The 121,273-nt window shown below is 43.3% G+C and overlaps 3 protein-coding genes across 3 annotated transcripts; 2 read left to right on the forward strand and 1 right to left on the reverse strand.

Moving 5' to 3' along the window:
• The first annotated feature begins 3,618 nt into the window (after window positions 1-3,618).
• Window positions 3,619-39,340, forward strand: SGPP2 (sphingosine-1-phosphate phosphatase 2). Its single transcript, XM_054639635.2, has 5 exons — window positions 3,619-3,880; window positions 17,778-17,936; window positions 28,221-28,400; window positions 30,407-30,496; window positions 35,899-39,340. Exons 1-5 carry the CDS (start codon window positions 3,671-3,673, stop codon window positions 36,439-36,441), a joined length of 1,182 nt encoding a protein of 393 aa, XP_054495610.2. The 5' UTR covers window positions 3,619-3,670; the 3' UTR covers window positions 36,442-39,340.
• Window positions 39,341-42,452: 3,112 nt separating this feature from the next.
• FARSB (phenylalanyl-tRNA synthetase subunit beta) lies at window positions 42,453-78,324 on the reverse strand. The gene is made up of 17 exons (XM_054639200.2): window positions 78,067-78,324; window positions 77,049-77,104; window positions 75,968-76,122; window positions 75,283-75,355; window positions 74,885-75,000; window positions 74,323-74,473; window positions 73,508-73,616; window positions 71,210-71,280; window positions 69,855-69,916; window positions 69,708-69,759; window positions 68,111-68,172; window positions 67,489-67,696; window positions 66,985-67,065; window positions 63,945-64,037; window positions 62,983-63,100; window positions 57,675-57,827; window positions 42,453-43,123 (listed from the first exon to the last, which is right to left on the reverse strand). Exons 1-17 carry the CDS (start codon window positions 78,122-78,124, stop codon window positions 42,972-42,974), a joined length of 1,770 nt encoding a protein of 589 aa, XP_054495175.2. The 5' UTR covers window positions 78,125-78,324; the 3' UTR covers window positions 42,453-42,971.
• Window positions 78,325-78,981: 657 nt separating this feature from the next.
• On the forward strand, window positions 78,982-101,794 carry MOGAT1 (monoacylglycerol O-acyltransferase 1). The gene is made up of 6 exons (XM_054639167.2): window positions 78,982-79,343; window positions 88,108-88,286; window positions 88,682-88,883; window positions 91,459-91,633; window positions 95,069-95,268; window positions 98,144-101,794. Exons 1-6 carry the CDS (start codon window positions 79,250-79,252, stop codon window positions 98,296-98,298), a joined length of 1,005 nt encoding a protein of 334 aa, XP_054495142.1. The 5' UTR covers window positions 78,982-79,249; the 3' UTR covers window positions 98,299-101,794.
• The last annotated feature ends 19,479 nt before the right edge of the window (window positions 101,795-121,273 follow it).

Consider the following 121,273-nt stretch of genomic DNA (forward strand, 5'->3'; position numbering starts at 1 on the left):
CAGATTTTTTTCATCTCTTCACCATATTTTAAAATCTTCAGTTCTTCCAGCTAATCTGAGAAAGCTCCATTTTCTTGCCTGCAAGGTTAGTGGGTGGTTGGGTCTGACATTCAGTACTGAAAGTCTCAGATCCAAAATAATGTGTTCAGTAGCTTGTCAACTAAATATAATGAAAAAGCAAAAGTCTTATAAAAAGAGTACTTGTAACTTGTAGTATTAAAGCATACACATTTTAATGGTTTCTTTCTCAGTAGAAAGAGTAAAAAATGCAAATTGCCAGAAAATGGTGAAGGAAGATGAAATTAAGAGCTGGGCTCTGAGTATGTTGAGAAAATGACTGAGGAAATGAAAACACGTGGGATGAAGCTGAGGAGAAAATTTGTTCAAACCTGTTTAAATACAGTGCTGTGGTACTTGATGAGTTGGTGGGGCTGTGTCTTGACCTATGGCCAAAGGGTGTCTGTGTGTAGGATTCCTGAGTGCCACCCTCCCTCTGGCACAGCCCACATCTCACTGCCAAGGTCACTGGTCCCAGCCACCGTGTGCTGATGTTTGCAGCTCTGCCACATCCTCAGCATCCCACCAGAGACACTGCAAGGCCTCTCCCTGGTACCACACACACCTCACCAGGCAGGGCCTTCAATTTGTTCATGCTCCTGTCACTTCAGTGGTTTTTTGTTTGGAAAACCACAGTTCTGACAGTTGTGTTTGTAAATCATAAGCCACAGCCTCCTCAGAGGGATCTCAGCAGAAACAACTGAGTGTGAGCTTCCACAGTGAAATGTGGCTGCTGTCTGTGGAGTGACAGTAAAACCTGTGCTCGTATTTTGCTCCTCCAGACCCATTCTCTCAGCCTAAGGGAAAACAAGGCTTGTCTGGCTGTCAGGATTGCAAACTCAGGCTGACATCTGAAAACTGAGCTGTGCTCTCCTACCACCACCATCCAGCCCTGGACTTTGTACTTCACTCTTAACTTTGTTGATGCTGAAGGCAAAATTATCCACCATCATGACAATGACACCCGTTGTTGTTAAGGAAATGCCTTCAGCACAAGGCACTATTCTCAGCTTTCTCAAAAGTTATCTTTTGTATTCTCATCTTTCATGCTTTTCCTCAGCCCAGGGGTGATTTTCTTCCCTTGTGAAAATGTAGCTAAATACTAACCAGCTATTAGTGAGATATTTTGGCTCTGGATGAGGCTGTTTCTCTAGATAAAGCTCTAAAAGCTTTTTTTTTGCTACTGGACAGTTTATAAATGACTTCTTTTAAACACTGAGAATCCTACACATCTAGTCTTTTGCAGTGCCATTGATTCCACTGGCATATTAAAATTAACAATAAGTAGAAATTGTCCCCTTATTTTTTCCCTCTATTAAGTTTAGAGTGGGTTTGATTAATAAAACCTGAATTCTCATCAGCTGCATGCTGACCTCCTCACTGAGACACATTCCCACTAACCTACGTGTGCACCTGCAGAGGAATTAGGGAGAAGCTGGCTGTGAATGCTGAGTTCTATTTTAATACCTGGGAAGTATTATAATGACATAACTATGTAGGCAGATCAGATAAATATTGACTTGTGGTTGACAAAGAGATGTTTTAAAATACCCACCAAGTGCTGGCTCCAGCCATGCACTTTCATTCCTGCTTTCCTGCTTTCCACTGTGTCCCTGGATGAGATCCTATCCCACTGGCATCAGTGGCAAGGCTCCCAGCTGCAATTTTACTGTAATACAGCCCTGTAAAGGGCTGTAATTTTACTCTTCAAATTAACATGTTACAAATTTTTGTGTGTTTTTCACATACCCAAGGAACAGGAAAAAGAAGACAAATATTCCCCAGGTACTTATGAGTGCATCTAGTAAATTTTACACTATTAAAAAACAAACCCAGAGGCAAACAATAAATAATTCCCCCAAGTAGGAGTACAAACACAGCACAGGCTGCCTCCCTCCTCAGTCCCTGTGAGCTGGTTCTAACAGGGGAGCCCTGTCATCATGGCCAGGGCTGAGTGTGTGCACACACCAGCAGGGAGGAGAGCACCCAACACATGATGTGGGCAAACCTCTGCTGACAGAAGATTGTGTTTGGAGAAGATAAAAGAAAATTAATCACACAAACAATTAAATGAGGTCTATGGAGTCTGCCCTGGACTGTGGATGGGATGATGAAGAGCTGTCCCTGGGATTCCTCACAGAGGCCATGTGGCCCCAGCCCAGGCTGATGAGATGGCTCTGCCATCTCGAGAGCAGTGGTACTCATGGGGCCTCGGTGAGCATCTCCTGCAGACAGCACAAACTGTGGCACAGGGACACAATGACTTGCTGAAAAAGCAAAGGAACATGGCTTTGGTTTCCAAGTGCTCTGGAAAAAATGCCTTGATGCAATCTTGCATAATTTGGGGTATTGGAGAATGAAAAAAAAGCAACAAACTTTAAATGAGTGTATGTTGAGCACATAATGATTGTGCAATCCTTGTACAAAATATATTTCTGGGAATAAAAATGGGGCTGTTCTAAAAAGAAAAAAAAAATGCATTGATGGAACTAAGGTGCTAAATGTTTCAAACGTAGGAATCAGCAGGGATTCACTTGTGGCAAGGTTTGCAGCCCTAGAACTTCAGGGGCATCTTCCAAGGGATTACTCCTCTTTTTCTGTAGGAAACTTCACAGCTGTATTTAAGGGATAAAATATTTAGAGATGTATCCTTAGAGGTGTATGTGTACATGTAATGTTACAATGTAGGTGTGCAAATATTTGGGAAAAGAAATTTTGTTCGGTTCCAAAACCGAACAAAATGAAACTGGGGACAGCTCAGGGTGCATTTTACACCATGAGATGAATTGACAGAATATGAGCCCATGTAGCATGGCATCCACACCTAACTGTTTTCCCCAAAGATCTTGGTGCGATTTAGACCATTCTATCTTCAGGGAGAACATCATGGCAGGAAAAACACCAAAGAAAAGGAACGCGCTGAATGTCCTGTCCTTGCCGGGGGGTGACCGCGGGGTTGGGAGCCGGGGCGGGGAAGCGCAGGGCCGGCAAGGGGCGCTCCCGGGCGGGACATGGCACCTGTGCGGGAGGGACGGGACATGTCACCTGTGCGGGAGGGGCGGGACGGGACATGGCACCTGTGCGGGAGGGACGGGACATGGCACCTGTGCGGGAGGGGAGAGGCGGGACATGGCACCTGTGCGGGATGGGGCGGGGCGGGACATGGCACCTGTGCGGGAGGGACGGGACATGGCACCTGTGCGGGAGGGGCGGGGCGGGACATGGCACCTGTGCGGGAGGGGCGGGGCGGGACATGGCACCTGTGCGGGATGGGGCGGGACATGGCACCTGTGCGGGAGGGGCGGGGCGGGACATGGCACCTGTGCGGGATGGGCGGGGCGGGGCACGGCACCTGTGCGGGAGGGGCGGGGCGGGACATGGCACCTGTGCGGGAGGGGCGGGGCGGGACACGGCACCTGTGCGGGATGGGCGGGGCGGGACATGGCACCTGTGCGGGAGGGGCGGGGCGGGACACGGCACCTGTGCGGGATGGGCGGGGCGGGACATGGCACCTGTGCGGGAGGGGCGGGCCGGGGCGGGGCGGGCGCACCTGCCCGCGGCCCCGCGGCCGGCGGGGCGCGCTGGGGCCGCGCAGCGCGGAGCTGGCGGCAGCATGGCCCGCCTGCTGGGCACCCTGCGCAGCTCCCAGCCCGTGGCGCGCTTCCAGCGCTCCTGCGGGCTCTTCCCCGCCGGCGAGGAGGGCGGCGGCAGCGGCGAGCCCGCGGAGGGGCCCCGGGACGGCGGCGCCTGCAATGGAGCGGGCGCGCTGCGCCGCCCGGCCCGCGCTGCCCCCGGCGGGGTGCGGAGCGGCTGCGGCCCGCAGGTGAGTGCGGGGGGGGGCCCGGCCGTGACTCAGCAGAGCCGCCCCCGGCACCGAGCGCGCAGGGATGCCCCGGGAGGGTCCCCCCGCATCCCGCCGCTCGCGGGATGGGAGGAGGGAAAAAGGGTTGGGGCTGCGAGCGGGGAGCGCTGTGCGCTGCCGCAGCACGGCTGCATCCCGGCCCCGCCGGGGAGGCGTCCGTGGGCTCTCGGCTCTCCCCCATCGCTGAGTCCCCGGGATGGGGCACTCGGTGCGAGCGGAAGTTGCCTGCGGAAGGACCTGGGAGGCACCGCGGTGTCGCCCCGGGATGCGGCAGGGAAGGAGCAGCTCTGTTCTGTCTCCGAGCGGGGCGCACCTGCCGTGGTGCTGCGCTCTGCCCGGTCCCTGCCCGCTGCCCACGGCGTGCGGCTGTGCCCGGCCCCGGTCCCTGCCCGCTGCCCGCTCCGAGCGGCTGTGCCGGGTCCCTGCCCGCTGCCCACGGTGTGTGGCTGTGCCGGGTCCCTGCCCGCTGCCCACGGTGTGCGGCTGTGCCCGGCCCCGGCCCCTGCCCGCTCCGAGCGGCTCAGCCCTGCTGGCGCAGCCGAGCTGCCCATGGAGCCGCGCAGCGCTTCCCGCTGGCCAGGCAGGTCGCGGCGTTTCCCGGCACAGTCAGTAATTCCCCCGTGTATCAGAAGGAACAGGGAAAGGTATGATGCAAGCCGTGTGTACAGGTCGGACGACCTGCTTTTTGTCTTACTGTAATGACTCGAATTCATTAGCAGATCGTTTTGTGGTGCCTTTTGGAAAGCAGGCGTGATAATGGGCTTTCAAATGCTACCTGCAACATAAACATGGACCAGCCATGAATGTCGTAACTCTACCACTCCTTCCCTTCCATGCTATTTTACTCTTCCCTGTTCCCCATCCAGTGCTCAGATTCCCATTTCAAGCATCTAAAATTCTTCTTTAGCTGCTGCTTGACTCTTTCTCAATTAGATGTAGTTCAGTGTGTTCACTTCTGAACTACAGTAAGCTCTATTTTGGGTAAACTATGCAGGTAATTCACTAAAAGATTTATTGTCACTGCTTTCTTTTGAACAGTGACATAGTTCATGTAGCAGTGTTGATACTCAATCCTGTCCAAGTTAATGCTCCATGAATGCAGCTGTTCACCTTAAGCAATTGTTTTGGGTTTCATGAAGCAAGGCACAATTACCTTTATGTGAAGGGTGAATGTGTTCTGCTTGAGACTCCATGAAACTTGGAGATAGAAGCAGAAGGATTTGATTCCACATAATTATGACACCCTGAAACATGAAAGTTGTGTTCAAACACCCCCAAAATGGAGATAGGAGTAATAGATTGAACAGTGTTTCAGTGAAGTGCTAGAATTATAAAGACATGCCCTCTCTGTTCCTTTTTATCTAAACTGGAAATGGAAAGTCCATTTTTACCAGGAGCATCTTTTGCAACTTGATAAGAAATGTGAAAAGTGAATTTGGGTCTCCCTTAGGCTAAGGCTCAGACCCCCTGCTTTGTTGCTAAATGACCTGAGGTTACCCTGATGTATCTGCAAGTAAACAGGTTTAGGAATCTCATTTAAATAGCAAATTCCTTGGCCATGAATTCTCTATGGATAGTGTCATTTTCTGGCTACTAGCTGCAGGTGTTTGCAGAAAGGTGCTAAAGTGCTGCTCCTGCATCTCCCTCCTGGAGCCTTGTGTGGCTCTGTGCTCATCCATGTCTTCCCGAAACTTGGGAGTTTCAAAGTCCTTGTCATCAGGACAGTTGATTTCTATAGGGTTGTAACTTTCACACTGCTTTGTCTTTACTGTCACAACTGTCTTAAAGATTCTCAGGTTCTCCTGTGTAAGTTCTTGGACAACCACTAGGTTATACCTGTAAAACCAGAGCATTTTTCATGCAGTGAAGAAGGTGTGAATGGCTTGCTGGATGATAGGACTGCCACAGCTCCAAGTCTCCAGGACATCCCCCCGTTCTTCAGTGCCAGCTCTCAGGCCCCTGCATCTGACCTGGGCTGGACGTGTGCCAGGGTGGAGAGACTGGGGAGAGGCAGCTGAGGGCTGGTGGCACTTTGGGAGGGGATGGACACACCTGGTAGGGAAGATGCCATACTGCAATGAGAGGAGAGAGGATGTCTCAAAGAGGTAAAAGGACAGAGCAGCTCTTCCTCTGGAAGGAGGAGGATTTAATTATTGCAAACGTTTGTGCCAGGAGTGTTGCTCGCGATTCATGACCGTCTGTGTTTATGTATAACCTGGGCATGAAGTGTGTGTTTAAAAAAAAAAAAAAGCCACAATGCCTGATTACAATGGCCAGCAGCAGCATGAGTGGCTGTGTTCCTGAATCTTTGTAAATCAGTCCTGCCTGCCCCACAGGAGTTGCCATGAGATTAGACAGGGAATGAAGTGCTTAGATGTGACAGCTGTGGCTGCATGCAGTTCTTAAATATTGAATCACTCACCTAGCCTGCGTGCTTGATGTTCCCTGGTTGACTTTTGAATACCTCAACTGCCCACTCTGGTGTTTGTGGGTGATACAGAATGGTGCTAGTCCAACACACTAACTGGGTTTATGTCCTGGCTTGGACTAGATATTGAATCTATGGGCTTTTAGTGGAGAACCTGTCTGGGTTTATTACTACAGAAGACAAGAGAGCAATTCCTTGTAATTATCCTATGGTTAATACTAATTTCTTTTATGTACTGCTTTCTATTATTAGTTTTTCACCAGAAATGTATTTCTGGAACAGCTGTAGGGTATCTTTTCCTTACGCTTTGTAGGAAATCCTCAAGCTGTGCTCTTAAAAACACAAATATACTACCTGAAGCTGGTGTTCTGTGAGTGGTCAAATAAAGGCCATGTATATTTTTAAAGTGGAGCTTTGCTTATCTCTAATCTCCTGGTGGACTTTTGCTCCTGGAACTGATAGCCTTAATGAAAGGGTAGGAAAGAAAACAACAGCCTTCTATTCGAAGTTCTTTGTAGAGATTTGTTTGTCTTTCTCCACTCTTCCTCTCCCAGATGCTTTATCATCTCAAGATCTGTCTTCCTGCCTTGGAGAGAGTACAGTTCATGTTTACACTGTAGTTATTCCTTAACTGTCAGAACTGCTCTGAGCTGGCACCATGCTTACAAACTGCCTGATGCTGTTTAGTGATTGTATGGTTCCTGCTCGTGCTGTAGGTGAGGAGGATAATAACCAGGATAACAGCCAGGTGGTGGTAACAGAAACAGAGAAGGTGGGTACAAACTGCACCTCCATGTCAGATGTATTACAGTCCCCAAAAATGTGGTAAATTACTTGCAAGATATAGATGAAAACACTGTTTTTGCTGTGATGGGATGGTTGGTAATTTGAAGCATGTTTGCTCTAGAGCCTGAGTCAAGGTCTCTCTTCTGTGGTGGTCCCTTGCAATAGATTTTTGTATCAGCCTCAGAGTATTGCTTTTTCTTTTTAAATGGTTTTGCAGGCTTACTTTGTTTCATGTTGTTTCCCCTTCCATGCAGCAGTAAGTTGGTGGTAGCTGAGGCAGGTTCAGCAGGAGAGGCAAACCCTTGTGAAAAAAGCCCACGAGCACTGCTAGGAGAACAGGCTCTAGTGCTAACACTTTGTGCCCCTAGAGAATACAGCTGAACTTTTGGAAGCTCCTCAGTTTGGAGCTGCAGCTGGGGAAACATGAGCTACAGTTTCTGGTTTCAATGGGCTGAGCACAAGGCTCACATTCCCCAGCATCGCTCTGGCTCTCTGTGGTCACATCTCCCCTTCCTGGAGAAGGTGGGAGCTCGCCCATCCTGCAGGTGTCCAGGTCTTGGTTTGAGGCTCTAGCAGCCAGTGAGGGATGGTGTTCATTCATCATGAATGAGATGGTTTCATGGAGGGTTTTGGCCAGCCCTGAGTGAGGGTCCTTTGGAAGATGACAGCAGAATCACATCCAAGATTCAGGTAGTGTGGGCAGCCCTGGGAGAATCTGTTAGCACTGGGTTTGCCTCTCCTCAGGGAGCAGCCTTGCATCCCCTCTGGAGAATAGGCTGCAAAGACAGCTCTGTGCTGTTTGTTACCATCTCAGCTTCAGGATCCTGCTGCAGAGTCCCCTGGAGCTCACAGGAGTTTGTGAAGATTTGCTGATTCCTGTGTGATGCTGAGAGAGTGGGTGCTGGTGCAGGGCACACGAGGGGCTGTGCTGGCAGCCCAGCTCCTTACACTGATGATGATGATGATGTGCTTCATGGCTCACAGCCTGAGTCATCTTTTTGGAGGTCACTGGACCTCTTAATGAGGAGCTGTCAGGATCCCAGGATTAATTCCAGTGCTTGGAGGTGAGCCACTCACTGCTTTATAATTCTGCTGACTGTCTTGGGCCATTACTTCAGATATCAACCAGAATAATAAAAGTTAATCTGCTGTTGTTTTTCTCGTTTGGGTCTCTGGAGAACAGGAGTGCATTTAACAAACAAGAAGCCAGAGAAAATGTGTTCTGGAAAATCCCTTTGGACAGCCAGTTCTTTCAATTTATCTCATTTTTATGCTCTGCAGAGAATGTGTATGGATCATCTGGGCAGTGGAAGATGACTAATGACTGCTATAGCAAGTAAATCTGAGGTCTAGAGGGTACAGGTAGTGTTGTCTAAACCATGATTTTTTTTATTTAAAATGTCTGTTCACTTTCTTGCTTTAAAGGCATTCATATCAGTCTGGTTTGGTGAGCACCTGTAACTTACTTTCCCAAGGTAAACTGCTATTGGTCTAGATGTAGAGGAGTGTGAACGCTTTAATATGGACCTAAATTGCTGATTTATTACTTTATTACTAAATTTTGGAATATTTATTACTAGATATAAAAATAAAAAACCATGTTTATTCCTTCCTTTTGAAGACAGCTGGCAGTTGTAAACCACTGTTAATAGGGTTCTCTGAGCCTGTGGGTTCTGGCACACAGGAAATGGTCACTATCAGCCCTGGTCAGGTCATTTTTATCCCTTTTGCAGCTTGCTCCACTGCATGGAATTGTGGCTGCTTACTTAAGTCAACCACTTTACGAGGTGTAGTGCCTTTAGTGTTCCCCATTGCCATTTTCTTTGCCAAGTGAGACTGTTGGGGTGCTTTATTTTACAGGAGGAGTCAGTGTCAGACACCTCAGTTGTGCCACAGGAGCAAAGCCTGGGTGTTTGCAGTGGAAAGGGCCCAGAGGCATTAACAGTGAGGAACCTGTTCCCTGACAAATGTACAGCCCTCCCACCAGGGTCTGTGCCATGAAACAAAGGGCAGAGCAAGCAAAAGACTGAAAGAAAGGTCTAGGGAGGAGAAGGGAGTCCCTATGGAAGGGCAGTGACACTCATGCCACCTGCAGGTGTGAGGTGCCAGGGTGAGTTTTGAACTGGGACTGACTGAAGTGTTAAAGCTTGCAAGCACCTGCCCAAAAGTGCCACCAGCTGGTGCCAAGCTCTGCTGGCTGGGGGAGTGCCAGGGGGCTGCCCTCCTTCACTGGGGTAGGAGATCCAGGCCTTGAAGCAGCACTTGGCAACATCAGCTTGGTCTCCTTGTGTGTTGCTCCATCAGAAAGAGAGCTGACATCAGCATGGCCTGCACTAGGTGCAGCTGACAGTGAGGCAGCAGTGAATGAAGAACACCTGGTCTGCAGCTCTCCTCCCAGGGGCAGGCTGGCTGCTGAGCTCTCCTCCCATGTGCCTCTCCACAGCTGCAACTGAACACATCCCTTCCTCCTTACAGGGCTCTTTTGGGAGCTCAGGGACAAGGTACCTGCATACATGGCATGGCATTTAATCCAAACACTCAGCACTACCTTAGGAAACTGCTCTTTGACTCCAATCTTGGAACCATCTGCTGGCAAAAGTGTCACTTCACCCTGTGCTGGTGCTTGATTGTAAGAGATTGAAACAAATAGTTTAGCTGGCTGAAAATGGTATGGTGTTACTCTGTTTATGTTCCAGAAGCCTTGCTGCTCTGTGCCTCTCAGAACAGACCTCTGCCATGGAACTAATCTTTGAGCAAAATTAGCTGACTGTAATCATGATGCTGCTGTGTAGAAAAAAGTGATTAATCTAAGGTGTCTATTCCAGGCTGAAGTTAATTTCTAAAAAAAATCTGAATGTGAGAACAGGCTTTTTGCTCTGCAAAGAAATCTAACAGTGAAGTCCTGGTTCTCCATGGTCATTGGCCACTCCTGCAAGTTCTCTTGGGTTGGATTAGGTTAGGTTAAGTGAAGCTTCTCTTGAGGATCTTCACACCTGGTGTGCTGGGGCAAAAGTGAGTGACAGGCTTCCCATTCCTCCTCCTCCTCCTCAGTCTCTCTGCAGAGCACCTTGGGTATCCAGCAGGCCCTAGTAACACTCTGATTCATTTGGTTTTGGCAGAAAGTCAAAACTAAGAGGAGGTGGTGCTTGAGGGAGATGGGTGGGTGTGTGGGCAGGGTGACCATCTAAAGCTGTGCTGCTGGAAAACTGCTGTGTTGTGGCACATCCTTCTACCCAAAACCAGTTTTAGTAACACTGTACCTTTGGAAATATGAAGTACAGTAAGTTTCAGAGGAATCTGATATTTGTTTTGAAGCTGGAATCTCCACCTTTCTGAACTGCCTAAAATTTGCCTCCTCTGTTTCTTAACTTGCCTTTTCCTCCCTCTGTCCACAGACACTGATGCTACCTAATCCTTAAAACACCTTCCTCAGACATTTCCAGGTGTAAGCTCTGTGTTGCACCCCATAAAATTGCAGTCTAATTCTCATAAATTAAAATGCAATTAAATAAACCTGTTCTTCCACTGTAAAACAGGGAAGAAGGAAACTTTTTCCTTCTGTCCTTCCCCTGCCTGCCTCAGTTGCCCTGTTGTTTCCACCTTGCACAAATTGGCCAGTTGGAATGTGGGAGGATGCTGAAGTGCACCTACCACATCTGTCAGGGCAGCTGAAAGAGCCCAGCCTCTGCCTGGCAGAACAGAGCTCAGGGGATGAAGGAGGTGAGCTGATCCAGGAGGAGAAGTGCAGCCCTATTTGTGCTGCTGTTGTGCAGCTTTCTTGGCAGAAAAGTGCTGCAGACACACATCAGTGATTTGTAACAAAAGTGTCAGAGCTGGGCTCCTGGGAAGTTACTCCAGCAACTGGAATGACCATGAGAGGAACAGCTTTCCATAAAGAGTGGGCAAGGAAATAAATGCAGAGCTGTTACCCTCCATGCTGGAAAGGTGCCTTCAGGTGTGTGCTCAAAAGTCTGAAGATTATGGTGGAAGGTAGAACTATTGGAATGCCTCAAAATTATACTGCAAGAAAAGGGGTGAAACATAATTCTGATACCAGGACACCACTGTGTGGAGGGAGGTCAGACAGCCTTGCTTTCTCAATAGCAACAAGCAAAAGCTCCCAAGTATATGAGATGCTAGGTTTGAGGTTTGGCTAGATGATCTTTAAAGGTCCCCTTCCAACCCAAACTATGATTCTGTGATTCATGGATGTCAACTCTCCAGGCCTCTGCTAAGAAAGGAACATAAGAAGTTAAATGGCCTGTGAGTTGGAATGTCACAATGGACACCTTTTGATGGAAAGTGATGAGAGTCTCTTCAGAACAGGTTTCAGAGCCATGTGGAAATCACCAGATGGACATGTGGCTGTGAGAGGCATAATGCCTGTGAGGTGAACTTAGAAGAAGGTGCAGATAGGCTGGAGGATGAGAACAGAAGTCAAATAGTCTTGTCAAGCTGAAGGTATGGTTGAAAATTGACTTCTGTTCAACAGGTGCAGATACTTATTGAAGAAGCAGGTGTAGACTCAGCTGTAGAATAGAACAATAGATGTGGTAGACATTTCATGGAGGAAAAAAAGTTGTTTGAAATCACAGGTTTGATATGGTTCATTGGTGATAAACCTCTGAAAATGGTGACTGCCTGCAAAATGAATGACATTGTGCAGGACTGTTCCTTCAGCATTGCTGAAGTGTCACATCTGATCTTTGGGCTCTGTAATTCAAGACAGGCATGTTAGGTGCTGTGTCTGCAAAATGCTCAGTACCCCCTGTAAGAATTATCAGGTGTTTAGGGAGTGAAGGAATTATGTCATTTTTGAATGCTTGTAACAATCTTCTCCTGTGCCAGCCTTCACAGGAAGGAAGCAATTTGTTCCTTGTCTGCATTAGATAAGAAAATAGCCATAGGTTTCAATTTCAGCAAGAGTTTCAGGCTAGATGGCAGGAGAGCAAAGCCCTTGGACATGGCCTGGAGCAAGCAGTGGAGTTTCCAGCTCTGGTTCAGTAAGGACAGGTTAGACAAACTTCCACCAGAGTGGGGGGAGTGTAAGCCATCCATCCTTGGTGGACAAGCTGGACCAGCCTTGGTTTAGGCTGTCTGTCAGGAAATGTGAGGCTGTCCTTCCCAGTGACTGCAGGCATGGTCCTCCACAGGCAATCTCAGCCTCCTGAGCAGCCACTCCCCTTTCTATCTGAAAGAGACTTTGGTTTCTTTAGGACAGCTTTCTTTAAGGAAGACAACATAATCAATTTCTCCTTCCTTGATCCTTCCTATTAATTGCCTGAACAAATGCTCTGTCAACACTAGTCTTATGTTATTCTACTTTATATTTAAATGACTTGGCAGGTTCTGTTACTTCTACACGTGTTCCCAAGGAAGGAGGCTAATCATGTTACTTCTAGAGCAAGATACAAAAATAAAACCTGTAATTCACTCATCTCCCAACTACTAATCAGAGTGGAAGGAAAACAATATGAAGATTAAAAAAATCAATCTTCACACATAAACTGAAGTGTCTTAACTGTGTTCTGGACCCATTCCAGCTTCAGTGTGCTGCTTGATGTGCAGATGTGTGCATCTGTCTCAGCTGGCCATCCTTTACAGGCTGAAGGGAGACTTTGGATGAACACACTGATGTGTGGTGATGGGATGGGCATTGTGCCCAGGGGGGCAGTGTTGGTGAGAGACTTTCATGTACCTTTCCCAGTGACTGTTTGGGTGGTCCCAGCCTTTGGTCTGGCAAACCACAGCCCCTTTCAGCCTGACTGCTTCCAGCCCTCCCTGGTGCTGCTGGCTGTGCAGCACTGCTCTGCTATTGTACCTTGCTGAGGATTTTATCTAATGCCTTTTGGAATGAGTTAAGAAATTGCTGAAATGCTCCCAGCATTCTGCCTGATTTTTAGGCTGCCCACTGGTTCTTTAGCTGAGACCACTGAAAGTGTTGTGACTCTCTGGCTGGAAGGTTGAGCATTGTTATGTCTCATGCAATGGTTGTCTTGCTTCTGCATCAGCTGATGGTTGCAGGCCACATCCCTGCTCATTAGGCCAGGAGTGCCTGCTGCTGCTGCCTTTGCTTGCACAACAGCTGCGAGCTGGATGTGTCCTCTATGTGCTGCTCAACAAGGACCTGCTGCAACTGCAGAGCTGGACAAGATTTTGTGACATTTAAGGAGGATTTTCTTGTGATTTCTGTTTGTCTTCATCCCCGCATTTCTGAGGTTTTGGTTGGCTCTAGGTGTCCCTCCAACAACACCACCCTGTAATCCTGGACAGCTATTGAAAACTGGCTGCTTCATGACTAAAAAATTAATTCCTTGTTTTAAAGCATTTAAACAGAGTGGGAAGCTGCACATATGTATGAGTTTGGTTAGGTGTATTTTAGATGCCTTGGGGCTCCCTGTGTGTCCTTTGTGGGCTCTGTGTGCTGTTGTCCTGCCCCTGGTGTCTCCTGACATCCCTGCAGTTCCTCCCATGACTCTGCTGCTCCTTTGCTGGCTCCCTCACCCTACCATGGGTGCTGTGCACCCAGCCAGGGGCTCATGGCCACACCAGGATCTCCACTGGGGCACAGCCCTGTCCCTGGCCACCCCTTCCTTCCTCCTGGAGCAATGGGTTGCAGGGTTGGTGCTGCCTCTGGCTGCTTGTTGGATCTTCAGAAAACTCAATGTGTTTGACTGCAGCTGTGCTGTTGGATGGAAGAGCTGAAGCTTTTGATAATCATGGGTTTTGCTTTTTCTTATTTTCCAAAATCTAATTACCACTATCTAATTTTTTGTTGTTGTTGTGACTTGATAGGTTCCTTTTTTAACTTGCTACAGTTAATAAACATAAAGTGCATAAAGTGATGTAAAACTGTCTGCTTATGCAGAATATTCCAGTACAGAAGGCTTTTCCCACTGGTTTTACTCTAAACAGTACAGCCCTGTGGAGCTGATTTGTCTGATTTACATTGTCTTTGTGTACAGCAGCATCTAGACTGGAATTTTTGGGTTTTTTTTCTTTTGTGCTTGAATTTTGGTGGCCTCTCTAAATTTAGAACCCTTTTTCTTAGTGCATTAAAAAACCTTAAAGTGAAAAGTATGTAATGTGTTAATTAGGGACTTTGGGAGGGAAACTCCTAATCTTTTGCAAGGCAATTCGGTTGGAAGGGGAGTAAGGGACTTCAAGAACTTCAATTAAACATGTACATCTTCTGAAAGATCCACAGTAATTGAGAGCTGAGAACAGAGTGTTGGTTAATGGGATCTCTGGGTCACACTCTGAGCCTTAGAAGTCTGATGCTGCACAGCTTGTCTCTAGAGACAGGGCAGGAAAAGCTGGGGCCTGTTTTGCTCTCTGACAAGAAATCTCCCAGAGGAATTGCAAGGAATACTATCTTTGCACAGTTACTTTTTTTTTCCCAAAAAATACATTTTTGGGAATGTGCAAAAATACATTTTTACATTTATTATGTTAGTGGCTCAGCTGCTGTTCTTTTGCTTCAGCTTTGAAGGCTATGCACTACATCTATACATGATTTCTAAAAGGATGGATTCCTCCTATGCTGTGTCATTGTGTGCTACTGTATCCTCAGAGCCACCAGGGTGTTGGTTTGCCCTGCTCTGCTGGCCCTGGGGGAATGTTTGGGGATGCTCCCCTGCTCCAGGGTGCTGTGGCAGCTCCTGCTGTGGGTACCCACCCCTGTGCTGAGAATGCAAATGTGGGATGACCTGCAAGAGCCATTTCTGTGCCAATAGCTGGGTAGTTTATTTATGAGACTCATACATCCATGAGAGTTTCCTGTAGCCTGAGCACTTGAGGTTTTCCAAAACAGACATTCTGCAGTTGGTGAGAAGGGCCATTTTTGTGAAATTACCTGTTTCTGTGGCTGTGAATGTTGAGGCTTATTACATCTTGCTTTGGAAATGCTCTAAAAATTCCGACTTTATCTACAGCTTTAATTGCTGCCCATTAAGACCTCTCTGATCCAGACTGAGTAGCAATGGAGATGGATGGAAGAATGATTTGCTGAAAGGGCTTCAGGCACTGTGGAAGGCATCAGGTCACTGCAGTACATTAAGAAAAACCAAGTCTAAGGATAGGAGTTACTGAAAATTAGAGATTGAATAAATTTCTGGGAATGTTAGGAGATGTTAACACAAATAATGGATTTTTCTGCACTGGGAAGGCACTCCACAAAGCACTGCACTCTGCTTTCTGCAGAAACAGTGTGTGTAGATGGTAAATGTGAGCTAACTGCAGTCTGAAGGTGCATGGAGGAGGCTCACTGTACCTACAGTGCTTTGGGATCACAACAAATGCAAACATCTCTTTATTACCATGCACTGCCAAGCACCAAGTGGAGCAATTCTGTGGCACTCTGAGTGCCTGACATGTGGCTGTGGCAGGCTCTGTTTGTCCCCTGCCACACATTGGCTGTCACAACTGCTGGTCTGGAGTTAAAAGAAAAAAGAAGTGCTAAAAATCCAACCAAATGTGTGTGTGATTTCTGATAGAAAAGGAATGGAAGGAAAAGAAAAGAAAGGTTTTAAGAATTGGAATGGAATCATGTGGAATGACTTGGACCTGGAAATATTTTTTTAGCTCCACATTTCTTTTAGAACCTGATAAATATACTTCCCCCCACAAAACAGTTACTGGAATTAGAAGGCTTTATCCTTCATCCCATGAGGTTGCAAGTATAAAAGCATTACCTTAGGGATGTGTCTGATCCTCTCAGAGCTAAAGCACACATAATTCCCAATACCTTGGAGATTAATGCTTTAGTGAGGAGTTAGTGGTGCCAGCAGAGGGCTTTCTGTGGGGCCAGGTTAAGTGTCACCAAATTCAGTTCCAGGATCTCAGACAGAAGCATTAGAGCTGCTGATTGCACTGGGGGTGTTTTCTAAGTGGCAGATGAGACTTGAGACACTTAGACTGATTGCTCTGTCACACAGCCAGACACAGCATAGGGCTGTTACCCTGAAGTGATGCCAGTAACTCATCTGTGGCCTCTGTGACTGAGAGATGGGGGAACACTCCTCTGATCCTGGCACTTCCAAAAATGTTGACTCATCTTTTCTGTTCATTGGTGCAAAAATCAATTTAAGTTGTGGGGTTTTTATGGTACTTGAATGGATGCAAGTTCTTTCCATCTTGCTTTTGTCATCTCCATGCAGTTTGCCTCATCTCTGCATTAAAAGCAGATGGAGAGACTGGAGCTTCTAATGGCTTTTGCAGTGAGTCACAAGTGCATGTCCAGACTCCTTAGACAATTTTTATGTTTTCTCACTTGCATATAGGGTGAGAGTTTCTCTTTAGTAAACTAGTTACACAGCCAGCTCCAAGCATAAGTTTTCCTATTTGGTGAGTCAAAGCTCTCTTAACTTAGTGTGTCTGTGCTGAGACCTTCATGGTGCCTTCTCAGTTCCCATCTTTAGGAAGTTCTTTTGTCTTGTATTTACACAGCCAACGTGCATATTTATAATGTTTTGGGGAGGATGGAGTGAGACTAGATTGGCTCCTTAGCTCCTCTCCTGAATCAAAAACTCCTATTTGTCTATCTATCTGTCTATCTCCTTATTTCCTGAAGTGACAGGTGTACCTACAAAATGTGATTCACTTGCCTGTTGCTCCTGCTAAGAGTGTGAGGCTTCTTTGTGGTGTCCTAGTCCCAAATGGCAGCAGCAGCAGCAGCAAACCTTTTCTGGACACATTCAACGAGTGGCCAAAGTCATGGCCTAAGCAATGTATGCGTGTGTGTGTATGCAATGTTGTGTGGCTTCCCAGCTCTGGAGGCTGGGTGTCACCTTTTGGAAGAGAGAAACATGTTAGGTGGGGTACATCTAATGAAATAATCTAGCTACCAAATCCAGACACCAAATGAAATTTCATGCAGAGTAAAGTGAATAAATGAAGCGCTAAAGTGTTGCTGTTTGCAATGTATCTACTGGTAATGCTGGAAAAGACAACCTTGTGATTGTTACTTAAAATGTTGGAGTGAAAATCTGCTGGTGACAGGTGCAGCTCTTCTCTCTGCCCACTCAGAGCCCTTTGTTGCCCTGGCCCTGCTCTGCAGCTGTGCTTGCTGAGCCCAGTCCCAGGCAGGAGCTGAATCTCCCAGCTGTGGCACCTCAGCGTGGGGTGATCCTGTGAGATCCTGCACAGGGCTGGAGGCACCTGGGAAAAATCAGTGTTGAGGGCTGTTGTCAGCAGCACCTGGCAGCAAATTTCAGGGACTATAATGAGGCAATTTTTAAATGAAGTAGTTCGGTAATTGCATTTTAAGTTTTTCACCTCAAAATGCATTTCCAGTGAAAGCAGCGGTGACTTTGTCTACTGATGTAGAAATTTCAAACTTAGCATGTCAGTACCTTTTATGAAATACACCTGATTACCCTGGAGGAAAGGCTGATCCCTTCTCTTGAAAGTCTTTGTCCACGTGACTGCTGCCTTAGTTAGTCTGAATGGATTTCTGCTCTGCAGGAAATGTAGCTGTGCTATCTCTACAGTCTTCATTCTAGTACAAAAGCTGAACTTCATTTCTTGGCACTTCTTATAACAAACTGTTTGGTTTAAGGACTGGAAACTGTAGCAGTTATAATATTTCAAATGTTTGTTATGTTTTTCTACTTCACTAAAACAATAACATTCTCTCATTTCCAGGGTTGCACACAGAAGTATATTGTGAAGAACTACTTCTACTACTACTTGTTCAAGTTTTCAGCTGCTTTGGGTGAAGAGATTTTTTATATCACTTTCCTTCCATTTACCTACTGGAATATAGATCACTCTGTGTCTAGAAGAATGATAATTGTTTGGTCTGTAAGTATTTCTATGATTAATTTCAACTTTAATTCTGTATCCATAGCAATTTAATATTTAAGAACAAGAACAACCCTTCAAATGAACAAAATCCCTTCAAACCAAAGAAGCACCAACACTATTCATGTGCAGCTCATGTTTAGGAGGAAAAACCATTGCAATACTGAGAGAGGAGGCGAGAGGCATCATCTGACTCAGGGTTTCTTCATCTCTGCCACATCTTGGGCTGACTTTTTTTTCAGCACAATCACTGACTGAGCTGCTTTTGATATAGGTTGCACAGAATAGTTGGGAAAACACTTCCCAGTGCATCATAGTATTTCAAGGATTGCTTTTCATCACTTTAGGAAATCTTTCTCTTATTCTCATTTTTTCTGTGTAATTTCATATGGTTCTGGCTTGGTTGAAGTTACTATAAACCTGATAGTAAAGAGATGTGCAGGCTGCAGTGGAATAAGCAGGGTGTTTCTGCAGTCACTTGAGGGGGGAAAGATCAGATGGTCTGTTGAAGGCTAAGACTTGAAAGCATTGATTTTTATTAATAGAGAGCATTCACAATTTAACTGACTTCAGCATTGCTTCAGCATGGGTTTGGGGTATCCAGAATAATGCATTTCCATTGTAGCACTGAAAAAACAGGACATAACCAGGCACTTCAGGCCAGGACTAGCTGTTTTGTCACTGCCATTGCTCATCTTGGTATTGATCAGATATTGCTGCCCAAATAAAACCATTTTAGAACAGAGAAAGGAGGTAGGGAGCACCTCTGCTAGGTGCCAGAGCCTGGAGGTTTTACTATCAATCTACACGGATTTAAGAAACTGAATCTTGGTAAAAACTTAAATATGATATCCAAGTTTATCTATTTACAGTAAAGCTTCTCCGTGATGCAGTCAATTCTGGTTAATAATATTTTGTCTTTTGACCAAATAATATGATAAGAAATAATAAAAAAAAACTTGAATTGAGTCATACACTTCAAATACACCTGGTCTTGGACAGAATACATCAGTTGCTTTGTGCCAATAACTTTAGTCAGTACATTTTATAAAGAGAACATGAAAAATAACTTGCAGATGAAATTTAGAAGTAGGTGGACACAGTATAACTAGAGCTGGGTTTTGGCCAGGAGTACACCTACAGCTTCTGGAAACGTGCCACAGAAGATGAAAATTGGTATTCACTGCCTTCTGGATTTGCATATTGCTCAAAAAATGAGCCTTTGGAGCTCTTTACATGCATTTCTGTAGATTTGCTTTGTTTTTCCTTGAAAGGAGTTCATCTGAGTATTAGCCAGATCTAGTCTGACTTTATTAGAATATTCAAGCATCTGATATTATGATAATTATTATTATTTTTCACTTACTGAGTTGTGGAGCTGCACTTTATACTGAAAAGGGGAAACTGTTTTAAATGCATCTTGCAACAATCTGTATTTTTAAAACATGAATTGTATGTAACAGTGAAATGGCTAAAAATGTCCTTGCAGGCCATGTGTTAATGCTGTGGCATGTTCAGCTGGGAGGGTCTCTGCAGGTGAGCAGGGAGTGGCACTCACAGTGCTGCTGCTGCTGGTCTAACAGTCATAAAATCATACAATGGCTTGGCTTGGAAGGCACCTTAAAAATCACCTGTTTCCATCCCTCCTGCTGTGGGCAGTGGCACCTTCCACCAGACCAGGCTGCTCCAAGCCCTGTCCAGCCTGGCCTCAGATGCCTTGGTCATGGATGTGACGTTTGTCTCAGCTGCAAGGGAAACACCAAGGTGTCAGTGGCACAGAGCTGGGCTTTTAACTGAATTGGAAGTTTTTGGTGATGGACTTTTGAAGAAATGCTTCTGAATGCATGATGATGATGTGTGGCTAAGAACTGTGTTAGATGACAGTAAAAACCCAGGCAGCCTGATAGTGTCAGACAAGAGCTGTGAGTGGAGGGCTGGGAAGAGCATGAAGGGATAACTGCAGGACCCAGGCATGTCCTGCAGAAGGCTCTTGTCCATCTGGGGAAAGGGGCTGGTATCAAAGGAGAGCCCCAAGGGAAAGGCAGGAGCAGTTCCCCTTTAAAGGGGTGCTCAGGATGAGGAGAGGTTGTTAGTGAAGCTCCTCAGGGAGAGAGAGTGGACCAGCAATGACTTTTTCAAGAACCTGGGACAAAGCACATGGATATGCTGGGAACATGTTTGGCAGGGATGATGGTGACATGGAGGGTGACACCACTGGCCAGGAGAAGTGGCTCTGGAGAATGAGGGTGCTGAGGGTGGTACTTTTTGTGCTGTTTCCCACTTAAACCTGTGAGTTTCTGCTGCAAGTGGGAAATGACAATGTTGGTCAGGATGAATCATGGGAGTTTCTTCCCTTAAAAATTAAAGCAGCATTAATGGTGTTTACAAAGACTTCCTGCCATCTTATCTGTAATAGTTTATGCAGAGCCAGTCACCCCCTTTTGAGAAAGATAATTTCAAATTGGAGCAGGGCCAGGGATGATTAAAGAACACACTATTTTCTGAGCAGAGACTGAAAGCTTAGATAAATCCCTAGCAAAATGAAGTTGGAGAGAGAATGGGGCTGGCTGCAAAAACCATGGGAAGGAAGGAGCTTCTTAAAATAAAACTACAGTCACAAGAAGAAACATGCATAAGGCAGTCATGAATAATTTCAGTTGAAGCCAAAGGTTGTGAAATAGCTCTAGAAGGGTGAAGGGCAGAGAGAAAAATTATAAAGTTTATTTCAGCAGCAGCAGAGGAGTGGACTTGGAACCCTGGAATGTCTTCTCCAGCCCTGGGTCCCCAGAGCCAGCTGCTTGTGCTTTCCTGTTCAGGTGGATGGCTGTGGGAAATGCTGACTGGTTTTGCATCCAGATGCTTTGGCAGCCTAAAGCAGCATGTTGTGCTTCCATGGGCCTTGCCTCTCAGGATTCAGGGTACATATGCAGGCTTTAGCTTTACCTTTGTGAACAGATGGAGGAAATAACTGCATGAAACCTCTGAGAAAGGTGCTGAGTCAGTAATGAAGGTCCCCTGGTGTCTTTGCTTCTCTTCTCCAGCAATTTGAATAAACACTCTTGAAACTGCACAGGCAAGGCTTTGATGCCTGTGACTCTTGCAATTTTAGCCAGGAAGTGCAGATATGAGAAACAGCTTCACACAGTCCCCAAACGTACTTTAAATTTACTGCACATCTCAGCTCAAGAGGTGAAAGCTCACTTTATTTCTGTTTGTTTGTTTTTTACTTTTTGTACTGCTTCAAGTTTGAAATCTTTATTTTGGTGTGGAATTTCAAGGGCAGAGACCTGGAAAAAATACTTACTGTTTCAGTTTGCTATTCAGCATGCCTGGAAATCTCCTTTTCTGTGTTTTTTCCTCAGGCCACACCTCTTTATAGCCTATAAAACTTTAATTTATGCAATGTAAATATGAGCTGGCCAGCAAGGACTTTGTTGGGGCAGGTGTGGGAGCCTTTGGCATGTGACAGTGATAAGTGCTGACTCAGGGGTAGGTGGCACCTCTGAAGGGAGGCAGAGTTTGGGTGTCTGGTGATGCCAGGCTGTGCGTGCCCCTCGGGGCTCCCTGAGCAGCACTGGGTGGGGACATCTGCAGCAATCTGAGAAGGCCCTGGACCTGAATCCATAGGAGTTTAGCTTTTCCTCTGCTTTTCAGAGGAACAGTTTTCTAAAGCTGAAAGTGTCAGCACTTAGTTACTCAGCAATGATCAGCCCCGAACTCCCTCTCAGGGTAAGCAGGAGTTTCCTAACCAGCAGGAGCTCACCTGCAATTGTGATGCCACTGATATTGCTGGGCAGTGATTGAAAACACCCTTGGAAGCAAACTTTGGGTTTAACAATTCTTATGTTTGTTAGTTTTAGTGCCTTTGCAACACTTGACTGAAACAAGCCTGGAGCTGCTGACAAACACAGTCACTTGAAAGCCAAGCTCCAAATATTGCACTGCACAAGAACATGTAAAATTGTATTCAGGCACATGAGTAACTACATGTCAGCATACAAAAATAAATGGTGTGTGCAAGTTGATAAAGTGTTGATTGAAAGGGAATTTTGCAAGAGCTGGCAGCTGTACTCCACCCTTGAAGAAAAAGTGCCAATAAGGCTTTCATAACTGAGACAAGCTCTGAATCATTTAAGGTGAAGTTTCAACTGGAAACCTTTTGTATTTCAATAGAACTTCTAGGTGTAACAATTTACAGTTTTAGATGTTAGATGACAAACCAGATCAATGTGACAGTACTTTTCCCTGCTGCCAGGAGCCTGGACCTAAATTGCCTTCTCTAAGCCCATTATGAGATAGTCAACTACCTTATAGATTTTGTCTAAAGGTTTCTTTTAAAGACCGAGTGAATGTGTTAAGTGTTGACTGGTTGTGCTTCTGGAGGCTTGAGGTTCTACTGATCTGGTTCTGGTTTTGTGTTTCTGAAGCCTGAATTGAGACAAAGTCCTCTTTCCTTTTATATATATAGATATATATAACTTTTTTGGAAGCTGCCCATGCTGTGTCTTCCCTGTCCCCCTGCCTCCTGCTGCCCTGTGCTGTGAATGCTGTGCTCCTTGGGGGGCTGGAGACCTGCCTGTTGGATTTGCTGTTCCCATGGTGGCTGGGACAGCCCAAGGGTTTGAGCATCCCACCAGCTGAATGTGACCTTGAGTGTCCCATGGACCCTGGCCAAACCCTTGGAAACGTGCAAAGTTCCTGTGCAGCCAGCACAAGGTTGATGTATTTTCTGGGAAGCAATACCCACACTGGAAATGGCAGGTGCTGGGGCTCTAGGAGAGCCAGCTGCCCTCTCCCAAGGTGTGTGGAGCTCTAGGAGAGCCAGCTGCCCTCTCCCAAGGTGTGTGGGGCTCTAGGAGAGCCAGCTGCCTTCTCCCAAGGTGTGTGGGGCTCTAGGAGAGCCAGCTGCCCTCTCCCAAGGTGCTGGAGCTCTAGGAGAGCCAGCTGCCCTCTCCCAAGGTGTGTGGAGCTCTAGGAGAGCCAGCTGCCCTCTCCCAAGGTGCTGGAGCTCTAGGAGAGCCAGCTGCCCTCTCCCAAGGTGTGTGGGGCTCTAGGAGAGCCAGCTGCCCTCTCCCAAGGTGTGTGGGGCTCTAGGAGAGCCAGCTGCCCTCTCCCAAGGTGTGTGGGGCTCAAGGAGAGCCAGCTGCCCTCTCCCAAGGTGTGTGGGGCTCTAGGAGAGCCAGCTGCCCTCTCCCAAGGTGTGTGTGCCTCGAGGAGGGTCCCAGCCCTGCTGCTGGGGTTGGCCCATGGGGAGCAGCCAAGGAGGGGCTGGGAGCAGGACACAATCTGAGGGGGGCTTAGGGCCCCAGGCTGGTGCTGTCTGGGGCTCCTCTGCCCTGCAGGGCTTCTTGCAGCTGGGCTGCTGCCAGGGCAAGGGGCCAGCAGTGCTGCTCAGTGACTTCCATGGTGTGCTTTCCTGGGGCCAAGCCTTAGCTCTTGGCATTGACTGGGGTAGGAGGAGTACCTCCACAAGGACAAGCTTTTCCTTGCCCTGCTCCTCTTCCTCTCTGGACCAAGTGATGCTTGAGGGACACAGTCACAGCTAGAATCTGCTACAGTGTTTATCTGGTCATGGGACAGTGCAGGCTGGGTGCTTGGCTTAATTTCTGTATGAGAAACCAAAGTCACGCCTGCCTCAGCAACCACATACAGTCTTCACTGCTGCTTGACTAATTTGCAAATGTTTATTAATAGTGCATCCTTCTTTTCTTTCTTCAATATGCTTGGTCACTCCTATCAGTGCACAGTGCTTGTGAAAGAACCCCAAAGTAACATCATTTTCAAACTGTAAATTTCCTTTCTGGGAAGATGACATATACCACTGCAGATCAGGGTTTCTAGAGCCAGGTTATAGAGTTTCTATTTTGGAGCTAAACCAGCAGATTCAAAGTCAGGCTGCCACACTGTGAGTCTTAGAAACTGCCAATGCTATTTGACCACGTGTCTTCTCTAGAATTTTGTCTTGTCCTTTTAACAGATCAATAATGAAGATAAGGACAGCTGCAAAATCAGAAGCTGAAAACAAATATGATCTGATTCCCCTCTGTTAGCTGAAATATTACAGAATTAAAAAAAGAATTGCTCCTCCTGACCTTCATATGCCAGTGGGAGGCTCAGGTGTGTCCATCCTGTGCAGGGGTTGTAGCAGGGCAGGGATGAAGGAGGATGTCACACACAGCCCACCTGCAGCACTGAGCATGTTTCCTCAATCCTGCCAGGCTCAGGGTCTGGGCAGCTGCCATAGGAACTTTCCAGAGGGGAAACTGCACTCTGTGGCACTGCTGCCACACCTCTGCACAGGGCTTAGTTGTGTCTGTCTGCACTGTGGTGTAAATCTGCTTCCAGAGCTCTTGCTTCCTGTCATGGGAGTGATGCATGTGAGGAGTGAGGGGAAACCATTGCAAATGCCAGACAACACCTGCAGGTGAGAAAAAAACTCCTCTAGGATGGTTGACTTACACACCAGAGGCATGGGAATGTCAGGGAAACAGGTCATTTGATGGCACTCAGATGCTCAGAAGGAGGGGAGCAGCCCCTCACCCCAGAGGGATCTCCTGCAGATGTTGGAACAAATGAATAGGTATTCACACCTGTGTGGATGCTAATGCCTCGAATTTGGTTTTGCAGCTGTTCACTAAAGCAAAATCTGTTAAAATACAAAGAGAGGTTTGTCTTGTTTATCTTGATGCAAAGGCTCAGGTGAAGAAGTATTTTTGGAGATAGACCATATATATGACTCAGAGCAAATTAAGAGGAAGCTCTCAGAAAAAGACTACAGAGGCTGTCTTGCTGCTATAGCAACTGCCAATTGCCTTTGTGTAGTAAAATGTAATGCTGTTCACCCAAAGTGGCAATAAAGCCTTGCCTTTCCTTCACCTGGCTTACTGTAAAGGGCTGCTATTGCCCTTAGCACAGGCCAGCCCATCTGTGGTGGTAGGCAGCAGAGTTTGAGCAAGGTCTTGGGTTTAAGTTGCTAACAGTTTTGGGATATTTTTTTTGGTTGTTTGCTTGCTTTTATTGCTGCTTAAATTTGTTGCAAGGATTTAACCCGGTAGAGTTCAGAGCCATTTTCACTGCATTTGGAAAACATGGATGTGCATGAGAGAAGGGCAGGGGTGGGCACTGCCCACTGGGTGCCACTCCTGCATGGGGCTGTCCCCAGGGAGGGCACCCACTGCCCGGGGCAGGCAGCTCTGCCAGGAGCTCTGTTTGCTTTGCCATGCTATGAGCAAAGAGCCTGGGCAGAGCTGTGCTCCCCCAGCCCCTGCAGCCTGGGCAGAGCCTGGGCAGAGCTGTGCTCCCGCAGCCCCTGCAGCCTGGGCAGAGCCGTGTTCTCCCAGCCCCTGCAGCCTGGGCAGAGCCGTGTTCTCCCAGCCCCTGCAGCCTGGGCAGAGCTGTGCTCCCCCAGCCCCTGCAGCCTGGGCAGAGCCTGGGCAGAGCTGTGCTCCCCCAGCCCCTGCAGCCTGGGCAGAGCCTGGGCAGAGCTGTGCTCCCCCAGCCCCTGCAGCCTGGGCAGAGCTGTGCTCCCCCAGCCCCTGCAGCCTGGGCAGAGCTGTGCTCCCCCAGCCCCTGCAGCCTGGGCAGAGCTGTGCTCCCCCAGCCCCTGCAGCCTGGGCAGAGCTGTGCTCCCCCAGCCCCTGCAGCCTGGGCAGAGCCTGAGCAGTGCTGTGCTTCCCCCAGCCCCTGCAGCCTGGGCAGAGCCTGGGCAGAGCTGTGCTCCCCCAGCCCCTGCAGCCTGGGCAGAGCTGTGCTCCCCCAGCCCCTGCAGCCTGGGCAGAGCTGTGCTCCCCCAGCCCCTGCAGCCTGGGCAGAGCTGTGCTCCCCCAGCCCCTGCAGCCTGGGCAGAGCTGTGCTTCCCCCAGCCCCTGCAGCCTGGGCAGAGCCTGGGCAGAGCTGTGCTCCCCCAGCCCCTGCAGCCTGGGCAGAGCCTGGGCAGAGCTGTGCTCCCCCAGTCCCTGCAGCCTGGGCAGAGCCTGGGCAGAGCTGTGCTCCCCCAGCCCCTGCAGCCTGGGCAGTGCTGCGCTCCCCCAGCCCCTGCAGCCATGGGGTGCAGGTGACACAGCCCCACCTGTGCAGGGTGGCCTTTAGCAATGTGCACCTGCTGTTCACTGTCTTGGGCAGCCTGCCAGTTCAGCTGCTGGGGGGTGTTTTACCCCACCCACAAGTGCCATAATTCACGATAATGTGTGTAAAGTCACATGCACAGTACCCAAATAAGCTAAAGGCAAAGGTCTGGTGCTTCAGAGATCAGTGCTTAGTCTGGGCGTATTCTGGAGTCCCCTGCATGTTTTATGAAAGTCATGTCACCTCTCCTTACTGCATGTACAATTTGTTTCTAAAAAGTAGAAGGGTCAGAATTTAATCTGGGATGCCAGGAAGGGGAGGGTGTTGTGAGGATGCCTGGTATTTTCACTTACCCATCCCACCTCCAGCATTCAGTCTGTTTTTCACCATCACAGGAGTCCTAGCATAGCCTTCATTTTTGAGATGACTCATTTCCTTTTCTGCAATGCTCTTATGTTCTAGTGCTAATAATACTTCCACAAGTGGAAGTCATTATTATAGAGGACTGCTGATAAACTGGCTCATCCTACCTTGCCTCTCAGATGGTATCACAAATGGCAGCCTCAATGTTTTATGTTCTGCCCGAGAGAGCAATTTTTCTTTCAACCTTGGAATTTAATTAACTTCCAAACATGTCCCTGCATCCATTTGGAAACTGAAGGCATTAACTAAATAAACCCACACAGAAGGTTTTTAAAAGATATTTGTTCCTTGAGCCTTTGTTTACTGTGCACAGTGTGGGGCAGGGTATTCACTGCCTTCCCTGAGCTGTGTGTGTCCATAGGAGCAGCCAGGTGTGTCCACCTACTGCTGATAATGAGGCAGTAATGTGATTCACATGATGAGGGATAAAGGATGCAAAGGCACCAGCAGTCACTTTTCCAGGCCCTGGTGCTGGCTGTAAGTCTAGCACTCTCTGGCATGTGCTGTGCTGTAGAGAGAAGGATGAAGGCATGACTGACTGGCTTTTTCCTGGTTCTGACTTGTGAATCCCGAATCCTGCCATCTTTCTTCTCATGTGAAACCATTTTTTAAGTGACTGATGGGAGAGAGAGGGATGCAGTGTGCCTGGTGACAAATGTGGCAGTGGGTGATTGTGTTGCTGTTCCAGCATATGGCCAACACCAGTAGCAAGGGAAGGATGTTATTTTAAGCCCCCTCCTTTGCTGGTGGAAGCATGAGAAGCAGAAGAGTGAGCTGTCTCACACAGCAACTGAGCTTTCATGGCAGACATCAGTTAGCCTGATTTTTGTACTAAGAAAAAAAAAAAGAAAAAAGGTTTGCTTGGCTTTGTTTTAAAAAGCCTCCTCTGCCTATGTGTGGCTACATTTTGTAAAGGGAGGAGGGCTACAACAGAAAGCAAATACATCCTACAGGGACAGCCTGGTTAACTTTTCTCAGATGTCCTCACTGTGGATGCTGAGAGCCTACTGCCTTTGGGAAGAGGGTGCTAGGGAGCCAGGATGCCCATGGCTGGATGGGCAGCACCTCTCAGGGATACTGGACAGCACTGTCCCTTACCTCTGCTTTCCTTGTTGATGTGAGAATGTGACATTTCCTCTAAAAGTACTGTGTTGCTGTGCTCCAGAGTGAATTAATGCAGCCCTTGCTTAAACCTCTGGTGTCCCAAGCAGGGAATAGAAGCCTTTTACTGGGGAGATAGGCAGGAGAACTGGTAGCTCATGTTGCCTGTCCAGTTTTCCCTCTGCTGCCTCTGCGAGGATGCTGAGGCTGTCATTTAATAACCACAGGGGTGCTGTGTCCCAGCAGGGCTCCTGCAGCTCTGGGTGAGTGGGAGCTGCAGGGAATGGGGGAGCTGCTGCTGGACACAGCTGTGATTTGAAGATGAGGTGGAAAAATTTCTCTTATGGCTGCTTTCTTTGCAGGAGAGGGGTTGTAAGGGATAGGGAGGAAACATAAACTTCTCTGGCACAGGGTGGGAGCCAGCTGTCTGTCTCACACTGTCCTGTACTGCTGAATCTCATCAGCCAACCCTCCTTCTGGTCCCACTTCTGCTCAGGTTACCACAGAGTGCAGCAAAACCGCCACTTCCTTCACTGGCTGAGCTAATGGAAACCCCTTTAATAATTCAGGGGATAAATTCTCTGCTTGGAGGGTTGGATTCTGCAGGAAAAAGCACAGAAATACAGGTGGTTCTTGGGTGGGCTGCATGGGGATTGCCTGTGCTGACTGACAGCCTGTGGCCTTTCCTGTCCCCAGATAGTGATGTACATAGGCCAGGTCTCCAAGGACATCCTGAAGTGGCCTCGGCCCCTGTCACCACCTGTTGTGAAGCTGGAGATGAGGACGAATGCAGAGTATGGGATGCCATCCACCCACGCCATGGCAGCTACAGCCATCTCCTTCTCCTTTTTCATTGCAACCATGAACCAGTACAAGGTAGGGGTACAAAAAGAAAACAGAAGGAGAAAAAGAAAATACATTAAAAAAAGAAAAGTCTGTGTCTGCTTCCAGCAAGCCATATAAAGCTTCGATTCCTCTCAGAGCTGCTGGCAGGCTGCACTGCCCTGCTGTAGTTTGTTGGGGTCACTGTGTTTTTGCATGTGGGGTGGCCATGCAGGGAAGGTGTCTGGGAGCCAGCACTTTGTGCTCACCCCATGCCCACCAAGTCAGTGCTGCACACTGGGACATGCTGGCTCCCAGGGAAACCAAAGGAGCTCTGTGTCACATGGTTTCTGTATGAAAGGAAAAGCATTCCTGGAAACCCCCTGGCTCCAGCCTGTGTTAGACTAACAGCACACAACATGATTGGGAAGCCTGCTTGTCAGAGGAGTAACACTAACTTCACGGCACTGTAGGAGCTGCAGACTGCTTCGGGAAGTCTCATCATTTTTCCTCATCATCTTCCTAAAATGTTTATTTCCTGGAAACTCATTTCTCCATGCTGATTATTTTCATTCCATTTAATGAATCCAAGCCTGTGTTTCCTGTACTATAGCAATAATAACTTCCTGGCTGCATTGTATTTAAGAATGTTTCTCAGCCCTCTCAAGGGATAAACCCATGTGTGGTAACTGGTCAGGGCAGCTTGACAGTGACATGGGGACAAGGAGCCATAAGAGGGAATATTTGTCATATAATAATATTGTCATATATTTGGAAGCCAGCTCCATCCCATGTGTCAGGGCTGCCAAGATGACCTGGTCAGCATCACCTTCTCCTCAATCCACAAGTGACCAGAGGGACATGCAGCTCTTCACAGGCTGTCTTGTGCTTCTTGGAAACTGCCTTGAAACTATAAAGCTGCTGTCAAATAATTAAATGGTTTAATTGCCTCTATTAAGATGGAAAAATCTCCCAGTACATTATGCTGCTATCTTCTCAAGATGCCCTAATCATCAATTACTGATCTGGACTAGCTCGAAGGCTGCCTGCTGAGGGAGGAGTCAAGTGGGTGCAAATGTTCCAAAGGCTTAGAGAAATGAGGAAAGTTTGTGTTTTATGAACTGGGAGTGACATCTTCAGCTGGGTCTGAGCTCTTTATTCAACAGGCTGGAATATGCCAGGGGAAAGGGTCAGAAGAGAGCTGTTATGCTTAGAATTTCCACAGAGGCATTTTTGTGCTGACCTGTGGCCACCCTGGTCAGTCATGAGCCTCAGGCAGAAGATAGAGACCTTGTGTCAAATTCGATGAATTAATTGCCTTTATTTATATTTTGAGTTGATTTACTCTTTACAGAAAAATCTCCCTTATGGACTGAAAGGAGCCAGCAGCCCACTCAGTTTCATGGTTTGAATGAGTGGATTAAGGGCTAATATGTTAAGCTTATTCTTTACCAAATGTGACTTTTAAAAATTTTTAATGTTGATTTATTTAAATGGTTCTTTCTATGTTTTTAGACTACTCAGAGAGGGTATTAGGCAAAACCAGCTTCATAAGAAGATGATTAAACCTTTAAGTGTCACGGGGAAGAGTGGTCCTGACTGCTTTAATAGCTGGATTGTGGTTTCAGCCCAGACATTGATTCTCCCCACTCAGCCCACTGCTCGAGGACTATTGATCACACTTCTGGTCACACTCTGCAGCTGTCACAGTCCCCTTGGCTGGGCTCAGACTGCAGGGCTACCTCAGCCATGCCTTGTACACCATGCCTTTTTCCTTAAGCTCTTTAATAATAACATGGGTTTTGCAGATAGATATTGTAGAGAGCAATTCTGCAAATACCATTTATTACCCAGATGTCTCCACAGAGAGACCAGACCTTGCAGAGGACAAAATGACCTTCCAGCAGGGTTGAGTGTTGGTTGAGGGGACCTTGTCTCAGGTCACATTCATCTCCTGGGGAAAGCACAGCTCAGGAGCCCCTTCCCAGCACAAGATGCTTGTGTCAGCCCAGCTGCTTGGTTTAATGATGTATTTAATTATTTTTTTCCCCTTTTCACAGTATCCATTCGAGCTCGGCCTCGCAGCAGCGTTCGTGTTCTCGACGTTGGTGTGTCTGAGCAGGCTCTACACAGGGATGCACACAGTCCTGGTAAGGATGTGCCTCCAGCTCTGCTCCCCTGCAGCTCCCCAGGCTGGTGGCCATGCCAGCACAGGGACAGACGAGTTGTGCCGCTGGGTTTGGGGCTGTGCACTGAGGGAGCTGCGGGGAATCCCTCGGGCTATCGCAATTGGAGTCCTCACGGGGTGATTACAGCGCGGGGAGGCCGCAGCGCCCGGGCCTGGGCCTGGGCCTGGGCCGAGCCGGGTGAGCCCAGCCCGGCACCTCAATGGAGCTCTCCATTTCTAAAGTTTAATTGCGAGGAATGCGCTTGGGCAACCGAGCTGCTCCTTAGCAAAGGCCTTTGTGCAATAGTATCGCTGTTTTCAGCGAGCAGCGGCCGGGGCTGGCTCAGCCTGGGAGTGCCGCAGGGATTGCAGCCCGGTGAGTCACGGGCTCAAGCGTGGCCAGCGACCTGCCCTGAGGGCCGGCCCGCAGCAGGGCTCCTGTTAGCGGGCAGGCACTCAAAAATGACAGGTTTCTTCTTTTCAGCTGGAAGGAAATGCTTCCCAAGGGATTGAGATGCACAAATAGTTTGGCTGAAAATAATTATAAAATAGTTGTGATTTTATATGACAGACTTGCTGGGCATAGTTGCTTAGAGACATCAGTGCTGCTTTAGGAGGAGCTGATTTCAGTGTGCTTGTGATAGCTGGTTCATTCCTGACAAGATGAAACTTTATTGATCTGTTCTATACAGTGGACAGAGGGGCAGTCCAGCTTCCCAAATATGGATAAAAACTTTGACTATTTCCTCACAGGAGTTTGATATGTTGTGGGTTGCATATGCATAAATAATTGAATCTTTTTTACTAAGTAATAATTATGTGTTTGTAATGCGACTCGATGGCTGTAAGAAAGGGAGCCCTCATGAGATTAAGGTTAGCTATAAAATATAGCTTGACCTTGCCTTTCAGGCCCAGTGGATCAAAACAATATCTTACATGGAGGCTGCAGACACCCTTTCTGGGCTACTGACCTTAAGTCAATCAGTAAAAATTCTTTGCATACTTCTCTTGCTGGCCCATCATAATGAAAGACCCCTCTAAATTTAGATGGATTTTAGGGTAAAGAAGAAAAAGTCCTTTGTGTTTTTGACATGATGGAAAAGGGCTGTAAAATAAAATTTAAAAAAAAGCTTCTTAGCTGAAGTATGGGCAATGCTGCCTTCCAAAAGGGCAAATGTCCTTGGCTGGGGTCTTCATCCTGTGTGTGCCATGGCGGGGGTGGAGGTGGGAAAAGCCCAGTGATCACATACAGCCCCTCTCTGCAGCAGCTTGTCACCACAGGGACTGGCTCTGCTGTGCCACCTGCAGTGATGGCTCTTTGGGGAAAAAGCATAGTTCAGAGCTGTTTGTGTCCCTTGGTAGGACAGCTCCTGCCCACCAAGAGGCTGAGGCACAGCAGTGCCAAGACATCAGCTGAAAGAGCCTCTGGGTTTTTAACTGAGGCCTTAACAGAAAGGATGGAATAATGTATTAAGTGGCCATAGCATTTTAGTAAAGCAAAAGAATGGGTAACAAATATCCATGGACTTGGTGTAACTGAATTTTTCTTGTTGGAGGAACCAGAGGAGGAGTGACAAGGGCAGTTGCATTGTTTTTCTCCAGTGCAGAATCTCATCTTCTGTAGTCTCAGCTCAACAAATCTGTTTGTATTCTAGCACTGCTGGCCTTACTTTTGAATGAGGAGTGTATCAGAAAGCACAGTGATGTCATTACAAGAGATATTACCATTAAAGACCTCCTGTAGAGGCAGCCAGCTGGTATGGGAGCTATCTGCATCCTTCCAGCTGTGCCAGAATGAATACCATGCCCAGGGAAAAGGGAACAAACACCCATGGCCTGGGCTGTTACCAGGACAGCATCACCCAGCCAGAGAATGGGGTGGCAGCAATACACTCATGCTGCTGACAAGCAATTTAGTTACAACCATCCATCTCCACCACCTCAACATCAGAGTGTCCATGTGTGTGGAAAAGCAGGGGAAATGCAGGGTTCTTTTTTTTGTAGGTTTCAAATGATGGAGTAGTCTGAGGACCTGCTAAAGAGGGGATCTGGAGCTATCTGGAAAAGGCAAAGTTAAAAAAAATGTAACAATTTGGACACACTTTGAAACGGTGAATCTGTAAGGTTTTAGAGGTTATTTTTGACAAACAAGAAGCAATTGGAGATGATATGAGCCATTCCCTCCAGAGCCACAGCTGATGGGAGAACCTCGCTGGCACTGCAACTGCCCTGAGCTACAAGCAACAATGTCCTGTGCAAGGTCACTTTTTATGGTCACAAGGGGAGTGGGGGTGTGTGTTCTGAAGCTCCCCCCTTGCCCCTTTGCTGGGCTGTATTTCAGATTTTTTCATACTACCATTAATCCTGAATTTATTTTAAATACTTTAGAGCTGATAAACACCCAGCATAGTCCCAGTACTTCACCCACTGTGTAGCACAGTCCTTAGGAGTGGAGTTCAGGAGTGTGAGTGGTGTCTCACAGTAAATGAATGGAAGGGGATGCAGGCAGGCAGTGCCTGTGCACCAGACAGAACAGGAAAATTGTTCTTTCTGCTCGGATTGGCAATACCAGGGAAGCAGGGCAGGTGTTTGGTGCTGTGTGGGAGCAGGGCTGAGCTGCATGCCAGTGGAGGGGCTTCAGGGGAGGCAAATGGAGCCTGGGGATGACTCGTCTGTGCCGAGGCAGCTGGAGCATCCCAGCAGGATGGATGAACCTCCCAGCAACCGGAGGTTTTAAATTCTGCAGGTAGTTCTGCACCTTGAGCAAAATCCGTGCCTGCCCTTATTTAAAAATTCCTTTATAATTGCGGGCTTGGCGAGAGGCTAATCTGTTTACACAGGCAGACGGGCAGGAATGTGCTTCCTGGGCGTGCTAACAGCAGCTCCACCCCCGGGGAAAACTCAGCTCCTGCTCCGGGGGGCACAGCAGGGAGGGTCTGCCAAGTTCTCGCAGAAATCGGAGCCTTCCTTGTCCTTAATTGAACAGGCAAGGGGAGACATCATTAATTCGGCATTGCTAAATGTAGCTGTTGGTCTGGATCTTGCCCACCTCCTCTGGGTGTTCAAAAAATCAAATTTGCCCATGCACACCGGGACTGAAGGGACCACCACAGCTAGCCAGGTGTGTGCTGAGCTCTCCAGCAGCTTCTGGGGAGGAGTTTCCAAAATGAGAAGCCCAGATATTGGTGGATGGGGGAAAAACAGAATAAACCACTGGCCTCCTATATATATATATATATATATATATATATATATGTATACATGTACTACCGTACTGATACGTATATATATGTTTATATAGATGTATCTATTTACTTACAAATTGTATACAGGTACTACTGTACTGATACATATATATATGTTTATATAGATGTATCTATTTATTTACAAATTGTATACAGGTACTACTGTACTGATATATATATATGTTTATATAGATGTATCTATTTACTTACAAATTGTATACAGGTACTACTGTACTGATACATGCATTATGAAACACACAAAATTAACAAATATAATGATGAAATAAGCATTACTTCTTAAAAATGCATGTTTTATTTTACTTATGAGCAGTGCAAAAAGTATGTTCTCCCCCCAGCCCATGGGTTGCTTTGTGCACCCAGTTTGGAGACCATGGGTACAATGCCACTGGTCAGAGCTGATTGTCTGGGTCCTGCTTGAAACTTCCAAGAGCCACATTACTGTACTGGGGCTGAATGGGAGGATAACAAAATTCACAAAACTTTAATCAGGTTTCTAAATAGGGACTGTTTGCAACTGGGTTGGGAACTGCTGGAGCCAGCTGGGTAAATCTGAGCAAAGCTCTTGTGAGGAAATGTTAATGTTTGGTTACACTTCTTTAATTGGAACAGAAAAGCATGTGAACAGCTTTTGAGTTTTGCTCCTTGATCACCCATAGAGTGGTAGTGAGGACTTTTTCTTTTAACATGAGTTGGACAAACATCTGTGTGGGAAATTGATGTACAGAGTGGGTGTGGGATTTCTGAACATCAGTGCTGGGACCAGCCCCCAGCTCTTTTGTATCGAGGCAGTTACTTAGTGTTGGGCCAAAATAAGCTTTGTATGTAAAGGTATCATCTAAGAATTTACATCAAAACATGAATTACTGTGAAGTAAAGGTACATAATATAATGGTATTTTACATACTAGATATCTGTGATCAAGTTTGTGTATTTCCATGGCTAGCCTCATGTTTTGGATGAGGGAATAAATGGAAATTTGTATTAGGGATATGCAAAATGGCTGTAGGAATTGTTTAAAACCAAATGTGCTGTGAATCTAATGGAAGTTGTAAACAGCTGAAGTTCAGGCCTACAGGAGTAATGCACTTACCAGAATGTCATTAAATATTTCTGTTGTGAAGAAGTTCCCTCGTTCCTGCCTAACTTGAAGCGAAGCTCCCATAAATAATTTTTAGACTGTGACCAAGCATGGTAGTAGTCAGCTGTCATGACTCATGAGGAAGATACAATCTTAGAAGAGGACACTTTTGTCTGTGGCTAACTTCAGCTTTTGCACAGCTTTTTGTGGCTGTACTAACACTGCTGCCTCTACGTGACACTGGAAGGGTGGCACAGGGAAACTTGTTTTATTGCTTTTTACCTGGCTGCTCCCATACAGAGGGCTTTTGTTAGGGGCTACCTCCTGTCTCAGCTTTGTGGCTGACAACAGTCAAGTTCTCAAAACACCTTATTTGCCTCTGTTAATAAATTAGGGTTTAATTATATGCTTGCTTCAGGCAGTGTACTGAAAGTCAGATTTCAGAGACTTGGGCAACAAATTTCTCCTTGCTGTATCCCTGCCTGGAGGTGCCTCCCTCCCACTGCTGGCGGAAACCATGGCACACGCACCACGTCCCACAGCTCTGCACTTTCCATCCCTGGAGCTTGTGTTTCTGGGATGGGAGCCTGTCTCTGACAAAGGACAGCATCTCCCCCTTCATGCAAAGCAAGCAAGGGATAATCACACTGATGTGATGAAACGGATTGCAGGGTTACAGGAGGGAGAGGGTTTCTGTGAAGGCAGCTCTCTGCAATGTTGTCCCCGAGATAGAGTTGTGCACGTGCCTTTTCCCAGGTCGTAGGTGGAGAGTGCCCTCAAAACATGGGAGCAGGTGAGGAGGAGGATGTGTGTCCACAGACACATGCCTATGCATAAGCTGAGGTTGGGTTTGTGGATTGTCATGTTTTGTTTAGCCTGTGCTTCAGGTTTTCCCTGCACGTGGATAATGCCATCGCTGGATTCTGGGTGTTCCTCCACTGCTGGGCCCCACCAATGCAGATACTGGTCTTTTATCATCACCCAAACACCTGGTTTGCTTTCCAGGTCTCACAAAGCCTTTTAAATGTGATTTCTTTACAGGATGTGATTGGAGGAGCACTGATTTCGGCCGTGCTGCTCGTGCTCTTGTATCCTGCGTGGGACACAATAGATCACTTGCTGTTGACCAGCCCCTTCTGCCCATTGTTCTCCATAGTTGTGCCTCTTGTCTTATGTTACAACTACCCCAAATTAGACTATTACAGCCCTACCAGGGGAGACACCACTACGATCTTAGGAGCAGCAGCTGGAGCAACCGTGGGATTTTGGTTAAACAACCAGTACTCTGCTTCAGCCCCCACTGGCACAAGTGTTCAGCCTGGGCTTCCTCTGACCAGCAGTACGATGGTGTTTGTGCTGGCCAGGTTCTTCACAGGGATCTTGGTTGTGCTGCTGACCCGCTGGCTGACGAAGAGCGTGGTCCTTGGCGTGCTGGGCTATCGCTACCAGTTCCCCATGGGTGACCTGCAAGCCCGGAGACGCCTGGAGGTTGAGGTGCCCTACAAGTTTGTGACGTACTCCTGTGTTGGCCTCGCAGCCACCGTGCTCGTGCCGCTGCTGCACCAGCTGCTGGGGCTGATGTGAGCTCAGCTGCTCCTCACAGAGCTGCCTGCAGCACCCCCGCTGTGGGGACAGGACACTCCAGGCTGCTGACTCGACCAAAAAGTGTTTTTGTGCCTTTCTGCACTGGTATGGTGGGCTTGGCTCTGGCTGCGTGCCAGGGGCTCACCAAAGCTGCTCTGTCACTCCTCTCTCTCCAGGGAGAGAAAATATAACGAGAGGATCATGGCTCAAGACAAGAGCAGGGAGAGATCACTCAGCAGTTTTACTGTCACAGGCAAAACAGACTCGACTTGGGGAAGTAAGTTTAATTTATTACCAAACTAATCAGAGCAGGATAATAAGAAATAAAACCAAACATTTACAACCACCTTTCACCTACCCCTCCCTTCTTCCTAGGCTCAATTTCCTTTCTGTAGTCTCTAGCTCCTCCTACCCACCATCACAGGGGGATGGGATTGGAGGTTACAGTGAGTTCATCACATGTTGCTGCTGCTGCTCCTTCCTCTTCAGGGGTAGAACCCCTCACACTCCTCCCCTGCTCCAGCATGGGCACCTTCCCACAGAATACAGCTCTCCAAAAACGTCTCCAATGTGAATTTTTCCCTGGGCAGCACTTCATCCAGCATGGGTCCCCTGAGGGATCACAAGTCCTGCCAGGAGCCTGTTTCAGTGGTGGTCTTTAAACCTGTCTTAGGGCATCACCCTGCTTCAGTGTGGGGTCCTCCACTGATTGCAGGTGGATCTCTGCTCCCCATGGACCTCCATGGGCTCAGTGGCACAGCTGCACCATCATGGGCTTCACCACAGGCTGCAGGGGAGTCTCTGCTCTGGCACCCAGAGCACCTCTTCCTCTTCCTTCTGTGATCTTGGTGTCTGCAGAGTTGTTTCTCTCCCATATCTTCACTCCTCTGTCTGCCTGCACTTGTGCAGGTTTTTCCTCCCTTAACTCTGTTGTCCCAGAGGTGCTGCTACTGTTCCTGATGGGCTCAGCCTTGGCCAGCAGTGGATCTGTCTGGAAGCCAGCTGGCATTGGTTCTGCTGGACACAGGGGAAGCTTCTGGCACCTTCACCCTTATAGCCACCTCCCCACCACGACCATGCCCTTGCCACACAAACACAAAGCAACTGGCCTAAAAAATCTGACTTATGGGAATTGCTGTGCACAGACACTTTGGGTTAGAAATCACTGGCCCCACTGTGTCCCATAATTAGACACCCTTTGCACAGGCAACTAAATGTGATAAATACACAGCCAAAATCCCTGCCAGAGCAGTAGCAAAGGCTGTTTTGCTGTGGGGTTGGGGTTGCTGGAGAGCAGGGCTGTGCCTCTGCCTGCCTGGCTGTGGGGCTGCTCCTGAAGCAGTAGAGCAAGCCAAGGCAGGGCTCAGGTATGGGGCGTCAGAGAAAAAGTGGCTGGTGGGGTGGGGACAGATGTGACCAGCAAAATCAAAATGCCATCATTAGGCACAGCTCATGATGTCCTCTGATGGCACTGCCAGACCAGGCTAGTTTTGTGTGGATGGTTTTGCTCATTATTACAATCTAAAATAAAAGAAACCAAACCCAAAACACAAAAGAGAAGGAAAAGCTAACACAAAATGTTTAATGTGATTTGCAACAGATTTCCTTGGATATTAATATGAAAGCCTCTACTAAAAGATCCTTTGCCTGCAAACAACTGAGCAGAGTTATTAGCACAGCACTGAGGCTTGAGTTCAAACTGTTTAATTCCAATTTAGTTCCCCTGGCTAGGGAAAAGGAAAAAGTCCTTCCTGTCATGCAGGGGTGACAAGTAGAGTCCATAAACTGCATTGTGGAAGGAGCTGAGCAGTGACTCTGGTGACTACAGTGTGTGACAATTATAAGATGCCATCATTTTCTGCTGCTGCACAGCATCACAGTTGGTCTTCCATGCATCCTGCAACACTTTGTGTGCACTTGTAGAATAGCAGGGAGGTGTGTCCATAGGAAGGGCATCCCTAGAACTCAGGCTGCTTATTTAAAACAATATATTTCAGCTGTTGGACCAATGAGCTGTTGAGAAATACAGCAGTGAACGTGGTCTGCTTGGCTAGGAAAATGTACAGTGCTATTGCTGCAGAGCTTCAAGCATGGCCCCTGTGCCTTGCCTGGCAGAATGTACAGTGAGAGCCAGCTTTCTAACCATGCCCACTTGTCTTCCTGGCTGCAAGAAAAATGAACCTGAAGAATGTAAAAAGGGTGCTTTGCCATCCACTGACTGCCTGGATAAACAATCAATTCCAAAACTGGAATAGCTGGGAGTTGTCTGAGGAGTGCGAGGTGAAAGAGCTGCTCCACTCTAAACCCAGGTTGCCATTCTCCAGAAGAAATGCAGGCAGAAATTGTAACCATTTTTAGATTTTCTCAGGTTGTGTGGACTTTACACATTGTGCATGCAAACAGCTCCAGTGAGCCTTTCAGCAGGGCACATGGCCACTCACACCTTCCCCTGAGTGAGTGCTGGACATGGGCCACCACAGCCATGGGGTTCCATCCTCAGCCTCTCTCCCTCCCATACACCACAGAAATTCTGCCATCAGGTTTAAAATACCTTTAAACACCTTGTGTTAAGACAGCTGCATGACACACAGGTGCAGTACACAACTGGAGCCCTGCAGAGGAGCCACATCACAAAACTGGGAAAAAACTTGGCAGCAAGATGAGCATTTAAGCTGGGGATTGGAATTACTCCCAAGAAAGGCACAGTTTGACAGGGACATTCATGCAGCTTTATGTGTAAAATTTCTGTTCTGATTCACAGCTATTTTATGCTATGAAGATTTTATAAATTATATATAAATGCTGCACAGGTATTTTTATAGTATTCACCTGCATGTGATTAATGCAATAAATGCAAACTCTATTTGGTTCAAATTTTAAAATAAACCTATTTTGCAGAGTTTGTTGTCTGTCTGTTTGTTTTACACCCTCTATTGATACTTGTAAATGACTGATGTAAAGGCAATGAGTCCCAGCTAAAAGAGCTTCCCAAGTGCAAGCACCCACTTCTCTTCCCAAGCTGTCCTGCTTGTCTCCTGCTCAGTCTAGCTCCATGCTTTGGCTGCTCCAGAAGGATCCTTCTTTTTAAAAAGCATTTTAAAAAGAGATTACTGCTCTACCAATAACTGGTCTATTTGTTACAACATTTACAGATGTAAATGAGCGAGTTGGATGTAATTAGTGCTGGGGGACTTTTGGGCACTGGAATCTCCTTCACCTTCAATATCTGCTTCTAATAGACTGAACAGTTAACTGGAAGCCAAAGCAGCAAGCACTGTTTCCCTGCTTTAATTTTCCAGCAGTAACTTTGTCATGACCCCAGTCTCCTAATCCATCCAAGTTCCTATGAAAGATCACAAGCAAGCTCATGACTTGCCTTTCTGGATGTAGTTGATGTAATTCAGGGAACAGAAGAAAACAGTCTCAGTTTCACTTTTGACCCTTTTCAACTGTGCTACAAGGAGAAGTTAGAAAACACAGGTACCTCTCTGAACAGGGTGGAAGTGTGGCTGGGATCTTGCACATTTGCTGAGCCATGAGTAAAGCAAGGTCCTCACTTGCCTCCTGCTCCTGTCAGAGCTTCCCTGCTGTCTCACTGACTTCACACCTGCCCAATGTTCCATGGCCACCCCCCTGTCACCCTGCTGCCACCCCGCCCTGGCAGCAGCTCGGTTTCAAGGTCACTGGGCGGTCAGAGGTGTCACCTGTGCCAGGCCATGATCCCCTGGCAGCCTCCTGGCAGCACTTTTGCCCAGCCTATTTCATCCTCACCTGCCAAACCAAGGCTGATTTAAATTTCAAGTGAGCACAGTGCCAGCCTGGAGATGGAAACAGTCCCAGGCATCACCTTTACATAAACACCCTTGTGCAATAGCAAGGGTAACCTGCAGGCAGCAGGGCCTGGGAGCTCTGATCTCTCTGTCACCAGCTCCCCAGCCTTTTCTGCTTGTGTTCAGATCCCCAGCAATGACCCAGTACCCTCAGGGAGCAGGAGCAGGCCAAAAGTAATCCATTATTGAGGAGCAGTAGTTAAAAATCCCACTTCCAACTCTTGTTTAAAAAGAAAACCCAAGTTCAAAAGATGTTTAAGAACTGCTCAGAAGTCCCCATCAGCAGCAAAGGTTTCCTTTGCTAGAGCCCATGGCTCCAGCAAAGGGTAAAAGCAAATTTCAGTGCTTAGTGGCTGGCTCCAGCACGAAGCTGTGTAATAACTACTCAAGTACTGCACCCAGCTATGAGCAGGCTGTAAATACCAGATAATTGCTTTGCAGCTATGAAAGACAAAGCCTTGCAATAAATACACCAGACTTATATGAAGTGTCCCACTCATCAGGAATCACAGTTAATCCTGAGCTCAGCACTACAGCAGAGCTTGAATTTCATTGCAAGGCTGCTGGCACCATAGTTAACTGGAGGGGTCAGGGACTCTGAAGAGGCTTTTTAACCTTTCTCTCGATTCCCATCCTCTACTTTTAGCAAGTAATGGTGCTTACCTGGGACAAAGCTCGTGGTTTTGGAGCATTTAGCTGCCAATGCACGAGCAAATGGTATGAAAAAGAAGCGATCCCTGAAAGCCTCACAACACATGCCACTGCAGCTCAAGCCCTTAGTCCCAGCTTAATCTAGTCTTTACACTCAAAGGACAGCTAAATTCACAGGAGAATTGGGACACCCAAAGAGTCAGAAAATCTTGTGTAGAGAAATATATTTAGTGCACGCAAATATGCCTGTGCTCTGCTGCAATGCAAATCTGCCTCATTGTCGTCCTAATCCCCGTGCATGACACACCAATAAACAAGGGGGGGTTAATGCTTTCCATCTGCCTTACACATTGCTTCCCACACTGCGAGCCTGCCTGCTTACAGTTGTGTAGGCATCATGGAGAGAGACATCCTGCAAATGCCAAGCTGCCTGATCCCCTGGGAGGTTTAAAATGTGAGCTGCAGTTTTCTCACTCTCCGTGGGCACTGGAGTCAGTGGTGCAACGTATGGCAAGAGCTGTGTTCTCATTTCACGTCTGTCATGCAGAGATAATTAAAATCTACACTTCCATCTGAGGGAACCGTAGGGTTTCCAGATGGGTCACTGTAGTGCATATTTCATACTGGATTATCACTTGCACCAAAAAGCCTTGCCTGTTGCCTTCCCACCTGTTGAGATTATTGATGGCGCTGCCGTTGAAAAGCCCTCGTGGGCCCAGTGATAGGGGTCTGTGCAGCTCATACAGGCTTACCTCACACTGCACATCCCTGCTCAGGGGGCAGTCTTTGTGACACCCTTCCCAGATGGCCACTCTTGGACAGCCCCTCCTGGCTCTCACAGCAGAAAGGAGCCACAGTGCGTCGGCCTAACACAAAATCCTGGCTGTTGTTGGCCTGCAGCATTAGCAATGGTTATAGTATAGCAAAGGAGGCACAGCCAGCTCCACAAGGCTGCCAGTCAAGAGCTGCTTCAGTGTACTGAGCTGGCCACCCACTTGGTGACATTCCTGCAGAAAGGAAGGATTGGCCATCACTATGCTGGATGGAGCTTCTCAGTTTCAGAGAGCAGAGGCACAATGCATGAAGCTGTGACACAACTGCTGCCAGAAAGCCACCTAGAAGGAAAAGCCTGGCCCATGAGAGGTTCTCATGTACTGGCAGGGGTAGAACTGCCAGAAAAGTAACCCTGCCCAAAAGCTGCATGGTCCTGCTGCACAGCTGGGGTCCAGAAAGCCCTGGTGGGGCTGGGAGTGCAGCGGGCCCACGCTCACTTGTGCAGACAAACATGCCAGCCTCAGGCACACAAAGGCTTTGATAGTTTTCTGCTACTCATGCAAAACACCACTGGCATATGCTCTTAAATGCACTTCCCCATTTGGTTTGGAGCTTCAAAAACCGCTAGGCTGACATCAACAGTGAAAAAAATTTAATTCCACCCCCTCCCCTTTCTGAATTTAGAATGATAAAGGACCAGCAGTTATGTCTGGAGCAGGGAAGCAGATATTACACACATTTTGCTTACAAAATAGCTCTGGTTTTCATGAAACAAGTTTATTTTCCTCCCTCAGCCATTGATGAGCACATGACAACCGTATAGAATAAAAGCTCAACTCCTTAGTTCTGCTCACATTCACTCAACATTTGCTCTAATCAATTATCTTATTTCATGCACTAAGAAAAGAATGAGATTCCTGTTATGCAGCCATAATCAGTTACAGTATGAAGCTGTGTCTGTGGAACATTTCTGATTTTGAAAACTAATCATGTGCTCTGCCATTACATTTCTCTTGTAAAACCCTGGGCTTTGACCCAACTTGTTTCTTCCCCCCTGCCCTTTGAAAACATTGAGGGCACAGCCTAGTCTGAGATCCCACATTCCTTCCCTGCAGAAGCCAGCCAGATTGCACTGCACACAACACACTTACTCAGGGAGACAGGGTCTGTTCTTCTGGTTTATTGGAACATAAAAGCATAAGAGGATGTCCCCTGGAGCAGACAGGAGAGGGTGCTGCACGTGACAGTGGGAGGCTGTCACAGATAAAAGTCACGTCACACAAAGGGCTCAATATTGATCTCCAGGACAGAGCAAGGCATGGTGAGCTCAAACTTGGTGATAACATCAGGGTGTACCACTCCAAGTTTCCCAATGCTTTGACCTTTGGCAAAGACCTCAGCACAGCGACCAGGAAAGAAAGCAGTGCCTGGAAAGAAAGTGAGAGAAAAATCAATATTTCTTTGGGCTGGAGGAGTCAATAGGCATTTAACGTGCTGAACAAAGCTCTCAGTATTAAATGGTTCTCTGTGCTGAGATGCTCAGAAGGGGCTCTCACATTCTTGCATTAAGAGTTGTCATGATTGATAGAGAATGAGAAAATACTGAGTTAAAAATAAAATGTAAAGCCCAAAGCGTGGACATTTTTCACACTCAATTGTTTTGACTAAGTTCCTCCTGCAATAGAAATTAGCACAGTTGAGTCAGAGGGCTACTGAAATGAAGAACTTTTGCAGCCTTCAGGCTATTTAACATTTGAATGTCTCCCACCTTAGTCTGTTTAAAGAAATAAAGCTTGCTGTCATCTAAAGAGTAAGTAGGCATGTCACCCTTGTTTGCCTATTACATAATTAAAAACAACCTGAATTCCTCAGCTGGGGAAGAGCTTTTTAATCAGTCTCCTATACACCATAAAACTGTGAAACAATGAACATTCAAAGAAAGCCAAAGATCATCTTCCTCTTACCTCCAACCCAGATCCCAATTTTTAAATGTTACACGGAAGCTTTTTCCCAAAAAAGTAGTTAGATTTGCCATGAAGAACTTGGAGCAGCTGTGCAGACCTTTTCATGGAAACACTTTCCTACCTGGGAACTTCCCTGTGTGTGGTGGCTCTACCAGCACTTTGTTCAAGCTTGTCTATTGCAACTAAACTTGCATTTTTTGGCCTCTGTCCTGAGGTGAATGGCATTTTTATCTGATAGCCCTTCTAAAGACAAACCCAAACCAGACCAGCCAGCTGCTGCTTCTGAAAGCACCTCTTTGCAAACCAGTGTGTGGTAGCAAGGCACAGTGTGTGGGACATCCTGTGAGCTGTGCAGCAGGCAAGGCTGGGACATCAAAGGGGAGGGGAGAGGATGAAACAAGGCCACTGAATTCTACAGATTTTGAATCCTCAGAAAGCTCCTCCACCCTGCTTTTACTGCTGCTGCCTTCAGTGTCCTCTGCAAAAGGATCACAACAATTTCCTGACAGCAACTTACTCACTGGTTGCCCCAAATGCTGCTTAAGTATCAGGATCAGCCCATAACTTTTACTGTGTGTACAAGGAGCTACTTAAAAAGGCAATAATGTCCAAATGAACCTCAAATCTCAGGAACATTTTCATGATCCTCTGATCACTAGTGGTCAAGCCCAGAGATATTCTCTGTTAGCTCCCCAGTGGAAATAATTCATTTAAGAAGTGTCTCCTATGAGGTTTGTAGTTGTAACTTGCAGCTACAAGAACAGCAATTAGGTCTTTTTCTTGCCTGAGTTGCTGCAGGTGCAAATTTACTTCAATGTCCACTTCAATTTTGGCCACCTTGAGAAATCTGACCACAGTAGTAAGTGAACATAGTAACACTGCTTAAAGGCTGTTTTAAAAATATCTGGAAGCAGAATCTTTTAAATTATCCAGTTCCAGTCTTAGCTACAAGCACAAACCAGCTACTTACACTGGATGTACAACAGTGAAATTACCTCACCCTGGATGCTACTGGCACATGACTCCAGCCAAAGAGACACTTGCCACTGCCAGGCTGCACTATTCAAAACAAGATGAAACAAATTTAGAAAAGAGTCAAATGTCACACATACAGATCACTCTGCAGACTGTGGGTGAAAACATAACCTAAAAATAAAGTTGCCTTTTCCTTAGTGGTAAAGGCTTTCCTATTTGTAAATAAAGATGGTATTGTACCAAAGATGTGAGCAGCACACAGAGACTTTCTTTTAGACACTTGACTGTAAGCTTGAACTGGCACAAGAGCCAAGCAGAAGTTCATAATGTTGGTATGGTACCCCTCTATAAATCTATAGGGAAAAAAGAGCTTTGACAGTAGGGTCAGATAAAAAGCTGTGAGTCTGACTTGTCTGGTCTGAGTTTCCTTCTGTGTAGTCTTGGGAAAGTTGTTTTATCTTCTTGCCCATCTACAGCCAGCTATGTCATGAGACTTAATTGTTTTTAAACTTCTTGTAGATATCTGATGGGGTCTAAAATAATACTGTACTCAATCAATCTAACAAGGGCAGTTTCCCAGATCTGTGCCACTTCCCATTGTGTGAAACAATGCTGTTTTCATACACAACAAATGCTCTGCTATCCATCACCAGTTGTTGGTCCCCTAGTCCCAGTGAGTTCCAAATATGCTGCTCCAGGCTATGGGTTAGACACTGAGCAGAATTTTCCATCTCATGCAGCAACTGATGCTGGCCCATGATGTTACTTTTCTTTACACTTCCTTGCAGCTAAGAGGGAAATATATAATTAATACCAAGGGGGAACATTTAGGTCCCCAAAGTGCAGGAAATGGGACCTTCAAACAACGTCTCAATTTCTAGTTAAGCTGACCCTGAAATGTTGGGCAGTCACCAGTGTGCCCCATGCTCTGCAGACATGGCAACTGCAGGGCACAATTCTGTGGCTGGAAAAGATCAGACAATAAGCAAATAAAAATGAAAGAACCTGTTAAAAACTTTAGAGCCCCCATCTGTCCAGCCAACACATGGCTCTTGCACCAAAGAAACATGAGCTGAGAAACAGGTTTACAGAGAGTTTATGAACTCTGGTTCATAATGGAACCATTATTATGGTAATTGGCTGCACTACAGAATGCTTCAAAGTATATTCCTGCCTGCCAAAAGGGCCTCCAGACTGCATCCCTCAGGGGGATCTAAAGCCTTCCCCATCTTAGTGACTCTTCCTTTGACCACACAGGTGGTGAGGGAAGGAGCTTGGCTCATGCATTGGACTGGGTGCTGTTGCTCCATGTGCCTCTGCCATGGAACCAGAATTTGGAGCAAATCTAAACTCCAGGTTAAAAAATTCAGACATTGAAAGGGAAGCAAAGAAGGAAAAAAAAATCTCAGAAGAAACATGAAAAACCTGAGCAGGAAGGGGGCAAGAGAAACAACCATTTGCAGCTGGGGGAGAGTTTTGATTGAGGGACCAACCACAAGCATAAAAGGAGACCTGAGCCAGAGGAACCTGCTGTGCTGGGGTAAGACACAGGCTGCAGGAGGATCTGAGAAACCCATGGAGCAGGGCAGCAAACCAGGAGGGTCCTCAAAATAGCCAGGAAACAAAGGTAAGGACTGTTTTCATCCTAATTTGTGTGTTTCTGGTATTATCAAGTAAATATCCTAATGGTGGTTAGGATTTCTAACAAAGCTTCTGTTATGGACTGGGCAGTGTTGTGTGACTTCAGCTCTTGAAGTAAAGTAGAAGCCTCAGAGTGAGAGTCAAGGCTGTATGAAAGACATGTGCTGAAGCTGCTTGCACACATGGGACAGCAGCAGAAAGTGCACACACTGTTACTTTGTTTAAGCCACACTAGAAGCTGAAGCCCAGCACTCTAAAGTTTCAGCAAAGCCTTCATGCCAAAGGGAGTCTTTCCAGAGTCACTGGCAGTGAGAGCTGCAGCTTGAGCAGGAGTTCACCATGGTTTGTCCTGTCTGTCCATGCAGTATCATCCAAGAACAGCATGGCTGTGAAGAGCATGGTCCAAGGATCTGTCCCTGCTCAGGGGGGCACAAAAGCAGGCCTGGAGGCCCCACTCTGAGCAGGTGTGTTAGGAAGGGATTGTGTTTGCTGCTGGTGCAATTATCCTGCCAGGCTGCTCTTGTAGGTGCAACTGGTTGGTTGTACCATAAACTACACTGAGAGTCAAAATTCATTTAAATATTGTAGTTTACTCTAACTTCTGTTTTAAGGGTAACAGATTTATCCCTCTTGACATAGTAAATCCTTTCTGCTCTGCACACAAATAAACTTCACCTTGAAATCTAGTTAGAGTTTGTATTGTCCTTGCTGATAGAGACCCAGACAATGCCAGAGGAAGCCTGAAGGTCTAGCAGTGGAAACCCACCTCTTAATATGTCAGGTGTGTAAGTGGTAGTTAGGAGAAGGGGTGGGGTGAAATCCAATCCATCTTCCTAAAGAAGGGATGCCAAAGCCAGCCCTGCCTTATGCTGACACACTACACACAAGGCAAAGACAAAAGCTGCTTCTCGTGGCTGCAAGTAAGAATTTAATTTCTAATGTTCAGTGATGTAGAAGTAATACCTTTAATTAAAGCTTCTGTAGCATGTCCTCAAAATCTGTAATTGCCTTTCTGTATTCAGGCAACAGGGCCACTTTGATTGCTTTGGGGTAATTCTTTGGCCAATAATCCAACAGAGCATGTAGTCTTTAGCACATTTTCTGGCTAATTGACCCTCAAAGAGCTCTGAGTTTGCTGCACTCTTTGTTGTCAAACACCTTGCACAGTTTCTTTTCTCTACCTTACTCTCCCTTCCTTTCAAAAAGAAATAGATTAAAGTTGTATTATAGGCCTGCAGTTGCACTAAGCCTTCAAACCCACTTGTTTGTTCCTGTAATTTGAAGGAGCACTGGAAGCTGAAGCTTAAGGAGGTAACAGAGCAGAGCTTATCTGGCCTCAGTGCCCTTTCATCTTCATCCTCCTCCCTTTGGTGACTCCAGCTGCCCTTTCACTACCTCACCCCAGCTCACCTGGGGAAGGATTTTGCCTGTGCTACACTGGATGGAATTCAGTTTTGTGAGGTTAGATGTTGGTTTTAGGATCGAGTTCTTCACAGTTTTGACTGATTTCCTCCTTTAGGCAGAAAATGCAAACCAAATGCAGAGTCAGGGGGCACTTTCAGGCCAGCCCCCTCTTTCTGCCCACATACACAGCACAGAAAAGCTCCCAGAACCTTATGCAAACCAACAAACTCAAAATCAGATCTTGTCATGGAATGATTTACCTTCAGCTAATTCTTAAAATCACAGACATCTCAAATCTTCCATGACTTTTGGAACAAACTGAGAGACCAATTGTTCTCATAAGTTGCACATTGTCAGCAGTTCTTCTCCCTTATATTCTCAAGCCCAGAAAAACCATACTTTGGGATCAGTGGGGTATTTGTTACCTTTAGTCTCTTGATTTGTAAATCCTGACTAAAGTTGTGCCAGAATGACAGCTATTTCCCCAGATCACACCTAACTGTAGTGACACACCAGGAAATTCAAATTAGTACAATTAAATTTAAGGCATGTGCTTTAATTACCCCTCTCAAGAAAATAATTAACACTTGACAAAAATCACAGAATCAGTATCTGTGTGATAGGAATGAATATGTCCTTGTCTAAAGGGCATCTTTCATTCTGATCTCTTCCTCTGTTTTTCCAAAAGCCTCCTCACACAGGGTAGAGCAGAAGAGGGTAAAGTGACAATCAATTATTTACCTGGGCTGCTACACTGGATATCCAAAAATAGAATATTGGAGTCCTTGTGCAGACAACAAGGCTGGGAACATGGAGAATGATCCACAGATCTGCAGTGGTCAGTCAGTAAATCATCTTCTCCTATTACAACTAAGTCAATGGCTGAGCTCCTATTAATTTGTATTTCAGGGAGGGTGTGAGGAAAACTAACTCTTCTATCTCATCAGAACCCTCATATACAACCCTATAAGCTGGATTTGTTTTTCATTCTCGCTGTGCAGTGTCCAGGAGCTTTAACAGAGGTTGTTTGGTGCTGCTGGATGTCAGAAAGTGGTTCAAGAATGCAGTAGGTTTGAGGCATCTCTTTATTACCTGTGTTAGCCTTAGACACAAAATTATCTGGGTAAAATCACTGTGTTCCTGCCTTTCCTAATGGAAGGTAATACTTGGGTGGATGCTGAGGCTAAGGAATGCAGGTATTTGGGGTTTTCTTATTAAATACTGCTTGCAGAAACAAAAAGAGTAGGAAACTTAGAAAGAAATCTATCAAATTCAATGTATTTCTGTAGAAATCAGTATTTGTGTATAAAGCTCAAAAAATTTGCCTTTGTGGGACAGCTGTGAGAAACAGCAACTCTCCATGCAACCAACTCTCTGGAGTTTAGTTGCTTTGCAGAGTTACCATTACACAGCTAATCTTTGCTCTTAGGCTGCTTTATCTGATTTATCCAGATTTATCTGAAACACTATACTTTGTCTAAAAGTCACAAACCTAAGCTGATATTATGTCACAGCTATTTTGTCTATAAAACTAAGGAATTCCTAATCCCAAGTAAAGCTCACTTTTTTTTTTAAAAAAAGAAATCTTGCTATTTCACTTGAGCTAGAGAACACCAAAATTTGAATATTAAAAAACTTAATTTATTTGTGTCCCATGAGTGTTTTAATCACTTTTTGGATATCTAGAGGAATGATTTATCCTTGCAAACAGCAGAATCTGTCAGAAAGTAGGAAACAATAAGCCATATGCTTTCTGGAGGGGGTATAGCACACTCTGTGTGTGCACAGCAAGGCAGCAGGTTTAGCTTGTTAGGCTCTGCTTTCATAGAGGCACTAGAGAATAACAAGAACCAGCACTAAGCCAGGCTGCAGGTCTGCTTTAGTGTGTCACATTTGGTTTGCTTGTTGTTTAATCACTGCTGTCCTAGACCAGGCTGCCCTCCTCTCCCAGTGCCTTGGCTGAGGTAACCAAGAGCCACCTCATGTGCTGCTTTCACAGCTCCCCCATTTCATGCCTTTCAGAAAACAACCTGGCAGGGAGTAATACATCACTCAACAATGAATCTCAGCAGCCACTGCAACTGTGCATCACTTAGTTTTAGCAGCTAAGGCTCATGTTGCAAAGCAATGCCTGGTGGCTGAAGCACAGTGGCTCCAGCAGGAGCAGAAATGCAGAAATGGAATGCAGAAAGGCAGAAATGCCTCAGCTGAGGGTGAGCTCAGCATTTCTCTGTGCATCTGCTCTTCTCTAACACCACAAGCCAAGATCAAGTCAGTTCCTCCACCATGGGCAACAGGTATCCTTGAAGCCTGCATTCACACTGATCTAAACATTTGAGGCAATATCTTGCAAATTCATGTTTAAAATGTTACTGCAGAAAGAAAAAGAAAACCAAAATAAAGATGAAATTTGAAGCACCACCCCTCTGCCTTCATATTGAAGTTGAAAAATCACACCAGACTGGAGAACTGCTAAACTATCAAGTATAAGATTGACATGCTCACATTTGGTGGCATTAATATCAGTATGGCAGAGAAAATGAAAGGAGATACAGCCACAGGAGGCTGAGCAGATGAGGATGGAGTTGAAAGATGGAGCTGTAGGGATGGGCAAATGTAGCATTTCTTCAGAGAAGCCAGAACTTCACCCTGAGAAAGGAGCTGTGCTATTGCTGCTCTTTCTGCTACTGCCTTGGATTAATAATTTCTTTTATAGAGAAGGCTTTGCAATATTGAAAATATAGTTGATTATTAAGAAATAATTTTCTATTTAAAAATGTAAATAGTTGGGAATTGCCTAAATCTATAATTATACAATGCAAAGCTGAGCCAGACATCTAAAATTCTTGATGCAAAGAAGGCTTTTATCTGTTAAGACTTGTTATGATGTGTGATTAAAAAAGATAGTTGCCTTTGGGGGCCAAAACCAAAGGAATTAAACTCTGAAGAGGCCCCTCCAGTAAAGGAAGAGCAGAAGAGCCAAGAGTTGTCAGGGAGAAGACATTGACATCTCCAGCTCAAGGAACACAAATGCCAGTGATTCAGATGGTTCTGGTTGGCAAAAACTGATAGAAAATGAAAACCCTTAACTGCCAGGAGAAATGCTTACTCCTTGGAGCATGCCTAACCTGTCAGAATAAAATGCAATTTTATATTCTGAAGAAAAGATTGTAATCTTTAATAGTTAATGCTTACAAAAAGAGGCACTAGAAGACAGCTTGACAGTAGAAGGTAGCTTCTGTCTCTTTCCAAACTCACTTGACACCTTTCCTCACAGTGTTTTTGCAGTTGCCATAGATTTTTTCCCCCCTCCCACTACAGGACACATAGTTCCAAATGAGTCAATTACAAGGAGTTTCTCTTCTAAAATAATCTCCTGGATTTGAGAAACTAATACTTTCTTTGTTCTCTAATTGAATTTCTTTAATTTCATATGTGGGGGGAAAAAAGTGTGTCAAACATAATTTGGTGATGAAAGTTTAAAAGACAAAGAAGTCTAAGCCTGTCAAACCTTTTATTATCCCATGCTGTGCTAAAATAATGTACTTTAACTCACACAGCTTTTTGGGGACAAGGGTTGATACTTGAAGGGACATTCAAGAAGTTTAGGGAAGAGCTGAAGTGACAACAGGAATGGAAAAAGCCCTTTTCAAACTCATCTCTGAAAGCCTCTTTTTCATACTAAAGATCAACAGTATAATGCCAAGCTAAAGAAATGAGACCTATTTCTAAAATCCAACTCTGGGTTTTGCCACAAATTCTGTGCTGTTTGGCCTACCAGCATCACTTCCAAAAGCAAAACACCTCTGAGGTGTCCAGTGTCAGAGCTGATAAACCAGATTTATCTGGAGATACTCCAAATACTGTAAACTCCCACTTTGGCTACATCAGTCATACAGGCAATCATCCTGTTTCACATCTTTCTTGGGTATCTCCTTGGGTATTAATGCAGTTAAAATCAAATTTGAGGCATTAAACCAGAGTGGGAAGATGCTTGATAGAACAGAAATAAGCTTGGCACAAATTTATAGGGATTTAGTTCCTATAAATCTGAAGACCTGTATTACAGAAAGGAGAGACCAGAGATAAGAGACAGTAAAAGGGACATAAAGCAAGCAGCCACACCCACTTTATTAGATAATTTAATGCAATTTTGAATTGTTGGAACTATTATTCTTCATGTAACTAAGTTCTCTTGATGCTACAGAAAAATCTGTTTAAGAGAAAAGGATGAGAAATTAATTAGATCTCAAAAGTAGTGGCCAACATTGGAAAATCAAGAAGAGCTAGTGACAAACATCCAAGTTTGTGAGATAATTTATAATTAAGCTGTTTTAATGATCACTGCTGGCACTTCTGAAACCTCTTGCAGAATTAGGGTAATACATTTTAAAGTACTGAAATCAGTCAGGTTTGAAAAAAAGCACCTGTTCTTACCTCTCACTATTAATTCATTAAGCTATCTGGGAGGTAGGGAGGGAAATAAACAGAAACAGTGGAAGATCTTCAAGAACAATTTATTTGATAAATGAGTACTAGCAGTTTCATAATAAAAAAGAAGAATGTTTTTGTCCAAAACCCTATTCCTATTAGTGCTGAAATGAATGTGGTCAAAAATCAGAAAGTTCCTCAGAGACAAAAATGAGAGAAATAATTTGCACTTCAGAAAATGTGATTATTAACGGTGGCTGAAATCAAGGAACTGAAAAAATAAGGAAAGATTAATAACTGGCTGCAGTAAAGACAGCATTTAAAAAAGACTTAGGGATATTGGAAACAAATTTTAGGCACTTTTATTTACTAACAAGACTGGCTAAAGATACAGAAATGTTTTAAGTTGTTAATAAATCTTTTCATCTGGGATGGGGGGGGAAGTACTATTGAGTAGAGTAAGGTGTTGTCCTTATTCCACTGAAAAAATGAAGAATAGATCTGGCTACATCTGCCAGGATGCTTCTAAAACACCAGGAGTCTCAGGCATCAGAATTGTGGTGCAATTCTCAGAGCAAATATCCTGCCTGCTCCTGTTAACTTGGAGTTCCAATACTGTAAATTCAGCACTACTAGAAAAATGTGGTGCCAGTATTCCAAGGTGGATGATCTAAGTTGATCCTCAGTGTTAAAAAAAAATTGTGGGGTAGTGGCAAAAGTGAAACTAACAGGGTTTGAGCACAGTGAATTGCTGGCTGATGTGTTTAATTAAGAATGGATGTTTTCAAATAAATGTGATTATCTACAAACTTGTAATTTGAAAGGCTATGCAATGGCACCTATAAGAATGCCAGTTAAGTGGACTAAGAATTGTCTGATACCTCCCAGTATGTCAGAAATTAGATTTGGAGGCCTGGTAAAAAAAAAATTGGCACATTTCCTTTAGTTATCTATGAGTAAATAGACAATTATTGACATCTGTGACCAATGCAAAGGCTGCCAAGACAGGCAGCTGAAAGGCCAGGATTGCAATTAAGAGCAATCAAGCTACAATTTCTTAAAATAAGGCAGATATTAATAATGCCAGGCTCAATATAGGCACTAAATATCTGCATATAGCTCAGTCTCCCAGTTTGAGCTGATCACCAGAGATAGATGCTGCAGTTCAATTCCATACCTCTAACTTGGAATTAGTCCCAGACTTCCCTCCTCTTGTCTTGTGAATTGAGGTCCATGGTGTAAATCTTCTTTTCAAGTTGTTTATTGTGTAATTATTACTATAAAAGCCAATGTTTATGGATGTTCTTAGTTATGGAGCTAACTATTACACCTCTAATTTCACAGCTGAACCTTATTAAATGGGAAGCTATTACTATGATTTACTGTGGAACTAAAATTTTCTACACTTCACCATACCTTTCATTTAATTAAATGAGGGCAGTAAAAAGAAGGGAGTGCAACTTCTTCTGGTGGTTTTGGGGGTTTTTTGGATTTGTTTTTTTTTTCCAAGACAACTGTCAATTACTGAATGCAGCATTATTTATTACGTACACCTTTCACATTGAACACAAATAGGCTGACTTCCCAGCTTTGCTAAGCTGATCATTACCTTAAAAGAATGAATAGCATGAACATTTAGTTTAAAAAATTCAATTAATAAATTCAAGAGGTAGCTGAAATCCCTGAGAATCAATCCTGTAGAAAAAGGAAGCTCCTGTCACAAGTTGATTCTCTTCAGGGGTTGCTTGTTTTCATGAGATTGCTATTTCAGTTTTGTCAGGGAGGCCAGTGGGGCAGACAGGGGAGAAGATTCTCTGTAACATTTTCTGTGAACCTGTCAAGTTGTTTCATTTTGATAAAACAGGGATATCATCTTTCCTTTTCAAACAGTTTGTGCTCTGTTAAATTCCATGTGCAAAGTATGGAGACTCCTGAAAGGTACTGCCAAACCAGGGGTTTCTTTCTTAAATAAGGGACTCTTAAATGTTACATTAGGAGTGAAGATAATTACACCTTCCACTTCACACCACTCCTTTGAAGACTGATATATAATCCACTGTCAGGATTTCCTAAGCCCTTCTTTATTCTTTTCAGCCTAAGTAAGGCTTTACTCTGGACTCAAACCCCATGATTAACATCACCTCCTGTGATGTTAAATTGTCACCTCAGATGGTCATGCAAAAGCACAGGATCACTAAAACATTACAGAAAACACTGAATAAAACTTGAAATTAAGAATATCTTTCAATATAATAATGCCTCTAGTTTTCTGTTCAAGGGAAGTAAAACCAATGAAAGTGAACTAACAATTAAATAATTTTATGAAATTACCTGAGAACATATAACTAGATTTGTTATCTCTTTCTACTTGTATTTTTAAACTTAAAAAATTATTTACTTCTAATCATACACATCCATACTGATATTTACATTTTATTAATGGTATGGAATGGTTAAGTCTCAAAAGTTTTATGCTTTTTTTTTATGATGGAGCACATACAAGTTTGAGGATTGATCATTGATCTTTTCCATCTATATTTGATTATGGATGCCTATGCCATAAAACAAAGATAAAAACTAGAATGCTCTTCTAGGCCAATAGGATTCACTGTCAAAAAGTTAATTCTGTGCATTTTAAAGCAACGGGGAGCATTTCAGACTTCTGTCTTTAAAACTTTAATTTTGTGTGTTCAGTGGCAATAAGAAGGTTCCATTAGTAACTTTTAAGAAAGTGGAAGGCATTGAGTGTCAAATGTATGTTGAAATCCCCAAATTCAGTCAGTCAAAAGCCTCTCTTCCTTAGGGCTGCTGTAAGCAGCTCTTCTCCATTTATTACCTAGCTCAGATTACACCAAAGCACAGTGCAAAGGCCAGGGGAACATCACAATTTCACCCATATTTTCTAGCATCTGTACTTTTTTTTCCCAGGTGTTGCTAGAGAGGCAAAACCACTGTGACCTTGAGGTCAAATCTCAGGGCACTGAGGTATTGGCAGAAGAGAAGGAGCTCAAATGACCATCAGTGCACATATGGACCAAGCAGGACCCCAGCACAGGCATTTCAGTTTCCAGAGGGATTTGGAAAAGTGTCAAATATGTGCCCAGCACATCTCTATCTGTTCTCTGCTGCTCGTTTCAAGCTAGATTTTATTCCCTGTATTGTTTTTCAATAATCAGTGGAACTATTTTCATCAGTTACACAAGGAGTAAAAATAACTGGCCTAAACTCTACCTTACACTGTGTCGCTTACTGGTTTCAAGCTTTGTTTAAGATTATGGACAGAGACAATGCCTCTAAATCTCTCTAAATCAGAGCCCTAGGATAAATCTCACTGTACAAATTTGTAATTTGGCACAGGCAATAAAACAGCTTGGTGCAGATGCCTCGAAAAATCTGTGCCATGTGTAAATGTCCTGATTTCAAACCTCTGAAGTAACTGGCACTGCTCTTATGAATTATTTCAGTATCTTGAGGTCTCTTTAAGATGTTGCAGGGTATCTTTGTTTCACTGAGCAAATACCTTACTCCATCATCTGCTGGCATCTCTCTCACACATGCTTAATTGACAAATTGTGAACCTTAAGAAAAACTAAAAATAACAAACAAATAAGCAAACCAACCACTAAAAAACCAAAACAAAATTCTCCAAGTTACTCTGACTTCCAACCATCTCTGCAGTGAAGGTCTCAAGCTAAGTTGGTGCAGTGACACTGCATTTGCTATGGCACCAGAGTATCAGCCATCTGCATTGATAGATAGCAAGGTTAAATTTCAATGTCAAGAAAACTGCAAGGAATCCATGTGCCATCCCAGGAGAGTTTCTGAATCACTGGTGAAACAGAAAGTAGGAGATGCCTGCTTTTTTTTTTTTTTTTTGTACCAAAAGCCACAAACTGCTTGTAATATATTGCACATGACAAGGCATAATCCACCCTGTGCACTAAATGTGTGGGGCAGTAATGTCATGGGAATGCAGGGATTTTGAGTGAGCATTGTAAATCTTACAGCATCAGGAATACTGAGCAGCACTAATATCTAGAAATAACTTCTTCCCTGGGTTAGGATTATTTTTGAGGCCTTTTTCCAGTTTCTTGACATCAGCTGTCATGTTACAACACAAAATATAGAACATTTGTAAATATTTTTCAGTACTAAAGTAAACTCTTGGTATGTCTATTCAAAAACCAGCTACAGAAGAGTTTTGAACAGGAGTAGAACATTTCAGTTTGACTTCAATGGCAGCTGAGTACCCAACTCCCAGAGGCTCTTCCTAACTCCCCACTACCACACCCCCCTTCCAAACAAGAGGCTTTGCTATTACATGGTAGAATTAGAACCACAAGTATAATTGTATTAAACATTCTTCTGGTCAACCTGGGCATCCTATTAACAATATTCTAACAAGCCCATTGAGAGTCTGCCTAAAAATACTGAGCAAAGCAGTACTTTCTCAAAAAAAGCATCAATATGTCTGACACAAGTGTGCACTCAAGTGCCAGAAGACCACTTAGCTCAAATGTTCTGTTTGGCATCTTGGCAGCACACTGCAGAACAGGGAGACCCCTAACAAACTTCCATTAAAGTTCTCTGAACAGCAGAGTTGGGTCAGGCTGCCAGGGCCCCTGTGTCAGTGCCACTGGTCCAGAAGTGCAGGATGGAGGCAGCACTCCTTCAAGCTGAGTCAGTTTGAGTCAGTGTCTCATCTCTGAGCAGCACTGCATGACATGTAAATAGAATCATAGCTGCCATCCCTGCAGCTGTGCTTTTCTATTCTGGATTTTCTACACTGTTATTTTAGGTAGCAGAATAGATGAGTTGCTGGTGCTGCTCTCTTCCATCAACCTGTATTTTTGCAATGAAGGAATCGGGTCAGCCTGCTTGCTTTCTCTCTTACATGTACAGGCACATACACATAGGAGATTCTGCATTTAAGGATGTTATTTTTAATTCATGTGCAGCTCACCCTGTATGGAGAAGGAAGAGGGCTGTTATACAACTATCTAAGCAGCAGGGTCAGTCTCTAAGACAGCAGCTCTTTGAATCAAAGATATATAAGGCATATGTCTTCACATGAATGTATAAGTAAAAGGTACCTATAAAAAAAAAGCTATAGATAAAGCTAGAAACCAAAAGATGAAGTGCAAGAAGTTGCCTTTTCCAGGCTCTGTTAGCCAAGGAGGATACAGTGGGTGTCTGGCATGTGCATCAGGTCAGTGAATGCCTATGTACCCTGTTGCCATCAGCAGATTAAATCATGATAAACAGCCCATGAAGCTCAGGGCATATGCTTTATTATAAATTCCCTTGAAAAGCTGTGAACTCACAAACTACATTAATCTACTCAGGGCAGCTCCCACAAAGACAACAATCCCATTCTACCATCAGTGAATGCAGACAATGCCTTTTCACTATCATTCCACCATGCTGCAGTAGGACAGCACATATAATGATATTAATCCTTAGTCTCTATGCTGACAAGAACCAAAAATTCTCCTCAGGTTGTAGGGGAACATTTAAGTTCCACAACAACCTCAGCTGTACACTGTAGCTCTTTCTTCCTTACCTTCAGCTGCCTTGATGGTGTAGCCATTCTCTTCATTTGGTGGTACTTCCAGGACCTGCATGACTCTGTCCAGCAAACCATGGATGATCTCAAAGCCTGGGCTTTTGTTGTAATAAATAGCACATAAATGTCTGTAGTTTCTTGCCCCTACATCTGCAGAAGAAGGAGGCAATTATGTTACCTGGGAAACTTTATCACACTTCTAACTAACCTTGCCTTTTGTATCACTTTTCTTCTTCTGTCCTGTGAGGCACTTGTGGCTGAAAGGAGAAATAACTATGTAAAATGGCTTCTCTCACAGACTGCAATGTAGCCTGAGGAAATACTGGAATTTCTTTAACCCAGTCAGAATGTAAAGAAAGATTTCAAGTACCCTATGCCTTGAGCAGCAAAGAGGGTTGCTATATACAAGGATCTTGTATGCAATGACAGGTACCAAGTGTAAAGCTAAGTGTTAAAGAAATTTAAAATAGACAAGCCAAAATGTAAATACCCAGCAGGCATGGAGAAGCTTGTGGTGCTGGTGGGAAAGCTAAATATTTATAGAACTCAGCTGTAGGACAACTACCAGCACAAAACAACCTGCCCCCAACCTGAAATGAGTGTAATAATGTTAGCATGGTGATCTGTGAAAAGATCTTAATTCACAGAGGTTCCCAAATCACAACTGATGCTTTCTGGGATCATTTTGGACATCTCTGCAACCAAGTGATGATGAAAAATGTGCTGCACTGCACAAACCCAAGACAGTGACATAAGTATCTCCCACTTGGGACAAATCCATGAGTCAAACCCCTGCCTTAGGCCTTCTGACATTATTGATTTCAGCAAACTGTTTCCCTTTTTTTTAATTTTCAGAATAAGTATGTAGGAGCATGTTGTTACACTTGTACCCTGAGGCTACCCCACTGCAATGCACACTGTCTGGGATTAGTGGGGCTTCTGAGGCTTTACTAATCATGGCTTTCAGCATTTGGATCAAGTCAACAAGAACCAAGCTCAAAGAAACAAGAAAAAGAATGGCTTTTTCAGGCAGCAGACAGTTAAGCAGTGAAATATCTTCAGCACAGGCTTTTGTGGAAGCCAGGAGTTTGCACAGCTCTGAGGAGGCAGATGGAGTCCATAGCTGATAAATCCACTGCTTCTTACTACAAAGAATCACATTTATGCTGGGAAATCCCTGAGCTACTCCTGGCCATAGGGCAGGGGAGCCCTCTGGCAGCATTACCCTCCTCTGCCTCAGAAGCTCTCCTGCTTCTGCCCTGACAAGCTGGAGGTACAGTCAGGGCATTAACCTACCACATGAGAAATTAAAAATTAAATGAAATTTACATCTTGTTTATTTGATCCAACTAAACATTTAGTGCCAAAAAAAATCAGGAACTAAACAGGAAAAGATTTATTGAGTGACCAGAAATAGGTTAAAACACAGGAGCAGAGCCTAAACACAAGATGAAAGCTCAGCCTTTTTGAGGCAGGAATATTTCAAAATTTCTAGGGCAGCTACTCAGGACCACAGCTGCAAGTTCTCTCATCAGCCACTGAAAGCTGAACTTACAGTGGCAGTAAGTCTCCAATTTGTCACTCCATGTTTTTTTCCTGTCATTATAATAATGTGCAGTGTTAAATATTGCTGGAGAATCCAATCCTGAAGTTACAATGGCAACACAGGAAAGTAAAGGCTACAGGGGGTAAATATCAATAAATGCAGTGTCTGGTTTTGGGTCTGAGCATTCTGGCTGCTCTCTCTGTGTGTCACTTGTGTCTCTGTTTCCCAGCCCTAAGATACCAACAAGTAGTGCTGTCATAGATGGTCAACCATTTATCTTCATGTTATACTGAGCAACAGAATAGAAAAATATGATTTTTCCTTCCCTAAGACAGCATGTTCTTTGGACTAGAGATTCAGTAGAATGGTTTCTTTATTTTATGAGTAATTATAGTAGCAGATGTTGTGACAACTATCTGAATTTTAATTTCAGTATGATTAAGATAATCAGTGGTGCCTTCAGACCAGAGTTCTTAACTAAAGCATCAGAAATAAACATACACAACATTTTTTATACCTCATGTTTTCAATTTTAGGAATATTTGGTAAAGGAAAGATTGTTTTTTTCAAGTGTTATAAAATTTACTCCTTTACAGAGTTCTATCACAACAGAGGAAGTTCATTCCCCACAAGTGATAGGAAGGAAAAAAGATACTGGGATTTGTAGGCAAAAGCTGGCAGATGTTAGAAATGCTTCAGTTCTTTATAAGTCACTTAAGAGCTCTCATGTCATGCCATGAAACATTTCTATTTTTCAAGTGAGCTTGCCAAGTATGTCAACCCAAATTATACATAAATATATATATATATGTGTGTATATATTTCTGAGACTTCAAAGCACTTCCTGGGGATGCTGCTGGAAAACAATCCAAAGGATGGGCAGCTGCTTAGGAATATGTGAGCCAGAAGAGTGCAGAGCAAGATAAAGCCCTGTTGTACACTGCTCCCTTGAAAATTAGAGCTGCTTCAGAGAAATGACCTGGTGATCTGAAAGGGGACACCTGCTCATGCAAACTTGTCTTTTAGCCTCCCAAACTATTTTCTGCAGAAAACCAACACTTCCAGACAGTTGGAAATATGCTTCAAAAGGTGGCAGCAGCTGTATTCACAGATGATGTAAAATGTGCCAAATGTGTGCTACCATAAGCTTGCCAGATTCTCCAAGATCATTGGTCAGAGATGATTTTCTAATGGATTAATTTCTTTTGTTGTGGTGAGAAAAAGGGTATTCTCTCTTAGGCCTGGTGGTAAAGGTGCTGATTTATACCCTAACCTAGTGTAACCATCCTACAGAAGTGATTACCTGCTGCTACAAATTACCCACACAAATGCTGTGCAACATAGTCAAAATCAGCACATTTCCTTCTGCCCTGAGAAAAACCATTTTTGCTCAAATTTGGTTCCATTTAGTTATATTAAATCTGTCACATTTTGCTAATTTAATACATCAAAACTTTCTGTGAGGTAAGTCTGAAGAGAATTATGTTCAGTTCACCTTGGTAAGCACAAGTTCTGTGTACTTTATGAAAACCCAGAGTGTTTAAAAGAGCTGGTTCATTCACACCTGGATCACTGCAAGATGCCATTTCAAATACAGTTCATTTCAGTGCTCTTTTGACCCATACTTTTGAAATTATTAATTGGGAATTCTGCATGCCAAAATCATGAAATAATAAAATTAAATTAAGTCAGTCTGATGACATAAGCCTTGTGCAAGAAATCTCATTCCATATGTGAGAGGACAACCTCACATTTTCAATGTTTGCCTTTCTCCACCACTCCCTCCCCACCTCCAAACTTTTTATTAGGCAAGTTTAATTTTGGGAGACAATTTGGGGAAGACAGTAGTGATTCTAAACACAAGATTAAAACCCATTTCAGATACTGCTCACAGTCTGCAAGGGCTCAGGCCATGAGAGGGCTGCCCAAGAGCAGACAGCACAAAGCTGCTGTCTCAGAAGTCTTTGTCTGTTGCAATGATTCCCATCAAAATTAAGTACACCATAAAATCATTCTTTATAAAACTGTTAAGCAGCCATCTACATAAATGAAAGCTTTCAAGAGCTGCACTTGACAAACCTGAAATAAAATTAGGAATAATTTAACTCATAAACTTTATAATGCCAGACTAAATGTGCTCCTTAGTCCAAGATAAACAGCCCCACTCTTGGTTCTAAAGAAAGCTGATGCCATTCTGCCATCTGTCCCACGTTTTTTGCATTCTAGCTAACTGCATGCCCAACAAGGAATGAGCTGCACCACCAAATTGTCTGTATTTAATAAAAAAGAGCCTACATGGTTTGCTAAAGCTGCTTGTTTTGCTTGGCAAGGCTCTTTTTTCCTTCAAAAAGGAAAAAAGGTAATCTACCAATTAAATTCATCACCAAAGCAATTTACTTGCCTTTTTGTTTAGGCCTTATATAAAACTTTGGTTTGCAGATTCCAGATACTTTAAACACCAGCAGTAAAATCTGAAAACAGATAATGAAACAACAGAACCATTGCTACTACTGAATTTAAAGTAATGTCAGCCTTTTTACTGAGGCAAAACTTCATTCAACTCCTCCCAAAAGCTGTAGCTTGGGCACTCCTTTTCTCTCAATATACCATAGATAAAGACATGAATCAGTAAAATTTAGGCAAATTTTTAACATTTAAAAATACATTTTTACAGTTCATTTTATTGTGATATATTTTTCCAGATAAAGGTAATTTGAAATTTTGATCATATACAGGGAAATCAGTGCAAAGAGGCCCCAAAACACAGGAAGGATTTCACTGAAGCTTTTGGAAAGTGAACCAGCTGCTTTGCCTGTTTCACTTACAACAATTAAGGCTATATAGCTTAGGGCAGCCATGCTTTCTTAGCATAGCTGGATGAAGTGGAAAGATAAGAATTATAATTTTATTAATGAGAGAGGAAATTTTATACTGTGGAGCTTTTTATTTATGGATACAGTTTTTTACACAGACTTTTCCATTCTCTATCCTGTATCTCTGCTACCAATCTTATTCTTCCTATCAGTTATCAGCTTCTCAGAAAATAATTTGGGAGAACAAATACAAGCAATCACATTTAAAGATGATGGAAAAAGGATTCATGTTGAGACACACTGACCCCAAAATCTTCCTCTGAATAACTGCTCTCTATAGGATCTGCCTATAAATAAAACCTGCTCTTCCCAGGCTTGAGACATTCTGCTTTCCAGCTGGCACAGCCCTGCACATGACTGAGACTGCAGTGGCCTAAGCAGGCTCTAGAACTGTAACAGCAAAATGCCTTTGTTATTTCTGCTTTCCAGGGTTTGTGCCACTTGCAAACACTGCCAGCAGGTTCTCTCATGAATACATCCCTGATAAAAATATCAATTATGTTCCTGATAAGAATATGAAGGAGCACTAGATTAAAAGCAACAAAAATTTAGAGCAGATTATTTTTTAGTCTTGTTTATGCTTGCAGTTTTTCAGTATCTGTGACAGATTTTAATGAATATTTAGATGCCTAAAAGCAGTTTGCAGTGTATCTCCTTGTACTTTTGAGAGAGCATCTAAAATGAACAGTGTTTCCAGCCACTCTAAAATCCAGCCTGTAAAACAAGCTCTTAAATCTTGTGCTGTGCACATTAACACAAAATCCCATTGTAGTTATTATTATGGAAATGCCTATTTTAAAGGAAATAGAGATTACCTTTACTATTACTATTTGGTATGCAAATGTATTTCCATTATCAAAGATTCTGAGGAACCTTCTCTTCTTACCTGTATTAGGATCTTTTACTACAATGTCAGAAATCTCAAAGAGTTTGAGAGGCAAGGGCATCTTTCTGTTGGCAGCAATAGTTTTCAGCAGCCCAGGAAGGAGGGTTGTACGTGCCACCTGCAGGACAAACAGAGATGCTGCAAGTCAAATACCTTCCAAAATACCTGGTTTTCTTCTTTTTTGTTTTGTCCATTCATAACAAGAATTTAATTTAAAAGTAGTCAAGTGGAAATACTGCCTTTATCTCTTCTGTTTAAGCAACTTTCATTTAGAAGTTTTAAACATGGAAATGTACATTCTCTCCATATTTTATATACTGCATTTTCTCAAAGAGTTTATGTGTGAGCTTAAGAACTGGTACCATTTCACAGGTGGCTGAGTTGCAGTGCAGCATAGAAAAAAATACAGAAAGTGAAAAAAAATTCCATACATTTACTCTCACTTATACAAAAGGCAAATTCTAAGTTTGCTCTAGCTAAGATCAAATGATCTAGAAAGAAGTATTAAAATACTTCAAGAGCATCACAGAATTAAAAAAAACAAACCAAGAGTAATAGTAATGATCAATATTTAAAAAAACCCCAAATTTTTCCTACCCAAAGCTCAGGATATTTAGAGACTGCCAAGTCTAACAGTTCCTTCTATGCTGAATAGGGTTTCTAGATAAAGGAGCTGATCAACCATCTGGGATTTTCTGAATAAGACTGCCCAGTTTTGCCACATTCTGCCACACAGGGCATGGTACTTTGCTTTCTTGAAAATCTGATAGTATTTCACACTGGAAGAGAGATTTCTCAGTGCAGTAACAGAAGATGACACATTCAGCACATAAATATACACAAGCCCTTTAATGCAGGATATGCAGCTTATAGTTTATAAATTTTATTTCCTCTAAGTTCCTTTCTCTCCTTTTTAAATATAGAACCCATGACAGTATTGCTCTGAGTGTAAATGATGTCACCTGAAATTCTGCTGTTTTGGGGTTTGCGATGCGCACGGCGTTTGTGGCAGAGATATCTGTGCCAAGTTTATCTGCAATATCTTCTTGAGAACACTGAAAATGAGACAAAAACATATCAAGGTCAAGTAGTTAAAATAGACAGTAAGGCAATGATGAAATTTGATCTCAAGAATGAACAATAGAATTGTAGCACTGCCCCATAATATAGCCTCTCACATGTAACACTCGTAATACAAATTAAGCCTCAGTCTTAAACCAGTTTGCCTACTTAGTCTTATTTATAAGTGTTAATTACTAAATAAAATTAAGCTGGGTTAAAAAAAAAAGCAAGTGTTTATTTAGGCTTCTGTCATGGATTGTTGTAATTTATTTTAAAAACAGGCTCAGATTCTGCAGCTTGACTTGCAGTGGGCGAAGTACTTTATTCTGAAAATAGCACTTGTGGAGTGACTGGTATCTGTTCTTTCACACAAAGTAAAACAATCCCTTGAGGAGATTTTACTTTACTTAGATACTGTACAGTACTGTCTATGAAAAACACCTCAATTTTCAGAGCTGTGTATAAGATTCTTGTAGTTTGTTCAATTTTTTGGGTTGAAGTGTTTTTAAAGCCTGTATTCTAAAGGTGTGGTTTTAAGCTGGTAAGTAAAACAATATCCATTCACTTTATCAGGCTCAGCCCATGTCTGTGCACATACTGCAATAGATGCTACTTCTAAGATCCACACTTCAGATTTCCAGAATTTATAGCTTTATTAGAGTAATAAAGAAACAGTAGCAGACTAGGCATGTAATTGAGGATTTGCTTGTGTACTGCAGTCTCCTAGAAGTGTTCCCTTTGCACTGGCAGCACTCACAAAGTGTGTTGATAGACCAACTGTGAGAAAAATGAGCAGATGATACCATCTGAAAAAGTGGATTATTGAATAATCATTTTTTAAAAATCCCAAATAACACAAGGAATGCTGAATTTAGGAGGAGAGAACTGTGTTAAACAGTTTTCAGATGTGTACCTAAACTACAGCATGTTACTGTGATTTAACTACATGGATTCTGGCTAAACTGGAGCTCCTCACAGAAGGCAACATTATTGTGTACAAGTGTAACTTGGGGCTCTACCCAAGAAATAGACTGAGTGCACAAATACATAAGCAGTGTTTGTCATGTAAAATTGGGGTACAGAATGTTGTAGCATAAATTCTATCAAAGTCATAAGCCTCACTTAATAAAGTGTCACTCAGACTGTGAGTTTTATCCTGCCACAGCAGAAATACAAATAGGAAATGTGATACCATGACACACTGCATGACCTTCAAAAATTCTGCTGTTGCAGTTCATAAAGGTTCTCAGTTGTAGCAACATAATGTATTAAATATTCCAGACATGTTACCTTTTTGGTGCTGAAAAAATGAACTATGTGTTCTAAGAATCAAGCAAGAGTGCAGCACTCAAAAATGAATAATGAATTAAGAAATATTAATTTTGGATAATTATATTAATGAATAAAGAAAAACTTTAAAAACTGTCTATATGTACTGCTGCCTCAACATGGCAGTAACCACAGGCCTTAATACCTCTGTCAGATATTAGCACTGCAGCACAATACTACTTATTGTCCTGGTTACTTAAATGAGTTAATAACCAAATATTAAAACTGGAATATATTTTTCAGAATGAGATCAAATTTTGCTTTTCAAGCTCTGTGAAATCTAAAGTGTTAAAATTTTATTCAGTTCATTCAAATTAGCAAATCTGGTTGCAATACCTGAATCTTTCAAATGCCAGAAGTCTTTTTAGGAGCCTGAAATGCTGCATCTTAAAATATTTGAGTAGATTAGTAAAAAATAATCTGTGAGTAAGCCACTCTCTCTTATCTTAAGAGGTTGTGTACTTTCAAGGATTTATACCTCTGACCATCTAGTAAGTTTTAGGTTCAGGAAGAAATTGAGAAGTTCCACAGAGATTTTAACAGAATATGTGATGGAGCTCCCCATATGGTAAAATGTGCACAAACTGAACATTTAGGCAAAGGCTTTGATCTTGCAACAGAAAGGATTTTTAAAAATGTATATTATATTTTCAATAGCTGCCTATGCCAGTCTCCATATGGGGATAGTTACCACATACATTTGGAGGGCATAGGAGGATATTTAACATCTTTGTTTTTAATAGCAGATCAGGTGCTCTGATCCAGTTCACAGCTAAGGGGCATGAGCAAGTGGCCATGACAAAGATGTTGTTTCCTACTGTACATTCTGGTTTAGCACATTATCCTGCTGTATAATTTCCATAGTACAAATTATGGCATCAGTTAGTACCAGAGTGGCACTTGCTGCTGCAGAGTCCTAATTCTTGGTCAAAGACTACTGCCATGGCTGTAACAAAGAATACCTAAAACCAGTGATAACAATGTTATATTTTTTATCTATATTTGTTATCTATGTACCATATATCAATTTGTTATCTTTATTCAAAACCATACCCGTGGTGAAATTTACAAAGGATGTCCCCCTAGTGTCTGTATATTGTAACTTTTTTATGAGTATTCTTAAAATAAGCTCTTTGCAGACTGAATGCAAAAGAATCGTGGGCAAGTGACAATACTAAAGAGAAATACAGAAACAGGTAAATCTCAATACACTATAGGAATACCCACCAGAAAGTACTAAATTTTCATGTTGTTTTTCCAGATTATTGAATTAGGATGAATTTCACATCTGGTGACCAAAGTCTTGAGAGAGATTTGCTGTCTTACAATTTCATCCTATCAAGTTAAACTAAAACCAGTCCTTCAGCAGCTATTTCCCTCTCTATACTTAGAACCACATTAACAGTGACTCATTTAATTTCTCTGACCTACAAACTCACCAAATATTATACTGTGATTCCAAAGCCCTAGTAAACAATCAGCTGCCAAAACAGCACTGGATGATACTGATACATTTATACAATAACATATCCTCAGACCTCCCTCTGCAGTTCTGATTGCATCACTGTTCAAACATGCAATTAAGAAAAATATGAAATCAATGTAATGTACCAGGGCAAAAGTGAGTGCTTCAGTGAATCCAGCAGCTGCCAAGTCCAGCCTCAGAAGTTCTGCAAGCTTATTGAGGGGGAGCTAAAATGAAACAAAACAGTTTTCAGCTTCCATCTAAAAGCATTTTGCTATTCTTTCCCGAGGTGATTCTGCCTGTTACGTGATGGTGAATTCACTAGGGAGGGACTATGTTTGTGTGCTTAAAATTTTTGAAAGCATTAGCCAGCTGCCTTTAGGCTTGCCTGAGGAAATGAATCTCCCAATTAGAGATTTAATACGGGTTCTCTACTTAAACCCTGTCTTTTTTCAAGTACCAGCAACCACTGGTCTTAGACTTATTCAAATCAGCGGGGCATCTGTTTTGTATCCCATCCATGGTAAATACTTCTCAAGGCAAAGCATGTCAAAATATTTAATTCCTAGGTTCTGTTTTCCCCAAAGCCCTTCTGGCATGCAGCAGTCATTTACTGACAACAGAGCATTTATTTGAAGGAGCAATCTTACTTGATTAGCTATGGTGTACGTTTTCGGGATCTGCATCTGAATGTTGTTATAACCATAAGCTATTGCTGCATCTTCTACGATATCACAGGCATGGATAATGTCTGCTCTGGTAGGAGGGATTTCAACCTCTAGCTGGTTCCCATTCCCTGTGACGTGGGACTTCAAACACATCCTAGTCAGCAGCTTTGCCAGGCTCGATGGAGTTTCACTGAAACAAAACAAGAGAGTGGTAATTTATGGATGTTGCAATGTATTGACTGGTTTTGTAAAGGAATCAATGTTTTCTCTGCATTGCCTCATATCCTGAACAATCTCTAAGTGCTGTATGGACTGTACACAGACTTAGCATTCAAACAGAACCAGCTCAGATTCTCACTCATGAGATGGTCATTTTCCTTTAGTTAATAACAGTCGTGGGAAGCCATAAAGAATCCTTCACTTTCTCTGAAAGCAGGGAACTCTGTTACAGAGTCGATCTAATTACCCAAGATAACCCCTGAAGTTTTGATAAATTAAAAAAAATCACAAAGTCTAAACATTTTTAAAACAATGCAATAATCAATGTCTTCTAGTACCTTTGTCATGGTTAATAAAAACTATGTTTTAATTTGCAGTAACACACCTGATTCCTACTTTCTTGTTAATGTATTCAGGTTTCACCTTCTCTGTTCGATAAGCCAGCTCCTAAAAAGAAAGAAAAAGATTTTAATATACATATACAGTGGCTGCCATTTCTACCTAAGAGGATTCAATCTCAGTAATCTAGCTTCTAAATGCCATACTAAAATGACACCCACAGAAGACAAATATGGAATATTAGGCTATATTTAGCATTCTAAAGTGAACAGGATTGTTGAAAATATACTCCAGTATGTGATGCAAAAGCTGTTCTTGGTTAAGCTGGAAGGGTGAATGCAGCATGAAATCCCTGTTATTGAAACTTCCGATAATTTCTGATATATGCAAGTAACAGAGTCACTGAAAGTTTCTGGTGAGTTCATCCTAAGTCAAAGCCCTAAAGCACAGAATGGTCATGCATGAGATCTCATGGTCTTGTACAGATCAAATGACTTTTAAGAGGAAAAGGAAGGAAAACTTTCTATTTCTTTATTGGCACACAAATACCTACCAGTATTTTACTTAGCAAGTGTGCAGTGTTTAAGGAACATATTTTATATGTACTTATGTCTTTCATGTTTTTCTAAACTTCTTGATATACAAATATAGCATCTGAATTCTTGGTTGGTTTTTTTTTTTTTTCTCTATCTTATCTAGGGAAGCTGCTTTTGTTACTGCAGAGATTTCTATTTTGTTGGATATCTTTTCAGGATTCTACATCTTTCCTCAGGTGATTTAAAACTGACATTGTGAAAAGAAAAAGCTAAAATTACACTAGAAAACCTCTCAGCAAAAATAAGTTTCTTTCCCTCTAAACAGTTTGTACTCCCTTGGTGTATCTGATTTTATGAACTCAACCAGAGTTCATAACTCAGAGTTCACAGTTCATAACCAGAGTTCAACTCTGTCTTCAGTTACTTTCAGGAAACAGGAGGAATTGCTTTCTTTATACTTATTAAGAGAACACAAATGTAAGACTCTATTACTGTGAACAGATCTGTCTGGGGCTCTGAACTGAACTTGAAGTCAACATTCTGCCTTTTAGACTTTTACATAGTTGGTGTTTGTGAAGTGAGAGCCTGAAAAATGCAGCGTTACAAGGTTATTTCAACTGAAGGGCATTAAAGCTTCCAGATCTGATAAGTACATTATGCTGAGGCTGATTTCAGTTGTCCATAGGCTCAAGGCTGAAGGACTTCTTCCTGCATTCATTTTTCCTGATTTGGAACATGTAGGTTTTAAAAGCTTTAGACACAGATGATGACCTTTGATTGCAATCTTTACTTGTTCCTGAAAAAGTTCCTATCACAGACATGCTACACCATAATAGTGGTTTTTTAACCTCATCACAATTCAATGGAGCTTCAAAATGACTTTCCTTGACAAGGAGAAGCTGGAGCTGGAGTTATTTTTTGTGGGGTTAGAGGAGGTTCTGACTCATTAATATAGAGAAAGTGCTAATCTGGATTTTCAACCTATACCTCAGAACCAGCAGATGCTGCCACTGCAGGAAAAAAAACCAACATCACTGTTCCCAGACTCTGTGTAAATCAAATCAAGCCCTCTCCCTAAGGACAGAGATATCCTCATGCTGTGCTTACCGGATAGATGAGGGTCTTCCCATTGGGATAAACCACTTCTACTGCTTCAACACTGAGAGAGACAGAAAAATATAAGTAAAACTGTTTTTAACACATGGCCCAAATGTGGAGATTCATATATATGTGGCCCTGGAGATTTATACTCACGTGAATGGCTTCTCACAATATTCACTGAACATCGTGACTATAATATCAAGAACGATTTTTGCCTAAAAAACAAACATAATAATCACATTGAAATCTGTCATCTACTTGAGTTGAAGTAGACAAAATATCAAGACAAGAAACAGGGAAAATATCTGATTATACACCCTCTTCATTCTATTTTAATTTCCTAGCAGTCTAGAATATTAGACTGAATTTTTAAAAAATTTTCCTTCTGATGCAGACATTTGTGCAAAAGCTTGAAAATCTGGTTTTCAAGGTTCTAAAGCCTTTGTGTATCTTTTCTAAACTCTGCTCTTTAGAAACACAGGGTTTTTATTACCATTTGGAACTGGGTCTTCCTAACCTAATTAGTAATTTTACTGAAGTTCAAGTAAGAATGGAGAGGCTGAAGGACTGCATTGTTTAGCAATACATTATCAAATAACCTCGTTTGCAAATTTTTTTTGTTTTACAGTTAATATTTTAAGACATTAGTATAATGAAATGTAATAATGAGATTCAGATGAAATTCTCAATCCACAAAGAGGTTTTTTTGATGCCTGACAGTGTAATTTCCTTCATGTAAAAGGACAACATTGTATTTATTTTTACTATCAAGACAAGCAGTAGCAAGAAATGGTTATTTATTAGTTTGCTTAGAAGCCACTCCCCATCATGCAAATTTATTTGTGTTGTTACTCTACTACAAAATGGTATGTTAAGTTAAAAGCAGTTTTGCTCTTAAGCATGAAGTTACACACTTTAGGAAACTATCAATGAATGCACAACCTATATTCAAGAACAGGCAATTATAGCTCCTTGGCTTTCATGCTTCAGCTTTGAGTTACAGAATTTGCATATGGAAAGACTTGAATTTAGTAATTATTTGCATGGCATTCCTGCTTGATAAAGATAACTAAGTAGAAAACGTCTTGTCTTTCTTCCCTCAGCCCAAATTTTCAGTAGGAGACAAAATGAATCTTTACAAATAGTATTCTGCCAAAACAGGAAGTCTTAGTAAATTTTACTCTTTTCTAAGTCTTTCAGGTTTAGAAGAAGTGCTCAAAAAAGAACAAACAGTCTCTAATTTACTTGAATTATTTTCTCATACAAGCTGAACACTTAGTGTCAACATAAAGATACAGTTAAATCAAAATTCAGTGAAAACACAATGCTATCTACAGAGCAAGCCTGAAACTGTTTCCAGGGAATTCCACAGTCCTACAACTTTTGCATTGGAAGGTTGGCTCCATACAGTAAATGCCCTTGGTTGTAGGTCTTTGTATTGGAGCTCTATTATCCAACAGGAAAACAATTATATTAAAGCATATCAAAAGCAGGAAAGATTAATTTACCTTGGTAATATCTGTGCCTGTACATTCAATAAGCACATTTCTGGTATTTAGTGTTATTTTTGTATGATCTCCTAAAACATGTGAAAACAAAAACATGTTAAAAAATATTAGTTTTATTGCAATAACACTGATACTGATTTTGTGTCAGAAAATCACTGTCATTTTCCACAGCTTAAAAAAGCCACTATCTACTGCACCAACATTCACAGTTGTTGGCAGAATAGCAGCTCTTTTTATATTTGAATTTATGAATCAAAGAAAAGGAAAAAGGCAGATCAGACACACTGACTGGGTTATGCTTTACACTGCAAGACACAGGGATCTTCAGGTCTCCTGGCAGCCAGCTGGGAAAGCCAGCTAACAGAACAGTGGCCATCTGCTGTTAGCAAAGGGCTCTGCACTGCCACAGCATCCCATCTTCCCTGGGTTTAGTCCCTCATTCACATCACATGTGTAATACATGTCATTTCCTTGGGCAGGAACAAATGGAATGGGTTTTAAAAAGTGATTTAGACTAATGACTATCAATAGTCATTCTGTGGTCTCCTGACACTGTCTGCTGATACTCTAAAGGTTGCTCTACAGTGGTGATTTAGGTCCTAGTATGGGTCCCTTCTAGGAATGAATTTGCTTTGTCTGTACTGGGAGTTATGATGTGTGCACCAAAGCACATCCCTGTTGTACTCAAAAATTTTCTTGTCTAGCAAGTGTCTCTTTTGCAAACTGGATGTGAAGGCCCCCAGTAGATGGTTGCCTACAAAAGTGGGGTCTGTTAGTAAGGCACAAGCAGTCTGGAGCAGCTGTACAGAGATCTCATTCTGCCTGTTAGGTACAGATGGGCAGTGCACACCTGGAGAGAATCCATGGCTGGGAACCATGCAGGAATGGGCACACACACTCCTAGAACTGTGTGGGATCATGTCAAATGCAGCCTCTTTGTCCTTCTTGCCTTTCCTTGCATCATTCATTAGTGCAGCTGCACCAGAGCCAAAGAAAGCATTAGGCTATACATGGGAATTCCTGCTTCCTTTGTTTAACCCTGACTTAGCTTCTCTGGTTTAGTTTTCTATCTGGGAAATGAGGTCACAGCCAGACTGGGAGTTAGGTGCAGCAGAGATCTCAGGACTGAGGGACCTTGTCCTCCCTTACAGCTGTGCTGTATCTCTTTGCACATGCAATGTAGTCAGCATCTCTGGACTCGCTTCAAAGCAAACACAAGCCTTCACTTCAGTGCTTGTAGATAATCCAAACAACCAATACAGATGTTTACATTGCATTATCTGCTTAAAAGCACCTTTGACCTGAAAGCCTCTCTTAGATACTGTTCTCTAAAGCAGAGGCAGGTGTTAAATGTAGCTCAACCTTTTTAATTGGTAAAATATAAACAATATGCAGTGCTCATACATGAAGCACCCCCAAGCTGGAATGAGCCTAACAAAGAAGGATCAGGCACAGTGGTTGACAGCATCTTCAATTCACACCAGTTACTGTTACAGTCCCTGCCAGAGAGTTTGAGCTGCCTTTTAAGAAGATTGGGTTAGCTGGATAAGGTCTATTAGGAAGCATATATCCAAAGAGATTATCACTGCAGATTTATTGGTCAGTGCAGGGAAATTTACTGATTCCTCACCTATATTTCAGTATATAGACATACTGAATTATCTTTCTTTGAGGAGTAATTCTTGACATGCCATTAAATGGCTTCAGTAAACTTGGTTCTCAAAAATCACCCATGGTTTCTTTTGCATTCAGAGGAAACCCATATTTAGAAACAATGCAAAAAAAAAGTCTAGACCAATTTTTTCTTTTCAAGCAATTAAAGTGTTCTGAAATCATTTAGTGTGATAGCAACAGGAGCCATGAAAAACTAGTTCCCATTGTTGGGAAGTTCCCTGCTGTGACCTCATAAAATGGAGTACAAAGTTGCAGTTACCAGTTTACAAAATAATTTCTTGCTGGCTTCTTTTAGCCAAACAAAATGTTTTCATAATAACAGTTCCTGTAACAAGGAACTTTATTGAGTTAGGGAAGAGGATGAGAAGCTCAATGCAGATGTTTGCAGTATAATTTTTACACCCTTCTGATGAAGATGAGAAAAATGAGCACTAGAAGCTTAGGGAGAGAGCAAAAAACCTGACTATCTTTAAACTGAAAGAAGGAGAAAAGACTTATGAAATTGTAAGTCAAACAATTTTAAGAAAACAAAATAACCCCCATGACACATCAGCATTTCTGTCAGGCACCAATTCACACACAAAACAGCAGTAACAGTACAGAGCAGTCACAAGTTAATCTTACCATTGATGATTGGTGGCATGGAGAGAACAACCCCATTGCTGTCATAAATGACAGGGTAACGTGGCTTGTTTTCAATCAGGTGCAGGTAGTGCCGAAGGTGGCTGTCAGTCTGGAGAAACAAAGCACAAACTGAATTCCACTTCTGCTCACAGGTGAACTTCCACAGAGCCACAATCCTTTGGTGAGTGATTAAGGGGAGTTTTGAAGGTGGGAAAGGTTGGGTTAGAGTTAAGTACTTTACTAGCACAGTGTTGTCTCCCAGCAGCAGGAAAAGTCTGAAATTAAAGAACTGGATTCTTGGTTTTCTTCAGAAGTGCTGAAGATTATTTAAGGATGCTCTCAAACATGTGTAGGCCATTCTGTCCAAATGATACCTTTGTTCACCACAGCACACAAACACTGCCAAATATCCTTAGTCTATAGGAACTCTTCTTAAAGTGATAAAAATTAGCACTGTAATACTTTTAGTTATAAATTGCTGGATACTGGCACATACCTAGATTTGATTCGAAATTTACGTTTGTTCTAATGACATAAGTATGTGCTGTACCAAAAACCTAATTTCCTTTTAGCCTCTCTTGTTTCTGAGCACTCTTACTCTTTAGTCAGAGACACTTGAGGATTTGTCTCCAGGGCCAGTATGTGTTTTCCAACATGACAAGCAAAATAAGGAATGTTCAATGGCTGTTAAGCTACAGAAGACAACTGTGTTTTATTTGTAAGAACAACTTCTAATAATAAGGATGTAAGAGATATTTAGCCTTGGAAATTTATTTTCCTCATTTACTGCAACAAGTCTGAAAAATTCCACTTACCCTGTACAGATCCATAATTTGTGAGGCTGTGTACTCCTGGGATTGATTCAAGGGCTTAAATTTAATTTCAGAAGGTGCTTTGGCTGTATAAGTAAATGGACCAGTGATGGTGTCCAAGTCATGGGTACCTATTGCTACTAATGCTCTTTTCCTAGAAATAAAGAAGGTAAAATAATGTTTTTACTAGTAATACTTGGGAGTTTCTTAGAGTATGATGCTTTATGAAAAAAGAGCTTACTGAAAAAGCACAAGGATAATTTTGAGAAGCCTAGAAATTATTTGATGAACAACATTTGAATAAATATTATTATGAATAGCAACACAATTGTCAAGGCAAATCCAATGGGAATGTTACTAAACTGCTGAATGAACTGTAACAGCTATTTATGTTGAACAGTATTGGCAGCAGACAAGAACAGGCAAGGAAATGAGAAGGATCAAGAGAGCTCCTATAGAAGATTTTCCTCGGCATATCCATAACACCTCTCTGCAATAAGGATGTGCAGTTTTAACACGTGATAAAGTCATACAGACACTATACACTACAGATTTAAGCACTAACCTGCAAATATTCTGGTGTAGTTTCTCTTGAAGGTCGATGAAGCTGTCGTAGCGGTCCTTGGTGAAAGTTATGTTCCGCAGGACGGCAGCCACAGCGTGAGGCCGGACCTGGGCAGTCTGCAATTTACAACAGCAGCTCCTCAACAGATTTGATTTCAGCTGCATCTGAAACTTTGATTTGATCTGCTACTAGGTTCACCCAAAATAATTTGTCTATTGCTCCTCCCACTCCTCATTCCTAAGAATAGATCACAACTAGTAGAGATATTTAAATGTCTTTTGCTTTTGTTCTGCAAATAAGATTTCCAGTCTCATTGCTCTTACAAAATCATACTGATATGGATCTTGCTGCTTCAGCAACTCTCAATGCATTTACAAAGGTGCAGTAAACAATTTTACCTGTTCAGTGATAATCAGCCTCTGACCTTCACCCTCAGCTGGTATTATCTTTTCAAACCTAGGGAGATTTATCCTAAAACAAAAACAGAAGTAAGTCTGTAGCTGAAATGCAGCAAACTCTAGAAATATAGCAGGAATTATATCTTAATATAATTAAATAATTATAATTAACATATATATATATTTATGTATAACATTATATATATATATATAACATATATGATTATATGTTAATATAATTAAAGAAAATTTTCTTGGTAACGTTTCTTGGCTAATGTAATTAGCTAACCGTGCAGAACTTGTTTTTTATGGGATGGTTAACAGATTACTGAACTAGAAAGGAAGAACTCAGCAATATAAAGTTGTTGCAGAAAAGGGAAATAAATTATTTGTTTTGGTATTTATTACAAAGGATCACAAAGAAGTTTCTCTGCAGGAGTTCTTTACAGGGGGTAAGTCTCAAATGGAACAGCAATTGAAAACTTTTTAGAACAGATACAAAACCCAGAAACATTCTAGTCTGTTCTTTTTAAGTTATGCAATAGATCCTCTCCAGAGGAACACCTGATGAATCTCATCTACAACACATAATTATATTCCAAATGCAAGCAAGTAGGAAGTTCTGTTTACTGACCAGAAATGGACCCATATTTCAACAAACAGAGATCTCACAACTCTGCCTTACCTTTCCTTAAAGACCTGCAGTCCTCGGACCAACCCTTCCAGGCAAAGCAGATCATAGCGGTTGGCAGGAACATCAATTTTATAGAGAACGACATCAGATGCACCCTTGGCCTTTTCTTCACCCTTTTCTTTACTTATAATGTCCTTCTCAGATGTCTGAAATCAAGCAAAAATGTGGATTTAATCTGATATATCTTAACATTGGCAGCAGTAGGATAGTGATATGATAGGAGAAGTTGTATTAATTAGAAGTTTAACAGTGTAATTTGCATTTATTCAGCAAATGGACACACCAAATACAAGAGATGACATAAACCCTCAAATTCAGAAACTGTAAAGCAGTGTACCAAAAGAAAAATTCAGTATTCAAATTTTAATTTCAAGAAAAAATATTATAGAAGCAAGAACCTCCAGGCTGTCAGATCCCAGTAGAGATCTGAGGCCTTATTTTTGGCAATAGATTGGCAAATGACTTGTCATAATCAAATTTATTCTGAAATAAAGCATCACATATGACATTCAGATGTCTTTTGATAAACGTCATTAAAAAGCCAATAAATTAAAATTAAATGGCAAAACCAACACAGGTCTACTTGAACAAGATTGGCATGGATAGAGTTATCAGGGCTAGCAAATCTCCACAAGTACAGAATCTAAATCAAACCATTAAATATAAATTAGTTACAACTCAGGTAACAATGTCCAGGACAAATACATTTTTGTGGATATTGCACAGATGACTGCATATCAAAGCCAAACAGATCTTATAAAATATGATCAATACATGTTCTGTGGCCGTATTTATGCTGCTAAATAAAATGGTGGCTGAGATCAAGCATCACGGTGTGCTGACCTCCAGGAAGTATTGCAATATGCATCTTGGAGGCTCTTGCTTCCAAAACAGTAACTTTTGTATGTCTGAGGGGATTTTTCCAGATTCAAAACATCTGTGTTAATACAGTCCACTACACCATTGCAACAGGGGATGTGCTGGAAAGAATGCCATACAAACTCTTACCAAAAATCAATGCTGTCAATATGCTACATCTACTCAAAAAGCAACAAATAAAAACATTACTTACAATTTCATCAAGCTCCAAACCAAACTCAAAGCAAAGCTCATCAAATTCTTCATCCGCTGTGAAGAAAGAGGGTGAATTTTGGTTAATAAGTAGACCTCAGACCTAATTTTTGTGTATGTGTTTACAATGTTTTCAAACAAGATAACAAATGCTATTTTGGAAAAAAAAAAGGTAAAAGTAATTTGAAGATTTTTCCTTATATTTGCATCTGAGTAGCAGCTTCTTTACTATATATTTGATTTATTGACGTGGTATTCTGACAGTCACAAGGGGGGGCTTCAATGATCTTTGGAGATCAGCTCCTCAGCCGGGTCTGTCAGAGCAACTCCGGCTTAAATAAATAATGAAATCAGAAGGGCAGCTTCTGCCAAGTGCTCTTATTCTGATCAGACAGGTTGTTCTACAGAGGTTGCGTTCTAACACGTGAGTAACGCAGCCCTGTTCTGACAATGCCCCGCTCTGACAGTGCACCGGTCTGTCTGTAGAGCCACAGCTTCCGTCTGCTCGAAACCACTGCGTGTCCTGAATGCTCCTTCAGCCCAGCAGCTCTGAAATCTGCATCGTGAGCCAGGACGGAAGGACTGAATAAACCCACGCTATTCACCGCTCGCTTTGCCTGCTCCCCCCTCTTCCCCCTCCTTCTTCATTTAAGCAGATCCTAACACAGACAGTGAAACTCCAACCAGGAACCGCCATGCGGGGACGCGCGGTTGCACTTTCCGAGAGATTTGGGCTCTAGCAGTGCGTGTCAGAGCAGTGGGCTGAAGGGGCCGGGGATGGCACATGGCTGTGCCTGGCGTGCCGTGGGCTGGCGAGGAGCAAGCGGCAGGGGAGCCACCGGCGCTGAGGCCTGAGCTTCCCTGAGAGCCCCGGTGCAGTCCCGGGATACGGGACACGCGGCCGGCGGCACGGTGCGCGCACAGGGCGAGCAGCGGCGGAGGGGCCGCGGCGATGGCAGCGGGCGGGCACGGCGCTGGCGGGCGCGTCCCGCGGCACGGCGGGGATGGCGAGCACTCACTGTAGCTCCTGCCCAGCGCCTGGAACAGCAGCTCCCGCTTCACGCTGACGGTCGGCATGGCGGTCCGGGCCCGCGCTGCGCCTGCGCCGCGCTCTCGCCAGGCCCCGCCGCGCTCCCGCCGCGCTGCCCGCGGGCCGCCCTCAGACCCCCGGCCGCGCCCGCCGCCCCCCGCGCTCTCCGGCGCTGTGACACCGTGCCCGGGCGGCCATGGGGCTGCTCGGAGCCCGTGCTGCCCCTGGGGAGGGGGCGGGCGGCGCGCCGAGCCCCGGCAGCGCGGCGGGCAGCTACGGCGGTGACATCAGCCCGCGCCGGGGCCCCGCGCTGTCACCGGCGCTGGGCGGGAGGGGCGGCCCGTGTGGGACCGCGAGTCGCGGCGGTGCCGCTGTGCCCATCCCCGCGTGGGGACCGCGGCTCCCAGCGTTATCCCTGTCCCCGCGGGGAATGGTGAATCCCGCCGCTGTCGCCGTCCCCAGGGAGAAGGAGGGGGGGGGTTCAGCTGGGGCAACGCTGTGCAAGTTTCGGGGGGTGGTTTCTTTTGCACGCCGAAGTTTTGTTTACTGACGATCCCTGTCACGGACGCCCCGCGGGCGGGAGGAGGCTGTGCGTGTGCTGGTGTAATTAAAAACGAAACTCTTGACGCCAAACACTGCAGGAACTCTAAGTTCTGGGTCAGCTCCATAAGCTCTTTAATGGTAAGAGCCTTAAGCACGCCCCGGAGTGCCGGGTCTCCGGGCGCTCCCAGGGGAAAAGCCCGGCAGGGCAGCGCAGGTGCTGGATGTGAGGGCGCACCTGGGTCCGCAGGCGCGGGGCTCGCTCTGACACAGCCGCGGTGCCCCCGCCCGGTGCCGCTCATGCCGAGCGGTGGCAGGCGCGGCGCTCCGGGCCGGGGCACCCACTCCAGCCGCCTGTGGGCGGAGGGGGTGTAGCCGCCGCCAGCCCCCGCAGCCGTGCCCGGGCTCTGCTCGCTCCCGTTCCAGGATCAGGTTTCCCGCGGCCGGGGCGGGCGGCACCGCCTCCCTGTCCCCGCCTGCCGGACCCGCGGCCGTGGGCAGCGCCGGCGGCGGGAGGGGCGCGTCCTGCCCGGCCGGGGCCGCGGCAGAGCGGCGCGCAGCGGGCAGGTGCGGCGGCTGGAGCCGGAGCCGGAGCCGGCAGCTCCGTGCCTCCCGCGCTGCTCTCCGTCAGCATGAAGGTCGAGTTTGCCCCCATCAATATCCCCCTAAAGAGGAGGATCCAGACAGTCGCCGTTCTGCAGTGGATCTTCTCCTTCCTCCTGCTGGGTAACAGCCTTCCTCCTTCCTGCCCCTGCCCCTGAGAGAAAAGGGCGAGGAGCGGCTTTTTCCGTGACCAGCGTTACCCGTGGGCATCGCTCGGTGCCAGCCGTGGCTCCACGTGGGTGCAGGAGCGGCCGGGGGCGAGCAGATCCCCGGCGATCCCCGGGCGGGCTGGAGCATCGCACTTCTTTCTTCCCTGAAAGCTTTGGATGTTTTTTTCTCTTTTATGGGGGTCTGTTTCTTTCTGTGGGTTCTGCTTCAAATATGAGCCTAAAAAGCTAGTGTCGCTGGCTCCTCATTGGGACGCCCAGTAGGTTTCTGACAGCAACTTTTTTATCGAAGATGAGCATAAAGTCTGGTACATGACTAATGCTGTTTTCATTCATAATTTCGTAAAATAACTTTATATGCTGTAGTTCAATAAAATTCTCATTTAACAAGGTAATGAAAAATAATGGGCATTGTCAGTGAATTGATTCATATGCAGACAGTTCTGTAAGTGTTTGAAAAATATCCTCACTGGCTTTAAGAAAGTGTTGCTAATTCTACTTGGTAATCTTTTTCTACTGATTGTTTCGCTGTAATTAATTTTCCTAATATCTTAATAGACACCTATCATTAAGCACCTATTCACAGCAGCAAATTGTATTCACATGGGTAGGTATCTTGAATCTGATGAAATGAATCACTTGATAAGGTAAGATAAACCTTAACTCTATGATACTAAATCCATGGATTATATAAATTGGGAAGTAGTTATTGAATACTCCAGTATCACTGGAAATGCTGGAACACTTCAAGATCATCTATGCTGTAGGATTTACAAGGTAAAAAGGGTGCACTTATCTTCTTTGTATGTCTTACAAATATATTATCCTACAGGTGGTCTGATGTCTTTCAGGTGGTTGTTTTAGATTGTTAACTCACACATGAAAAATTTGGGGGAAGTATGGAGGGGTATGAAGTATCTTTGCAGATTAATCAGCAGATGTTCTGTTACATCAAAATTATATGTAGTTAAACGATAAACAGTTTCTGTTTGTGGCTATGTTGTAAGTAGTCTGTACTTTTAATTTTCTGTTATTTAGTTAGGTCTTGGCATGAGCCATTATTTAAGTCTCATAAAGCAGTGGAAGCTCAGGGGCAGTGGAAGAAAACTTTTTTTTTTTTTGCCTTAATGTAGCAATACTGCTGCAGAAAACCATATCTTCCTGTGCTTACTAGAAGTGATCAGGATGCAGAAAATCCCCTCTCTGTAGTTTAGCAGGCAAAGTAGGGAGCTGTCATCTGCAGCTGGTACTGCCTGGGAATGTCAAGGAAAATCAACTCAGAAATGGTCTTATGGCTGGTTATGTTGAGTATAGTGAGTTCATGTGATCATGAAAAAATGGATTTGCAAGAATGCTTGATTAACAATTTGATTCTAATAATAAGTATCTGCTTGTGCACCATAGGGATGTTTATCTTTAGAGCTGACCAATGTGACCTTGTCATTTCGTAGGCGGATGCTTTCAAGTGAAAGGGCAGCCAGTGATCTGGCCAAAACATTTCACTTAGCTGCAGGAAAATTCAGGTGGATGAATCTTAAATGACTTAAAGCAGTAGGAAATGGGCTGATTTCTGATGTTCTGGACTGCCCCTATGTCTGGATTTTTTAGCCTTTATTTTTTTTGTGAACAGTTGTTGTTTCTTTGTAAGCTTTGGATTCAATAGTGACACTTTCAAATCAGGGAGGGGATGCCTTGGCACAAGTGAAATACTGTGTGAGTTCATCACAGAATAGGTTGGAGGTTTAGGTGTTCTTTGGGGGTTTGTGTATGGCTGGAACTAGTTTATGCCAAGCACAATCTCGATTGTTTGCCTTGTGTTACATATCTGCATGTGAAAACTTGAACAGATAATGCCCTATTACAGCTAATGATTCATGATATAGATAGAGGGATTCTGTTTAGAGCAGTGAATAAATGGGGTACTGGCTTAGCTGCTGAAGTTGTCCATCTAGGTGTGTTGTAATGTGCCATAGCTTAGTAAAATGAACTGTAGGACTAACAGATGAAGTAAGATAACTGTAAATTAGTGCCCTGAATTGGTCAATGATATGCTTCAAATCTGGGGAGTGACATGTGAAAAAGTGATTTCGCACACTGAGTAAGCTGTAAGGGGAATGTGAGCTTATTACAACTTAGAATTCACAATGTGACTTGGATAAAAGACTCTTGGTTTTATCTTCCTGGCTGAAAAATATAAAAAGCCCTTGCTCTCCAGGCTTGCTTTGTTGTAATGCTGCATGGTTTTCTGAGACTGTGGAATTGATGACTGAAAATGCCCTCTTACTTGTGCAACTCACAGGCTGGCGTGAAATATAGACATGCAGTAGTTGTTGAAGCCTAAATCTCATCCTCACTGTAAAAAGAGTGAATCAGTCTGCAAATACTGAAAAAAACAGCAGCAGCAGCCTGGAACAAGCAAAGTTCTGCTTCTTCATGCAGTGTACCAGCTTGGGCTGGATCTGCACTGGAGATCCATTGCTTCTGCTGTGCAGCGTAGGCAGAGTAAACATGCCTCTGTCTCAAAAAAGCTGTACAGATGTGCACAGAATTTCATTAGATACAAAAGGAACCTCTTTAACATTCTGGCTGTAAGTTCCTGTACTTCCTTGTTCTGTGCTGCAAGCTGCCAAAGTTCACCCTCAAAAGGAAAAGACAAGTTTTCTTTGTAACAGTGATTTGCCTGTTCATTATCCAGGGGCATGACACCAGAAACAAAAATAAGTTCCGAAATACTGGGGGTGAATATAAGAGTTTCTGGATTAGATGAGAGAAATGCCCATTAACAGATTCCCACCGTGTGTTGACTGAAAATGCCATGTGGTTTTCTATCTTATGTTCTCTAAGTCAGCAGACCAGAAAAGTTTGGATATAAGTTCCATGAAAGAGAGAAGTGTTTTAATTGGGCTTCTGTCTTTTGAAAGACAAGTGTTACCGGTCTTGAGTCCAGAAAACTAAAGCTGTTAAAACTGAAAACTGGCAAATGCTATTTCTCACTGTATTAAGCACAAATCCAAAACAGCTTCAGGCTGAAGCATAGTGTTCAAGCCATTAGTGTTTTACTGCTGAAACAGCAGATACATGAAATTTTGCAATCTTATACTTTGGATAAAAGGCCAAACCAGACAGTTTTTACAGATGGTAGTTTTATGTCTGTAATTACAGTTATTTGGGATTCGTTTGCTTGGCCAGGGGCTGACAGTCCTGGGGCAGGTCTGGCCCTGTCCCAAGTTCATGTAACACCCACACCATGTCTGCCTGTGAGCCTGTGTGCTGGCTGCTCTTTGTCACTCTGTGCCACTGTCCAACCCAAACCCAGGCAGAAAGTCACTTGGAGAAATAACATCTCCAAGCCTGTAAGTGCTGCTGGACTGACAAAGCAAAGAGGTTACATAACACCCATTTTTGGATCATAGGTTCATTGTGGATATGCACTAAAGGAATTGTCACTGGATATAATGGATGTACCCAGTGTTTGCAGGAAATCTTTGTTTTTAAGCTTGGAGGTGTTTTTCTAAGAACTTTGAATTAATTTTGCTGCATTTACCAGTATGCCTAATACCCTGATATTACTGGGAACAGGTGTAGGTTTTCTGTTTCTCACACAGCAGATGGGCATTTCTCCTTGGTGTGTGCTGTGAGCTGTGTGCCTCATACTGCACATCTGTCAGTGAGGGTCACTTTGTATCAGGAGGTAGAGCAAAGGGCTCATTTAAAGGCAAAACCATTAAAACAAAGAAAAATAAGTCAGATTTGGTTGAAATGCTGCTTTCCCAGGGCTTTAGCCTTTTGTTTTCCTTTCTCTCTAATGTACACAAATCAAATGACAGAGTTTTGGAAGAAAGTAAAGCTAGAAGGTGAGTTGGTGAGCTATGTGCTCCTGCTAACTTCTGTGCCCCAATGTGAAAATGGACAGTGGAGTTTGAACACGTACAAAATCAAATGCAAAACTGAGCACCTTGGGTGGAGTGGTGGTGTCTTGGGCCAGATAATGAGAGAGGGAAATGGGAGTTTAACTCTCCAGCAGGGATACCATGGTTTTTCTCTGGGAATAGGTGATGGTAGAGGAGAATAGTGCATTTTCTAAGGCCCACTTTCGTCTCTGGGCTCCTCACTGGGGATTTAGGAAGTGACTGTTGTGCAGGCACCCCTGTATTTATTTGCAAACCCCTTAATAATGCAAAATCAGTATATAATATAAGGTATACTTTAATATGCACAAAACCACAAAATAGTATGCTGAAGACATTGGTGTATATTAAACTACATCCTGTTCTCTAGTGATTAAACTTCTGTGCATGTAGGATGAAGCAGTCTGTTAATTGAACTTGCTGGAGACAGTTTTGAGTTGTGGATCTGGCTTCCCCAAAAGAATAGAAATGATGAAACGTTTGCCACAGACAGAGTGAGAGATTGCTGCTGGAATAATAAGTGGTTTCTGTGTTGAGAAAGAAGGTGTCAGTGTAATGTGCTAAAGCAAATATTAACCTTTCCTGCAAACATGCCACGATGATTTGTTATCTGGTGCTGATTTAATTCATCAGCTATAGCTGGATAGCTAATATAGTTTTGTTCTTCCTCAAAGTCTTTAAAAAAAGAAACAAAACTCTTTTGATGCTTAAAAAAACTCAGCTAAGCTCCATGAGCCTTTTCTAGCAAGCTGGCTGGTATTGCTACTTGTTTTTGTCACTCTGTACTCATCTATCCATGAAATTTATTGGTGGCCTATGGGTAGGGACTGAAGTGTGATCACAGAGAATAACAGGGTACTTACTGACTAGTATTTCTAGGAATGCTGCCTCTGTTACCTACATCTTAGGGAGGGAATTTAACCAAGTACTTGTTTGTATTTGGGTGTATTTGTTTGTATCTCTCAAAAATACTAAGAAAAAACCAGCTCTGCTGTGTCAGGCCAGAGACCCTAGCCTGAGAACCCCTATGTGAACATAAGTGACAGTGAATGCCTAAGGAGAAAGAAAAGAAGTGGGAAACATGTAGACTAAATTTGGCATGCTGTCTTGGGATTTGGCAATTAGTAACTTGGGGATTTATGGTATCCAGGCCACTCTACCTGCAAGTCAGTTGTGTGTAATGCTCTATCTCTAGTTTATCAGTATTTGCCAGCTGAAGGTCTTGGGAACTTGGAACCAAATTTCAGCATCAACAGGCCTCTCAAGCTTGGCATCTGAGTGTTTGTGTTTGCTGTCACAGCACTGCTGAGATACAGCTGCCTTGGCAGGAGTGCTCAGGTATCTTTGTGGCTCCCAAACCAATAACCTGACAAAGGCCCTCACAGGAGACTGATCCACATCCACCAGATGCTGGCTGCCCAACCAGTTTTGGAGTGAGCTCCTTTGCATGGTTTTTGGAGCACTGCAGAGAGCCTGTAGTGCTGCTTGGGGTGACAGCAGCACCCCTGGCACCAGGGACACACCTGCACTGCCCATGCTGTCCATGACTGCTCTGAGCATAATGGGAGCTTTCTCTTCCAGGGACAATCTTACATTTGGTGGCTTTCACAACAGATGTTAATCAAACATTTTTGATGCCTTAGTAACTCCAAATGCATTTGAAGCTTCCAATTTCCAGATTTAACCTGTGCTTCCTATCTCTGGCATTTGACTATTTCATAAATCTGGTGCCCCCAGTTGCAAACTCAGAGCCTGATTAATGATTGAAGGATCAGGTGTGCAAACATCATTGGGCAGGATGGCTGCCAGTGCTAGTTGCTCACACTACATAGAGTGGTTTTCACCATTTGTTGCAAAATATGAATATCCATGTGTTGCAAATGCAAAATGGAGGAGAAGTGACACACCAACATTGGTTCACAAACCCAATGTACAGAGTTCTCTGGCAGTGATTTGTCTTTTAGTCTGTATTTCCTCATCTCCCCTCCCCTACCCCCAAAATCCAGTACATCGCAGAGATACTTTTCAAAGCTCTAATTCAAGTTCAACCAAAAAAATTACACTTAGATTGTACACTGGAACTACATCCAAGGACATGATGCAGTAGAGTGACAAATCCCAAGTTACTCACCTTTTTACTGGAATTTGTTTATGAATTTACTTAAAATGGTTGTTATTTATTTACTCACTGTCTTGTCTGAAGGAGAAAACATCAGGTTTGTGTTTACAGTCTCATTGGTTTTGAGTCATCAGTGTTTAGCTCATCTTGCAGGCTGCTAATTTGTTGAAATAATGAGGAGGTATGGCAAAAGGAATTTGCCTCACATGTCTCATTGGGAATGCAGTAATCAACTTTGTCCTACAAGATGCTGAGCTCCCCTGAGGAAGTGCTAGCAGCATACTTATCTCCCCACACCTTGCCTGCACTCAGGAAGGTGTCCTAGCTAAAGCAAAGCAGCCAGCTTGTTATCTGGTGGATGTTTGTCTGCCCAGGATTAAGTACTGCTATCTGGGCCTTCTCACTGCTGATGTAATTAGCTCTCACAGCAAGGATGCTTGGCTACAAAGCACTTTTCAGCTGTTTGCTAGCAAACTGATAGTAAAAAGCCATGTGATTCTGTGTTAAAAAAAGCCATGTGATTGATTTGGTGTCAAGTCAAAAGTGCTTCTTTTGACTTAACACAGAAAGGAAAGGTAGGAAATTTAAATACTTATTAAATCTTGCATAACAAATCAATTGATTTATAGCTGCTAGAAAAAACTTCTCATACTTGTTCAAACCAAGAACCTTGGCATCCTGTCCAGATTAGCATTCATAGAAATGTCTATAGTTTCAGGATCTCTTCTTCAAGGACCAGGTAATGACTTTTCCTCAATAGACATCTGTGCTCTATTTTGGAGTGATGCTGTTGTGGGATTCCCTGTGAAATTCCCAGTGGAATTGGAGTGTCATATTTCATCTGTGTTACTTGTCCTGCATTAATGATGTTCCTTAGAACTGGTTTTAGTTCTTGTGAGTTTTCCACATTGACTTTGGGGGTCTGTGGGCCTCAGTTAGCTGTGGTGTTTTCAAGAGCTCTTGCTCAAATGCTTTTCTGTGCAAGACCAGGGTTTCTTGCTTGAGGAAGAAGCAGTGAGCTTCTGTACTGAAGAATGGAGTATCCTTGAAAATGGTAGGTTTTGTCCTGCTCCTGCTTTTGTTTATGGTCATTTTCTTCTCCCTTCCTCAGAGCAAATGCAATTCCTTATTTTTCTGCTCATATCCCTGCTGGAAATGTGAATGCTCATCCCCTTCTAGACAAGATAGCCAATTCTATTCTGAAGGCACAGTCAAACTAGGCTCAGGAACAAACTGGTTGAAGTTCAGAAAAAGTAAATATTCAGGTTGGAGGAAATGCTAGTGTGCCTGTAGACCAAGCTGAGATCTCAGCTCAGAACCTGCACAGTCTAGGGAATCTGCTGACTTTTCAACACCCAAGTAATTTCTTTCCTGAATGAAGGTGATCTGAACTTGGATGAGTGGGTTTTACTCTTGGTTCATCTACTTATTCTAAAGTTTTCAGTTCTGGTGATATTTTACATTGTGTGAGCCAAATAATTGCCTGAAGTACTTCTAGTGTTTGTTTTTAAATCTGCTCTATTTAGTGATGTATTTAGCTCAGTATGTTTCACTGGTGTAACTTCTTTTAGGACTTCACAGGATATTTCCCTCATGAAAGCCAGTCAATTGTGAGACATAAATTACTGCTTCTGCATTGTAAAATATCTCTGAAAAACATTGGGCTCTTGCAGCTCTGCCCATTGAGTCTTCAGTGAGAGCTAGGTCCTGTTTTGCTTGCCACTGTATAAATTTATGATGTTAAAGCCCTGGCTCCCTTGCAACCTGGACTTCAGCATCTGATCCGTGAGCCTGATGGGGTTTGTTCAGGAGGTGGCAGAGCAAGCAGGCTGCTGCAGGGCTGCCACAGGGCAGAGAGCAGCAGCTCCTACTCCTCAGACATCTCAGACTGCGGCTCTTCAACACAGTCCAAAACTAAAATTCTGCAAGTTCTACAAAGATAAAGTTTCCATAGGATTTCCCTGAGTAATTATTTCAAGGCTGAGCCCCAAGTAACACAATGTATTTAACCAAACAACTTTTTTCTGCTCTTTGAATTGTGTATAATACAATTCTTATGTATCACTACTGTAGCAGGATGTTACAATTCTTTCTTAATTGGCTTTGAAAGTATCAGGACTTACCTGCTGTTGTATTCCCACAGCAGCACTGAACTCCCCCTTTGGCTGAGGTGTTTAGTGGCTGAAGTGGAACCTCTCCATGTTTTGGTTTTGTCTAGTGTATCTCCTTGGCCCGTGACAGCACTTTTGGCTGGGAGTAGAACTATCACTCCATATTCTAGGTAGAGAAGCTGAGAAGGAGAATAGAAAATGATTGCCCAATATCCCTGTAATTAGAAAAGAGAGGTTGCTATGGCTCCCTTTCCCTTCTTTCCTTCCCCAGCTTTCCTTTCTTCTCACTCCCTGAAGCATTACATCCTTGTTAGTTCTTGCTGTCTCCTTTTATTTTGCCTTAGGTAAACCAGATGCTCTCTACCAAGCATCCAGTTGTGCAGTAGAGGGAGAAATAATAGACTGAGATGATACACTCTTGTAATGTTTCACCTTCACTGTAACAGCACCATGTGGAATAAGCTGAGTTCAATTTGCATGCATTTTGAGTAAATCTCTAAAAACATATCAGGGTTGGGCATTCTTAAAAGGACACAGATGTGATTAATGCTTGCTGTGCTTTCACTTTTTTGTCTCTTGTAGCAGAGTTTTGCTTTGGATTCTTTGTGATCCTGATCCTGGGCAATTTCTGGTTCCTTGCTGTTCTGTACCTGCTGTGGCTGTACCTGGACTGGGGAACACCATGCACTGGGGGCAGACGCTCCCACTGGGTCAGAAGCTGGACTGTCTGGAAGTACTTCAGGGAATACTTTCCCATTCATGTGAGTAAAGGGTTTCTCACAAACAGCTTGAATAGCCATAACCATGGACAGACATCTGGGACTCATCTTTGCTAAAATTCTAATAATCTCTCTGGAGTGAACTTAACTTCTTTTTAAAACATGGGAAATCTGAGATTTAGTGACAGAAGGGGACAGGGCCTGGTTTTCTAGTTGGACTGTTGGGTGACAAGGTAGTGCTTCAGCACAGTAAATCTAGACATGGTATCCTGACACATCCATTTAAGCTTTCTTTATCTGTAAAGCAGGACAGTAATTTTAAGTGCTCAAAAGGAAACTCATTGTCATTGCTTCTATGTCCTGTCAATGTGCAATCTCCATAGGTGTTGTTTTTGGGGTAAATATCATAATGCCCATCACTGACTCTTATTTTTCAGCTTATAAAAACTTCAGAACTGAACCCAAATCACAACTACTTACTTGGCTTTCACCCTCATGGGGTCCTCGTAGCTGGAGCCTTCGGAAACTTTTGCACTGATCCTCCTTTCAAAAATTTATTTCCTGGCCTTACTCCATATCTCCATATCATGCCCATCTGGTTTGGCTGTCCCTTCTTCAGAGAATACATAATGAGTGCTGGTAGGTAAAAGCAGAATGTCTCAGCTGTTGCTCCATATTTTAGTTTCTGTTACAAATGTAGAGTCTATTCCTCTACTTATATATGGTAAGTAATTTCAGAAGGATCACTGTTGGTGCTAAATTTAACCTCTATTTTATGATGAACTGTTGTGGCAAAATTGGAAGGTTTTATTAATAGTTTTGTAAACTATATCACTGAGTTGTTTTTTCTTTCTGAAAAGAAATTGCTGCTTTTCCTTTGAACTATCAGATAGCAGTCCTGAGTACCCAGTATATACAAGAAGAGAAGGGCATAATAATTTCTAATTTTATTTAGTCATTAGCAGGCACTTGTAAAACAAATTCAGGCTAATCTCTTACCTGAAGGGCTTAGTGTTATACATTACAAATATCTTTATACTCAGAAGTTAATTACTTGCTTCTGATTGAAGTCCTATGTTGCAAATGTGTGTAATTTTGATTGAGATGTAAACTCTAAAGAGAGAGACCTTTTTTCTCTGTTGTGAGAAGCTTTTGTCATCAAGGGGTGATATTCATGACTGGTACTACAGCAATAAAAGATAAAAATAACAAGCAGTTGAGTTGGGGGAACTGAAAAAAGAGGAGAATGAAATAAGAACTAGTGCTCCCCCCCAGTGGTTTAATACATGACTTATTTTACTTAAATTCACTCAACACCAGCATTTAAGCATGTTCTGATGCACAAGACTAAGTTCAGGAGACAGAGATCTAACTTTATTCATGACTGCAACACAGACACTGCAATCTCAGAGGAGCTGTTCCACTGTTCCATGCACAGAGATGTTTCCCAGATTAATATCAGAATTACTTATCTATGTATACTTCAGCATATCAGAGAATGCCTTTCCATGCAAATGTAATTTCTGAGGGCGTTCTTTGAGGCTTGCAAAGTGAGGGATTGGCAGTGGTAGAACATTGCAATTTTAAACACTGTTGTTTAATCATTGTCTGGAAGTCAGATGTTTTTGGCATCTTGACCCATGGGAACAAATATTTACCTGCAGAATGAGAAAGAGCTGCAGTAAAAAGCACACTGAAGAAGAGCCAGCATTGGAGCTCGGTTTTCACAGGTATGCAGCTGATAAATGAGAGGGGACCTTTGGTGTAATACAGATCACCACTCCAATAATAAGACTCTTGCAAAATCTTCCATGTCCTGAAAGCCACACTGCTGGCACAATGTTTCATGTCCCTTTCTTTCTCTGTCTGTGTCTAACACGTGCAGTTGTTGCCTCTGGCAGCGCAGCTGCAGTGTGAGCATGGAGCAGTGCCCTGCATGCAGGGCAGCTCTGCTTCAGCAGGAGACACATTTGTCCTGGGGAAAGGCAGTGATTTCTGCTTTTCTTTCCAGGGAAAATGCATGGTGACTTGAATGAGCACCACTTGAATTATTTGTGAGTCCCAGGTCAGCTGAATTTTCAGAGTAGCAGTGGCTGTGAAGGCAGATGTGGCAAATGGATGTAGCTTTTTGCTGAGGTCTGGACTTGCTCCAGTTGCAAGCTATTCCTCTTGGTGGCCAGCTCCCAAAAGTAGACCACAGTCATCTTCCCTCTCTTCCCAAATTTTTATAATCCAAATTGTAATGTCCATATTGGTAAAAAGACCAAGCAGGGAGCAGAACATCCAAAAGTGCATTTTGATACCAGCTCTGTAAAACCAACAATGTAAACTACACTTGATCTCTAAATTGTCACTTAGATTATATGAATTCAACACAGTGTAATTAAGCATGGCTTCTGGCTAAATGGGATCACTATAAGCCTTTGAAATGAAACAGAGGGCAAGAAGGAAGAGGAACCTTTGAAAGATTAGATGCATATCTGGTAGAACATGGATTTTTCAAAGCACCAAGTCCAGAACAAGACCTAAGGAGATGATAAAGTCTTGTACAGCAGTGTACCTCCAATTAGAAGTATCTATATCAGCAAGAGTACCAGAAAAGCTTCATATAATCTGCTATTTTAGCCTAAATATTGATAAGTGCCTGGGCCTGGTTACTAGAGAATGACCTGATGCAGTTATTAGGAATGGTAGAAGAGTGTTTTTCTGCTTCTTCTAATGCTGTCATGCCATTGCCTTAGATGGAGCTGCTGCTTTATAGCTGTGAAAAGAGTGGAGGGATCTGCTTGGCACTGTAGCTCCATATTTGAGTTAACAAATCCTCTACACATTCTGTTAACCCCTCTGTGCCTGTGTTTGTATGCACCTGCTGTACAGCTCTAGCTGCTGCCTCTCAGCAGTATCTGCTGCCATTCACCTCCTGTTCTTGGGCACAGAGGCTCTCTGAGGGGGAGTTAAGTTGCCAGAAGAGCACACCCTGAAGAACTCAAAACTCTTGCAATAGGCAACAGCATTTAACTCATCGGTGTGAAACCAAAACATGTGCCCAAAACCAAATCTGTTCCAGAGTAAGGAGCTTGACCCAAACCTTTGAAATCTGTTCTGTGCTGTTATAATTTTGAAACATCAATTATATATTTTAAAATATTCTTAAATTCCACTGTACTTGTACATGAGGAACCAGTGGTCACTCTTAAAATGTTTCCTCCTGAAGGAATGGTTTCTGCATCCAAGGAAAGTGTCTCCCATGTGCTGAGCAATAAAGGAGGGGGCCATGCATCTGTCATTGTCATTGGAGGAGCAGAGGAGTCTCTGAATGCACATCCTGGAAGTCTCACCTTGAACATCCTCAAGAGGAAGGGCTTTATTAAAATGGCCCTGAAACATGGGTAGGTCTTCCATGAAGCATGCTTTGAATGTAGGTTGATTCTTAAATATAGTTCATATTATATAAAATTAGAGAATTTGGAAGAGTTTGAGTGTCTAAGAACATGCAGATATCTGGCACAGGAGCCAATCTGTCCACCTAGTTCCACTCTAGGAGTGTTGAAAATTCCCTTTCTCTTTCATAATTTGTAACAGTAGGTTGTTGTTAGCATATCTTGTTTTATTTCAGTTGTTTCTTGTACTAGCAAAGAGTAAGAATTATGAAACAATATTAGTAAATCTTGACTGGTTTTCTGAGTACGGCCAACATTCTGCTTTCTGTTCTGTAAATTAAAGATACATTAAGAGAATTTTCTTATCATTTTAAGCATATAGAATTTTCTTATCATTTTAAGCAAACAAACAAACAAATTGGATAGCCAGGCTCTGTTTCATTAAATCACTGAGAATTATGATCTAGGAAGATTTGTTTTCTGAAGACTTTTGAAGATTGCCATTTGCAAAAGTTAATTCCTGGGAATTTTTGGTGAAAATCTCAAGAAAAACTAGATAACTTTTTACTATGAAGCAGCCATCAGTGTGTTACTAAACAGAGATGGTATCAATGTCTTTTGAGTGATTTACACAGTCTAAGTTACTGTGTTTGTTCTGGACTGGTCTAGATGGTTTGTATATTAGAAATACTGAAACCAATGCTCTGTTCCAGCCACACTTTCTGAACAGCTCCCAGGATTAAACATTGACATGTGAAGCAATGAGAAAAAATACTAGTCTTGAGAAATCTGTAGGAGCTTTTTAAGCTATTAACTGGAGAAAAGGTGGTCTCTGAGAAGAGGGGCTCTCTGCTTTTACACAGAGTGCAAAAAACTAGAAACTGTTCTGTGCCAAAATTCCAAGGGTGTTTCTTACACATATCACTAGGATTCTCATAAAGAGTTTTTTGTGCCAACAGAATGTAACATTCTAGTCTAATTTGTACCCAGAAAAAATACTTGTTTATTTGAATTAGGAGTTTACTGACTAAATGAGTCCTTAGTCCAACTGTTGATTAATTCAGTGGGATCCTCAACACTCACTAGCTTTTATTTGTTTTAACCATGAAGATTAGAAGAATATTTAGATACTCTTTTTTTTTATTAGTATGTTGGTAGATGTCTGGTCTGTCATATCACAAAAGTTGGTGGTGGTTATCTCTCATCTAAGTTCATTTGGATTGAGAAATCAGATACACCTGTGCCTCTCAAGACATTGATTTCAAAAGTATCTCCAACACATAACAGCAAGAGTGGGACACTTACAAAACACAGGAATGGCCCCTTAACCCCTTCACTTACTTAGATTCCAGTGATGGTCCTCATCTTTCTAAAAGGGTCATGGCTGCCTAGAGCCCTCCTCTGGGTGGCAGTGCCTGTCCCTGCCCCAGTGGCTAAGGGCTACAACTCACATGGTCATGTAAGCAGCAGGCTCCAAGTCATTCCTACAAACACCAGCACAAACACCTGCTTCTGTGGGAAGCACAGGAATTCTGACTTCTCATCTGTCCAGCAGGGCTGGGGGACCGTGCAAGTCCAACAGAGGTCTTGCCCAAAGACTTGGCATCCAGTAATTGCTTCTGCTTTTGAAGTCTTGTTTTTAACAATTAACAAAATGGCAAGAAAATTTCCAACTCAACTGGAAATGAAAGGGCCAGGTAGATGAGAAGCCCCATCTGCCACCAGTGCCTGCACACATTCCTGATGCTCATGATCTGCAGCAGCAAATACCAGCTCAGGAAGGAGGGGGCAGTGTGGAGGCTTGTGCTCCCTGGTCCTGACTCCTGTGTTCCTCAGCTAGGAGCTTGTCAAACATGGCCTGAATATGTCAGCAAATGTCCTCTGCACTTTTGCAAAAGATATTTTGGTCCAAGGTAGAACAAATATCTGATACAAAGTGAAGAAATCCTAAAGACACAAAACAAATGATGAATCAGATAACTTATCTTTAATTTCACAATCATAAGTTACTTATTTCTCTGTCTCAGCCTCCTACATAGCATCTTGCAAAAGTCTTCACTAGATTAAAGCAAATCCCACAGTGTCAGGGCACCACAGCTATTGCACCACAAGATGTTCCTGTTTGTCTTAGTGTTGTAGTAAAAAGTTGAGTGTTTACACAGCCACAGTAAGTACCAGGCTTTATCATATTTCTTTTACAGGTGGCAGGGTGATAAATCCACTGGAGGAAGAAACTTTGAGCAGACACTAGTCAGAACAGTATGTGGGAATGATAGTCTGTGTGAGTCCTCAGGCTAAAGAAGCTGTTGAAGCAGTTGTTTTTTACTGTACAGGTGGATATTGACAGAACTCAGTGCTTCCAGCCAGGTCTGTCCTCAGTGCGTCCTCCTCAGGCATTCACAGCTCTGCAGATACTCATCCTGACAATGTTCTAGCAATACTGCTATTTTACAGTAAGGTTTTTCTCAAAGGTGGTGGGGACAGAATAGAGCTAAGATACAGAAACTAAGATTTAAGTAAAGAAAATATTCCTGAATCCTTCAGAGACTGCTTAGGATTGCCCTGCTTTTTTTTTTTTTTCTCTAAACTCTGCAGAATAGTTAATGAAATGAAGCATTAATCAAAAACCATACTGCAGCCAAGGTTTTAAATACAATGCTGGGTTTACCTGCACTGATTTATCCACTCAGGCTGTTTGTCCAGGAGCTAGTCAGTGCCTTTCCTCCCAGGCCAATTCATGAGCTGAATGAGAATTCATTAGGCTGTGCAAGAGCCAAAGTGGGTTCATGTAATTTCTGTGGGCAAGATGTGACCTCTGGTAATAATGGATTACAGCTTCTGTTTTCTAAGAAGTCCGAGGAAGCAGGGTTTGGCTGGGAATTGGACACAGAGAAGGAATTTGGCATTGCACTCGTGTCTGTGAGGGTGTCTGGTTTTTATCAAGGGTTTTGTGCTGAAATCAAGGGCACGCATTACTCCGGTCAAAAGACAAGGGAAAGCCAAGATCTGGTTTTGATGCCACCCAGCTGGGAGCATTATAAAGTTAGCACTGAGTCTCCTTTGCTTGCCAAGGGAAAAAATGTAGTGGAACAAGGGTGGACGTGCTGAAATAGTGGTGGATAAAGACATACTTTTGATATATGCAATAACTCATTTTCATAATTCCAAACAGTCACAAATTGCAATAGGTACCAACCAAATAAATACTGCCAAAAGCAAGTTGCTAGTTGTGTGCCAATCACTTTTTTTTTTTAAACACCAACCAGCCAAGGCATCCAAAAAGCTGCTGCACATGAGAAGAGTTGAATGCCTGTTGCTGATGAAATCCAAAGCTGCTGAAACTCTCTGTGCTGGTTATTGTGAAACTGTTTCCATGCTGCTGATGTGAACTGCAGTGCAAGTGCAGGCTGATGTAGAATTCTCAGTGTCCTCTTTGTTTCACAGGGCTCATCTGGTCCCAGTGTTTTCCTTTGGTGAAAATGAACTATTCAAGCAAGTTGCAAACCCCAAAGGTTCATGGCTTAGGAATGTACAGGAGAAGTTGCAAAAGATAATGGGCTTTGCTTTGCCACTATTTCATGCTAGAGGAGTATTCCAATACAGTTTTGGCTTCATACCTTACAGGCAACCTATTCACACTGTTGGTAAGTTCCCTGCACCTTTTCTAATGTGTTTGCAAATGTTTAAAAATTCATCAATGTGCTGCTAATATCTGTAAATTTATAAATCTGTTCTAACAGAATTAATTAGTATGCATCTAAAACCAGTATGTGAGCTTTACTGTCCTTCCCAGTTAAAGGGGGCAGTTCTTTTCTTCCTTTCCCTTTTCTGGCCAAATCTTACCCTTCATTCTCAGTTATCCATAGGCTCCTATCCTTGGCAATCCATAAAGAAATCCAAGAGTTGTCCAGTTTATGAGAAGGCTGCCACAGCTCTGCAGCTGTTAATGTGGGTTCTGATGTTTTATGTGAAGCCCAGAAGTTCATTTCTTAAGCTCTGCAGAGAAGTACCAGTTGGATGTTGCAGCTGAGGTACAGCAGAGCTCTGGATCAGGGCTGCTGGAAGGAGCTTGTGTGGTGCTCATCAGGCCAGAGGGGGAGATGCAGGAGGAAGGGAGTGGTGCCACAGCCCTTGGGCAGGCTGCCACTTAGGTGGCTTTGCAGGTCTTTAGGGTATTTCCTTCCCTCTTGGCTTTTTCCCTTGGAAAGGGAAAAATGTTTAATTGGGAGTGTGCATGCCACATCAACAGGCAGTTTGGGAGAGTGTTTTTCCCCAAAAGCTTCCATTACTGCTCATCTGCTCTCACTGAACATATGTTTCATGGTTTTACTAGTGCTATTGACAACCACACCTTCACAAAATAGGTGATGCTGGGTCTCATGCAAAGGCAATAGTTGTCTCTCTGTAAATTTTTTGATAAATAATTTTTAGCCAGATTCTGACCTGAGTGAACTAAAGAAAATTGAGCTTTTCTACAAAGGACTTTGAAGGTGGCCCTCCCTTTTTATGGGGTTGATTTGATTATAGTATTAAACAAATAAAAATGTTTAAGACAAAAACATAGCTCTTTTTATGTTAAATTTCAAGCAGATCTGTGTTTTATCACTTCATGCAGTTGAATATTTTGAAAATATTTAATTTTTAATGCCTGCATGGTTCACAGGCAGGCTAAAAATGCCACTTATTTTAAAGCCAAAAAGTTATCAAAGCTTTGGAATGAGATGTATTGGATGAGATCTATAATCTGCTTTTTTATTTTTTTGGGCTGATGAAACCAGGGCTGTTCTGAAGCTTAAAATGTCTTATTTTATGAGGCATTTCTTCATCATGACAAAAGCACAGGAGTGCTACAAATCAGCAAGACCAGAGTCTTGCAACAGAACTTGTAAGATCTCACAAGGTCCTTTGCCTTTTGTGTGTCTTCCCCCGTGTTTGAGAATCATCACAATGTCCTTGTGTCCTTGGAAGTGTGTGGGGTGTTCTTGGCTTCAACACAGCTTTGAAAACATTGCCTCAGCTCCTGAGAGCTGCAGTGAGCTCACCTGGGGTGATGAGCTGTGCTGCCAACGTGGCCAGGTATGGGTGATTCCAGTCCTGGGTCAGAAGCCATGGATCCAAGAGCCATTCAGCCAAGCCAAGATCTGTGAATTTGAGTGTTTTGGGCTTGATGAGTTCTTTTGGTTTTCCTTTATTTTTTTAAATTTTATTACTGCTTTACAGAAATAGAAACAACTCTAAAATATCAAATTAAGCAAGTTCCTTAAAGCACATAATATTAGAGAGATGAATGTAATTTTCCATCCCACAAGAAATCTTCATTCTTGGGAGAAGAGACTGTTGCAGAAGGGTTTGGGGGCTGTTTGCTGTTTCCTGTCCTGCCTCTGGAAATCCTGTATTGTATGTATATTGATTTCACACCCCTCTAAGGTATTGCTCAATCCAGGCATGGGTTCCCACCCCAGCTGTGTAAAGTCTGAGTTTCAGCACCACACAGGCCTGAGAGCTGGTGCAGCTGGAGCTGCAGCAGGAAAATGCAGGCTCAGCTCTTTGTGGTTCTGGTTAGGCTTCCCTTTAGTCATCACCATCCAATCTGAAGTGGCAACATCTCTTAACAGGAATTTTCAGGTGCCTTTGGAAAAGTCCAAAGGGTGCTTTTAGCTCTCTGTTTCTCTAGGCTTCCTCTGTAATCCCAGTTGGGTCTGTTAATGTGTTGGTGCTTCCAATGCAAGAATAGCTGTCAAAATCTAATGACTGAACAACACAGGAGAGACTGAGATCATGGGAAGGTTCTCTTAGCAATCCACTTTTTAGCCATAGCCTTTTGTGGAAGACAAGGCTGCCCTCTGGATTACCATGGAGTCATCTCCCATGGAGCAGGTAGCAGGCTTTGCACAGTGCCTGGAGAACATTTTGTTTCCAGTGACATTTGTGGGCAATGGATGGTTCAGAGACACCTCACAGGTTTAGGGAATCTACATGCTACCCATCCCTAGGCTGAGGTCACATTTCTGGTGCAGTGATATCCATTTTGAATAAATTGGAAGATAAATATTTCCTTCAGTCCTGTCCATGTGACAGTATGGTTGAGGGCACCACTGTCCTTTAAGCACACCTCACACTGAGTGGTTTTACTATTCACATCAGAAGACAGTGAGAAAGTACATGTTTTAAATACTGTGTTGAACTTGTAGACAGCACATAACCCAGAGGATTGTACCTTGAAGTGTAAACTGCTCCTTCAAGTTAGAGTTTATCACTCTTCTCATTTGCTCATCTGCTGCCAAACTGAAGTATTGGGGGGTGGGGGTGTTAATTAATTTTATCTGAACTTCAGCAAAAGTCAGTGAAAAACCAGACCCAGGGCTCAGGCTTGTGAAAGGCAGGATCAGGCCCCAGGGTAAGAAAATTGTGCTGTGATTCTGCAATCTGGATGGGATTACAGAATCTTAATCCCTTACTTCTTACTTCTGCTTAAAAAGAGATGCCAGTGAAGCTAATGCTGTTGTGTTTGATTTACAGTGGGAAGCCCCATCCCTGTAAAACAGAACTTGAACCCCACCACTGAAGAAATTGATCAGCTACATGCATTGTATCTGCAGAAACTGAAGAAATTATTTGAAGAACACAAAAGCAATTATGGCATCCCTGCACATAAATCTCTCATCTTTGAGTAGCAAATTGCAATTTGTAATTCCAAATCTCATGCAAAGAAACAGTGTCTGCTCAAAGATGTCTTTCTTGCAATCCATATTTTGCAATCTGTAATTATCCTTATGTAAGGAATACTTTTAAGAAGGGATTGTTCGAGGATTTAATGATTTTTATCTTATTCTTGGGTCGTGTGGGGAGGGATCATTGGGATGTAAGCCTTGAAGCCAGTGCTGTTTTGAGTTGTCCTTTTAGGTTCATGTGTGCCAGAAATGTGAGTGAGAGATTCCACACAGATGTTCTTACCACAGCTTGAGGACAGGAAATTGCCCCAGCATGAGATCAGTAGCAGAAGCATAAATCAAAGAAGCCTTTGATTAGAGGTTGAGAGATTTACCAGCGTTTATCAAACATGACATCAGGTTCTTCTCTGAATGTCAGAAACCCCTGCTGCTCTTCCACAGGAATGAAGGTGTATGTTTTCAGCAGATGGCTACTGTGAACCATTTACATGAGAATTTAAGAATAAATTAGAGTCTTCAGCCCTGAATTGATTATTGGCAAAAATGGTTTGTCCAAGTCATGGAGCAGAGCAAACCTTCTGTCTGGAGAACAGTGTTGAGATTTTTCTGTCCATGTGTGTGCTGGGTGGTGGGAAGCACTGAATGATGTGACTTTTCTGGACAATCTGTGCTTTGGAACATAAGTTTGGAAGATGAAGCAGCTTTGGTAGTTTCAGCCTCAGAAGAGGTGGCAGGCACAGGACAGGAGAAGGAGGGAATCATGTGAAATTTTCATCCTGTGCAAATTAAAAATAATCCTATGTCAAGCACTTGCACAGAAGGAAGTGCAGCCCAGTTTGTTCAGTCAGTTCTGAAATTTCACCAAGGAAAATGTACTTGATAATTCCTTTTTTTCCCCACTGACAGAAGTGGAGATGTGTTGAACTGGTGCTGCAGGGTGACACAGCTGCAGTGCCAAGGCAGTGTGAGCATAGCTCTAGGGTGCAGCAGGTTAAGAGGGTGCATTGTATATAAACCAGGTGCCTGAATTTGAGAAAAGGTTTATCCTAAATGTGGAGATCCACCTCAGAAAAGAAAAGAAAAAAAATCTTAACCAAACTCTTTTTCAGTGAAAATGCCTGGGTGTTGGAGATTATTGTGTATGGAAAGAATTTTAATATATTACTGAATTTTTATGAGATAAATTGTTGTATTTGCACGTACTTTCTGACTGCCTGCAGACTTTGCAGTCTGATGTTAGTGAAGAGTTTGCTCTGCTTTTAGTAGTTTTGGTGCCTGAATATTCCATCAGTGAGGTGCTCTGACAGGTCAGGCATGGGCTTGTCAGGCAGCCTGGGCATCTGCAGTTGGCTCAGCTGGGCATGGAGGTGGCTCCAGGAATAGCAGTACTGGACACATTGTGTATTGCATGGGCTGGAGGCTCTTGGGAGAAACACACCTGGGGCTTTGAGAACAAGGTAGAACTCTGGAAAGTAAGTTACAGAGAAATTCTGGAAATCCTTAGAAAGAGGAAGGTGTTTATAGAAAAGAGTGCAAATGACTTCTGTGGATTGAACTCTGACTGAACCAACGCCCAAAGCCAGACAAGTATTTGCCAGATAGAGAGCTGCTTGTGCTCCAAAAAACCCTCCAGCAACAAGTTGGTTTCCTTAAGAGGGCTCTTCCTTCTTGTCATCCTATTGTCATCCGGATGTAAACAACACTGAGTCCTGCTCTCATTTTCTCTACAATGACACAAACAGTCTGGCAACCAGGGCTGGAATTTGCAGTGCCTGAAGAAGCCCCTCTTCCCTGACAGACTGCTGTCAATGTGCCCACAATTCACCTCTTCCTGAGCTTTCTTGGTGCCATGTGTGCTTGCCCTCCCTTCCCATGCCTTTGCTGATCACTGATGATCACTGTGCAGGCATCTTGCTTCCTCACTTTCTGCCCACCTTTCCCTGGGTTGAGATCTCTGGTCTCTATGCATGGAAAATACTGAGTGGTGGCTTATCATTCAGCAAAAATGGGGTTTAGGAGCAGGGTTTGAGAAGAGGAAGCACTGTGCCTGTGCATGTTTGACACCAGCTTAAGATCAGGACCGTTTCAGCTCTGGAAGGGCATGTTTCTAGGGAGGTCAGACATGGCAGGTTTGTTACCTGGGAAGAGGTCTCAGGGTCCTGAGGATTGTACCAACAGATGATCCCTGAGCAGTTGCTCTGTCTTAGCCAGCTATGTGAAATTTCCTTTGGATGTGACTCTTTATTGCTTGCCCTGATGAGTAGTGAGGATTATTCCAGAGAGAAGGATTTGGAGTCTGTCAGATTGTGCTCTCCTAGATTACCTGCTCTAATGAGATATTTCCTCTCATTCTCAGTCTGTTCTTTTTCCATTACCTTAATGATACAGAAGATCAGGCTGTAAATTTAAGAATATTAGCATTGGGTTGAGGATGGAAAGTAACAATGTTTTTTTGTAGATTAAATTAATCAAAACTTCTAGGGAATATGTGGATACTGATTTTGGGACAATATCTGGTCCAAAGGGTACCCTATAAACAGGTTTTCCTCTGAATCCCATGAGGAAATTATCTGTGGGCTCTCTGTACCATCCATAACTGGCTCAGGTAGAACAAGTAGGGATTGTGTTGCTATGGCTACTGATACTGTCATTGCTTTGTAACAATGGAGATGGTAAAAAACCCAAAACCAAAAACCCAACAAAAAATAACAAACCAACAAAATCTCCAAACAACTCAAATATTTATTGTTGCTCAGTTATCACTGCATATTGCTTATGATGGTCCTTCCAAACTACCTTTTATTAACCAATTGTCTAGTGTACTCAGGGCTATTTTAAAATAGAACTTCTGTCTCTAAATGTGATAGCCATGGTGTCATCTGAAATATTTACCTCTGTGTTTGTGTGGATGTGTAAAGCAGCCCTGCAACCCTGAGCCTAAAGGCCAGAGCCCTGGCAGCCACAGACCCATTTTGGCTACCACAGGCACCAATGCCAGCCCTGCTGCAGGCAGAGGAAGCTGCCCACGTTTACTGCAGCAAGAGGCTCCAGTTGCAGCTCATGCTGGACACAGCAAGAGCAAGGAGCTGGTAGGAATGGTGACACCCTGCCCCAGCTGCACCTGGAAGAGCTAGGCAGCACTCACATTCCTGGTGGGATGCCACTCTGCCTGGGGCCTGCTTCCTGTTTCTCTTTGTGCCCTTCAATGCCACAGGTAAAGCCAGCCATCCATCAATAGGAGAAGCTCTGCCTCTAAACCTGCAAACACTGCCTGCCTGCCACGCTCAGAATGAAGTTTCTGCCTGTTCCCCGTGTGTGAACACCTCTGTGCCAAATTCTGTTGACAGAAAGTCAACCCTCAAGTATTTTAACTCTGTGAACTACACATCGTAATTTACACTTTGTAACTTTTTATGGTACCTGTAAAATATGAATGTCAGTTGTTTCAATGATAGCTGTGGCAAGGAGGTGTGAGATAATAAAGGTTTGTACCAAAGGAGGCTTGTGCTGACTGGAATTCGGGTACTTGAATTCACTGCTGTTGGATCCTGGCTGAACTCGAGGGTTCACATTAGCCTGGCTGTCAGGCTGTGCTCATACCACAATGAGAAATCTGGGTGGATTGCTTGCTGCAGGCTCCTCAGGAGAACCTGAAGCCAGGTTCCTCGTGGGGTTCCAAAGGGTCTGAGGGAGAAGTGACCCACAGCAAGGGTGGGCTGGGCTTGAAGAAAGGTTTGAATTTTAAGTGAAAGTTGCATGGAGTCCAAATCTTAGTAACAGTACCCTAGAACAGAGGCTCTGCTTCACTCTAGCAGCTGGGGAGCTAAACAGCTGCATGGAGTAAAAAATGGATTACATTTGTCTGCTGGGAAGAGGAAAACCACCCACCTGACAACAGTGATGTATTTAATAGGATTTGGTTGTTTGGTTTTTTTTAGAGTACGGCAGCTAAATGCAGCACTAACAGCTGTAGTGACAGCTATCAATTCCAAAGACTGGCAAAGGCTAATTGTATTTTGTTACTAGCTAAATACTTTTTAATATGGAATGATGCCACCTTGCATCTCAGAAGAGTATAAAGAGAAAAAATGGGTTAAATGTGGCCTTGGATTGTTTTGAAGTAGCCCCATTATGCGTAAATGTGCACATGTGTAATTTACATGTGTAAATTGGAGGTGTGTCATGGTTCATCAATGGATCAACATCATATCCTGGTTTTGCTGAAATACAAAAAAAGAAACAAGTTATACCTGTAAAGCAAGAAATGGAGAAAAACAAGGAATGGAGAGGAACTAGACATTCGTGCTTCCCAAGGTGCTGCAGCAACACCCATCACATTGCTTGTGATAGGTGAGTGATGTTACCTCCTCAGCCAGCTAGTGGATTCTGAAGGCAGCTGGGTGGCCTGAGGGATGGAGATGGTGTTTCAGCTGAGCTTTCTTTAGGTCGGGATCAATTCATGTCAGCTGAACTGATCGAGCAGTGCTCTGCCTACAGTGCAGATCCCAGAATTCCCTTGTATTTTCCCAGTTTAATAGACAGAATAAAGCTGCAGAAAATGATTAGGAGAGGAAAAAAAGAGGAAATAGATTTGCTTAATATAGTCATATGCTGAGAAATATATCCACTTAAAAAAGTAAGGTAAGAACCATAGATGAGGAACCACATCCTTTATGGTTGCTTTTCATACCTAACATTAAATTTCACAAATAGCACAAGCTTGAGAAAAGCCTTTTCCAGTGCAAAAGAGAAAGAGACTCCCTTAAACCATTCTGGGATCTAGAAATACTTGTTGCCTAATTTGGTGGGCATCTAGCCTGGATCCTTCTCCATCTTGGACAGTAGTTACAACTAAAACTGTTGGCCAGCTGATGCTTGTTTGTCCAATATATTTTCAGTTAAATTTCCCTCTGGCATAAATGGAGCCCCATTGCTTTTTAGAATGGCTATGATGAACTTTAATGAGCAGTCCAAGAGCCTGTGAGCTTTCCTTGGCTAACATGAATCAGCAGTGGGCTCACCTTTCCCTCCTGCAGTCAGCAGGCAGCATTTAATCCTATGGAATAGGTGTGTTACCTGGAAATCAGGCATTCTCCTGTTTACAGAACATGGACAGTCTTCTACAGAGGTGAGTGATAGTGTTTTCCAGGGAAAATCATTTAGGACTAAGTCTTACATGTAATAATATGGATATATAAGTGTTTGAAAACACACTGAAGTCCACGTTAGAATGGAAACCAGGTGATGGATTTATTGCTAAAATTTACGCTGTTTCTCATTTCAGTGGTGCTTCTGGTAAGTGACACAGCACTGGCTTTTAAAGTTTTAAAAACCTTGGGCTGCGCGGTTCGGGCGCTGCCCAGGCGCAGGGAGTTCGGTGGCCGCGAGGTGGCGCCGTCGCGCCGCGGCCCGCGAGGGGAGCCGGGCCCCGCGAGGGGAGCCGGGCCCCATTGAGGGGAGCCGGGCCCCGCGAGGGGAGCCGGGCCCCATTGAGGGGAGCCGGGCCCCGCGAGGGGAGCCGGGCCCCGCGAGGGGAGCCGGGCCCCGCGAGGGGAGCCGGGCCCAGGGTGCTGAGAGCGGCCGGTGCTCGGCTCCGGGGGACGGGGACGGATGGTGCCATGCTCCGTCCCTGGGTACAGGATTTAGGCAGGCGCTAACGCGGAGGGACGAAGTCGTGCCCGACAGTGCGCGGCTTCAGAGTGCTTCTGTGCTTCCCTCCGTCCCGAGCAGGAAGGGGAGGCGGGGGGATGAGAGGGGACAGCGGAGAAAATGAGCTCTTCCTCTTCCTCATCCTCCTCCTCCTGCTCCTGCTCCTGCTCCTCCTGCCGGAGCTGCGGCGCTGGGGCTCGCTCGGGCTCAGCGGAGCCAAAGCAGGCTCTGCCGCCCGTGTTCCGTGCTTGGAAGGTGCTGCTGCTCGGATGCCTTTATTCGCTGCCTGTTTCCCTTCTGATTGTGTCTCACCTGAAAAATATTCTGTCTGCGTATGACTTTATAGGCTGATTTTAATTCCTGAGGCTGGGAGGAGGAAGGAAGGCACAGGAAAAGTAGCACAACCATTGCTGTTGTGGAAGCTTTTGAAAGATGCGACTGCTTTTTGATCTTCAACAAAAAGAAAAAAAAATTATGTGAAAGAAATGTTTAATCTTTTAATCTCTCATCTTTTTTGCTTGCAAAATCTAATTTTTCAAAATACACATGACTTAGATTTCTAATGTAAACAAAGGATTGATGTGATTTAGACTTGATTATACTCCTTTAAAAAGAAGGATTAAATTTTACTGCATCTGTAAGTCATGTGGAATAAAAAGGGCTTTTGAATGAAGTTTAGTGTCCCGTGCCCTGACTCTCAGCCAGCAGCAGACCACCTTATCCCATATTCTGTCATCATTACTTCCATCAGTCAAAGTTTTATTAGCCATGAACCAGAAAGAGAAAAATCTCTAATTTGACCGTAAAACCTACTGAGGTGGAAAATAATTGCTTAACTGTCATATAATGTGTGGGTTGGGAAAATGGATGTTGTTAGTGTAGCTGGGTTACCAAAGGTGTCAGGTGAAATGCTGTTCTCCTGGCTACCTCTTACAAATCAAGACTACCTATATTATTTCACTCTTTAGAACAGGAAAAGCTGCAGTCCTGAAATACAACATGCCATTAATTGTTGGGATGAGCCATTAGAACACAGAGTATTTGCACTCTTTCAGGGAATAAGCAGGGCCTGTGTAAACACACCTTGCTGCCAAAGGGCATTTCACCTGAGTAATGGCTGTAAATCAGTCCTGTTAGATTGGACTCAAGTGGAGAGAAGTGCAAGTTCCCAGGAAGGTCTCCCTCCACCTTTCCATCTTCTCCCACCTGGAGGGACAACAGGCCTTTCAAACTGGATGGTTTTCTGTGACCTCTTGGTGTTCATTTTGAAGGAAACATGTATTAGGATTTTTTGTTTAATATGTAAGTAGGGTCTGGTGGCTTGAGTTCACCATGGTTCATGTCTTGATGTAAGGATGTCTTTTGTGCATCTGTCTGCTGGAACTGAAAATGTTTCATCACAAGGTGCAGAAGTGGGGCATGGGGTCAAAGCTGACAATTTCCTCTTGAAATGAGGGGGGTGATACCATTTCTAAACTTGCCTGGTTTTCATGTCCAGCTTTTGTGCCCAACTCCTCCATTCTGGGAGTTGCAGCTGGGGAGCAGCACCTGAGGTTTCTGTTTCTGTTCCCAGCACTGGTCTGCACCTCCTCAGCATCTCCTCTGGTTTCCCTGTGGAAGGGCCAGCCCTGTTACATCAACTGCTCTCCCTGCAGTAGCTGACAGCACTAATCTGCATTAGGTGGGATTAAACAGGCACAGTAATTAACTTGCATAAGCTCTTTAGCAACTTTCGGCCTTTGAATTGCAGCCTGTCCTGTATATGTGGTGTAGGGCTCTATAGGCTGGGCACAGCACAAGGGGAAGCTGGGGAGAAGCAAAGAAAGATGAAATTTCACCTGCAAACAGTGAGCAGGAGAGAGGAAGCACACAGGGTCACAATGAAATAGCTGTTGTCATTTTTTCAGTAGTCAAGGTGTGCTGAAGATCATACAGCTGTTGAAAAGGCAGGATGGGCACTGGAATCCACAGCTCTCACTGAACCCACACAACTATGGGAGCAATGTCTCTTTTTCTAGCCCTATGTTGTCTTATTCCTATGAGAGAAGTGAAGCTGTACCTTGGAATTTATTCCTTCAGTTTTATAGTTTTTACTCATCAGGAATCATTCCTTTAGCTAATTAATGCTACGCTTGGGAGATGCAGTTCAAATGTGCAACTCTAAGCTGAACTAAAATGTAGATATCTCCATAATCTCCACTGTCCTTGAGTGCTGGATTCTGGTCATTGGCCAAATGTCTGTTGACTTTAAGGCATCCATCCCAAGAAGCACTATAGAAATATGTCAAAAGCAATGTGCCTTTTCTCTTGAATATATCTGATGCAGCCAATTCAGATCTGCTTTGAATCAGAGGAACAGCAGGGAAGGCTGAAATGCACTGGCCTGTCTTTCTTTGAAAACATATGGTGCCAGGGGAAAGGTCTCAAAGTCAGCAGGAAAATTTGAGATTTCACTTTCCCACTATACAATGTCTTATCCTGGGTCTTGTGTGGAGCTTGTTTTACTTTTACATGAGACAAAAGTGAGGAGTCACCAGCAGGTCAACTGAAATTTCTGCACCTTGAGGAAAAAGGGTAGATCCAGTCTGACTCGAGGATAGATGTGGGTTTCTTGTTTGTTTGACTTGCAGACTTAGGGTCCTCCTGCAAACCTCACAGGAATGTGTTCCCAAGACCTTTTTGCCTTTCTGGGTGTGTTGTCTTCAGACATTTCAGAGCAAAGCACTGCAAATTTTCTCATCACCCCAGTAGTGCCATAGCAGTGCAGATGCCTTAGGAACTATTGAGAAATGTGCACTGCTGATGTAAAGAGAACCCTTAGGTATGATGGACCTCAGAGCAGTGTCACAAACCCTGTGGGCATGAGGCACACCAGAGAGGCATTCAGACTTGAAAACCTGTAGTGACCTTGGCAGAAGTTACTGCTGAGGAATAATCAGCTCAGGAGGATTCCACTTACAGGTGCTGATGGTGCAACAATTTGCCTGAAGCATGTGAAAGCAAATACAAAAGAGAAAATTGTCCTCAGACCTTTTAACCAGCTAACAGTAGGTCTGGCTCAGTAGTCTAGACATGGTCTAGAAGTCAGGAGAGTGGGTTGGCAAACAGGGAACAGGTTGACAAAGGACTAACCATTTTGCAATAAACAAATCAGTGTTCATTAATTGATTGCCTTGGGATTGGGAATGGGAACTCATCCTCTGTGCCTGGGTTAAATTCTATGGCACAGCATGATTTCTGCTTCCCGGGTACCTACTGCTGCAAAGGGCTGGAAGGATCCCAAATCCTGCTGGCACTCACTGGCAGGAAGGGCTGTGCCACGGCTGCATCCCCCATGGCACCTGGAGCCCCACTTCTGACAACAGTCTGCACAAACACTGGTGTAAAAACTAGAAGAGAATAAGGTATTTCTGAATTTGCTTGTCTCTCAAAATCCAGCGCTGAAACCCTGACCCTCGCTGCAGGGTGAGCAGCCCTACCTGGAGTATCTTGAGAAACTCATTCCCCTCTGAAGAAAACCACTCATGGGTGTGAAGTGCTCTGATTCTTATCTCAGTCTGAGCTTGCTGTCAGTGGAGGTAGAACTAGTAAGTGATACTATCATCAACTTGGGTCTTCTTTTCTGAGTGCTGAAATTTACTTTCATAGTAGGAAGAGCTCCTAGATTCCTCTTTTAGACATTAATTTCTATTTTAAAATCTGGTATAAACTCCATATATGCTCTATTCTACAAGAGATGGAAAATTAAGTAGATACATTATTTACATTAGTAAAATAAAATAGTACAAGAAAATGATCCCCACTTAAAAGAACAAAACCAAAAGTATGAAAGTAATAACATGAAATGACTTTGAAGTTCAACTAATTGTTTTATAACTGGAATACTGAACCCCATGTCTTGTTTCTACAAGAATCTCTTCACCTGATTTTGTTTGGTGATAGCCTGGCACTCTGAACCTTTGGGAAAAAAAACCTAACTGGTTTGGATACCTGCATGGAAATTACCAGTTCTAAAACTGTTTACTACACTATCTGTCTTAAGTCCTTCATGGTGGTAGCTGAATAATAACAATGACCTGCTTGATATTTGTATGGTGTTATTAAAGATTTTGTTTACATATGGGATGTATCCTTTTCAGTATTGGAATGATATTTTAATATTGCTCAGCTGTATTGCTGTTTGCTGTCTAGGATTTCACAGTGCAGGATTGTAAGAGCTAGAAAATGTAGAGAAGAGCATGAAATTGATCCTTTCCCTGTGAAATTGCTAATCACATGCCATTACAGTTTTTACACAGTTCATCAAAAACATCTGATATTGCTTCCAATGAAGATTCCTATTGCAGGACCCCTGTGACCCTTTCTGATATAAATTCAACTTCTTTGCTTAAGGCAGAGTGGTATTTGTGGAAGGGTGTCCTTTTAGCTGTGTGCTGAGATTTAAGGTGCTTCTCAAAGGCCATCTTGGGTATGATGTTTTCTGCTTCATCCACATTTCCTGTTCAGCCTGCTGCCGCTCCAGACGGGAGGGCTGCTCTGCCCTGTGGTGGTTCAGTCAGGCACAGCCTCCCCAGCCTGGCCTGTCTCACAAAGGGCTCTGCATTGCCCTTGCCATGTGCTGTCCTACTGGAGTCACCTGTGCTCCCAGTCAGAGGGTGGAGTGGGACTGACATCAATGGGAAGTGGTCTCAGTGAGCCCTGGAGACTGACTGGCTTTACTTAATCTGGGAGAAGGCAGAACCAGCTGTCATTGGGCAGTGCAGAGGGACAGCTGTGCTTTAATCACTTGCATTAAAAAAATATATGAAAATTAATTGGAGTATTAGTGTACAAGTGGCCCCAGCTGTGGCTCCTGGGCTCCACTGTGGCCACCTGCTGGCTTGTCCCCTCTCCAGCCCTGGCTGCAAAGGAGGATTTGATTCCTTCCCTGTTTTAAGCTATACCCTTGATTGCACATGAAAACTGCACCCTTGGCCACTGTCCAGAGTTGTAACCTTGTTGCCAGAATTTATTAAAAAGCCCCAGCCGGTCCTTTGTATCACTTAATCTTTTCTCTGATCATGAACAGTACAGAGGTGCCTTTGTAATGCACCAGCACTGTTTGATGTAATGCCAGTGCTGCTATGGGCTTTCATTATTACTTGGGATAACTTTCAATTAAATTTTCAACAGAAAAAAATAGCTTTCTATTATGTGTTCACTGGCAATATATTTGAATTTATCAGGTATTGAAATAAACAGTATTGTTTAAAAAACAGGCTGAGCTTAGGTAAAACATGATTTCTCTACAGCAGTCAGCTACATCTCCTATTTCAATAATTTATGAACATTTGAAATACAAAGAATTAGAACATAATTCCCAGGTCCAGTTAATGTTTGAAAAGGGATGTGTAGCCACCCTAATTTTAGATTAGGGGATTGCAGCAAATGAGCTACAATGGATGGGAGATACAAAAACTTAATTAATGAGTAAATAAGTAGCTCTACATGCATGTGTGTGCATATATGTAATAAAATGGCAGAACCTTCTGTAGCTGATTACCACTCCTAATAGCTCTTAAAAATTTTGAATGATGCTTTTCATATCTTGGGTTCTCTTAATTCTCTCATGAAGCACTTAAGTCTAATTTACTGGAGTATAAAGCAATCTGAGGGCTGTGATTGCTCTACAATAGCTCAGATCAAATTAATAGTGAAGGCAAGGTTTTTCTTTTAAAATGTGCATTAGTTCCATCAGCACTCTCATCATCAGTCCCAGGCTTGTTCCATTTTTTTACATGAAGTGCATATCTGGATTCTCAAAACTATTGCACTTAGTACAACAAAATTGATAGCATTAAATGGAGCATTTAAAAATGTATATATACACAAAATTCACCTGGATTTCTGTTCTGCTCAGATACCTCAAACATTTCCTGATTTATCAGTAATTTCAAATAAATTTTTGCAACAGAAGAAATAGGCATGAAGAACTGGAAAAGGGGTCTGACAGAGGTTTTCTGATTTTAAGTTTGAAGAATGCATACCTGAAATCTGACTTGACACCTAAAACTCATGTGTAGTTAGGTGACCTGATGCCATGATTTCAGCTGCTTTCAGATGATTCCCCTCCACTAAAAGCAAGTGAATGAGGACTGAACAAATGAATTCAGTGTGACTGATTCTGGCTTTAATTACCTGTGGTGTAAGGTAATGACACTCTTGGGCTGTGACAGCAGGGTGCTGGTATTCTCACTGCTCACCTGCTGCTCATGCCTCTCCCCCAGGGAGGAAACTCCATTTTGTTTATTCCCTGAGCTGAATCATTCCAGAAGTCTGGCTGGGGAGGCAGCCATAGCCAGAGGAGCTGAGGGCACAGCAGCTGAGTGGGGTCTCTCAGGAGCCCCCCACGCTGGAGGAGAAGCTTGGTGGAGCTGAGCCTCAGATGTGGGCCAGGAATGCTGCAAGGAAGCTGAGGAGCAGCATCATGGATTTCAGCAGGACAGGAGAGCCACCCTTGGATCTGCAGCCACCTCAACTCCAGAGGTATTTACTTATAGAGTCTTTATCCAAGAGATGTTAGCAGAGGTGCTCTGACTTGTGGGGCCAGGGGGTTTGCTCATGCTGAGTTTAATGCACCAGTGGGAAAAGGAGTGCCTGGCTTCACTCTGGAGCTGGCCATCACTGCCCAGGTGTGTCTCTAATGTCTGTCAGCACCTGGCTGCTCTTTAGCCCTGCAGCCCAGAAAGAGGTTTATTGAGCTGAGTCTGGAAACCTAGGAAGGTGTTGGGATTTGGTTGTTAGTAAGTACAGTGTGTCTTTCTCTTTTGGTATGTAATCTTTTTGTTTAATAGGCAATAATATTGCATATTGCATAGCAATCAATTAAACAAACCCAACCTCATAAAACAATTTCACAGGAAAAAAAACCATAGATATGTTAAGAGCATTTTTGGCTTGTTTTCCTTATGGCAAGCCCCTTCATGTTTCTAAGACCTTGTCTGCAATGGGCTTTTAGTCTCTGCTTGCATTATGGCAGTGATGCAGACTGCTGGTGCAGATGTGCTGCCACCAAGGACACAATGGCTGGAGCAGCAAATACCCACTGCAAATGCAGAGCACGGAGGGAAGAAGGGAGAGGAGCATGCATGGGGCAGGCTGTGCAGTGTAGAGTCTGGTGGTAGCTTCTGGTGGTGTGTTGGTTTAATTTTGCTCAGGAGATGGGTAAGAGAGAAGGCAAACAACCACCACTGTGGCATGGTGGTGCCAGGGAGGTGGTACAAGAAATGGTGCAGAGTCACCTGCCCTCCCACAGGCAGGGATGTCAGGCACTGGCATGCAGGGAAGTGTTTGAAATGATGTTGCTGTGCCTCTGCTGAAGCAAACAGGCACACAGGGCATGTCAGCCTCCCAGGTATTTACCCACATACCTCTGGCCAGGCTGTGAATTCTTTAGTTCAGCAGCAGCCAACACCCACTGAAGGCAAGAGCAGTCTGGCTCAAGTGAGAGGGATGTGATTTTTGCCTTTCAGTTACCAAGTATTGCATCTAATTGAACCTGCAGGGGAGAAAGGCTGATCTTAAGCTGATAATTCCTTGTTTAGATGTGACTTAAAATAACTGGCTTTGGGGAGCAGCAGTGCCTCCACTGATCCCAGTGAGAACTGTCATCCTGCCAACACTGGCTGCAGGTCCCAGAATTACACTGCCAATGACTTCAAAGGCCCAGTGTCCTGTGTTCCTCATCACCCACCAAAGGACTGACTGAAAACCAAGAGCAAGAGCTGCTCAGGGCCACCAAACCCTGGAGAAGCTGGCTCAGTTTTAACTCCTCTCCTTGTCTCATTAGAGCAGAAGCTGCCAGCCACCTCCTGGCCAGGCTAAGGGGCCTGGAATGCAGCTGATGAGAGGTGATCACCATCCTGTCATGTAGAGAGGCTGTTACCACAAGTAGTGCTGACAAAACAGGATACACGTGCATGAACTTCCCATTTTTTATATATTTATCTGACTTTCTGTGAATAACTTGTCAGTTCAGGACATCCATAACTAGCTTGTACTGCCACATTTTGAAATTTTAGCTCATGATAGCTAAATAAAAGCATGTAGGGGGAGGTGTCATTAAAAGCAAGTGATGAATCCTGGCACTGTCAGCATTTTGGATGATGTGGACACATTTCCATGCACTCAAGAGCCAGTGATCTGTATCCTTGTTACTCATCATCACGTATCTAACCATAACTATGTTTTCTGTTACATGGCAGCAGAAGTATGCACATTGTTTTTCAAGTATGAAAAGGCCTTTTCCTCGTCCCACATGGTAATTTGCCAGCTGCTAGACTTTGATCCTAGTCTAGCACAACTGCTGTGAGATCAAGGGCTGTGTTCCATTTAGCACAACAAGCACTGGGGACATGGAGAGATGGGTTATGACAGCTGAGTTGTGTGATGTAGTGAGTTACAGCCTACTCCAGAAAAAGTTGTACTTGATGCCTACAGCTCTTGCAGAAAGGAAACAATCAGAACTTTCATGGGACCCAAACATTTAATTCAACAGGAGGATTACCTGTGTTTTGGCCTGCCCTTCCCCGTGCCAGTTTTGTTGAGCTCTTGCTGAAATACAATATCTTCTTGAAATACCAGTGGCAGTTCTCCTGCCTGCATTTCCAGCTGCCCACAGCTGGCACCCTGCAGATGGCACCTCAAATATGACTTTTTTGGGACTTAGGTTAGCCAATCCCCTATATATAGCCATAGCATATATTTATGTCCAAAACCAAGAACTGGGTTCTGTAGGCAATGTGTGTCTCTTGAAAGCCCCAGTGCAAGCCTCAATCTAAAAAAGAAATAAATCTTTACTTGCACTACAGAAAAAAAATTGAAAAATGTTAATAGCAAATCTAAGAATCATCCTTCTAGATTCAAAGACTGTCATAATTTCAGACTTTGTTTATAAGAACATCAATGTCTTATTTGCTGGGATTTTTTAGGTGAAGATTAGTTTTTCTTTTGCACTTGTCTCTGGCAGATGAAACATAGGAAAACTGTGTTCTTCCCCAAGACAGACTGTGAGGGCTGTGGTGTTTGGGAGTGGTGTCTTCAGGAGGTTGGGAGATAATTTGATTCCTTAAAATTGAAAGTAGCTGCTTAGTATTCCTCTAGGCAAAAGCCATTACTAAATATCATATCAAACTATTAAATAAGGGTGATGGGGTGTAGATCTTTTCCACACTGCATGATCGTGTTTGCAGCATTTTACCAATTAATTTCTAAGATCAAACTGTAAACCGGATTTTTTTCTCACTTAAAAACAACTGCTCCTTTCATGACTGTGATGACTGTGATGTTGATTGTTACCTTCAGTGCTTGGTACTGAGGAGTGATAAAAAAGTATAAAAGGCTTCACAAATTAGCATTGCAAGCTGTTAAGTATAGACATAAAGATGGAACAGTTCGTCATGTTTTTTCCAGGAGTTTTGTCCTGTCAGTCAGAGGAAAGTTAACGTTGCTATAAAATCTGATATCCCTTGCACAAGTCAAATAAGGAAGTAGTAAGGAGAGTTGAAAGCATTTTAAAGTAAGTTTCTTAATAAGTACTAGTTCTTAATGGTTTGTACCATGGTTGTTTTTTTTTTTTGCCTCAGATAGAACAAAGCAAATAACATCTACTGGCAGTTCTTCTGGCTGATCCTATCCTGAAGGTATCCAGATTTCACACACTGATTTGTAATTCCACAATATACTTTCAGCAGCAACACTCATTATTCACCACTACCTTTATATCACAGTAATTGCAGTGTCAGCTGAGTAGTCTACTTGTCTATTGCAGACTTAATATCTTGAAAAAAAATCTGCTCTAATATATTCTAAGAATACTGGACAATAAACTAGGCCTATAGTTTGCAGGCATTTCTAACACATCCACATAATAAACCCCTATTGCTTTATTCTTTCAACATAAGAGACGAAACAGAACTTTAAGTGTATAATGACTCAATATTTATCAGACCTGAGATTTTACATCCATACATCTTTGCAAACACTTAACAAGATTTTTATTTAGGTCTCCAGAAAATATCATTCATTTCTGCTTGTTTACATAAGAAGCAATTATTGCCAAACCCTCCCCTGGTGAACAGCAATACCTTACTTCAAGCAAAAGCAATGCTGCTGCTGCTGTGTTAACATCCTATTCTGGAAGGAAAGGGAGCCGACTCAGTGCAGGCAGTCGAGCCCTCAGAGTTGTCTTCCAGGAGCAAAACAGGTTATGTGAGATTATGACCTTGGTGAGCTGTGCTAATGACTGTGATTTAGAATTCCAGGCCTTTGTCTCAAGTAGAGAATTAGATGAGACAAAATGCTTTTAAAGCAACTCAAATTGCACTAAGCCAAGTGCAGATACAATTTAAAAAATTTACAGTAAGTAACTGGGTGATCTCCAGCTAAAGGATGCTCAGTTTTCCCCGAGCTGGTGTGTGTGGGAACTTACTGTACTGAAGCACAGAATGTGTGTTTGCAGGAGGTCCCTTGAGTACCTGTGCTGTGGGGGTGCTGGCTGACAGCACAGGAGCACAATGCTCACAGCCCAGTAACTACACTGGCTGGCAAACACCAGCCCCAAGTGTATTTTGTGAGGGATTTGTAGTTGTGAGGAGAAATTCATGTTCATTGTCTTCCTGCCAAAGGTAACAGCCATTTAGATTGGTGTTAGAACTTCTTGGCGTGGGTGTCTCCAGAAAGGTTCAGCATCAGCATTCAGGAGCAAATGCTGCTTGTGCTCAAGCTGGACCACATTCAGAATAAAAGACTTCTTTGAATTGTGGTGTTCTCCTGTGAATGTAGCAGGGCTTTGATCTCATATGTGAAACATTTAGGAGATAGCCCTTAAAAAACATTCACAGCACATACAAAGCATTTGTTGTTTCCAATTTTTACACATTTGTATATAGTTTAGGTTCATTTCTTGGGAAAGTTTATGTCTTTGAAATGTCAGAGGAGTGAAGAGGTACATTATGCAGTGTCTTGAGGGACCCACATATGTTCCATTACCTGAGAAGTGAGCATTTTGCAACAATGCAGATCATGGTCTGTATGTTGTTTAGCAAGCATGGTTGTAGTCTTCCTCACACATAAACTGTCTGCCTTAATCTTAATCCTTCAATCCTTAGACCTTTCCTGTGTCAGGTGAGGATGAATGCTCCATGTGCTCCCAGCTACCACTGGCCTAGTTTCCCTAAACCCAGACCACCCTACATCTGAACTCAGGGTTGGATCACTTTAATCAGCAAAGAGATCACACTGCCTTCACTTACTTATGCCTTCATAGATTTACTTCAGAATAATGCCAAGGTGTAGGAGGATTATAATATCATACTTTCATTATTGCACCTTCAGCTCTGAAATCTTGAATGAGACCTCGCTCTTAAATGCTCCTGCCTTTATCCTATCCATATTCTTTTTTTATTTTCTGTGTATTTTCTGATTGTACTTGTTACTGTGAGTTCTCAGTTCTATATGTTTCTAATAGGTTTTAATATGTTTTCATGGTATGGAATGGAATGTTAGTGTATGAAAGTATATTAGTATTCAATTTTAGATTTTTTTTTTTTAAATCAGTGATCCCTTTCTCTAGTATTTCAGTGGGATAGTCTTAAAATGTATTGAATTTTGCAAGTACTATTACTGAATTACTGAATTAGGCTATTTATTTAACATACAATTATTTTCTTATGCATATAAAACTTATCTGCTAGGGAAGCTCTGTTTCATAGTCTGTTGTTTCTGATACCAGATTTTGAATCACTAAGGAATTGTAATGAAGCAAAAGAGTATGTCCATCAGTCAAAACTTAAATAAGCCTCATTTTATCATTACTGAGGAGTGATTTGGAGAGTGAAGGTTCCCTTAAGCACTAGGTTGTGTGCACTGTCTGGTACAATCAGTAAGGAACACTGAAAATATAAAATTGAGCAGATCTGACATTCAGCTCAGCATTTCCCAGAAGAATCCATGGGCTTGTAAGCCCCTAAATAATCCCTGATTTAACACATGTACAAATGTCCTAAGTGAGGCTTTAAGGAAATAGTTCACTTTTTTCTCCACTCTGCTTGGCACATGTCTGGTACTCCACTCCTGCATAGCTGCAGTATCTCCAAAGTGCTCTACAGAAGGATGATGGACAAATGGCACCAAACAGAACAAGCTAAAGCATTGCCTTGCAGGGGCCAAGCAGGAGACAGCCTGGCCCTGATCAGCTCAGCCTGCCAAATCAGACACCCCTGCTACAGTCCTGATTGTTTGAATTCCCTCGTTAAGCTTACTGAAACTGGGATGGCTTTGGCTTCCTTTCCATATCTCTGCCAGAAGAAAGATGTCTCCTCCTTTATAAAACACACTGAAAGCCATTCTTTTGACAATTTTATGGAAGCATTGCTGTACTACAAAGGAAATCCAAGTGTGTTCAGTGAACTTAAGTTTTGTTGACTAAATTTCAGGTGACGGATTTGTTATCCCAAAGTGAGATCAGATGCAACTATTAGGATGTAAGCAACCCCAAATTCAAAATCAGCTTTATGTATGAATCATAATGCAGTTTGAATAGTCATTCCTGCTAACAGCACCTTAGAGCTGTGAGTCACAAAACATTAACAGCTGGTTTTTGCACAACAGATCTGGAACTTACTGCAATATCTTTATAGTTTTGGCTTTTACACGCCCAGCTGTGAGGGGAAGTTCCAGCATGAATGTGGTTTGCACAGAAGACAGGATAATTGGAGGATGTTCTCCCAGAACGTGGCCTGGGTACATTTGGGCACCCACCTAAGCCATGGCATTTCTCAAGCTGCCAAAGATGTGGTAGTTTACCTCAATTTTCTCAAATAACCCCAAACATCTTTTCTTCACAAGAACCCAAATTTCAGCTTCTGTTTTGGAAACCCTTGCCCACATTTGTTTTCTGGTTGAAGCCTTGGACAGCAAAGTGGTTTTATTTTATGAAAACATTGTACAGTAGTTGACTAGACAAAGCCCATTAAATAAAAGCAAACTATTGGAAGCCTTCTCAGCCTTCACCTGGTAGACCAGGAAAGTACTCTTGGATTGTTTTGGCCACTTACTGTCACGTTAGAGAATTTATAATGTGCCATCTGTATCTGTAACAGTGCTTGTTTACCATGTTTATTGATTCAACATTTCAGAGGAAAGCAGATCTGTCCTGAGAAGGGGCTTTTCTCCACCCTTCTCAAAGACCAGATACACACAGGGTAATCCAGACAAACCTACTGAGTCTTACTAGGGTGGTCTAAAAAGCAAAAGGGCTCTGTGCCAGTGCTGCTTGAATGAAGAAACACTCAAACCTGTGCTGCACCAAGGTGGGAGGGTGGTGGGCTGGGCTGCAGCATGTCCAGTGCATCCATGGGGAAGCCCAGTCTGGGCAGCTGCTGGAGTACAGTGTGGAAGGCTCAGACATGGACTTAGGCCTGGGCTTGGATATTTTTATGGTCTAATTGATGATTAAATTGTGAGATTCTCAGGATACCACTGTCTTTGGAGCCCATAGGGATGTATGTTTTTCTGCAGGTTTGTGACACCATTTGATGATTTGATCCCTCTTGGCTGCCTTTGACACTCAGCTCCTCTGTAAGGTTTCACTGGCCTAGAAAATGACAGGCAGCTTTTGAGCAAGAAAGTTCAGGAGCAGAAATAAATTCTATTTTTAATCCTTCCCCTGATTTTCCGTGGGTGACACAGTTTCTCATGGCATGGCAGTTCCAGGGTGTGGCAGTGTTGCCGAGTGTGCCTTGCAGCTTGTTTTACAGATTTAACCCGTTTACATGCTTTCCCTTAATTAGAAATTTCAGGTTTGTGGGGTTATCCTACTATTAATATCTGAATGACACTGATTTATCACAGTGGGTTGGTAACAGAGCTGGAGGATGAGAACATACAAGCTAGGAATTTAAAGAAGTACTTTAAGCATTAACAAAGCTGAGCCTGTGTCAAGTGGTGATAAATTTTCCACTATACCCTCAATCACCTTATTATTAATGTCATCAATCTCTCTGTGAAAAGTGGCTCTGGGCATGCCCATATGACCAAGTGTTCTGCTAAATAATTAATCATTGGGGCACACTGCCAGAGTTTGCTGCTTTCCAATTTAATCTTAGCAATTTACTCATTTGTTTCTTTATTTGGAAACAAAAAGCTTCACAGATAAAAATGAGTCAAATGCACTGATATGTACACGAGGACTATTTAGCATTGAAACCTCATGTTGCTTGGTCTAGAAATGTTTTTCCATCTTTTAAAGCAACACCCCAAAATTAACAGCTGTGAGAATGCTCACCTCAGGAACAGAAGCTGTTTTTGCTGCCAGAACCTGCATCCCAGCTGGCTCTACCTGCCCCTTCAGTAGTAGCTCAGCCCTCTCTATGAATGCTCTTAAAAGGGCATTCAAAATGCCACACTCAAAGGATATCTTTGGATATAAATTATTACAACAGCAGTTTGAGTCTTTAATTAAACATGGTCATGGATATGAATCCCGTTGTTGAACAGGTAATTGTTTGTAACTAAACCAAAATAAGTTCTAAGCAAACTGTTTAAAAATGTTATCTTTAGTTACAATTAATTTAATTTAGACTAACACTGACACAAAGTTGTAGCATTCATTTAATGAGTCATGAAGACAATTTTGTAATTTTAGAGTAATTAATTTTCACAGTTTTGAAGCATACACTGAAATATATTCTGTTGAGAGCATGAGCTTTGCCCACTGAAGCCCTTCTTTAATGGTTCCTGTTATTTCACATAAGCAGTTTGATTTTACTTTAAACATATGTACTGTCCTGTACTCCTAAATTTTGTGTCCCTCCAAGGATTTTTAGTTAAAGGCTCCCACATCTGTTAGATCTGTTGGGTTTTCCCCCTCTAGCTTCTTCCCAAGAATAGGTGGGCAGCAGCCTGTTCATGAAAGATCAACGCCAACCTTCCACACATTTACCCATTCATAGACTCTCCTCTTTCAGTGTGCCTCGTGGTTTTGTTTTTATTAATTCCCCCTGGATATTAGCTCGAATTGGCCAAATATAACATTGGCTTGCTGTTCTCTTTCCTGATGAGTCAGTTGACTGTACTTCCCAATCAGTATTTTCATAAGACCACTTGCAATCTTCCCTGCTATTTACCACTTGCTATTCATTCTCTGTTGTTGAACAAAACATATGGCAATGTTTTTTTCTCCTTGACTGCATGACTGAAACTCTTTAAAAGGGAACGTGAGAATAATTAATGAGCTTCTCCTTCTGGAAATCAAAAAGAACCAAGCCAAACAAGAATTTGTGAATACATGAAAGTGGTTAGGAACAGCCATGCATGTTTTCCCAGATACTCCTTCCCTGCCTGAATGCTCTTGGGTGATACAACTACTTCTTTCCTGCCTTTAATTGTGCTGTTGTGCCTTTTAATGAAAATATAAATAAGCTACTATTCAATTTCCTATCATTATGCACAACTTGTGTAGGAAAGGCCAGGGTTCCCCCCAGTCACTAGTGTAGTGTCTTCTGCAGGTTAAATTTCCAATTATAAACATGTTATTCCCTCATTTTATTGGTGACTCTTAAGTGTACTATCTATCCCCACATTCTTTGGTTTCCCCATGGAATACTCAGTATGGGCTTATGCAAGAAAAGTGCTAAAGTAACACATGACACCAGTATCTTTCAAAGCCCTGCCCTGTAAAATCCACATTTAAGCAAAAGGTGTGGTAATATCTCTGCTATCATAAAAAGCTTCACTTCTGCTGTATGTAAACATCAGAAATCTATAAAGAACCTTGTGAAAATACTGCATACATGTAGGAATCTTTAAATCAGCATGCTGCTGTTTGTGTATATATGTATAATTTCTTAAGCCTTAGGTGTTGTTAAAGTTGAAGTTGCTTTATCACTGTAGGTTGCAGTTATTGTTTCTCTTCTGATGCTGAGCTGAATCAGGAGCCATCAACTCCTCATTTACCCTGAGAACTGTTAGGGATACAGCAAATAGCTGTGTCTATTTGGAATAAATATAGCCAGTTACAAAGTTAGTGTTTGGATTGCAAATGACTGAAAAGTTCAGGCAAACTTAAATTGATACATCCTGTAATAAAGGTGAGGCTGAAGTACAAAGTTTACAACAAATCTGTATTTGAAGTTAAAGTTTATTTGAAAACTCCTTCTGATAAAACTTGATAGTATTCAGATCCTGTAGTTTAATAAGGATAATATTTAATTTCAAATCACAGATTCCAAGCATTTCTCAAAGTGAGGCTTTTGACAAGGTGTTTTATGGCTGAGTTGCTGGTGCTAACCCAGAAATAAATAAGAGCAGAGGGTTCAGCATGAGATTTGATGCTGAGCAGATGAGCTCTGTGCTGTCCAGTGCTTTATCTCCCATCTTCCTTTACATCAAATAACTTTTGTAGTTTTATCCTGAGCCTTCCTTGCCTTGAAAGAAATGTGAAAGATGGTGTAACACAAATCCAGGACTTTTCCCCGTGCTAACGTTCACAACGAATTTATTAACTTTACTCTGTCTGCACCAACATTAGTAAATCTTTTGGCAGAGAATGCCTGAATTCCCTTCTGTTGCACAAATGTCTGCGTTTTTATCTTTCAAAACTGAGTTTCTTCTCCTTCCATGTCTGCTTATCCTTTTTCACTTTTTTCCAGTGAGTGTGCAACTGTTTTCAGTATGTCTCCACACTCCTACCCATAATTCAGGTAGCATCCCTTTTGCTCAAGCTCATGACCTTCATAGCTCAGGTAACTCCTGTGGATAATGTTCTCCTGCCTTTCAGAACAAGCAGCAGCCATCTCCTGTGTTCCAGTGCTAAACACTTGGAAGTGTCTTTTCCAGTAACTGAGGTGACTGACTTAGTTGGTGTTTGGATTACAAGTATATATCCTGTTAATCTGCTTTTAGCAAGAGCACATTCTCTGCCACTCGAGTAACTCTGCAGATGACTGAAGATGCAAACAGTGTTTCTGCTCTGAAAGGTGGTGTGTGTGAGGGGCAGGAGGAACAGGATCCAGCCACGGGCGGTGGCAGCTGCACAGCTCATAACTGGCTCAATGTAACTCACAGCTGCTGGGCTGTGGCTACGGCAGCGTCCCGGCTCATGCCCTCAGCTCTGCAATCCTGCTCTCCCCTTGCCACGTGCTGTGCCCTCACATCCCCGGGCTGCCGTGCCAGGGGCTTGACCTGCCCCAGCTGAGCCAAACAAACCTAGCCTTGTGACAATGGTGGCTGTCACCGCCGCGGAGCCACCCCGGCACCCGCAGGAACTAAAGCTTTCCCCTGGGCTTTGAAA

The sequence above is a fragment of the Agelaius phoeniceus genome, chromosome 10 (assembly GCF_051311805.1).
Source record: "Agelaius phoeniceus isolate bAgePho1 chromosome 10, bAgePho1.hap1, whole genome shotgun sequence".
In the NCBI taxonomy this organism is placed as follows: Eukaryota; Metazoa; Chordata; class Aves; order Passeriformes; family Icteridae; genus Agelaius; species Agelaius phoeniceus.

Bases quoted from the DNA above. Each gene is read 5' to 3' on its own strand.
- MOGAT1 (XM_054639167.2), top strand. From the start codon at position 79,250: ATGAAGGTCGAGTTTGCCCCCATCAATATCCCCCTAAAGAGGAGGATC. The intron at 88,287-88,681 runs GTGAGTAAAGGG...CTTATTTTTCAG, and splicing joins GGGAATACTTTCCCATTCAT to CTTATAAAAACTTCAGAACT. The intron at 88,884-91,458 runs GTAGGTAAAAGC...TTCCTCCTGAAG, and splicing joins AGAATACATAATGAGTGCTG to GAATGGTTTCTGCATCCAAG.
- FARSB (XM_054639200.2), bottom strand. From the start codon at position 78,124: ATGCCGACCGTCAGCGTGAAGCGGGAGCTGCTGTTCCAGGCGCTGGGC. The intron at 74,474-74,884 runs GTTAGTGCTTAA...CTTTATTTCTAG, and splicing joins CTACACCAGAATATTTGCAG to GAAAAGAGCATTAGTAGCAA. The intron at 64,038-66,984 runs GTACATTACATT...TCTCATTTTCAG, and splicing joins AAGCACTCACTTTTGCCCTG to TGTTCTCAAGAAGATATTGC.
- SGPP2 (XM_054639635.2), top strand. From the start codon at position 3,671: ATGGCCCGCCTGCTGGGCACCCTGCGCAGCTCCCAGCCCGTGGCGCGC. The intron at 17,937-28,220 runs GTAAGTATTTCT...TCCTGTCCCCAG, and splicing joins GAATGATAATTGTTTGGTCT to ATAGTGATGTACATAGGCCA. The intron at 28,401-30,406 runs GTAGGGGTACAA...CCCTTTTCACAG, and splicing joins CAACCATGAACCAGTACAAG to TATCCATTCGAGCTCGGCCT.